The 130,488-nt window shown below is 38.3% G+C and overlaps 3 protein-coding genes and 4 pseudogenes across 3 annotated transcripts; 1 reads left to right on the forward strand and 6 right to left on the reverse strand.

The window, feature by feature from the left end:
- Nucleotides 1-909: 909 nt before the first annotated feature.
- On the reverse strand, nt 910-29,599 carry LOC140603564 (UDP-glucuronosyltransferase 2B31-like; annotated as a pseudogene).
- Nucleotides 4,224-6,379, reverse strand: LOC140604160 (drebrin-like protein pseudogene; annotated as a pseudogene).
- Nucleotides 29,600-30,389: 790 nt separating the features above from the next.
- On the reverse strand, nt 30,390-31,011 carry LOC140603565 (ubiquitin-conjugating enzyme E2 D3 pseudogene; annotated as a pseudogene).
- Nucleotides 31,012-34,814: 3,803 nt separating this feature from the next.
- On the reverse strand, nt 34,815-49,059 carry LOC140603513 (UDP-glucuronosyltransferase 2B31-like). Its single transcript, XM_072773908.1, has 6 exons — nt 48,165-49,059; nt 43,046-43,194; nt 41,139-41,270; nt 39,135-39,222; nt 38,067-38,286; nt 34,815-35,488 (listed from the first exon to the last, which is right to left on the reverse strand). Exons 1-6 carry the CDS (start codon nt 48,934-48,936, stop codon nt 35,209-35,211), a joined length of 1,641 nt encoding a protein of 546 aa, XP_072630009.1. The 5' UTR covers nt 48,937-49,059; the 3' UTR covers nt 34,815-35,208.
- Nucleotides 49,060-52,801: 3,742 nt separating this feature from the next.
- On the reverse strand, nt 52,802-65,021 carry LOC140603567 (UDP-glucuronosyltransferase 2B31-like; annotated as a pseudogene).
- Nucleotides 65,022-79,044: 14,023 nt separating this feature from the next.
- On the reverse strand, nt 79,045-99,574 carry LOC140604162 (UDP-glucuronosyltransferase 2B31-like). The gene is made up of 6 exons (XM_072775256.1): nt 98,762-99,574; nt 93,341-93,489; nt 85,343-85,474; nt 83,348-83,435; nt 82,279-82,498; nt 79,045-79,720 (listed from the first exon to the last, which is right to left on the reverse strand). Exons 1-6 carry the CDS (start codon nt 99,531-99,533, stop codon nt 79,441-79,443), a joined length of 1,641 nt encoding a protein of 546 aa, XP_072631357.1. The 5' UTR covers nt 99,534-99,574; the 3' UTR covers nt 79,045-79,440.
- Nucleotides 99,575-116,044: 16,470 nt separating this feature from the next.
- On the forward strand, nt 116,045-127,519 carry LOC140604165 (UDP-glucuronosyltransferase 2B31-like). Its single transcript, XM_072775264.1, has 5 exons — nt 116,045-116,947; nt 121,943-122,091; nt 123,867-123,998; nt 125,906-125,993; nt 126,843-127,519. Exons 1-5 carry the CDS (start codon nt 116,176-116,178, stop codon nt 127,064-127,066), a joined length of 1,365 nt encoding a protein of 454 aa, XP_072631365.1. The 5' UTR covers nt 116,045-116,175; the 3' UTR covers nt 127,067-127,519.
- The last annotated feature ends 2,969 nt before the right edge of the window (nt 127,520-130,488 follow it).

Here is a 130,488-nt window from a genome sequence, read left to right on the forward strand (position 1 = left end):
TTTACAGGAAAGAATATTTTTGTGTGAACTACAAACACAAGGACTTGCTTAAACACTGTGTTAAGGGACTCGACCAAACTTTAGCTTCTCTTCCATTTGTACTTAGGTCATGGCTTGTGTCCTTAAAAATATCCCCACCTTCCATGTTGAATCTTTGCTCAAGAAAATGTGATCCTGACAACAACACATACATCGTCTAACTCATCTTGCCATGCCATTTTCAGTAATTTTCTACTTACTCTGTGATTTTCTGTGATTTTCCATTTCCATATAGCCCCCCAGGATCTTTTTTGTTCTTTATCTGCCATCCCTTAAAAACATCAGTCACCTTTGTCTTAGTTGGAGTTGAACTCAGTTTATACTGTGAGCTCCCCTGCTGCAGTGGTATGAATAAAAACTGTCCATTTTTAACAAGTGTTCAGCTGTGTTTTTCTTTGTCAGGGACACATGTATTCTATTTGATTGATTTACATATACAGATGTTTTCTGAAGATGTGTAATAAAAACAATCAGGCTTCTTAAGTCAAAGACTAAAGCTCTACTGAGTTTTTTTCAGTTATGAAATTATGTCAGTAGTAAAGTAGAACTGTTTGAGGATTTATAAATTAGAATTATAAGTAGAATGTAATCCATCTTTATAGGTACCATGCTCTCTTTGGTTTGATGAACAGAATTGAAGACTCTCAAGAAGAATATTGAAGGAAGTAGTCAAAAAATATATAGGGTTATTTCCCTCTTAGGGTAGAATGGATTAACTAACAATATGGTTAGCCAGGAGTAAACATATTGGGTGAGGTACAGGTCTTATATGGAGGAGAGTCTGTCACAACTTGATCCACAGTGGTTGAATTAAATGAAGTGATCTTACTTATACTTACTAGCTTACTATGCCTACTATGTCTCAAAAGTCTATTCCCCTTCTTTTCTTGAACTTTTGACAACAAAACAACATTTTATGACGAGGAAAGTAACAGTTGCCACAGAGGCCAATAGGAGCCCAGTCACATCCAAAGAGTGGTATTGGAACCAGGTGAGGTTGTAAGAAGCTGGGCATAGGTGCTTGGCTCCTTTGTGATGAATGGCAAACTCAATCCAGAAGACTGCTTGATCCAGAGGCTTTGTAAACTGATTATGATGAACGATTGATAACCACATGGCATTCTTTATAGCTGAAGGGAAATCAAATAATTTGTAGAACTAGAAAAAATACATAAGTGAAATTTTCATGTGGATGATAAAAATGAGTGCCACATAACACTAGAAGAAAAATATTATTTTTCTTAGAGGCAATTACAGAGATCTTTATGGACTGGAATCTGTTGGATATCTAGGACTTGAAGCTGTAAGGAAAAAAAAAGATGGGAGATGACAAGTATTTCTAGCTTAGAAAGTAGAATGATTTAAGTCCCAAAGGCAAAAACAAAAAACATCTTGACACACAAGTTTTGAATTATCCAGTTAGGAATTATTAATAGATCTAATAAGCAGGTTTCAAAATACTATCATAATCTAGAGATAGGAGACAAATCCATAATGAGGTTCAGGGATGTGTCCAGGCAGAGCTGATCAGGAGTTGGTATTGACCGTATAGCGGTAAATTAGTGATTACCAGTGTGGAAGTGGATTGTATTCGTTTGAGTCTTGACTCTGACACCTTGTATGCTTTTTTTTTTAATCATTTCTGTTCTTCAGTTTTTCACTTTTGAGTGGATAGGAATGGTATCCTATCTGATTATTTTGAGGAATAATGTATTGACAGGAGTTCCTGTCATTTGTAAACTCTGTGTTTGGTATTGTGGTTTTTCTTGTTAGTATTGTCATTTTAGAATTTGGAAGGTGTTCAACATTTCACTTGCGGGCATTGCCAATTGCATTTGTTTCTACTGTTGAAATGATTATGGACTATAACAGACAAGGAAGAGAAGGGTGAATAAAGAGAGAGGGCTTACAAACTAAATCATGAAGCGCTATAGTCCAGCACTGTAGCAATAACCATGGAGGTAACCTTTGTCCCTGTCCTGTGAAAACCATGGTGACAGCACTGGGTTTTTGAAAGGAGGTAAGTAATCCTGAAACATATTTGTAAAAGTTACTTAATCTCTACAAAGAATTGGGTACAGTGTGTACCAATATAATAACATTCACTATTTAACAGATAATAAGTTTTCATTTTTGAGCACAGCTTAACCTTGTTAAAAATTTAAAAATGTAGAAAGACATCTATTTTAGAAAGATGTGCTTTCACATAAAATTACCAAATGAAAACTACAGTCCTTGGAAAAACAAAATATGTGCTTCTCATGTACTTCTTTAGAGTGAATAATAGTTGGGCTAAATTAAAATTAACATTGCTTTTGAAATGCAAATGTTCACTATGATAATATAACCAAATAATCTCAAAATTTATTATTTATTTATTTTAAAGATTTTACCTATTTATTCATGAGAGACAGAGAGTGGCAGAGACAGAGAGAGAGGGAGAAGCAGATTCCTCGCAGGGAGCCTGATGCAGGACTCAATCCCTAGATCCAAATCATGCCCTGAGCCAAAGGCAGATGCTCAACTGCTGAGCTACTCAGGCATCTCTAATCTCAGTTTTATTTCTAAAGTCATGAAACAAAAAGGGGAAAATATATATACATAACTATTTTAATAATAGGAAGAGTATAGCAAATTAATGTATATCCTCAAATACTTTGGAAATGAAATATTTCTGGTCCAGATAATTTGGCTTTTAAATAGGAATATTCCAATATATCTCTTCCAAGTTACTTGCTTTTTGATTTTACAGTTCTATCAAATAAAACAAGAACAACCAAAATTACTAAGACTATAACTGCATTTATAAGTAGTATTCACAGGGACGGACGCCTGGGTAGCTCAGCAGTTGAGCATCTGTCTTTGGCTCAGGGTGTGATCTTGGGTCCAGGGATCTAGTCCCACATCGGGCTCCCTGTGAGAAGCCTGCTTCTTTTTCTGCCTCCCCTCTCTGTGTCTCTCATGAATAAATAAATAAAATCTTAAAAAAAAATAGTATTCACATAGTTTTAATTGGATAAATTTGAAAGTTGTAGTTCTTTATCAGTGATGGGATCAAAATATTAGCATAGAAAATTTGGAAGTGTTTAATGGGAATTTGAGATTGATAATGTCATACTGGTTTACAGAAATAAACCACTTTAGAAGAGTTTAAGACAGTTGAGTTCTCAGGTTGAAAGTCATAATTGTGCAGATTAGTACTGTTATAACATTCATAGTTCCTTCAACTTAATTCTCAGTGCTTCCTTTTAATCTTTCTGTTAACCATTTTTCTGATTCATTTTATTGATTAAGTCAAAATTTCTCTACTATCCTTAAGCATCTTACAAACTTTTCCTGTGAAACCACTGGTAAAAACTTACTCTGACACAATGTAATTGACGGCTGTCTTCATTGCATTGAGCAAATCTTACTCATAATTTAATTGTTTTCGTATCAGGACTCATTGCTGCCTGCCTGGCTTTCATATGAGCATCTCTCTAGAAATAATATCTAGTAAAAATAAAAAAAAAGTTGTACCAGTGAAGGATCATTAATGAGTGTCCTCAATGCATTGAGCAAATCTGTACTTGACATTATGTTCAAGTTCAAACCAACAGCTGCTCCCTTGGCCTTCATATAAAGGTTGTTATCAGGTTGACCCTCAAACAAAGAAATGCCCACTGTAGGGGATACTGTGATAGATGGCCTCATAGAAGCTGTTGGTTCCACCATGAGTTATAAAAGCTTTGGTTTTTGGATGACATAGGATTGAGTGAGTTTCACTAAAATTATTAATTTTACGTCTTTGAAATGAGAAATGAGCCTTATAATGCACTGAATTCAGAGGCAGTATTTTAGATAACCTTATACATGTGAAACTGCATTTAAATTGCTTTCAGAACTCAGAGCAAGAATCATGTAAGTCTGCTAGGGAGGTAGATGTGACATGTCACAAGATTGGCAGGTGAACAAACTGAAAGAACATTTTGGATAAAAATATGTGCAAAGGTGGGGGCATGTTAGAAACATTGTCAAAGAAATAGTGAAGTCACTGAGTTTGATTATGAAGGGTGTCAGGGCAGCAGGAAGGGTGATGATGGTGGTGGTACTGGAAACAGGAAGAAAAAGCTACATTTAATCATAAAATGTATTATTAATGAAAAACATTATAGATTTTTTCCTATAGGAAATGGAGAATCACTGGCAATAAAAGAGTTATTTTTTATTTTTTTTTCAGTCACATCTTTACTTTTATGCCTCTCCCAGGAGACCACGGTGGGCCCCAGGTCTGAGGGCGCAGCGTGCACACACACAGCCCCCAGACACCCGGGAAGGGATTGGTTTCTACACGGGGGTATTCGGGTCACAAGAGGGCAGTGCTCGCTCCAAAAGCAGACACGAATGGGCCAGGACAGACAGGGTGAGACAGCAGGCACAGGCTGCTCTGGTTTCTGAGCCAGAGTCAGGGGAGCGCACACACCAGGGCCAGTGGAAGAGGGCGTGCCACATGGAAGGACACGTTTGCTGATCCTACGCACAGATCGGGGCTTAGTTATTTATCCCGTCCGCACTGCTCACTGTCTGCCACGCAGGCAGGGGGACAGAACTGGGAGCACAGGGCAGGGTCCGGAAAGATCACCTGCTGCTGCCCAAACTGTCACGACCCACTCAGACTTTGGTCCTAAGCTCTCAGTTCACTGACGCTGAGCCTCGCTAACAGCTGTAGCCAGCACCCTTTAGAGCCAGGCAAAGGAAAAGGCAAATACCCCTGCGCAGACTGCCCGGCGTGGCAGTGCTGTCCCCCTCAGGCAGAGGCCACGGAAGGGCTGGCCATGGGCAGGGTGTGGCTCCATGTCCTCTGTGGGGTCAAAGGCCAGGCTGGGAGAGCCTGGGAGCTGCGAGACCAAGTGTGGGAATCACAGGATATTGCTGCATCTAGGGTGACAAGAGGCTGAGCACCCAAGTCTGAGGGAGCCCAAGGGCTTGTCTTGTTTGGTGGTGGGGGGGGTCCCATTCCTGGAGGAGCACGAGCACCGTGTGGCTCTTGTGCCGGGCACGCCACCTCTCCCAGAAGTAAGGAAAGCACATCTGGGTGGGGAAGGGAAGGACGGCCTCGCTGCAGCCCGCAGTGGAGGGTCCTCACTCAATGAGCTCCACGTAGTTGGCAGGAAACATGCCAAAGTGGCCATCTGGCCCGTAGCCAGGCCACCAGCCCTCATCGATCACCTGGATGCCTGTGATGAGGTTCTCGGGGTCAAAGGAGATCTCAGTGTCCTCGGCCGCCTGGTAGTCGTGCAGGGCCCGGGCACGCAGCCCCGGGTAGGAGTCCACATGCTCAGAACCGGGTCCTGCTGCAGCACCACTGGGGGCCCCTCGTAGAGAGTCTCCTGCTCCGGGGGCTCCTCGTACGCAGCCTCCTCTTCCGCCTGCACCACACCTGGCGGACCGCTGGACACGGGCTCCTCGGGGCTGTCTGCCCCGGGCCTGGAGGAGGCCTGGGTGGGCTCCGGGCTGCGATGGGCCTCTGGCTGGGGGAGCTGTTTGTGCAGGAAGGGGCTCCGCAGCTTCCCTGGCTGGGGGCTGGGGATGGCAGCGGTGGACATGGCCCTCTCCTTCTGCTTAAAGGTCTCCCGCGGGTGTGCTGGCCGGCTGACCGGCTCCTGCCCTATGTTCCCCGGAGCCACTTCCCGCTGCTCACTCCGGCTCTGGGGTCCCTCGCTGGCCTGCGCCTCTTGATAGCGCCGCTCCCGGAGGGCGGCCTCCCGCGGCTCCGGCCCCGCGCTCCTGCTGCAGTCGCTGCCGCTCGTCCTCTGCCCCCGCTCCTCTTCCAGCCTGCGGTTCCCCTCCTCCTCCTCTGCTGTGGCCCAGAAGCTGTCCTTGCCGACCCTTTGACCTCAGAGACGGCGTCGGTCTTCTGGCACACGGAGCCCACTGGGGCCTGAGGGCCTGTCCTGGAAACGGCCGCTCTCCCTGTGGAAGGCACAGTCGGCTCCCGAGGCCCTGGCCACCTGCCGCGCGATGCACCCAGGCTCCACGTCCTCAGAGAGCTGGCCGTGGTGCTGACGTGGTTGGCCACGCTCCCTTCCGCACGTCGTTCACACCTTCGCCTGTCCCGTTGATGAGGACGCACCTGGGCAGGCCAGACTGGGGGCCTTCACCCTGCGGGAGGCGCACATCACCTGCCCGCTGTTGAGCTCCTCCAGCATCTCCTCCAGGGCCCCTCCCCTGTGCCAGCCACACGGATGTCATCGCTGCTACCCTCATAGGTAAGGAGCGCCCGGTCAGTCGGGGACTTCTCGGTGACCACCCTCATAGGCCTCCTGCAGCGCCGGCCCGTCCGGCTCAGGTTCGCAGCCATCGCCGGCCCCGCGCTCCCCTCGCTACCGCCGCCGCCGCCGCTCCCGGGCCCCGCCTACCCCCGCCAAAAGAGTTATTTTTCTTTCTTTTTTTTTTATTATTTATTTATGATAGTCACAGAGAGAGAGAGAGGCAGAGACACAGGCAAGGGGAGAAGCAGGCTCCATGCACCGGGAGCCCGACGTGGGATTCGATCCCGGGTCTCTAGGATCGCGCCCTGGGCCAAAGGCAGGCGCCAAACCGCTGCGCCACCCAGGGACCCCCAAGAGTTATTTTTCAATAGTGTTTGAAGTACCTCTGCATGTAGGAGAAAGATAAGTATAAGGAGATATCTTTTAAGTATATATATATATATATAAAAGACAGCAAAAAAAAAAAAAAAAACCAAACAATTTAGGATGTTAATGAAAAATTCATCTATGAGAAGTGATTACACCCAAAATAAAAATATTTTGATTCTGGCCATAAGGAGTGTGACTGTGTAATAAAATGGCAACTCATATTGTTTTCTTGTTTTTCCTAGGACTGGAAATAATACAAAGAACTTAAGTTTTGGGATCCCTGGGTGGCGCAGCGGTTTGGCGCCTGCCTTTGGCCCAGGGCGCGATCCTGGAGACCCGGGATCGAATCCCACATCGGGCTCCCGGTGCATGGAGCCTGCTTCTCCCTCTGCCTGAGTCTCTGCCTCTCTCTCTCTCTCTGTGACTATCATAAATAAATAAAAATTAAAAAAAAAAAAGAACTTAAGTTTTATTTTTTAGTATTTCAGTAATACTCAATAAATTTGTTTTTTGTTGAGCTATCACTCTGCCCAGGGGTTATCAGCTGTTATTCATGTTTTCAGTATTTGTTCTCCTAAGTTATACCAAGAAAGTCATTCAGGGGGACTCACTTATACAACCGAGTATTGGGTCCTGAGGTTTCTGGTTTCTTCACATCAAATCTCCATAGAACCTGTTAGGTAAAGAAAATACTTATTCTATGAGTTGAACTTCAAAGTTACAGCATGTTAGAATTCTAGAGAGATTTAAAGATATCTAATTAAATGCCTTGCATATGACAGATGAGGAAATGAAGACAGGAGCTTTTAGGTAATGAGAACCAATAAAACACTGATGTAATAGAAATGCTTATATAACGTGTACATGTTTTTCGTGTTCAGTCAGGTATAGAATAAAGTCATGGCATTTCACACATCATGGCATAGACAAATCACAGTGGCATAGATGACAAATTCAAACATTAAAGAAATTATTAGGCAGTCATGATTGTAGAGCAGAAAACAGTGGCAAATTAATCTACACATTTGTTTTGCTGTATATACTAGCTCTTATTTTATAAACTTATTATTAACCTCTATTTCTTTTTGAGTTATAGAAGGGAATTTACTTATATCTACTTGTTTCTCAAGTTCTGACATTGAAGATTTACATCTTTTGATGTTCAAAAGGCTAATCTATGCAATCAGTTGCTTGTGAGAAATATTTGTGTTTCCTTATAATTTATTGATAATTTTGCTTAGTAAGTATCTCTTAGATTATAAATTGTTAAACACTACCTCCAAGAAAAATTTCAGTTGATAATTTTTGACATGAAACCAGAATAGTATCACTATTGCTAGGTTTGGGAATTCTTTTGGTTTAGAAAGAGTTTGTTGGTAATTCATAAATAACAATGTGGCTGTTGGAAAAAATTCCAGAATCGGAATGCTAAAATTTATTCAGCTTTTAACACTTCAAAAATAAGGCATAAAGCATTGACAGTACTGATTAATATAATTTATTTATATGCCAGTACCAAAATAAAGTGCCAACTTTGGAATTCCCAAGCAATCTGCATAAATAGGATTATGATTTATTAGTGTTTAACTTCTTTTGTTACGTAAATGTTAAGTAACTTCCGATTTTCAGCAAAAAATTAACATCGGTGATTAGGTGAAGATGCTATCAGACAGGAAAAAGATATTTTATATATTAGTAAAACCAATACATTTTATGGAGGAGGCATCTGAATGCTTTTCTTCCTTCTGCTTGACTCCTTTTATTCCCTTCTTGAATCAGTAGTAGTTAATCTGATTGATTAGAAGCAGAGTCCATTTGAAGCCAGATTTTATAATGCATAGGGTTCTCCTTAGGACAGGACCCATCTCCACCCTTTATTTTTATCTTCCTATCTCAGACTTTGGTAGGGCCCGGCCAACTGGAGCGGACCAATTTTTCTTTTTATAAATCACTGTGGCTGGCTTGGGCACCTGGACACAGTTTGGTGAGCTCTGGCCATCCTTTTCTGAATAGCACCCTGAAAAGACACTGAATGGGCATATCCAAAGTTTAGGGAAAATAAAAGAGGCCAGGATTACATGGGAAGTGCAAAAACTGCATGACACATTCAGATTTTTATCAATATTGCTTAATATTGTGCTGGTACAGCTACTGTTAAAGTTTAACTTTTTTCTGATAACATCTATAGTGTGTACAGTGCCTTCAGGAATCCTTCATTGAAAAGGAGCAAATGACAAGGCAAAATTCGGCGATTTTTGTACCTGCTCACAATACCACTATCATACCAAAATTTCATACTACCCCCTTTATATATGTATATCTAAGGATATATATCACGGTTTAATGTCAAAGTTATGGTCAATAAAAGACACCCTCTGTACTACTTTAGCATCTGCTGTGTATGTTTAGGTTTTTTTTTTTTTTTTAAAGGTTTTATTTATTTATTCATGATAGAGAGAGAGAGGCAGAGACACAGGCAGAGGGAGAAGCAGGCTCATGCAGGGAGCCCGACGTGGGACTCGATCCTGAGACTCCAGGATCGCGCCCTGGGCCAAAGGCAGGCGCTAAACTGCTGAGCCCCCCAGGGATCCCCATGTTTAGGTTTTCAAACTGATATCTGAGGGGCACCTGGGTGGCTTAGCGGTTGAGCATCTGGCTTCAGCTCAGGGCATGATCACAGGATCCAGGATCTAGTCCCTCATCAGGCTCCCTCTGGGTAGCCTGCCTTTCTCTCTGTGTGTCTCATGAGTAAATAAATCCCCACCCCTACTCCCCCCAAAACCCCTGATATTGAGATAAATTGTATAGTTTACCTTTCTTGTAGGAATTGTTTGTAATCAAAACTTTGTCACAGAGTTGGACTCATTAAGTAGTTGTTCACAAAAGGTGCTTTCTCTACCTTTTGTGGAATCTGGGCAAGGGCTGATGCAATCACATTAGCTCTTTGTTCTGTCCCGTTAAGGACCGACCACTGACCCCGGAGTAAAAACCACAATACCATTTTGTCCAGAACTCTGGGCAAACTCTTCTGTTCCTTTTGAAGAAAGAATTTGTTCTATCATGAAAGAGGAACAGCAAAGCAAACGCTATCGAGAGGATTACTATAAACAAATTGAGAAAATCAAATATAGTCAGGAATTAAAGTAGCATCTGTGTTTTTAAAATGGAAAATTGTATAATATATATAAATGTTACCATCTTGTACGTAAGTATACAGTTCAGTAATGGAAATATATTCATTGTGCAATCAATCTTCAGAACTTTTTTATCTTCTAAAACTAGAAGCCTATGCTTATTAAAAGAATTCTCTATTTTCCTTTTCCCCAGCGCTAGGCAGTTATCATTCTACTTTCTGTTTCTATAAGTTTGACAAGTCTAGAAACCTCTTGTAAGTTGAATTGTATAGTATTTATCTTTTTGTGACTGACTCATTTCACTCACAACAGCTTCTTCCATGTTGTGACGTGTTGAATTTCTTTCCTTTTAAAGACTAATATTCCATTGTTTGTATATACCGCATTTTGTTTATTAACTGTTGGTGGCCTCTTGGGTTGCTTTGGCTTCTTGGCACTTGTTAATATGCTATTGTGAGCATGAGTCTGCAAATATCCCTTCTGTATCCCGATTTCAGTTATTTTGGATATATACCCAGAAGTGGAATGGGGTGGAGGGATCATGTGGTAATTCTGTTTTAACCTTTTCAGGCAACTCTTTACTGTTCTCAGTAATGGCTGTTTTTTAACAGACCTAAGTCTTCAGGTTCTTGAGAAAGAGATATGTGCACGAGGTCAATTTATTATCTATATTTGTACAAATGAGTGTGTGTGTAAGCAAGAAATGAAATAGAACCTGTGTACAATAGTGAGGGGGAGATAGATACCTTTAGACAATAATAGACAATATATGTAGATTCTTGGAAGCAGGCCACACAGCAAGATCTTAACTTACCTTTAATTCTTTATTGTTACAGTTCTACTAAATCATTTGTGTTTATTCTAGGCAGATTTTCTGGAGAATTATTTTAGTCATTAGTATTTCATTTCCCTGACTTATGAGCACTAAGAAAAGGTTACTTATGATTAAAGTAACTTTATCATTATCTCAGCCCTAGAGTCCTTTATTCCTTACTTAAACTTTGTCAAAATTTCCCAAACGCTCTCCATAAATTACTAACTGCTGACATTGAGGAGGGTGATATTGTACTTTGGAATTTCTGTGAAATCATCCTACAAGTCTTCTTTATAACCCAGAGATATACTTGTGTAGTTGCATATTTGAGTGACAATATTACTGAGTTTGTTTACATATGATGCCCTTTTGCCCTGAAATCATATTGTAAAATTGATGTCTCATTAGGATGTGCTCTGTGTAACTGGCAGTGAGGGTGGGGCCCTGGTCATCACCACAATGAGTGCCCTGGGGAGCACTTGCACCACAGTGGGAGAGGTACAGCAGGATTTTCTTAAGCAGAGATGTGGTCACCCTCCTGAGTAGCTCAGTTCGAAGTATATAAAACTCCTGCTGAAGATATGTTTGCCTGGAATTGTTTCAGAATCATTCTGTCTTGTCCCTGATCCATGCCAATTAAAAAAAAATTATTACTTTCTATGCTAGAATAATTCAGTGTACTTTCCTACCAAAGGGGAAGAAAAATGTAGAGGAGCAACAGTTTCCTGGGTATTCAGTCAAAGCCAACCTAACTACCTACCTATCTTCTTCCCTCCCTCCCTACCCCCTCCCTCGAACATAATGATCTAGTTTTCCATTATAAAAACTATACATACTTGATCATCCTAATCGTTGTCATAAAACCTCTTTTCAAAATCATTTTTACAGAGAAAGGAAACAGTTTTAAACCTCAGTGGTCTAGTAGACTATATACTGTAGAGCATTCTTCAAAAGAATAGTTCCACCCTGATGGCATTAATTTTAATATGAAGATACTGAACTTTCCTGTGTCTCGTATAGTGCATCCTGGTAGTGTGTGTGATTCCAGTGACCTGTGGCAACAGTTAAGATGACCTATTTTCAGTGTTTTGTTTCATTAGCCTAAAACTTCTTCATCCATGCTGTGGAAGATGGTTCCCTACAGTATTATAGTAATATATTCTCTGCAGATTAGTCACTGATATGAACTAGTTGCTCTCATTCCCTGACATTCTTATGAAAATAAGCTTATTGCAAGATAATTTGCAAAAATATAAAAAATTGCAAAAAAGGAAATAAGATTCACTCATGCTATCTGGGAATATGCCTGGTTTAAAATTTGTATGCTTTATTTTTTAAAAATTGAAATATATATAACGTGCAACTTAAGGTACACAACATGTTGACTTGATACATTTATATATTGTAGTATGATTGCCATTGTAATTATAGCACCTCTATCATGTCTCATAATTATTTCCTGTTTTTTTTTGTGGTAGGATAATTAAGATCTAGTCTCTTAGCAAGTGGGGGGATTATAATACATTATTTTTGTATTCACTACACTGTGCATCAGTTCTCTAAGACTTATTACTGCTAGTTGCAAGTTTGTACCCTTGAACAGTATCTTTCCTATTTCCCCACTTGCCAGGGTGGTTAGCCCCTGATAACTTTCATAACCATTCTGTTTTTATGAGTTTGGCCTATTTAGATTCCACATACAAGTGATCATATAGTATTCATTTTTCTCTCCTTTTGAAAGGATAAACAAAATTGACAAACCTTTAGATAGACCAAGAAAAAAGACTCCAAACCAAATTAGAAATGAGAGAGGAGACATTATAATTGATAATACGGAAGTGCATAGGATCATAAGAGACTACTATGAACAATTATATGCCAACAAGTTAGATAACCGAGAACAAATAGATAAAGTCCTAGAAAAACAGAACAGACCAACACTGAATAATGAAGAAACAGAAACCTGAACAGACTGATAATGAGTAAAGAGATTGGATCAGTAATCAAAAGCTTCCCAACACAGAAATTCCCCAAGAACAGACAGCTTCACTGGTGAATTCTACCAAACATATAAAGAAAAATTAATTCCAGTCCTTCTCAAATTCTTCCAAAAACTTGAAGAGGAGGGAACACTTCCAAAATTATTCTCTGAGGCCAGCATTACTTGATACTAAAGCCAAATAAGGACACAAGAAAGAAATCAATATCCTTGATGAATATAGATACAAAAATTCTCAACAGAGTATTAGCAAACTGAATTTAAGACCATATTAAAAAGATTACACACCATAACCGAGTGGGAGTTTTCCTGGGATGAGAAAATAGTTCAACTTGGAAATCAGTAATAGTGATACATCACATTAATAGAATGAAAGATAAAAATAACATGATCTTCTCAATAGAGGCAAAAAAGGATTCAACAGAATATAGTATCTTTTCATTAAAAAAAACCTTAACGGGGATCCCTGGGTGGCGCAGCGGTTTGGTGCCTGCCTCTGGCCCAGGGCGTGATCCTGGAGACACGGGATCGAGTCCCACGTCGGGCTCCCGGTGCATGGAGCCTGCTTCTCCCTCTGCCTATGTCTCTGTCTCTCTCTCTCTCTCTCTCTCTCTCTCCTCTCTCTCTCTGTGACTATCATAAATAAATAAAAAATAAAAATAAAAAAAAAACCTTAAAGTACTAGATATAGAAGGAACACACCTCAGCACAATAAAGGTTATATATGGCAAACCGATAATTGACATTTTATTGTGAAAATTTGAAAGCATTTCCTCTAAGATCAGGAAGATAAGTATGCTACTCTTGATACTCGTATTCAGTATAGTGCTACAAGTTCTAACTAGAGCAACTAGACAAGAAATAAAAGGCATCCAACTGGAAAAAAGTCCCTATCAAAATGTCAATGACAGGGGCACCAGGGTGGCTCAGTTGGTTAAGGGTCTTGATTCTTGATTTTGGCTCAGGTCATGATCTCAGGGTTATGAAATGGAGCCCCAAGTTGGGCTCTGTGCTGAGCATGGAGCCTGCTTACCAGCCTTTCCCTCTCTCTCCTCCTCTTCCCCCCACTCATGCTCTCTCTCTCTCTCAAAAAAAAAAAAAAAACAAAAAAAAAAAAAAAAAAAAAGTCAATGACCTTCTTCAAAGAAGTAGAACAAACAGTCCTAAAACTGACATGCAACCACAAAAGACTACAAATAGGCAAAGCAACCCTCAGAAAGAACAAAGCCAAAGTCATCACACTCCCTGATTTCAAACTGCATTACAACGCTATAGTAAATAAAATAGTATGGAACCTGCATAAAAATAGACACATAGACCAGTAGAACAGAATACAAGAGTCCAGGGGCACCTGGGTGGCTCAGTCAGTTAAGTGGCCGGCTCTTGATTTTGGCTCAAGTCATGATCTCGGGGTCCTGGGGTCAAGCCCTGTGTTGAGCTCCACGCTCAGCAAGGAGTCTGCTGGAGGATTCTCTATCCCTCTGCCCCTCCCCTACTCATGTGCATGTACATGCATGCTCACTCTCCCTCAAATAAATAAACCTTAAAAAAAAATACAAGAGTCCAGAATCAAACTGTATATACTGTCAACTAATATTCAGCAAGGGAACAAGAACACCCAATGGGGAAAGGATGATCTCTTCGGTGAATGGTATTAGGAAAACAGCGTATTAATGCAGAAAAATTAAATTTGATGCTTATATTACACCACTCACAAAAATTAACCCAAATATATCAGAGACTTAAACATGAGATCTGACACCATAACATTCCTAAAAGAAAACATAGGGAAGAATCTCCTTGACATTGGCCTTGACAGTGATTTTTTTTTTTTGGACATGAGATTAAAACCACAAATGACAAAATGACAAGTGGGACTACATCAAACTTAATAGCTTTCACACAGCAACAAAATGAAAAAGCAACGTGTAGAATGGGAGACGATTTTTGAAAACCATATAATGGATAAGGGAATTAATATCAAAAATATATAAGGAACTTGTGCAACTCAATTATAAAAAAATCTGATTAAAAAATGGGCAGAGGAACTAAATAGACATTTTTCCAAAGACATCAAAGTGGCCAACGGGTGCATGAAAAGATGCTCAGCAGCACTAATCATCAGGCAAATATGAATCTAAATCACAATGAGCTATCACCTCATGCCTATTAGAATAGCTATATCAGGAAGTGATAAGTATTGGCGAGAATGTGGAGAAAAAAGGGTATCCTTGTACCCTGTACATGAGACTGTAAATTGGATCAGTCACTAATGATAAACAATATGGAGATTCCTCAAAAATTAAAAATAGATCTACCATATAATCCAGCAATGCCACTTCTGGGTGAAAAGAAAGAAAAACAGGATATTGACCAGATCTATGCACTACCATATTTGTTGAAATATTATTCCCAACAACCAATGGAAACAGCCTAAGTGCCATTTGTGACCACCTGGATGGATTTCTAGGACATTATGCAAAAACTTGTATGTTTTCATTCTAAACTTTATTCCTGTAATTAAATCTACCTTATGACATGTTTTGAAAATTTCAATCCTAATTTGTATTCTTTTTTACCCTACAAGAAAATTGTGATCTATTTATCATTTTGCCCATTTTCAACTAAATCGCATATTACAGCTAATTTAGTGTAATTAAGCATTCTTTGATTAAACCTATTATAATGGTGTGATATACACAAATATAAGTTGTTTAATAATTACATAATTTTGGATATTTAGATTACTTCCAGTGTTTACTTTTATGAATAATTACCCCAAATAGGTTTTGCACATCTTGATTATTTTTTCTGTATGTTTTAATGAGTATATTATGAAGTCAAAGCCTATAAAGCATTTTTAAGATTCTTGATGCGTTTTGCCAAATGTCTTAATTCTTTAAAAATGGTACAAAAATTTTCTGAGAACTTAATTAATGGAAAAATAAGTAGTTTGGAGAAACCACTTCTTTATATATTCTTAACAATCACTGACATGGATTCAAATCTTGTTTTTGCAACTTAACAACAGCTACTATTAGTTATTATTATAATATTTATCCTTCTGATATTTATCCTTCTCATCCCTCTCTTCCTCCTATTTTTCCCCTTCCTATTGAGTTGTTTTCAAAATTAAATGAGGAAATCTTTCAAAAATGAGGTTAGATAACATAGAACTTTCACTAATCTTGTCTCAGTTTTTGAATCTTCTGAAAGTTATAGATAGCTTAAACAATTTGCAGTCAAAGGGTATATTTTGCTGCTCTATACCCTGTCCCTGGGTCCTAACTCATGGTTTCAACCCTTTATTGCTGGGGCCACTGCTGCTACTCTGAGCTTCACCCCTGAGTCCTAACTCAGGACTTTGAACTACCATTACTAGGGCCATGCTGGTGCTTCTCTGCAACTCACCCCCTTGGTCTTGACATATGGCTTTAATGGGCTATTAATGGATATGTGCTGCTGCTGCTCTAGGACTCTTTCTGGCACCAGAGTTGGAAATTTGATCTACTATCCTCAGGCTGTGCTGCTAAGTGTATCCTGTCTACCTGGGTGCAGGCCACTGCTGAACCCTGTCATCTAAGGGCTTGTGCTACTACCATACCCCTGCTGCCCTCCTGGGCCCAAGTCACTGAGGCAAACCCCAGACACAGAACCCAGTTCCACAGGAAATCTGCAGATGCTTGCACCTCTGACTGGCACCACTGTGACAGCAAATGTACTTACATGCCATGGCCAGAGCAAGGTAGTATTTTTGCATGAGCCTGATCCCAGTACCTCAGCCCTGCTGCCATTCTGAGTGCCAGTGCACCAGACGTGGTGCTAAGAGGGATTTCTTTGGTTAGAACTATCTACCGTGTACCCAGCAGACTTCACCTTTAGTGACCTCAATACCCCCTACCTGCTACTGCCACCTGCAAGGCCTCTCTAGTCTTGGCCATAGAACCTCCTGCAGTCTGCGGATTTGGCTTATGCTGATTGAGCTGCACAAAGGCTATATCACTGTGTATTCCCAGGAACAAAGATACTACACTCTACACATCCAGTGGCTTTGCAGCAACCTTCAGGTGAAAGTCTTTCCCAAAAAAACTCCAAAAATGCTGAGAAAGTGACTGCAACCTCTAATGCACAGATATCAATACAAACCATCAGAAAGATGAAAAAGGACACATGACACCACCAAAGGAACACAGTTTTTCAGTAATCTCAGAGAAATGGAGATCTGAAAAAATTAAGAGGGGATAAAAAAAAGGAACGCCAGGGTGGCTCAGTGGTTGAGCATCTGCCTTCAGCTCAGGGTGTGATCCTGGAGTCCCAGGATTGAGTCCCCCATTGGGCTCCCTGTAGGGAGCCCGCTTCTTCCTCTGCTTCTGTCTCTGCCTCTCTCTGTGTGTCTCTCATGAATAAATAAATAAAATCTTAAAGAAAATACAACAACATCATTATTTTAAGGAACCTCAGTGAGATTTAAGAGAACACAAATAAATGATTCAATGAAATCAGGAAAACTGCATAAACAGAATGAGAAGTTGAACAATGCAGTAGAAATCATAAAAAAAAATTCTGGAACTGAAGAACACAATGAATACAATGAAAAGCAATAGAGAGCTTCAATATCAGGCACAATCAAACAGAAAAAATAATCTATGAAGACAGATGTCTGGATATTATCTAGTCAGAGGAGAAAAAAGAAAATAAGAATGAAAAGTAGTGAAGAGTGTACATGGAACTTTCTCCAGAATAGACCACGTACGGGGTCACAAATCTGGTCTCAACTGATACCAAAAGATTGGGATTGCCCCCTACATATTTTCAGATCACAGTGCTTTGAAACTAGAACTCAATCACAAGAAGAAATTTGGAAGAAACTCAAAAACATGGAGGTTAAAAAGCATCCTACTAAAAGATGAATGAGTCAACCAGGAAATTAGAGAAAAATTAAAAAGATTCATGGAAACTAATAAAAATGAAGATACATCCATTCAAAATCTTTGGGATATAGCAAAAGTCGTCCTAAGAGGGAAATACATCGTAATACAAGCCTCCCTCAAAAAATCGGAAAAAACTCAAATACACAAGCTAACCTTGCACCTAAAGGAACTGGAGAACAGCAAGTAAAACCTACACCAGGCAGAAGGGTGATAATAAAGTTTGGAGCAGAACTTAATGAAATAGAGACCAGAAGAACTGTAGAACAGGTCAACAAAACCAGGAGTTGGTTCTTTGAAAGAATTAATAAAATAGATAAACCCCTAGCCAGCCTTATTAAAAAGAAAAGATGCAATAAAATCACGAATGAAAGAGGAGAGATCACAACCAATACCAAGGAAATACAATATTTTAAAAACGTTTTATGAGCAGCTATATGTCAACAAAATATAGCATCCATTCCTGATCAAAACTCTTCAAAGCGTAGGGATAGAGGGAACATCCCTCAATATTTTAAAAGCCATTAATGAAAAGCCTACAGCAAGTATCATTCTCAATGGGGAAACACTGGAAGCCTTTCCCCTAAGATCAGGAACACGACAGGGATGTCCACTCTCACCACTGCTATTCAGCATAGTCCTAGAAGTCCTAGCCTCAGCAATGAGACAACAAAAAGACATTAAAGGCATTCAAATTGGCAAAGAAGAAGTCAAACTCTCCCTCTTCACAGATGACATGATACTGTACATAGAAACCCAAAAGCCTCCACCCCAAGATTGCTAGAACTCATACAGCAATTCGGCAGTGTGACAGGATACAAAATCAATGCCCAGAAGTCAGTGGCATTTTTACACAGTAACAATGAGACTTAAGAAAGAGAAATTAAGGAGTCAATCCCATTTACAATTGCACCCAAAAGCATAAGGTACCTAGGAATAAACCTAATCAAAGAGGTAAAGGATCTATACCCTGAAAACTACAGAACACTTCTGAAAGAAATTGAGGAAGACACAACGAGATGGAAAAATATTCCATGCTCATGGATTGGCAGAATTAATATTGTGAAAATGTCTATGCTACCCAGGGCAATGTACATGTTCAGTGCAATCCCTATCGTGGACTTTCTTTAGAGAGTTGGAACAAATCATCTTAAGATTTGTGTGGAATCAGAAAAGACCCCGAATGGCCAGGGGTCTTTATTGAAGAAGAAAACCAAAGTCAGGGGCATCACAATGCCAGATTTCAAGCTGTACTACAAAGCTGTAATCATCAAGACAGTGTGGTACTGGCACAAAAACAGACACATAGATCAATGGAACAGAACAGAGAACCCAGAAGTGGACCCTCAACTCTATGGTCAACTAATATTTGACAAAGCAGGAAAGAATCCATAGACCATTTTCTTACACCATACACAAAGATAAACTCAAAATTGATGAAAGATCTAAATGTGAGACAAGAATTAATCAAAATCCTAGAGGAGAACACAGGCAACACCCTTTTTGAACTTGGCCACAGTATGTACCTTCTTGCAAGATACATTTATGAAGGCAAGGGAAACAAAAGCAAAAATGAACTATTGGGACTTAATCAGAATAAAAAGCTTCTGCACAGCAAAAGAAACAGTTAACAAAACTAAATTTGGAAGAAACTAAAAAACACAAGCTAACCCAAATGACATATCAGGCAAAAGGCTAGTGTACAAGATCAATAAAGAACTTATTAAACTCAACACCCAAGAAACAAACAATCCAATCATGAAATGGGCAAAAGACATGAACAGAAATCTCACAGAGGAAGACACAGACATGGCCAACAAGCACATGAAAAAATGCTCCGCATCACTTGCCATCAGGGAAATACAAATCAAAACCACAATGAGATACCACCTCACACCAGTGAATATGGGTAAAATTAACAAGGCAGGAAACCACAAATGTTGGAGAGGATGTGGAGAAAGGGGAACCCTCTTGCACTGTTGGTGGGAATGTGAATTGGTGCAGTCACTCTGGAAAACTGTGTGGAGGTTCCTCAAAGAGTTAAAAATAGACCTGCCCTAGGATCCAGCAATTGCACTGCTGGGGACTTACCCCAAAGATACAGATGCAGTGAAATGGCAGGACACCTGCACCCCAGTGGTTATTACAGCAATGTCCACAATAGCCAAATTGTTGAAGGAGCCTCGGTGTCCATTGAAAGATGAATGGATAAAGAAGATATGGTGTATATATAGATAAAGAGATAACAATATCTATAACAATATCTATCTATCTATCTATCTATCTATCTATCTATCTATCTATCTATCATCTATCCAATGGAATATTACTCATCCATTAGAAATGACAAATACCCACCATTTGCTTCAACGTGGTTAGAACTGGAGGTTATGCTGAGTCAATCAGAGAAGGACAATCATCATATGATTTATGCATACGGGGAATATAAGATATAGTGAAAGGGTTTATAAAGGAAAAGAGGGAAACTGAGTGGGAAAAATTTGAGAGGGTGACAAAACATGAGAGACTCCTAACTCTGAGAAACCAACAAAGATGTAGTGGAAGGGGAGGCGGGCAGTGGGATGGGACAACTGGGTGATGGGCACTGAGGAAGGCACTTGATGGGATGGGCACTGGGTGTTATATGTTGGCAAATCAAACTTCAATAAAAAATAATCTTAAAAAAAAAAAGAAAGAAAATTAGTGAAGAAAGCTTATGTGAATTGTAGGCACTACCAAGGAAGCAATATTCACATTATGAGAATCCCAGAAGAAGAGAGAGAGATGGACAGAAAATTTATTTGAAGGAATAATGGCTGAAAATTTCCCAAATCTGGGAAAATATATGGCCATTCAAGTACATGAAGTTCAAATATCCTCAAGCAGATTTAACACAAAGAGGTAGGTCTTCATTGAAAACCTTATAAGAAAGCTCTCAAAAATTAAAGACAGAGATCATTTTGTAAAACAGCAAGAGAAAAAGGGAACCTCATAAAACCATTAGCAGACCAGAAGAGAGTAGTGATATAGTCAAAGTGTTCAAAGAAGAAAACTGCTCACCAAGAATGCTTTACCCAAAAACTTGTCTTTCAGAAATGAGATAAAGACTTCCCATGACAAACAAAAGCTGAGGGATTTTATTACCACTATACCTCTCTAAGAAGAAATGCTAAAGGGAGCTCTTCAAGCTGAAATGAAAGCACACTAATTAGTGACATAAAAACATTTGAAAACATACAATTGACTGGTAAAAGTAAATATATAATCATACTCAAAGTACTCTAATACGGGCAGCCCCAGTAGCATAGTATTGGAGCACTTAATATATTGAACAACCATAATATGAAGGGAAAAATAGAGAGCAATGCAATAATAATGAGGGATTTTGGTAGCCAACCTATAACCACAGAAATCATCCAGGCATAAAGTCAAAAAGGGAATTATGGACTATACTATACTATACTTTAGAACTATACTTTAGAACAAATGGAACTAACAGACATATACCGAACATAACCATCCAACAGCAAATATACATTCCTCTCAAACACATGTGGAATATTCTCCAGGATAGATCATGTGATAGGTCACAAAACAAGTCTTAGCAGATTTAAGAAGATTCAAATCAAACCATTATCTTTTGCAAACACAATGGTATGAAACAAGAAATCAATAAAAGGAGAAAAAACTGGAAAATTCACCAATAAGTGCAAATTAAACAGCACTTCCAGAACAACAATGGGTTGAAGAAGAAAAGGAAAATAAAAAATATCTTCAAATAAATGAAAATAAAAACATAAAATGCTGGGAGCCTAGGTGGCTCTGTTGATTAAGTGGCTGACTCTTTGTTTCAGCTCAGGTCATGATCTCATGGGTCATGAGACTGATTCCTGCAATGGGCTCTGTGCTCAGCAGGGAGTTTACTTGAATGTTCTCTTCCTCTGCCTCTCCGTCCTCCTTCGAATAAATAAATAAATTGTAAAAAAACCCATAAAACTTATGGGATAATGCAAAAACAACACTAAGAGGCTAATTTATATCAATAAATGCCTATAGTAAGAAAAAAAGCTCAAATAACCTAGCTTTATACCTGCAGGAATTAAAAAGAAGAAACTAAGCCCAAAGTTAGTTGACGAAAATACCAAAGATCAGAGCAAAATAAATGAAATAGAGACCAGAAAAACAATACAAAATCAATAAAAGTAGAGCTGGTGTTTGAAAAGATAAAATCGACAAATCTTCAGCAAAAAGAGGATAAAATTGTAAAGAAAAGGAGACATTACAACTGATACTACAGAAATACAAAGGATCATAAAAACCTACTTTAGGGATCCCTGGGTGGCGCAGCGGTTTGGCGCCTGCCTTTGGCCCAGGGCGCGATCCTGGAGACCTGGGATCGAATCCCACGTCGGGCTTCCAGTGCATGGAGCCTGCTTCTCCCTCTGCCTGTGTCTCTGCCTCTCTCTCTCTCTCTCTCTCTCTGTGACTATCATAAATAAAAAAAAAAAAAAAAAAAAAAAAAAACCTACTTTAAACAATTATATACCAACAAATCAGATAACTTAGAAGAAATGGTAATTTTCTAGAAACATACAACTAACTATAACTGAATTATGAAGCAACATAAAACCTGAACAGACCAATAATTAGAAAAATTGAATTGCTAATAAAAATCTTCCAAGAAAAGCCCAGGACCAGATTATTTCTGGGTGAATTCTGTCAAAGACTTAAAAATATTTTTACCAGACCTTCTCAAACTCTTCCAAAAAACAAAAGAGGAGAGATAGCTTCCAAACTCATTTTATAAAGCCAGCATTATCTTGATACTGAAGCTCAATAAGGTCTCTATAAGAAAACAAAATGATAGACCAGTATCTCTGATGATCATAGATGCAAAAATCCTCAACAAAATGCTAGCAACCAAATTCAAAGACCTTTAAGAGGATCTTACACCATAGTCAAGTGGAAATTATCTCTTGAATTAAGGATGATTCAACAAATTAATGTGATACGTCACACTAACAGAAGGAAGAGTAAAAGTCATAATTATTTCAATAGGTGCAGAAAAAGCAATTGACAAAATTTAACATCCTTTCATGATAAAAGTTCCCATAAAATTATTTATATAAAGAACATAGGTCAGTATATCAAAGCCATATATTGCAATCCCATAGTTAGCATCATACTTAATGATAAAAATTTGAAATCCCTTCCCTAGAAAGGAAAAAAGGATTAAACAAAGACAAATATTCCTACTCTTTCCACTCTTATTCAATATAATGTTGGAAGTGCTAGTTAGAGCAAATTAGGCAAGAAAAAGAAATAAAGGCATCCAAACCGGAAAATATGTAATATTATCTCTGCAGGTGATGTGATATATACAGAAAACCCTAAAGACTCCACCAAAAAACTATTACAACTAATAAATGAATTCAGTAAAGCGGTAGGATACAAAATTAACATATAAAACCCAGTTTAGCTTCTATACACTAACAATGAACTATCTGAAAGAGAATTAAGAAAGCAATCCTATTTAGAGTTGCATCAAAAAGAATAAAATACTTAGGTGTACGTACGTGTAACCAAGGAGGTGAAAAATCTGTACACTGAAAACTGTAAGACATCGGTGACAGTAATTGAAGATATCCCAAATAAATGGAAAGATATCCCATGCTCATGAATTGGAAGATCTAATATTGTTTAAAATGTTTATACAGTCCAAAGCGATCCACTAATTCAATTATTATCAAAATTTCAATGGCATTTTTCACAGAAAACTGGATATACACATGAAAAGAGTGAAACTTTATCCCTACCTTATACCCTATACAAAAATTAACTCAAAGTGGATTGAAGGCTTAAATGTGAGATCTGAAGCCATAAAACATCTAGGAGGGAAACAGGAAAAAACTTCTTGACTTCGATCTTGGCAATGATCTTTAATTTAATTTAATATTTATTTTTTTGTATATTTTTCTTATTGGAGTTCGATTTGCCAACATATAGCATAACACCCAGTGCTCATCCCGTCAAGTGCTCCCCTGAAGTGCCCATCACCCAGTCACCCCAACCTCCTACCCATCTCCCTTCCACTACCCCTTGTTCATTTCCCAGAGTTAGGAGTCTCTCATGTTCATCTCCCTCTCTGATATTTCCCACTCATTTTCTCTCCTTTCCCCTTTATTCCATTTCACTATTTTTTATATTCCCCAAATGAATGAGACCATATAATGTTTTTCCTTTTCTGATTGACTTACTTCACTCAGCATAATACCCTCCAGTTCCATCCACGTTGAAGCAAATGGTGGGTATTTGTCATTTCTGATGGCTGAGGAATATTCCATTGTATACATAGACCACAGCTTCTTTATCCATTCATCTTTCCATGGACACTGAGGCTCCTTCCACAGCTTGGCTATTGTGGCCATTGCTGCTAGAAACATCAGGGTGCAGGTGTCCCGGCGTTTCATTGCATCTGTATCTTTGGGGTAAATCCCCAGCAGTGCAATTGCTGGGTCATAGGGCAGGTCTATTTTTAACTCTGAGGAACCTCCACACAGTTTTCCAGAGTGGCTGCACCAGTCACATTCCCACCAACAGTGCAAGAGGGTTCCCCTTCTCCACATCCTCTCCAACATTGTTTCCTGCCTTGTTAATTTTCCCCATTCTCACTGGTATGAGGTGGTATCTCATTGTGGTTTTGATTTGTATTCCCCTGATGGCAAGTGACGCGGAGCATTTTTTCATGTGCTTGTTGGCCATGTCTATGTCTTCCTCTGTGAAATTTCTATTCAGGTCTTTTGAGTCTTGGCAATGATCTTGTATAAGATATTGAAAGCAGAGGCAACAAAAGCTAAATTAAAGAAGTCTACATCAAACTAAAGATCTTGTACACAGCAAAGGAAACTAAAAAAAATTGAAAAGGCAATCTACAGAATGGAAGAAAATACTTGCAAATCATATATTGGATAAGGGATTAATATCCATAATATCTAAAGAACTCATACAAATCAATAGCAAAAGAAGCAAATAATCTAATTAAAAATGGGCAAAGGACCTGAATAGACATTTTCCCAAAGAAGAGATATGAATTGCCAGGAAACATGAAAATGTGGTCAACATCATGAACCATCAGGGAAATGCAAATCAAACCCACAATGAGGTATCACCTTGCACTTGTTAATAGAGCTATTTTCAAAAAGATGACATTTAAAAGTCAGGATGTGGAGAAAAGGGAACTCATAGTTTTGGTGGGAATTTAAATTGGTACATCCATTTAAGAAAACTATCAAGTTCCTCAAAAAATTAAATGTTAAGATACCATATGTTTGAGTAATCTCACTTGGAGGTATATATCAAAATGAAATGAAATCACCATTTCAAAGAGATGTATGAACCTCCATATTTATTGTAGCATTATTCATAAAAGTCAAGATATAGAGCCAACCTAATTGTCCTTTGGCAAATGAATAGATAAAGAAGAAAATGTGGTACTTATACAAAGAAATGTCATTCGGCCGTAAAAAAGAAGAAAATTCTTCCATTTGCCAAAAGTCAACATGGATTTATTTGGAGGACATTATGATAAAGGAAATATGTCAGTGAGAGAAAGACAGGGTTTATATCACTTATGTGTGGAATCTTTAAAAAAACAAGCAGATTTTTTAGAAACAATAGAATAGTAGTTGTCAAATGCTTGAGGAGAAGAGAAAATAGAAAAATGTAGGTCAAAGGGTAAACTTTTGTATAGGGAGAGTAAGTCAATATAATCTGCAGTGTATGACGGTAGTTAATAATACAATATTGTATAGTTGAAAGTTGCTGAGGGTAGATTTAAGCATTTCACACAGACACACACACACACATACAGCTTTAATGATGTGATGAATGTGTTAATTACCTTGATCATGGTAATTATTCTACAATATAAATATCAATTTATCATGCTGCATATATATACACACACACACACAAACACACATATATATGCACACATATAATTGTATTTTTCAATTATTTCTGAGTAAAGTTGGGAAAAAAGAATTAGAAATAATTATACACCTGAATCACAATTTCTTGGATATCAATATTCAGACATTTCTGGGTTTTTTTTTAGACTTAGACTTTGTTGATATGCAATTCACTTACCATACAATTGGCCAGTTAAAAAAATGCATAATTCAGTGGTTCATAGTATATTTGCAGAATTGAGCAACCATGAGAATAATCAATATTATATCACCAACTTCGCATTCCTCCAGCCATAGGCAACAATGAATTTATAATTCTACAGATTTGCCTATTCTAGGCACTTCATGTAAATGAAATCATACAATATGTGGTTGTGACCTGCTTCTTTAAATTAGCAAAATATTTTAAAGGTTTATCTTTGTTGTACCATGAATCAGGGCTTCATTCCTTTTTATTGTCAAATAATATTATATAGGATAGATGTACTACATATTGTTTTTAGTTGGTAAACATTTGTGTTTCTTTTTCTGATATTTGGCCATTAAATGTACAAGTTTTGTGTAGACATATCTTTTTCATAGATATATACTGGTTTGAGGTGAGGGGGGTCCAACTTCATTATTTTACATGTGGATAATTAATTTTTCCAGAAGAATTTATTCTGGATTATAAACTTGTTTCCATTGATCTATATGTCTCTCTCTTTGCCTGTAACATGCTCTCTTGAGTACTGTCGATTGAGAGTTGGCTTTGAAATCAGGAAGCAACTAGATCTTCTTTAATTTCCTTCCACAATATTTTAGAGTGTGCAACAATATGAGTTTTGAATTTCTTTTGTTAACTTTATTTGTATTTTATTCTTCTTGATTGTATTGTAAATGGAATTGTTTTCTGAATTTCATTTTGGAGTGGTCATTGCAAATGAAGTTGATTTCTATATATTGATCTTGTATCCTGAAAACTTGCTTAATTTGTGTTTTGATCTAATAGTGGCAGTCTTTAGATTTTCTCTATGTAAGATCATGTCATTTGACAATAGAGATAGTTTTATTTCCTTTTAAATTAGGAATCATTTTACTTCTCATTCTTTTCTAATGTCTTAGGAAGGACCTACATAACACATTGAACAGAAGTGGAGAGTGGCTTTCCTTATCTTTTATTTTTTCTTATCTAAGAAAGGAAAATATTTAAATCTTTCACCATTAAGTATGATGTTGGCAAGAGTTTTTGGTAGATGCTTTCTTTCATTTGAGGAAGTTCACTTCTATTCCTAGTTTACTGAGTATTCTAATCAGGAAAGATGCTGGAGTTCATAAACTAACAGTAAATTTGTTTGCATTTATTGAGATGATCATGCAGTTTTGGCTTTTATGCTATTGTATGTGGTATTATATTAATTGATTTTTCAGATATTACAACTACTTTTCATTCCTGGGATTAATTCTACTTTTTTTGTGTGTGTATAATTCTTTTTATATGGTTAAGGATTTTGTTTGTTAGCATTTTGTTGTACATTCATAAGGAATATTGGTTTGTAGTTTTCTTGTGATGTCATTGTTTGGTCTTAGTATCATGTTTTGTTGAATGTGTTTTCTCCTCTTGTATTTTTTGCAGAATTTTTAAAAAGAATATTAAGGAACACCTGGGTGGCTCTGTGGTTGAGCATCCGCCTTCTGCTCAGGGCATGATTCCAGTCCTGGGAATGAATGGGTCCCACACTAGGCTCCCCACAGGGACCCTGCTTCTCCCTCTGCCTACGTCTCTGCATCTCTCTCTGCGTCTCTCGTGAATACATAAAATCTTAAAAAATAAAAAGTATTACTTTTTCTTTTAATTCTTGGTAGAAACATTCAGTGAATCCATCTGGCCCTGGACTTTTCCTTGTGGTAGTTTTTTTTTTTTTTTTTTTACTAATTCAATCTCTCTTTTTGTTGTTGTTATAGGTCTATACAGATTTTCTCTTTCTACTTGAGTTCATTTCATAGTTCTTGTCTTTCTAGTGATTTGTCCATTTCACCTAGGTACCTCATTTGTTGGCATACAATTTATGTTAATATTCTCTTATCCTTTTTATTTGCCTAAGGTTGGTAGTAATATCTCCAATCTCATTTCTTATTTTAGAAATGTGAGACTTCTCTTTTTTTGGGAGTCCTTCTAGCTAACGGTTTTTTAATTTTGTTGATATTTTGAAAAAAACAAATTTTGGTTCAGTTATTTTGCTTTATTGTTATTCTCTATTTTTTGGTATCTCAGCTCTAATCTTTGTTATTTTCTTTCTTCTACTAGCTTTGGGTTTTGTTTGCTCTTTTTTCCCTTAGTTTCTATGTTTTTAAAATTTGTTTTCCAGTTTTACTGCAATATATTGGCATATAACACTATAAGGTATAACTTAATAATTTGGCATATGTATATATTGTGAATTGATCACTGTAAGTTTAGTTAACATCATCACCTCATATAGGTATAGTTTTTTTCTTGTAATGGGAACTTTTAAGATCTACTCTCTTAACAGCTTTTAAATATACAATAATACAATATCATTAATTATAGTCCATATGCTGTACATTACATCCACAGGTCTTACTTATGTTATAAATAAGTTTATACTTTTTGACCACCTTTACCCATTTCCCCCAAATTCCAGCTCTGGCAACCACCAATCTGTTCTCCATTGTTATGAGCTCAGCTTTTTTGATTTCACATGTAAATGAGATCACATAGTATTTGTCTTCTCTGATTTATTTCACTCAGTATCATGCCCTTGAAGTCCATTCATGTTGTCAAAAATGGCAGAATTTTTTTCTTTCTTATGACTGAATAATATTCACACACACACACACACTTATTGAAGAGAGTGCCCATTCCTCACTGCATATTTTTGCCTCTTTTGTCTTAAGTTAATTGACCATATATGTGCGAGTTTATTTCTAGGCCCTCTATTCTCTTCCATTGATCGATGTTTTTATGCCCATATTGTACTGTTTTGGTCCCTATAGCTTTGTAATGTGATTTCAAATCAGGGAGTGTGATGCCTCTAGCTTTGTAGTTGTTTTTCAAGATTGTTTTCACTATTTGGGGTCTTTTGTGGTTTCATACAAATTTTAGGATTGTTTGTTCTATTTCTGTGAAAAATACTATTTTTTTAAGGATTGCATTGAATCTCCAGATTGCTTTGGGTAGTGTGGACATTTTAACAATGTTGGTTTTCCCAATACATGAGCATAAACTATATTTCCAATTGAGTCTTCTTCAATTTCTTTCATCAGTCTCTCTCTTTAGTTTTCAATTTATAGATCTCTCAACTCCCTAGTTAAATGTATTTGAGTATTTTACTCTTTTTCTAAAAAAATATTTTTATTTATTTATTTCAGAGAGAGAGAGAGAGAGAGTGAGTGTTAAACAAGGGAAGCAACGGGGATAAGCAGACTCCACACTGATGGAAGAGCCTGACACAGGGCTTGATCTCACAACCCTGAGATCATGACCTGAGCCAAAATCAAGATTCAGATGCTTTACTGACTGAGCCACCCAGGCACCCCAGTATTTTATTCTTTTTGATGTAGTTATAGATGGGATTGCTTTCTTAATTTCTCTCTCTCTCTCTCTCTTTTTTTTTTTTTTTTTTTTTTGCAGTTTTATGGCTTTACTAACACAAGTACAACATGCACATAAACTGTGTATTCACTTCCTTTGACTGTGTATCCTGGCATTGGGATTGGGGACTGATGGCCAGCTGGGCTGCTCTTTCCATGATTTTGTGGTTCTTGGAGGAGACATTGTGAGCAATCTCTGCACAGTAAGATTTGTTGTATATCAGCAGCACTGCAAGCTCCTTCATGACTAGGAACTTCTGGAAGTCACGGGCAGTAGTGCTTTGTTGTTGCTCCCATAACTAGTGTTGGTCATCAAGATCTGGCACTTGAATCTTCTATGCACCCTATTATCAGTGCCCCCGTGTTTCTGCCAGTTGTGCTTCATTTTGACATACCGGTCTGACTGGTGCTGGATGAATGTCTTTGTCCTCTTTTCAATGACCTTAGATTGGTCCTCTTTTTAATGATCTTGGGCTTCACCAGAGGTATGAGGGCAGCCATGATCTTGAGTAAGAGCTGGCTACTACCTTCTCCAGCAATGCTTACAAAAAGTGCTTAACTTCTCCATCTGATAGTTGATGTTAGTGTGTAGAAATGCAACTGATTTTTGCATATTGATTTTGTATACTACAACTTTACTGACTTCCTTTATTCTAGTGGTTGTTTGTTTTGGTTTATGCAACTTTATTGAAGAGCAATAAATCAATTACTAGCAGAGCTACTAGTTGATCACTCATCCATCAAAAACTTATATCATTTATTCAGTGCTATATTAAACACTATATTGGAAGATAGATTAATTAATAGCTCCAAGCCTCCTAACAATTTAAATGAGAATTACAAAATGTTTGAGCCCTATTTTGGAATGCAAAGAGTGTTTGATTTCCAATTTCCATTCTCTGTAGAACAAGACAGGTCATTCTTTCATTGACATACATAAAATATATCACATTTTCTGTTCTACTGATGCTATAAATACAATACCAATTCTCTAGCCACATCAGTTATGAGCATAAAGTATATCATGTTAACCTCAAATCTCTAACAATGGAAGGCTTAAAAAAGTTTGGGTGCCAGAATAATGCTGCTTCCTTTGATGTGAAAACTAAGCATTCATCTCCCCCCCCCCCCCAGATGATTTCTTCAGCACGTTAGAACAGTGAGGAATGGTTTTAGTCTCATAACCAAGTTAAAGTAAAGACTTTGGCCACATAGTAAATATGCTCTATTTTTTAAAAAAAAATTCTGAATCTTGGGCAACTGTTCTTCATTTTCTAAAAGCAGTTATTGTCTAAAGCTGGAAGAACTTAAGTTTTCTCAGATGAGCATGTGAATGAATGGAGGGAGGTAAACACAAAATAAAATTTAAAAAGATGAGGTCTGATAAGGGAGCAGCTGGATAAGAAAATAAAAAAAGGAACAGTAACTTAAAGTTTATTCCAGCTATAATGCAGGTTATTCTGACTTTAAGGTAGCATGACATGGCATACTTCTGAGTCCACTCCTCAGATATTCTGTTGTACTTATCTCTGTTTTATAGATCCATGCAATTTCTGGTACTACAGGGTCATCTGGGTTTGGATCACATAGCAGTGAACAAATGGATAAAAGAACTTGAGAAACAGTTAAAGCAGGAGACCACTGTGATCTTAGAATATTGAGACAAATGCTACCATTATTGTTAATACCTGATGAATAAATTCTTGTAAATACAACCATTGGTGTTTGAAGGGGTAATCTATGGGAAAAGGAATTGTCAAAAAGAATACACTGCCTTGATATGGGCTGTCATTAGGTTCCATAATTGTTACTTGCCAATGAAACATATAATCCCCAACTGGATCTGCAGAACATTCTGATGGTGGATCATGGGCCAAATCACTAAATTCCTTACTAATCCATTTCAGTGCCATAGTCTGTGCTTTTCATCTGGCTCCTCAGATGTATCCTCGGTGTATACTCAAAGGTGTATACTCAAAGGTCCGGCCAAAACTCTTGATTGTCCGGGCAGCAGGGAAGGATCGCCATTTCATCTCACACTGGCTCTGCCAGACACAGAGGCCTGGTCCTAACTCAGGCTGCAGCCTCAGTCTCCTCCCTGTGGGGAAGCTGGGGTCTCCCCATAAGGGTTCATTCTCATGACACAGTCCTAGTAATTGGTTTTTGTTTTTTCGTGGAGTCTTTATAGTTTTCTATATATAATATTATGTCACCTGCAAATTGAGACAGTCTTAATCCTTCCTTTCCAATTTGGCTGATTTTATTTTTTCTTGCCTGATGCTCTGGGAAGGATTGCCAGCCAGTATTGTGTTAAATAAAAGTGGCAAGAATGGATATCCTTGTCTTACTCCTGATCTTAGAGGGAAAGCTTTCAGCTTTTTACCTTTGGAATGTCATCTTATCTATGAGATTGCCATATATGGCTTTTATTAGGTTGAGGTGTTTTCTCTCTATACCTTCTTTGTTGAGAGTTTATATCATATATGGATGTTGACTTTTTTCAGTTGTTTTTTCTTACATTTATTGAAATGATCATATGACTTTCATCTTTAATTTTGTTGAGGTGGTATATTACATTGGCTGACTTGCAGATGTCGAACCACCTCTGGAATAAACCACACTTAATGATGGTGTGTGATTCTTTTAATACATTATTTTAATTTATTGTTAAATTCAGCTTGCTAATATTCTGTTGAGGATTTTAGCATCTATGCTTATCAGGGATATTGGCCTGTGATTTTCTTTACATGTATGTTCTTGGTCTGGTTTTGGTTTCAGGTTAATGTGGGCCTCATAACATAAGTTTGGAACTGTTTTCTTTTATTTTTTTGGAAGAGTTTGAGAAGGATTGGTATTAATTTTTCTTTAAATGTTTGGTAGAATTTGCCAGTGAAGCTATCTGGTTCTAGACTTTTATTTGTTGGGAGATTTGATTACTGAATCAGCCTTCTTACTGATTGGTCAGTTCAGATTTTCTATTTCTTCATAATTTAGTCTTGGTGGGTTGTGTGTTTCCAGGAATTTTCCCATTTCTTTTAGGTTGTTCAAATTGCTGGCATGTACTTTTTCATGGTAGTCTCTTATGATCTGTCATATTTTTGTGGTATCAGTTATAATGTCTCTTCTTTCATTTCTAATTTTATTCATTTGAGCCCTTTCTCTTTTTTCTTCATAAGTCTAACTCTAGGTTTTACATTTTGTTCATCCTTTCCAAAAAATGGCACTTAGTTTCATTGATCTTTTCTATTGTCTTTTTGGTCTCTATTTCTGCTCTGATCTTTATTATTTCCCTCCCTCTACTAATTTGGGTATAGTTATTCTTTTTCTAACTCGTTGAGGTATAAAATTAAGTTGTTTTTGTTTTGTTTTGTTTTTTTAATTTGGGATCTTTCTTTTTAGGTTTATCCATATGGACTTCCCCCTAGAACTGCTTTTACTGCATCTTCTAAGTTTTCTTACTTTGTGTTTTCATTTGTCTCAAGATATATTTTTTAAAGATTTTATTTATTTTTTCATGAGAGACACAAAGAGAGAGAGAGGCAGAGACACAGGCAGAGGGAGAAGCAGGGTCCTTGCAGGGAACCTGACACGGGACTCGATTCCAGGACCCTGGGATCATGCCCTGAGCCAAAGGCAGACACTCAATCGCTGAGCTACTCAGGCAACCCTGTCTCAAGATATTTTACAATTTCTCTTTAATTTTTTCTTTGACTTGTGGGCTGATTAATGCTGTATTGTTTAATCTCCACGTATTTGTCAATTTTCCAGTTTTCTTTTTTGAATTGATGTCTAGTTTCAGAACTATGTAAGGAAAACACCTCAATCTTCTTCCTGTGTTTCTCTTTTACTCGTATACTACTACCATGCTCACAATACTTTTGGCACTTTTGGCCACCAACTATGCATTTTTTTTTCCTACCACATCAAGCAATTCCCTGTGATACCACCTGGGTGTCCCTGAATTTAACTCGATTCTGGAGGCAACATCAGATCTCACAGATTGAGGGCTCTTGTCTCATGTGCCACTTCAGATGCCAAGTATAAGTAGCACATCTTCTGGCTACCCACAACTTCTGTTCAACTTGGGTACAAATTGGAAGATTCTATGACCTCCTCCCCGTTGGATTTGATTATTTGCTAGAATAGCTAACAAAATTCAGGGAAACACTAAATTACACTTATCAATTTATTAAAGGATATGAACAGCCAAATAAAGATACATAACACAAGGTCTAGGAGGTTTTGGAATATAGCAGATTCTATGTCAGTGAATTTGAGGTGTACCACCTGCAAATACATAGATATGTTCTCTAATCTGAAAGTTCTCTGAACACTGTATTTTGGGAATATTTATGAAGGCTTCCTTGCATGGGCATGATCAATATTTATCTCAATTCTAGCCTTTCCCCTCTCTAAAGAAGTGGAGGGTGAAGTTGAAAATTGTAAGCTTTAATTAAGCTGTGGTTTTTCCAGCGTCCCCTCTCCCCCAGTCATCCAGGAGAATTACCTCATTAGAATAAAAGATGCTTTTACTGCTCTTATCACTTAGGATTTTATAAGGGTTTTAGGAGCTCCATGTCGGGGATTAGGGTCACAGACAAAAGATGCTACTAGTGTACTTATCACTAAGGAATTCATAAAGATTTTAGAAGCTCTTTGTTAGGAACTGGGAGCCAAGATCAATATATGTATTTCTTGTTATTTCACAATACAACGCTTCTTACACTTCTGGCCACCAAATCAGGGAAGTTGCTTGACATGATTTCAATTTTCTTAAATTTATTTAGATATTTTTGTGGTCTAACATATGATGTATTTGAAAAATATCTCAGAGCCAGGTAGTCAAATTTTATGCCTCCTGTGCGGCTGCCACAAAAGCCAGCATGCCAGACATGTGTACATTCTCATTCCAGTGAGACAGTGGTGATCTTGAAAATGGCACCCACTGGACGCGAGGGAGGATTAAAGTCTGTTGCTAGATGGTGCTGAATTTGAAACGCAATCCTTGAGCAGCAGTTTTAAAGTAAGCAAATGAGCCTCTTTCAGGAAAAAGGTAGATGGACATTTCTGTCTGCTGCCTCTGTTGAACCATGAGGGGACTAGCCAGTTAATAAGACCTTGCATGCATGATCAAAGACTGAACATGAGAGTGAAAGCAACCAGATGAACGTTTTTATATTTTTTAATATATTTTTTAAGTTTTAATTAATTATTTATTTATGAGAGAGAGAGAGAGAGAGAGAGAGAGAGAGAGGCAGAGACACAGGAGGAGGGAGAAGCAGGCTCCATTCCAGGAGCCCGACGTGGGACTTGAAACCGGGACTCCAGGATCACGCCCTGGGCCAAAGGCAGGCGTCAAACCACTGAGCCACCCAAGGATCCCCGAGATGAATGTTTTTAAAGGTCAAGAAGAGAGAAAAGAGAATTTGGTCTTGAAATCAAAGACTTTCATATAGTTCATTTTTATAATAGGATGCAGGTAGTGGTTGTTATATTTTAATTTCACAAACATTTCACTGAAAAATGAATAAACTGGAAGAAGGCCATCAACTTGCTATGTTCTTTGGTAAGGAGTGATGCTCAGGCTGGGTACACCACAAAAGCCCAGGAGAATTAGTGGTCACCCAAAACAAAATGGATGGAAAAATCATTTTATACAACTTTAATTATCTGTATTTCTCCAGCAAAGGACGAAATGACAAATTTTGCACCAAAATGAAGTGAAAATATTCTGAGTATTTATTTGCACAGTAACAGTGATATTGTGAATAGCCTACTTAATGTTCTTATATTCATGCCCAATGTTGGAAACACAGGTAAGCTCAGTAATTTTTGGAGGGGGATGACTTTTCGTTTAGAATAAAAAGTTTCTGTAAATTCCCGTAGAGTTTTATTTTAATTTAATTTTAATTTGCCAGTTTTTCTGTTGGCATGACATATTTCTGACTCTTAAACAGGCAATAAATCCCTTGAGAGCAGATGTTGATCTCAGAAGCTAAGTTGAGGAGTCGTTTCTTCACAGGGAAGGGAACTTTGCATCATAACTCCTTGCTGGCAGAAACCGGAGGAGCCCGTCTAGGAGGCAGACCAGCTGGAGGCCTCAGATACGACTACTCCTTTTTTATCTTCTTCCCAGTTTTTGCGACCTTCCGACAACAAAACAGACAACATTGTGTGGTGACAAATATAGCAGTTGCCACACAGGCCAGCAGAAACCCAATCACATCCAAGGAGTGGTACTGGAACCAGGTGAGGTCATGGGAGGCTGGCCGCAGGTGCTTGGCTCCTTGGTGGCGCATGACATACTCGATCCAGAAGACTGCCCGGTCCAGGGGCTTTATAGGCTGTTCGTGGTGAATTCTTGATAACTTCATAGCATTCTCTTTGTACCTAAGGGAGAAACGTAAAGATGCCGACATTGAAAGGAAGTTAATTTGCCAAACCAAAGAATTCCCATGAGAGGAATAGTCTTCACGGAATACCCATACATTCAGAATCAGCTAGAATATTATTGTGAAGTGGATGTAATAATGTACCTACTACTAAGATGTTGGTATGGGGTGTCACAAGCTACCCAGAAGCACCCCGTCTGCCCTGATCCTTTTAGTCGTCATACATTAGTTTTTATTATTTATGTGTTAGAATATGAAGTGAGCACTCATTTCCTTTTGTCTTTGTGTAAGAGTTGTTGGTTACTTCTCGCACTGTATGGTATTCCATTGTTTGGCAATACCGCAGGTGATTTCATCATTTAACGGTCAATAGCCAGTTGTGTTACTAATCGTTTGGCCATTACTACCAATGCTGCCATAAAAATCTTGTATCTTTTGATTTACATGTTTGTACATGTGTTTGTATATATGTAGAAGTGGAATTGCGGAGAAGAGGTGTATTTATGAGTAGGATTTCTTTATTGGCTGAGTTATGTAGAAGTATATTGCTGAATTTCCAAAATGTAGAGAGGTTTCAGTTGTCTTTCATTTTGATGATTCTAAGTGAATCCCAGTAGAGCTGAACAGTGTGCTCTTGATGATTTATATTTTTCAAAATTCCTTTTGGTTTATGGCCCACGTACGGTTAATTCCAGTATCTATTCCATTCTTGAAAAATGGGTATTCTCTGTTTTATATATATATATATATATATATATATATATATATATATATATGTCAGATGGGTTGCATTTTTAAATTGTGTCCTTCAAAACACTTAGGTATTTCTCCCTTCCATTATCTTGTTATCGTTTTTCCCTTGTTTTGATCTTATTTTTCTATGTTTCTGAGAAAGATGTTTAAAAATTCAATATTATGACTGTAAATTTGAATGTTTGTTCTTTGGCCCACTTCTACTGCATTTTGATGTTTTTTTGTAGTAGGCGCCACTAATTGGTAATTTGTACTGTTTTGAAAGATCAATCTATTCGTCATTATGAAATACTTCTCTTTATTTTTGTTGGTGACTCTAGACTAGTGTGTCTGATATTAGCATGGGTCCAACATCTTTCTGCGGTTACTGCTAGAATACATCATTTCCTACCTTCTTCGTACTTACTATCTTTTTGTGCATTTCTATTTGAACATGTCTTATAACTGGAATATAGTCTAAAAAAATGTGTTCTGACAATCTTTGTCTTTAAATTATTTAGTCTGTTTAGATTTAATGTCTTGGCATATTTATATTTTCATCTACTGTCTTAGTCTGTTTTCTTTTCTATTTGGCCAACCTGCCTTATATTTCTTTACCTTTCTCTCTTGTTTTAAGGTATTTTTATTATGTAGTAACTCTACCATTTTCTCCCCATAATACATTTTTCAGTATTTCTGATATGTGAATGACAATAAGTACATGAAAAGATGTTTAGTAACTTTGGCTGTAAGAGAAATGAAAATGAAGACCACAAGGAGAGACCCACTAGGATGGCTGTAATAAAAAAGATGATAGCAAGTGTTGAAAATGATGTGGAGAACTTTAATCTCCCATACTTAGCTGGTGGAAATGTAAAATAGTGCAACTTATTTGGACATCAATTTGGCAGCTCCTCATAGAGATAATCTGTGGCCTAGAAGTCTACCCAAAATTCTACTCCTAGATGTCTACCCAAAAGAAGTGAATAATTTTGTTCACACAATAAATGTGTAGCAATATTTATAATACCTAAATGTGGAAATAACCCAAATGTTCACGAACTGATACTTGGATAGATAGTAGCATATCCATACCATAGGATATTTATCATTCAGCAATACAAAACTACCACACGAATGAAACTCAAAAACATGCCAAATGAAAGAAGCCACATGCAAAAGCCCATAAGTGGTATGATCCCACTTGTATGAAACACCCAGAATACAGCAATTTGTAGAGACAGAAGTAAATTGATGTTTACTTGAGGCAAGAGTAATGGGCAAAAACTCCTAAGTCAGTCGTATGTGATTACTTCTGGGCTAATGAAAATGTCCCAAACTTAGATTATGGTGATGGTTTCATAATTCCATAATACACTCCACGTATTTGAGTTTTATACTTTTAGTTTTATGGTACACAAATTACATATTATAAAATATATTAACAATTAGAACCAAAATCAATGTTTAAGGAAAAAGAGATTTATAGCTTTGGAAATTTTGGTACTGAATTGAGTCACTTTACATGACTTCAAGTTCTTCATTCTTTCATTCTATGGTTTCTATCATAGGAACTTTGAAATGTTCTTACAGTTACTCTATAATAGTTTGCATTTGTGTATGTAGAAAATTGTTGCAGTAATTGGTTGCCCATTAAGTCAAAGGGATTTAAATGCAACTGTGAAATAAATGTCTGGTTGAAAATAAAAGTAGATTTAAGATCCGTTCTATCACTTGGCTTCTTTCCAAATTAGCCTCTTAAGAATGGGAGGAAACTCACAGCCACCGTTGACTGAAGAATCTATCGATAAATTCCATCTATTGAAAAAAAAAGTAATACTCACGAAGGGTCATTAATGACCGTCCTCAATGCATCGAGCAAGTCTGCACTAGACATTGTGCTCAAGTCCAGTCTGATAGCTGCTCCCTTAGCTTTCATGTGAACAATGTTATCAGCTTGATCGGCAAACAAGGGAATGCCCACCATGGGGATCCCGTGGTAGATCGCCTCATAGATGCCGTTGGTTCCACCATGGGTTATAAAGGCTTTGGTTTTCGGATGACCTAGGATTGGATGAATCTCAGCACATTATTAACTGTAAGTCTTAGAAATCAAATGAGAATTGGGCAACATAAGACATATGTTATTATATAAACATGAAACAGCATTCAAATGTCTTTTGCTCTCAGCGCAAGAAGCACATAAATGTGCTGGAGAGGTAAATGAAGATTGGTGTGGTACTTGTAACTTGAAAAATGAATACAAGATTGCTGGACAGACAAATTGAAAGATAACATTCTGGTTATCACCAAAAAAAGGGAAAGGGTGCAAAAAAAAGAAAGGCAAGTGGCATGTTAGAACATATTCTCTTAAAGGCACAGTAAAGTCACTGAGTTTCACATGTAGGGTGTCAAGGCAGCAGGAAGTGTGATGCTGGTGGCTCAAATCAGGGGAAGGAAAGATAGCACTTTATCATGAAATGTGTTGTGACTTCATGGAAAAGATTATGGTATTTTTCTAGAGAAAATGTAGGGTCACTGGTAATAAAATAGAGGCTATTATTTTTCATTGGCACTGAATCCCCATGCAGAAGGAGAAAGGATAGGAATAAGGTGGGAAAATTCGGAGACAGAGCGATGTTCTAGGTAGTTAGTAACAAATTATGTGGGAGCAGTAATTACAGCTGAAATACAGGTACTTTGATTCTGGCCCTAAGGAATGGGACTGTGTATAACAACATGCCAACTGTTGTAGCTTATCTTTTTCCCTCTAGGTCTGCAAAATAAATATAAGAAAGTTAAGTTTTAGTTTTGAGTTTTTGAGTAGTAAATGCTCAATCAGATTGCTTTTTGGTGAACTGTTATCATTTTGTTTAGAGTTCCTTTCAGTTCAATATTTTCCAGATTCTTACCAAGAAGGTCATTCTGGGGAAGCCACTTATACAGCCGAGTATTTGGCCCTAAGGTGTCTGGTTTCTTGCCATCAAATCTCCATAGAACCTTAGAAAGAAAAATACCTTATCTCATGAGTTGAACTTTGAAGTTATAGCTTGTGAACATTTTAAAGAAATTAAGAGATGATCTAGTTAGACTCCTTTCATTGACTGATAAATAACAAGGCAAAAGATATTAAAAATGAGACTACTAAAACCCTAGTATAGTAAGAATACCCCCATTTTGTTACTTATTTTTATATTCAAGCAAGTATGAATGTAATCATAATATTTCACACATGAGTATTAAACAGATGAGATTATCAAGGACAAAAGAAGCATTTAAGAAATTTTTAGGCAGTTACTATAATTCTAGTGCAAACGAGTAGGTAATTACTAAGATCCACACCTTTGTCTGTTATCATTGCTTTCATCTTCCAATGTAATACCAACCTATTTACATCTTTTTAAGTGATACAGAAGGACGTTCCCTTATATCCACTTGTTCATAGCCACTTGTTCCATAAGTTCTTTTATTTGAGTTTTACATGTTTTGATACACAAAAAAGCTAAATGTGCAATCTGCTGCTTTGGAAACAAGTAATTCTGCTTATAGTAATTCATTAATATCAATAATTTCTCCTTAGTACGTTTAACTTCTTTCACATTACTGATTAGGCACTACTTTCAAGAAAAAGGTAATTTTTTTACATGAATGCAGAATATTATTAGTATTTCTTGGTTTGGCAGTTCTTTACATGTGGGAAGAAAAGCCTGTTGGCACTTCAGAAATAACAGTATACGTGTCAAAAAAACTCCAAAAGTGTAGTGGTGCTAAGTTTTATTGAACTGGTTGTTGACATTTCAGTGATGCACTACAAAGCACTGACAGCATTGATTGATATGAAATCTATGCCCAAGCAATTTCCATTGCCAGTACTAAATAGATTCTGATTTTAGAATTTCCCAGCAATCCTCATAAGTGGATTATAGTTTACATTGGGTAGTATATATTTGCTATATGCATGTTAAAGTAACTTGCGATGGTAAGCAAAAATTAGCATAAGGAGAAACTATTACAGTGACCGAAAAGTAGTTCACAAATACCCAAATATGCCAGGTGCATTCTATGTATTGGAAAAGAATTTACTGCTGTAGTTTATGTAGAAAGAGGCATATGAAACTTTCCCATGCTAGGCTTTTTTTCCGGTTGAATCCTTAATATGTTTCTTTTTCCTTCCTTAATTGGGAGCAGTTATTATTCTGATAAGTTAGAGTCCTTTGGAACCAGATATTAATAAGCACTTGGTCACCTTGAGGAGTGGACCCATCTTCTCCCTTTTCATTGATCTTACTCTTTCACTCGTAATAGGGCCCATTTCATCAGTCATGTCAATTTTTCTCTTTCTCTAAGTCATCTTGGCTGGAGGAAAGCCTAGACATACTTTGGTGAGCCCTGGGCATTGTTTTTCTGAACAGCACACTGAGGAGGCTTATCTCAAAATTTAGGGGAAGGAAGAGAAACCTGGATTATCTGGTAAGGGTAAACTGCAGGGTGCTTTTCAGACTTTTATCAGTTCCTCTTTAACATAAGTGTTGAAATTTAACTCCTTTCTGACAACAGCTATGAGGTAGGCAGTGCCCTTGGAAATCTTGAAAGGAATGCACATCTTGTAAGGAAAAGGAAAGAATGACAGACAGAATTTGGTGACTGCTATACCTGCCCAGGACACATTACAATACCAAGCTTTACTCTGCACGTCCTAAATATATTTCTTTCCAATCTCAATGTTAATGCCAAAGTTATTGTCAAAACAGCTTCTGTAGTACTTTAGCATCTGCCATTTATATTTTCCTCATGTTTGAGGTAAATTGGAGCTATCATAATGATGTTCATGTCATGAAGGAAAGGGTAATCCGGCCCTTTACAGAGTTTAACAGCCTCATTAAGTAGTTGTATACAATTAAGATACTCTATCTAACCTTTTGTGGAATCTGGGCAAGGGCTGATGCGATCACATTGGCTCTTTCCTCTGGCATGTTATTGACCATTGACCCTAGAGAAAACACCACAATACCGTTTTCTCCAGAGCTCTGGACAAACTGTTCCATTTCCTGTGAAGAAAAAGTTAACTCCATCAAAAAGGAGAAACAGCATAGCAAACACCACTGAATGAATATCTATGAGGTTGCGTGGGAGGCTCAGTCGTTTCAGCATCTGACTCTTGATTTGGGCTCAGGTTATGATTTCGGGGTTGTGAGATTGAGCCCTGGGTCTAGTTCTGTGCCTAGAGGGGACTTTCCTGGGTGTTCTCTCTCTCCTTCTGCTCCCTTCCCCCACCCGATGTGCAGTCTCTCTCTCTCTCTCTCTCATAAATAAATAAATAAATAAATAAATAAATAAATAAATCTTTAAAAATTTTTCTTCAATTAAAGATAGATATCAAATATCATCAAGAATTATTAGAGTAATGCCTATATTGATTCTTATTGTGATAAACACCACATAAAAATTATCATTTTAACGATATCTGAGTATGCAGTTCAATAGTGTGTATATTTTATACTGTTGGTCAACTAATCACCAGAACTTTTTCACCTTGTTAAACTGGATCTCAGTACCCATTATATAACAATTGCCAATTCCCTCATAGACCATCTTTATTTATTTATTTATTTTTTTAAAATGATTTTATCTTTTTATTCATGAGAAACAGAGATAGAGAGGCAGAGACACAGGCAGAGGGAAAAGCAGGCTCCATGCAGGGAGTCCGATTTGGGACTCGATCCCGGGTCTCCAGGATCATGTCCTCGGCCAAAGGCAGGTGCTAAATCGCTGAGCCACCCACTGATCCCCCCTCCTTGACCATCTTTATCAACCATCATTATACTTTGTATTTCTGTGAATTTGAGTGATCTGGATACCTTATATCAGGGGAATCATACAGTATTTGTCTCTTTATGATCGCCCTCTTTCACTTTGCATAATATCCCAAAGCTTTGCCACTTTGGAGTAGGTGTTAGAATTTTCTTCTATTTTAGGCCGAATATTCCGTTGTGTGTAAATACATTTTGTTTATGGATTTATCTGTTGATGGACACTTGTGTTAGACTGAATAGAACTTTTGCTAGTTTTACATCAGGATTTAGACCTTGAGAAAGTTACCATATACACCTAAATATTTTGCAATCAAAATCGATATTAGGTTAACCATTGAATAAGATCTTAGTTTCAGGGTAATCAGACCCTTTGCAGAGTTTAACAGACTCATTTGGTAGTTATATATGATTAAGGTTATTTATCTAACCTTTTGTGGAATCTGGGCAAGGGTAGATGTAATCACAGTGGCTCATTCCTCTAGTAGACATCCAGCATGATGAAGAGACCATCAAGTAATTCAGTAAGGGATGCTTATTTTTCAATTATGTCTTGAAGGTTCAATATCAACCTAAATCTTATTACATCATTGCTTTTTCATGAAGATTTTCACCTTATATGCTAAGAGTTTAGTTTTGCAATTGTATACTATGGATTTTTTCAGATATAAGTGGTAGGAGTTATTTGGTCTTTATTAAATATGCAGAATTCATGGTCCTCATTATATACACAGTGTAGCTTTCTCTGTGCTCAGGTTTACTGAGATTTTGTCTGGCCTTGGTGTGTGGCGGAAAACATATGTTCTCATATATTAATTAAACCTGTTAATGCTCTAAGTCATCAAACCTTGGAATCTCAAATGAGGAATTGTGTAAAGTTGGAACGACAGCAAGGAAACATTAGATTTGCCTGCAGATATTGTTGGGGCACACAAACATTGTTGAGAAATGATCTTTTTAAGCTACAAAAATGGCCCAGAGGAAACAAAGCAAAAGAAACAGGAATCAGGTACCGTAGGCAGGGATTTGGCGGGTTTGCAGTGGAGGCCTCCAACAAAGTCAAAATGTGGTAGGAGTGGGTGAGGATATTCAAAATCCCAGTAGGTTCGAATGAGCCATATATCAGCTTTCCTCATTAACTCATATAGTGTAGTGGGTCTTCCTGAAGGGGAAAAAACAAACAGATCACATCAATAAGAGAAAGGATGGGTATCCCTGGGTGGCTCAGCAGTATGGCGCCTCCCTTTGGCTCAGGGCGTGATCCTGGAGTCCCGAGATCGATTCCTGCCTCGGACTCCTGGCATGGAGCCTGCTTCTCCCTCTGCCTGTGTCTCTGCCTCTCTCTCTCTCTCTGTGTCTATCATCAATCAATCAATCAATCAATCAATCTTTAGAAAGCTAAAAAAAAATAAGAGAAAGGATAAAAAGTATATGATCATTTCCACATATGCAGAAAAGGCATTTGACAAAGTAGAACAGCCATTGAAGATAAAACTCCTCAGCAACATTGGTTTCGAGGGAACATACCTCAACAAAATAAAGGCTAAAATGGAAAACCCACAGTGAACATCATACTCAAAGGGAAACAACTGAGAGCTTCTCCTCTAAGGTCAGGCACAAGACAAGGATGTCCACCCTTACCACTTTTATTCAACATAGGACTAGAAGTCCTGGCTACAGCAATGAGACAATGAAAAGAAATAAAACCATCCAAATTGGTCAGGAAGAAATAAAACTGTCACTATTTGCAGATGGCATGATACTCTGTATAGAAAACCCTGAGGACTTAAGCAGAAAAGTCCTAGAACTGATAAACTAATTCAGTAAAGTCACAGGATACAAATCAGTGTACAGAAATCTGTTATATTTCTATGTACTAATAATGCAGCAGAAGAGAGACATTAAGAAAACTATCCTGTTTGCCATTGCACCAAAAATAATAAACTTAACCAAAGAGATGAAAGACCTGTACTCTGAAAACTATAAAATACTGATGAAAGAAATTGAGGATAAAGGCATTCCATGCACAAAACTTGGAAGAATAGTATTGAACTGTCTATAATACCCAAGGCAAACTTTAGATTTAGTGTGATCCCTATCAAAATACCAACAGCATTTTTCACAGAACTGGAGCAAACAATCTTAAGATTTGTTGGAACGACAAAAGATTTCAAATGACCAGAGCTATCTTGAAAAAGAAAAACAACCAAACTGGACGTATCACAATACAAGAGTTCAAGTTATGCTACAAAGTTATAATGATCAAAACAGTATGGTCGTGACACAAAAATAGACACATAGATCAATGGAAGAGCATAGAAAACCCAGAAATGAACCCACAATTATATGGGCAATTAATCTTTGACAAAGCAGGAAAGAATATCCAATGGGAAAATGACAGTTTCTTGGTGTCGGGAATATTGGACAGCAACATGGAAAAGAATGAAACTGGACCACATTTTTTTTTAGTCTTCCTTTATTTTTTTTATTCTTTTTTAAACATTTTTATTTATTTATGATAGTCACACAGAGAGAGAGAGGCAGAGACATAGGCAGAGGGAGAAGCAGGCTCCATGCACCGGGAGCCCGACGTGGGATTTGATCTCGGGTCTCCAGGATCGTGCCCTGGGCCAAAGGCAGGCACCAAACCGCTGAGCCACCCAGGGATCCCTTTTTTATTGTATTTTTATTTTTAGTCTTTTATTTTATTTTATTTTACTTTATTTTATTTTTTTATTCATGAGAGACAAAGAGAGAGAGAGAGAAAGAGAGGCAGAGACACAGGCAGAGGGAGAAGCAGGCTCCATGCAGGGAGTCCAAGGTGGAAGGGTCTCCAGGATCATGCCCTGGGCTGAAGGAGGCGCTTAACCGCTGAGCCACCCGGGGTGACTTGACCACTTTCTTATAGTATACACAAAAATAAATTCAAGGTGGAATGAAAGACCTAAGCGTGAGACAGGAAAACCATCAAAATCCAGGAGAAGAAAACACGCAGTGACCTCTTTGACCTCAGCAAGAGCAATTTCTTACTAGATATATTGATGGTAGTAAGGAAACAAAAACAAAAATGAACTATTGGCACTTCATCAAGATAAAAATCTTCTGTACAGCCAAGGAAATAATCAGCAAACCTGACAGGCAACCTACAGAATGGGAGAAGGTATTTGCAAATGACATTTTCAGTAAAGAGATGGTATCCAACATCTATAAGGAGCTTATCAAACTCAACAACGACACCCAGGGAACAAATAACACATTTAAAAAATGGGCAGGAGACATGCATAGGCATTTTTTTTAAAGATTTTATTAACTTATTCATAAGAGACACAGAGAGAGCGAGCGAGGCAGAGACACAGGCAGAGGGAGAAGCAGGCTCCATGCAGGGAGCCTGAGGTGGGACTCGATCCTGGGTCTCCAGGATCACACCCTGGCTGAAGGCAGCGCTAAACTGCTGAGCCACCCGGGCTGCCCATATGTCAAATTTAATGAACCAACCAAACAAGCAAAATACAAAAAGAGAGAGAAACCAAGAAATAGATTTTAACTGTAGGGAAAAAAACTGATGGTTATCAGAGGGGAGGGGAATGTGGGGGATGGGTAACATAGGTGATGGGGATTAAGAAGTGAACTCATGATGAGCACTGAGTGATGTATGGAAGTGTTGAATCACTATATTGTACACCTGAAAGTAATATAACACTCTGTTAACTATCCTGGAATGAAAATTAAAACGTGGTAGAAAACTAACAGTAAATAAAGAAGCAAAAAAACTCATAACAAGCAACTTCTACTACAAGCAAGTAGAAGAAATGAGAATAATGGAATGTGAATTTACTATGGAATCTTCTGAAAGGAGTTTTGACTAGTTAGAAAAAAGGCTTAAAAGTGTTTGTAGTTTGCTAACAGACACATATATGATACAAACATGTATTGATGCAAATATATACATTTGCATATATATTGATCATATGCAAATATGAGACAAAGTATAAGACTCATTTCTCACATCACAGTAGTACGTTCACAACCAAACAATTTGTTAACCTAAGCCACTATGAAAATAAACCATGCATTTATTTATTCTTGAATTCTGCAAAAGTAACAGATGCAAATGTAAATTATTGAGCCCCCCATCAATTAACCAATGGAAACACCTTTCCCGCGTGTACTCAGTGTAATTTCTACAATTTAGCAAGTTATTCCCTTGACCCTAGATTTTCCAAGAAAACTGTGAGTTTTTGGGGGGTATGGCTTGTATTGACCGTTGTAATTAGTTAATATTTGGAGCTTAACAATATTTATGTAATAAATAATATTTGCAAGTCACAGCTGGAATATTTTCCACAAGTACGGAAATAGAACGTGCACTCTTAATTGTGGCGCATTACGTCTTTAGGGCAGTAACATAGTTTTTTTTTTTTAATGTGAACTATTAGCGTGTATGTGCACCCCTCAATAAGATTTAGACTCTAAATCAGGATTTATGGGCAACCCCGGTGGCGCAGCGGTTTAGCGCCACCTTCTGTCCAGGGTGTGATCCTGGAGACCCGGGATCGAGTCTCACATCAGGCTCCCTGCATGGAGCCTGCTTCTCCCTCTGCCTGTGTCTCTGCCTCTCTCTCTCTGTCTGTGTCTCTCATAAATAAATAAATAAATAAATAAATAAATAAATAAATAAATAAATATCTTTAAAAAAATTAAAAAAAAAACAGGATTTATAAGCCCTGGTGAAAGAATATGTAATCATTAGAAACTTCATACTATAGATTCCTGAGTCTAACATAGCCATTGTATCTCATAGCCTTCTAATTGGCTGGGGTGAAGGAATTATGAAGGAGGTATTCACAGTCATAAAACATTATTAAACCTAAGCCACTGTCAAATTAAACATGCATTTGTTTATTCTGAAATGCTGCGAAAGTGACAGATGCAAATGTAAACAATTATTTGAGCTCCCCTGTTAATTAACCAATGGAAACACTTTTCCCTAGAATACTCAGTCTAATTTCTACAACTCAGCAAGTTATTCCCTTGATCCTAAAATTTCTTTCAGGTAATATGTAAACACTTTAGTTCTTTTTTAAAAAAAGATTTTATTTATTCATGAGAGACAGACAGCGAGGCAGAGACACAGGCTTAGGGTGAAGCAGGCTCCATGCGGGGAGCCTGATGTGGGACTCTGTCCCGGGACCCCAGGATCACACCCTGAGTCAAAGGCAGACGCTTAACCGCTGAGCCACCAGGCATCCCAACACTTTAATTCTTAACTAAGGAAACTGAAGAAACAAGTGGGAATAATATCCTCAATACTATAGACAGTTGTACTAGAAATATATGACTCCTCAGTTGACATGTCTGCTTTCATCAAGATAGTGAAATTTCTAATGCCATTTTTTTAAGATGGAAAAAGTAGAATAAAATGGATATATAGAAAATAAGTATAGTAGAGAAGAATTTAAAGCAGCGAAACTACTCTAATAGTGGTAGATGCATATCATTATAAATTTTTAAAACTCATAAAATGTACCAAGCTGAGAGTAAACTCTTACGTAAACTATGAACTTTGGATGATAATAATGTGTCAGTGTAGGTTCATGACTTGCAACAAATGTACCACTTTGATGGGGGATGTTGATAATGGAGAAACTTATGCCTGTGGGGGGGTGAGGGTTATATAGGAAATCGTGATTCAAAATGCTGTGACTTAAAATTCTTCTAAAAAGTAACGAAGCATAAGTAATATTTTCACTTTGATTTGTATTTGATAAACAACAAGGAAGGATAAAATACCGAGAAAAAATTAAAAAGCAACCCAAAGAAACCCCTTTTTAAAGCTATTACAATCAAACACATGGAATGGATATGTCATTGGTTCAAGAATTCCTCAGTGCTCTAATGTCAGTTATTGACTCCCTAGAGTGTGATGTACCCATAATGGACAGTGGGATTCTAACTGGCCCTGTCATATAAGTCTTTGCATGTGTTTGTGAGATTGAGAGATCATTTTATACTTTCATGTCATCATTTTACTTCTAAAAGACAAATTTCCTCCCTCTTAGTACTTCTACAAACTCTCCTCCCCAGCACTAGGAGAGTTAGGACTTCATGTTACTAATGAAAAGCATGACTTACCTAGTACTTCGCTGTAAAACTGATCCCAACTCTTCTCATTTATTGTTTGGAACCAAAAGTCAAAATAAAGCACATACAGCATATTTTTTACTCTCTCCATGAATGTCATTTGATCAGTTAATTCTGACAGAATAACAGGTACGTAGGACGGAGGGAGAGGAAGTCCTCCACTGTGTTTCTCAAATGCGTAGCCTGGAGAGAAACGGAGACTGTACACTAAAGGTATTTTGAGGAGCTCAGCCAGCAGCTCACCGCAGGGTCCGACAGCGTCTGCAAGAATGACATCGAACTTTGATTCTTGTAGTTTTGTCATGAGTTTCTTGTTCAAAACTACATCTTTACAGAGCTTCACAGCACATTCATAAAATTCCCAAAAAATTTCTTGCATTACTGAAAAATATGTCCAAAATGAATCTTTTGGCGTATCATATATCCAAATGTTGAGCAGTTTTATGAACAAAGCCTCAAAATCACCTCTAGATAAATGTGCAGAGTAAATCTCAAATTTAATAGCAGATAATTTGTTCGGATCAACAAGAATGGAAGCTGACGATGTCAGAACAGTCACTTCATGACCCCTCTGGACAAGTTCATCCAGGATTGTCTTTACATTGATCCAGTGGCTGTATTCCGTGGGCCACACCAGCACCTTCCCGCAACTCCCAGAGCTAAAGTAACAGCTCAGCTGTAGCCCCAGAAGCACTGAAATCCATTTCATAGACATCCTGGGGGATGCGCTGCTTCTTCTGAAATCCCTGCCTTCTTCTGCCATTGCTTGCACTTATATCCGAGGAGCATCAATCAGGAAGTTAAACTATAACTCCTACCTTTCAAAGTAAATACATTATATGAACTGTCCGAGCATTTGGATGGCAAGTGGAAAAAGCCAAAGTAGACGACTTTGTTTGTATGCAAATGTGTGTAATGTCTGTTTGATGATTTTAGTCCTATCATCTAGCTAAGAGTCAAGGTGCAAGTCATGTGTCTTACGTAATATATTTTGGAAGAGTGTCGAGGACGCTGCTGCGAGGTGACTGCAGTCCTCTTGACACAAGAATGAAAGTTATTATACAGAAAATTATCTTTCTGGTTATGATGACCCGAGAGATGTTTTTGTTTTGTTCCCAAAAATTTGGTTGACATGTACTTCCATACCGTACAAGTGCCAGATTTAAAGTGTACAGTTCAGGGGTTCATAGTATATTCACAGAATTGTGCAACCGCTCCGGTGATCAATTTTAGAGCACTTTCATCACCCCAAATGGAAACCTTCACTCTGTAATGGAACTCTTCATTTTCTGTATTTCCCAGCCTTAGTCAACATTTTGTCTGCTTTTTTTTGTCATATATATTGCCTGTTTTGAGCATTTCGTATAAATGAAGTGACTTTTGTGACTGGTTATTTTAATTAGCATACTATTTTATTTAAAAAATTTTTTTGACTTTATTGAGAGATCCTTGATATAACATTGTGCAGTGGTCAGGTGTACAACATGATGACTTGATTCGCTTTATATATTGTGACGAGATTACACCATTCTCATCCATCACCTCACACACTTATCTTTTTTTCTGGTGAGAACTTTATAAAAATCATTTTTATTACTTTTTTATTGAAGTACAGTTGACACACAAAGTTAATTAGTTTCCGGTTACAACATAGTGATTCCAGAAGTCTATCCGCTAGGGTGTGCTCACAGGCGTAAATTCCATTTGTCACTACACAATGTCACTACAATTACTGACTATGTTCCCTGCGTTTTATGTTTTATTCTCCTGACATTTATTGCATTTATTTCATACCTGGAAGCCCGTATCTCCCACTCCCTTTCACTCATTTTGCCTTCCCTCTCCCCCTTTTTTCTAGAAGCTATCATTTCTCTATATTTGTGAGTCTTTCCGCTCTGTTTGTTTATTCATTTCACTATGTCCAGCAATCCAAAGTTATGTCCTAAACTTTGCCCAGTCCCAACCACTTCCATGTGGTCTAAAGTTTTTCTTGAGTTCTCCAACCCAAGTACCAACAACTTAGGATAATCTTCCCATGATTTCCTTCATCTCAAATCATAGTAAAACTCTGTCAAGGTGGTCTTCTCCCTTCTTGTTATGTCAAATTAACCTAAGTTTGCTTGATCAACTTTTTATTTTTTTGTATGCTTTTGGAAGAGTTAGCAGTTGACTTGTGTATTCAGAAAGATCTGCCCTCCTCACAGAAATCCTTGAATAAAGTGAAAGAGAATGTGAAACTAGGCTTCATGCATTTGTATGTCACTCTGTGTCCAACATAGTTATTATTGAATTGACTCATATTTCCTCTTGGTGATTTTTTCATAAAGTCTCTTTTGATATGTAGGCTTTCCAGATTGTGAAGGCTACATATGACAATACATCCTAATTATGAGATTACATACAATCACTTTGGGAAAAGAAGGAAAGTGCTCTTGTTAAATAATTTATATGCACATAAGGAAAAGCCCTAAATTTACTAACTACAACCTTTTCTAGTTTTTAAATTCCTACTGTCAACAGGCTCTCTAAATTGAAACTTTGTTTAAGATTTATCTATTGATCTTTTTTTCAGGTGTTATTGTATTAATTGACTGAACAAGACCAAGATTTACAAATAATTCACCATTTCTCAAGTGTTTTTTTTTTTTTTTTAAAGAATTTATTTATTCATGAGAGACACAGACAGAGAAGCAGAACTTCTGCAGGGAGCCTGATGCGAGACTCGATCCCAGGATCCCGGGATCACGACCTGAGCCAAAGGCAGACACTGAGTCACCCATGTGCCTTTTCTTAAAGTTTTATATATATATATATATATATATATATATATATATATATTTTTTTTTTTTTTTTTTTTTTTTTTTTTTTTTTCTCTCATGCTCTTGCAATATCTGGCATGGTATATTAATCTTATCTCACATTAAGGAAATAACTTTTCACAACTTTCTGTACTTTGTTTCTTCCTATTTTTACTCAGAGATCTAAAGAAATCGCAACGATGTGTATTAACATTATTTTTGTATAAAATGATTAAATCTTGGATGTAAATTTGATTCTATTTCTGATCCTGGCCCAGATAATTTGAGGGAACTAATGCCATGATTATAATGAATGTGACAGATTTTGCTCATAAACTCTTTATGTTGAATGGATTTTACTCCCTTGAGTGTGTGATTTAACAGATAAGACATCCGATTAATATATATGTAAACTAACTGGAGTCCATGACATAAAGTTATTGAAAACTTTGGATATTTCTAACTCTGTGGCCTGTTGTGTAGGTTAATATTAAACTGGATATTTCGTCCTTGATATCTTACTTCTTGTATTTGTTCTCAAGCCTCGCTAGTGATAGGAGGCATGTTAATTGAATCAAATAAAATTATCGAATTTATCCACCATTGAATGAGTTTTAATGCACCAGAACAAATAATTCCTGTGAGAGAGCTGTTTATTCTGTTTATCTTGTGAGGCTCAGTGGGGGGTTGTTTATCCTGTGAGGCCCCAGGAGGAACAACAGCGGTGTCAGCGGCCAGCTCTCCAGCCCTGGAGTCAGCTCCCGCAGTAACTACCGCAGCTCCCAGTCTGCAGGGGCCTGGATGCTCCGGGGCAGGGGGCGCTGACCTGCACAGCCCGGGCTGCCCGGGCAGGAGCTCCTTGCTGTCCTCGGGCCTCCTGGCCTCCGCCTGTCCCGGGCGAGCGCTGGATCCTGGGCTGTGTCCCCGGCCTCTGGGATCCCGGCCTGCGCCGCTGGCATCGCGCTCCCGCCCCCGAGCCCCTCCGAGCTGCTCTGGCCCCGCCATGCGCGCTGCAGCCCTTAGGGAGCTCGGCCGCGGGGTGTGGGGCTCTCCCCGGGGCGCAGGTGTCTGTTAGTGTCCCCGGGAGCCCGAGGGCATCCCCGCCCTCCTGGGTCCTGCTCCCCCTCCCTGCAGCCCCTTTCCCCCGGGAAGGTCGGTGCAGCTCCTGCTCCTCCGGGACGGGGCTCTCCTGTCCTGGGGACACTCGCCCCGGCCTCAGCCCGGCTCCTCGCGGGGCCCCTCCCCTTGGATGCTTTTTTCTTTCTTTCTTTCTTTTCTTTTTTTCGTCTTCCTACCTTGATCAGAGCGCAAACTTCTCACTATAGCATTCCAGCTGTTCTCTCTTTAAATCTCAGGCAAATTCGTAAGTTTTCATGATGATTTGAAGTTATGTAGGTAATTTGGAGGGGACAGGTGACCCGCAGACCCTACTCTTCTGCCATCTGGCCCTGCCTCCAGTAAAAAAGTTTTATAATTTCAGAAATTCTAGATTCTGAATTGATATAATCTATGGTATTTCTTCCAATTCATCATTCTCACTTTCTGTGGGTTCTATCATATTTTTAAAGAAGTGTCGTTTTTACAATTACTTGTACTATTTTACGCTTTGGGAGTAGTTGCCTATTAAACCAATGAGGTTAAAGTACAGCTTTGAAATAAATGGTTGAAAATAAAAGTAAAAAAAAAAAAGAAAAGAAAAGTAGATTTAAGATCAGTTATTTCACTTTGCTAATTTCAAAATTAGCCCCTTAAGAATGGGATGAAACTCCTAGTCACTATTGACAGAAGAACCTATCTATAAATTCTATCTATTGAAAAAAATTACAATACTCAGGAAAGGTCACTAATGACCATCCTGAATGCATTGGGCAATTCTGCACTAGACATTGTGTTGAAGTCCAGTCTGACAGCTGCTCCCTTAACCCCCCTGTGAACAATGTTATCAGGTTGAATCAGCAAACAAAGGCTGCCCACCATGGGCATCCCGGGGCAGATGCCTCATGGATGCTGTTGGTTCCACCATGAGTTATAAAGCCTTTGGTTTTTGGATGACCTAGGATTGGGTGAATTTCAGCAAATTGTTGATTATAAGTCTTAGAAATACAACCAGAGTAGGACAATCTAAGGCTTTGAAAGAGGCAGTGTATTTATACAACAGATTTGTATACACTTCAAACTGCCTTAGAATGTCTTTCAGACATTCTTTAAAAGAAGAGGTACTAACTCGGCTGGAAAGGTAAGTGAAGGCTCCAGAGAAGACCGGTGCATTTCTTGTGACTTGAAAAATATTCAAGAGTGTGTATTAATCTGGAGGCATGTTGGAATATATTCTCTTAATTAAGTAGTGAAGCCGCTGAATCTGACCAGTACTGCGTCAAGGCAGCAGGAAGTATGATGGTAGTGGCATAGGAATCATAGGAAGGAAAGGCTGTCCTTTATCATGAAATATGTTATCACTTTATGGAAGACTGCGTTTTTTTTTTTTTCCTATAGAAAAGAGTCACTGGTAATAAAAAAGGAGATGCTAATTTTCAGTGGCCCCTGACACACCCCCACAGTGGGGAAAAGAGTTGGTATAAGCAGAGAATTAGGAGACAGAGACACCACCCAGAAAGGTGTTGGAAAATGCTCTGTAAGAGGAAGCTTCCTTCTTTACACAGGAATGTGACTGTGTATAATAAAATGCTAACAATTATATAAAATACCAACTGTTGGATCTTATCCTTTCTCCCAAGGATTGGGAAATATATATAAGGCTGTTAATTTTTTTTTTTTAATTTTTGAAGCTTTTGATGAGAAAGGAAATGTTCAGTGTCTTTCTTTCCTGGGGAACTATCATTGTCTGGTTGGTTGTTACTTATTTCAACATTTTTCTTCCAGAGTCTTACCAAGAAGGTCATTCAGCGGGATTCACTTGCACAGTCAAGTATTTGGCCCTAAGGTATCTGGTTTCTTACCATCAAATCACCATAGAACCTATAAGGTAAAGAAAATACCTTATTTCATGAGTCAAACTTTGAAGTGATAGCATGTTAGAATCTAAATAGATGGAGAGACATCTAGTAAAAAGGCCTGACATATGACAGATAAGGAAACGAGGACAAGAGATGTTATATAAGGAAAACCAATGAAATACTCATGTAATAGGAAGAGGCATACTACATGTACTTATTTTTATATTCAATCAAGTATAAATGCAATCATAATGTTTCATACTCAAGGGTTAGGCAAATGAGACTATCAATGACGACTTAAAGAATATAAAACATTTTAGTCCTTATAATTCTAGTCAGAAAAGGTAGCAAACTACTAATGATGTGTCATTTAACTATTATACTAGTTCTCTCCTATTTAATTCTTTTTTGAATGATGGGGGAAGTAGCTTATTTATATCTACTTGGTCCACAAATTATTTTATTAGAGTTTTACATCTTTTGATTTACCAAATCAGCACGGTTATTTGTTAGAATGAAAACTGATATTTAACAATTTATTACTAATACATTTCTGCTTCATAAGTATGCTTAGCTTCTTTTAGATTACTAATTATTAGTGACCACTTCCAAGAAAAATTTCAAGCAGTAATTTTGAAAATGGATCCAGTGTCACCAAAATGGCTGGATTTGAAGATTCTTTAAATGTAGAAATGAAGAGCATTTTGTCACTTTATAAATAGCCGTCTAGCTGTTGAAATGGATGCTTTTCTTTAACTGACTCCTAATGTTTCAAGGATATGTTACAGTGTTTTGACTGCATTGATTAATGTGTTTTCCTATAGCCAAGTGCTTTCCAAGTACAGTGCCATAAATTAGGTATAGATTTTGGAATTCTCAGCAATCCTCATCAGCTGGATTCTAATTTATAAGTGGTTAACATATTAAAGTAACTACAGGTTCTCAGCAAATTAGGGTGATAAGGAGAAAACTATCCCAGTAAGAAAACTAAAAATTAGTTCACAAAAACCAGAAACGCCATGTGTATTCTCTATATATTAGACACAACTTATAATTTTATCTTATAGGGAAGAGGCATCTGAAACTTTCCCATGCTAGGCTTGCTTCTGGTTGATTCCTTTTTATATGCTCTTCTTCTTCAATCTGGGGAAGATAATATTCTTATGGACTAGAAGCAGATTCCTTTTTTTAAACAAGATTTTATTTGTTTATTCATGAGAGACACACAGAGAGGGGCAGAGACACAGGTAGAGGGAGAAGCAGACTCCTTGTGGGGAGCCTGAATGGGACTCTATCCCAGGACCCCGGGATCATGCCCTGAGCCAAGGCAGAAGCTCAACCACTGAGCCACCCGGGCGTCCCTAGAAGCAGAGTCCTTCAAGAGACTTCATGACTGCAGGATTTAGATCTAATCAGGCAGAAATTAAAAATCAATTAAATGAGATGCCATCCCAACTAGAGGTCCTAACAATGAGGGTTAAGAGGTAGAAGAACGAGTGAGTGACATAGAAGACAAGTTGATGGCAAGGAGGGAAACTGAGGAAAAAAGAGACAAACAATTAAAAGATCATGAGGATAGGTTAAGGGAAATAAATGACAGCCTCAGAAAGAAAAATCTATGTTTAATTGGGGTTCCCGAGGGCACCGAAAGGGCCAGAGGGCCAGAATATGTATTTGAACAAATCATAGCTGAAAACTTTCCTAATCTGGGAAGGGAAACAGGCATTCAGATCCAGGAAATAGAGAGATCCTCCCCTAAAATCAATAAAAACCGCTCAACACCTCGACATTTAATAGTAAAGCTTGCAAATTCCAAAGAAAAAGAGAAGATCCTTAAAGCAGGTAGAGACAACTTTTATGGGGAGAAATATTAGGTTAACAGCAGACCTCTCCACAGAGACCTGGCAGGCCACAAAGGGCTGGCAGGATATATCCAGGGTCCTAAATGAGAAGAACATGCAGCCAAGAATACTGTATCCAGCAAGGCTCTCATTCAGAATAGAAGGAGAGATAAAGAGCTTCCAAGATAGGCAGGAACTGAAAGAATATGGGACCTAGAAGCAGAGTCCTCCTGATGGATTAAAGCACAGGGTCTCTCTAAGGGCTCCCCCCCACCTCTTCAGGCCTTAGCAGGGCCCAGTACCTACGGCCGTTTTTTCTCTTTTTTCTAAATCATCCTGGCTGGATGCATACCTAGACATAGTTTGGTGAGCCATGGCCATCCTTTCTCTGAACAGCACCCTGAAAAACACACTGAATAGGCCTATTCCAAAATTTAGGGGAAGTAAGAGAGACCTGGATTACTTGGGAAGCCCAATCTGCATGACCGATGCCTTTCAGATTTTATGATTTCCTGCTTAACACTACTATTAAAATTACCTTCCTTCTGAGAACATGGGTGGTGTATACAGAGCCCTCAGAAATCCTGTAAGGAAAATGGACGAATGACAGAACAAAATTTCATGATTTCTGTACTTGCCAATGATACTATTATAATACCAAAATTCACACTGTACCTCTTAGACACTATTTCTTTTGATTACAATATTAATGCCAAAATTATTGTCAATCAAATCACCCACTTTAGCACCTGCTTTATCTATTTTGGTTTTTAAACTGATACCTGAGATAAATTGGAGCTATCATAATAGTTTACCTTTCATTTTCATGCATGAAATTTGAATGATCAGAACCTTTACAGAGGTTTTTTTTTTTTTAAATTTTATTTATTTATTCATGAGAGACACAGACAGAGGGAGAAGCGGGCTCCTCACAGAGAGCGTGATGCGGGACTCGATCCCCAGACCCTGGGTCAGGCCCTGCGCCAAAGGCAGACGCCCAACCACTGAGCCACCCAGGCGCCCCGGAACCTTTACCGTGGTTGTCCACTATAAGGTACTTTATGTAACCTTTTGTGGACTCTGGGCAGGGCTGATGCAATCACATTGACCCTTTCTTCTGTCATGTTACTGACCACTGACCCCAGAGTAAACACCACAATCCCATTTTCTCCAGAACTCTGGCAAATTCTTCCATTTCCTGTGGGGAAAGATTTGCTCCATCATAAAAGAATAACAGCGTGGAAACTACTCTTGAAAAGATTGCTACGAACAACTGAATCATGTATTAGCAGGAGTTATTAAAGTAATGGATTTTTTATTGTGGTAAAATAGGTATAACATAAAATTTACCATTTTAAGCATTCTTAAGTATATAGATCAGTAGTGTTAACTATGTTCACTTTGTAGAACTTTCTCTTCTGGCAAAACTGGAACTTTAAACCTATTATAGCATAATGCCCCATATCTCCCTTCACCATTCCCTGGCAACCATCATTCTCCTTTCTATTTTTATGAATCTGACCAGTCTAGATTCCTCTAGAACTGGTGTCATACAGTATTTGTCTTTTTGTAAATGGCCCCATTTCACCGTAACAATTGTGAGGGGACTTTACCTACTAGAATTGAAGCTCATGTCAGCCTGCTACCCTGTACCTTTTACCAAAAGAAAAAGATGTTTCAAAAAAATATTTTTTGGTGTAGACTGTTTAAAAATAAAAGTGGATTATATAATTTATTACATGAAATAAATTTTTAATAAATCATAAAAAAGTCCTAAGGTTCATTCGTGATGGCACATGTTAAAATTTTCTTCTGAGTATTATTCCATTGTGTGCATATACGGCATTTCATCGACTGATCCCTTCATCAGTGGACACTTGGGTTGTTTCTACCTTGTGGCTCTTGTGAATAGCGATGTCAGGAAGATGGGTGTCCTAATTTCAATTCTTTTTGGATATGGACCCATACATAAGTCTTATTGCTGGACCAAATGGTAATTCTATTTTTACCTTTTCAGGAGCCTCCATCCCCTTTTCGTCAGTGTTATTTATAATAGATCTAATCCCTCATTTCCTTTTGGAGTATACAATTGATATGAGATCGATTTCCTTTATCAGTATATTTGTACAACTGAGTGTGCATTTCTATGTGGATGTGTGTGTTTGTATGTACAAGTAAGAAACAAAGGAGAGCCAGTATGCACTATCAAGGAGGAAATGCTCTTAGATGTGTTGGATTATACCTGGATTCTTTATAATGTTATCATGACTAACACAGATTCCTGAAAGGAGGCCACACAGCAGGATATGAACTCACCTTTACTTCTTTATTATTATAGTCCTATTAAACTACTTGTGTTTAGTCTAGGCAGGTTTTCTGAAAAGTTGCTTTTCTTTAGTCATTGGTATTTTATTTCTTTGACTGTGAGCACTAAAAAAAATCATATTGTGATTGAGATGACGTTATATCCTTTTCCTCTTAGCTTCATCATCTATACCTAACCTTAAACTTTGCCAGCATTTCCCAAGCTCTCCTCTCAAAACGCTCTTTAAGGATTAGAGGCTAAGACGTGCTGTCATTCACGAATCGGGTTCTCCTTTTGGAATTTGCATAAAGTAGTCCTGTGATTCCTATTGACACTCCAGAAATATATAGTAACTTACTTCAATGACCATATTTTTGTCTTCCTTAGGTATGACATCTTTTGCCCTGAAATCATTTTGTGTAATTGGTGTCTCATTAGAATGTGCTATGCATTAGTGGCAGTGAGGGGAGGGGCCCTGGTCATCCCCACAGTGAGTGCCCAGGGTAGCACTTGCACCACAGTGGCAGAGGTACAGCAGGGCTTAGCAGAGATGTGGTCACCCTCCTGAGTAGCTCAATTCAGACTATATAAAGCTCTTGGTAAAGCCGTGTTCTACTGGAATTGTTTTGTAATTATTCTGGCTTGTAGTCCCGGATCCTTGCCAATTTAAGAATATTTACTACTTTGTATGCTAGAATAATTCCTCATTGCTCAATGCACTCTCCTACCAAAAAAAAAAAAAAAAAAAAAAAAAAAAAAGAAAAAAAAAAGGAAAGAAGAAATAAAGAAAGAAGAGAAACAAATGGAAAGGAGCCAAAATTTCCTGGATATCTTGTCAATACTACACTTACCTTTTTGGTTTCGTTTTGTTTCCTTTTGGTCTCTCTGTTTTAAATTCATTATTTCTTATTTTCTCTCTGGAAAATAATGATTAATCCTTCTAATACAAAGAGTATGCTTTCTCATTCTTTCTCATTGTTGTATAGCTTCTCTAAAAGCTTTTTTTAAAAAAATAGAATAAAAAAAAGTTTCAAACGTTGACCTTGTAGACTATATGGTGTCCAGAGACTTCTTCAAAGGTAGAATTCTACCCAGGGGTGCCTGGGTGGTTCAGTCATTTAAGTGTTCCAGTCCTGATTTCAGCACAGGTCATGATCTCAGTGTCGTGAGGTCACCCCCCCCCCATAGGATCCTGCCCTCAGCAGGAAGTCTGCTTGGGATTCTCTCTCTCCCTCTGTCTCTGCCCACCCCCTGCTTAAATACAAACATACATACATACATACATACATACATACATACAATCTTTTAAAAAAGTATAATTCCACCCTAATGATATTAGTTTCACATATGGTCACTCTACTCTCCTATGACTAACATTTGGCATCCTCGTGATCTCTGGGAGTCAGTAACCTGTAGCAACATTGATAGTTACCTATGTTCAATGTTTTGTCTCATTAGCTCCCTGCTGATAGCCTTCTTCAACCATGCTGTAGAAGATGCTTCTCTATAGCTCCCTATAATCTTTCCTTCGGTTCATCACTGACTTAGACTAGTCGTTCTCATTCTATAACATTCTTCTAAAAATAAATAACATGGGTTTATTGAAAGAACATTTGGAAAAGCTTGAAAGAGAATAAAAAAGGAAGTAAGATTCACTCCCTAGTCTCCATCCACGTTTATCCTTGGGGTGAAAAATATATACATTTTTGCACATTTTGATTATTTTTCTCTGTATAGTTTTATATGTGCATATTATGAAGTCAAAATGTATAGACTTTTTTTTTTTGAGAGAGAGAGAGAGAGCAAGCATGCACATGAGTGGTGGGAGGTGGTGAGGGAGAGGGAGAGAGAGAATCCTAAGCAGGTTCCACACTCAGCACCTCATGATGCTGAGATCACAGACTGAGCCACAATCAAGAGGCGGTTGCTTAACTGACTGAGCCACCCAGGCACCCCAAAGTGCATAAGCACATTTAAAGATTCTTATAGGAATTTTCCAAATGTCTTATTTCTTAAATGGAGAGTATGGAAATATCCTGGGATCCTAATAATTAATGGAAAGCAAGTCGTTTGGAAGAAGAATTTATTTTATATATTAAAGAATATTAGACAGGCTTCACAATCATTGACTTGGAATCAGATCTTATTTTGCAACTTAATAACAGCAGCTACTGGTACTAATCATTATGATTATACATCTATTCATCCTTCTCCTTGTCCTCTTCTTCTTCCTCTTTTCCACTCCTACTGATGTTGTCACCTTATCTTAGTGTGAAGGGGACATCTCTCAAGAATAGGTATAGATTGAATAGAACTTTCCCTAATCTTACCTCGGCCTTTACCCTTGTGAAAGTTTCCACAGGTGGCCTAAATAATTTGTAATCAAGAGAAATTGCATTAACCCTTGAACAAGATTTCAGTTTTATGTTGTTGCCAATCAAATGGTAGACAAAAAGGATCTCTTAATAGGTCAATTAAGAGTTGAGTAAAGGATGCTTATTGTCTATTAGTATCTTAAAGATATGCCATCAGTTTAAAACATATAGATTCTTTCTCTCATAAGGAATATCATTCTATGTACTAACAGCATCACTTTGTAATTTTAGTCTCTAGGGAGTTTTCAGAGAGAAGTGTAGAAATGTAACAAGTGTGCAGAATGTATAATCCTTATTATACACGCAATGCCCATTTTCTCTTTGATCATGCTGACTGACAGGAAGCTATGATATCTAGAACGGTGTTCCCTATGGGATCTTTCATACAGGTTTGGTATATGGTATACGGACTTACTCCAATAAAAGCTAATCCATTTTATGCTCTAAATGTCAAAGTCTGGGATCACAGATGAGGAATTATTTAAAGGCTGTAAAGAAGCCAAGTAATTTTGGGTTTGGCTGCCAATTTTCTTAGGGTACATGCAATATTATTGGGGAATGGTCTTCCCTGTAAACTAGAATACTGGTTAAGAGCCTTAACTCTTACCGAATACTCTGAGCGTTTCAATGCCCTCATCTGGTTGCCAAACTACACATTTACTCTTAAGTACTGCACAGAATATCTATTCTCTATGGCTGTGCTAGAAAATGCCATCTTTATCTTTTGGAAACCAGTTCTTATTTAATGAGGAATCATATCAAATTAGTCTGACAGTTTGGGTTATTAATAACATAATAGTAACAAAATCATGACGGCACTTAATATTCCTTCTGTATCAATATGCGCCAGAGAAATTTCAAAAATTTTGTAAATGTTAAGTAGTTATCTCATTGGATAGAAATATGAGGCTATCTTATAAAGATAAGGCATAGTCATATCTTTAATGTCCTGTTCTTCTGTCATGTTACCTGAACTCTTGCAACGACCTCCTAACTGGTTCTTTTTCACTCTTGCCCCTCTGCTGTCCAATCCAGTGATCGCGTCTTGAGAGCCTTTTGAAAAAGCAAATCTGATCGTATCTTTCCCTTTTCACACCCCTTTTCTCCTTTTCCTTAGCTCCCTAATGCCCTTAGTAGATACTTCAAAATCCTCGTAATTCTTTGCCTCTCACATACTTCTCTAGCATCATCTGCCTCTTTATTCAGCCTCTTTCTACCAGACAGAACTCAGACTTCTCAGCAAATGTCATTATTACTCTACCTGATTTATTTTTTGTAGTCTTCCTCTCTCCCCATCTCTTCCTCTTACAACTGCACATCCTTCAGATCTCAGGTAGCAATGGTATGAGGTACTTTCTATGATCCCTGCTAGGTGTTCTTCAGTATTGTGGTTTCTCCTTATTATAACACTTCTCACATAGTTTTAATCACATGCTTAAATTCTTTCCAAGTAGAATGTCAGGTGCATATGGGTGGAAATTTGTGTCTACGCTGTTCTCTGAATATGCAGCACTTACGTCTGAACTATGCTAGTCACTTTAAGAATATTCTCTGAATGAATGATTGATACTTTCTTGTGTGTAGGATAATGAAGGCCTTAACTTAACCGAACCCTATTCCCAAGGTCTCCAGGTATAATGTTATTTTGCAATAATAATGAAATTCACATTATTGTAATGATATTGAAATATTTACATTTCTAATCATCAGGTCATTTTACCCAGCTTCCCATATCTTTCTCACTGTAATCAGACATTCTGAATAAAGGGTACAGAATCATTTCTACTGACAATGCAAAGTAAAAAGTAAACAAAGCAAAACAAACAGATACAGGTTACCGTCAGCAGGGGTTTGGGAGGTTTGCAGTGGAGGCCTCCGACAAATGTGGAGGAGTGGGCGAGGAAATTCCAAATCCCAGTATGTATCAGCTTTCCTCATTATCTCCGATATTGTAGTGGGTCTTCCTGACGGGAAAAAGAGCAAGCGAAAGGTAGAGGAAACAGGAATATTGTATGTGAATATACCAGGTAATTTTCTGAAAGGAGCTTGAAATGACTTAGCCAAAAGTGTTTAAAAGTGTCTGTGGTTTGAAAATAAAAATATGTAAATATGTATATTGTTTATAAACATATACACAAAGAAAAAGTGCAACAGACTCATTAAACCTAAGCCGCTAAAATATTTAACATGCATTTATGTATTCCGTGAAGCTGTTAAAGTAACAAATGCAAATGTAAAAACTGATTTCAACTCCTCAATCAATGAGCCCTACCCACACTCATGGAAACACTTTTCCCTCGAGTACTCTAGTCTACTGTCTATAATTTAGCAAGCTATTTGATTCTAGATTTTCCAAGTATATTGTGAGGTTTTGAGGGTATGGCCATTACTCTATTTGGTTCATGTTAAGAGCTTAATAATATTTGTGCATTAAATAAAAATATTTATCAAAGCAGCTGGGAACTCGAGGAGCCTGCTTCTCCCTCGGACTAGGTCCCTGCCTCTCTTTCTGTGTCTCTCATGAATAAATAAATAAAATCTTTTTTAAAAAGGTGGCTGGAAATTATCATAATGTCTGGAAATAGGCATGTTCACCCTTAATCTTAGCTCATTTTTTTTCTTTAATGGAAAGCCATAATTTTGGAAAAAAATATAGACTAATAACATGTGTGTCCATACTTGAACAAAATTTAAGTACTTACTTAAGGAATATGTATGTAGTCATTAGAAACTTCAACTTATAGGCTCCTGAGTGTGGGAGTCCAGACTTTCAATTGTGGAGGAGTCCTTCAGATAATTTGGCAACTCAGCTTAATTTTTAAGTGAAACTAAAACAAGGAGGACACAATTTCCTTCAATGCTCCATAGACAGTTGTGCTAGAAATATGTACATCCTAAGTCTACAGGTCTTTTTTGATAACGGTAGTTCATGAAATCCCTAATGCTTTCTATTGAAGATGAAAAAAGGATAATAGAATTTATATGTAGAATGACTAGGAAGGGCACAGAGAATGTTTAGGGCACTGAAACTACTCTGTAAAATAGAGTGGTGGATACATAATATTACAACTATTTCCAGACTCATCAAATGTACAACCCCAAGAATGAACCTTCACATGAACTATGGACTTTGGAGCATAATGATCTGTCGATACGGTTTCCTCAGTTGTAACACACTCTGTATTCCTCTGCTGCGGGATGCGGATAATACAGGAGCAATGCACGTGAGGCGCCAGGGCATATAAGGTGAAGCTCTACTTAATATTGCTGTGGACCTAAAACTCCTCCTTACAGTGCAGGCTGTCACACACAAAGAAACAAGAATGCATGTGCGATTGCTCAAAGACTCCTCAGTGCTTCCGTTTGTAGGTTATACTTCTTGGGAGCGTTCTGTATTAGCAACGGACCACAGGATTCTACCTGACCTTATAATTTAAGCATTCCATAGTATTTGTGAGCTTGAGAGATTACTTCATATTTTCATTCCATCATTTGACTTATAAAAGACAATTTTCGTTGAGGTTGTACAAAGTCACCTTCCTAGGCACTAGGACAATTAAGATTTCATGCTACCAATTAAAGACATGACTGAGGAGAGCCTGGGTGGCTCAATGGGTTAAGCGTCTGCCTTTGGCTCAGGTCATAATCCCAGGCTCCTGGGATTGAGTCCAGCATCGGGCTCCTTGCTCAGCAGGGAGCCTGCTTCTCCCTCTCCCTTGGCCTGCTGCTCCCCATGCTTGGGCTCTCTCTCTCTCTCTCTCTCAAATAAATAAGTAAAATATTTAAATAGAAAAAGAATAAAAACCATGACTTCCCTAAGACTTCACTGTCTTAGGTTGATCCCAACTCCTCTCATTAAATGTTTGGAAACAAAAGTCAAAATAAAGCACGTAGAGCACGTATTTTCACTCTCTCCATGAATGTCATTTGATCAGTTAATTCTGACCGAATAAGAGCTACTAGGAGGGAGGGAGAGGAAGTCCTCCACGGTGTTTCTCAAACGCGTAGCCTGCAGAGAACCGGAGACTGTACACTAGAGGTATTCTCAGGAGCTCAGCCACAGCTCACGCAGGGTCCGACAGCGTCGGCAGGAATGACCTTGAACTCTGATCCTTGTCGTTTTGTCATGAGGTTCTCGTTTAAAGACGCATCTGTACAGTTTATCAAGACAACCAGCACATTTCCAAAGGGTTTCTGGCATTAGTGCAAAAAGGGGCCAAAATGTATGTTTGGGGAGATCACGTGTCCATCTATTGGCCAGTTGCGTCATAGTAACCTCAGTATCCTTTGTCGCCAAAGATGTAGGGTATGTCTCCAACTTACTAGCAGGTTGTTTGTCGGGACCAAGAAGAATGGAAGCTGAAGATGTCAGCACAGTCACTTCACGACCCCTCTGGACAAGTTCATCCAGGAAGGCCTTTATACTGATCCCGTGGCTGTATTCCGTGGCCACAGCAGCACCTTTCCGGGACGACTCCCGGAGCTGAAGGAACAGCTCAGCTGGAGCAGCAGCAAAACTGAAACCCGTTTCACAGACGTTTTGCGTCTTTTCAAATTGCTGTTCCCTGTTGTCATTACTTGTGCCTTCCTTCTTCATTTAGATGTTTGGTCCATTTTGAGTAGTTTTTGCATATGGCTTGAGAGATTAAAAAGAGTGTTCATTTCCTTGTCAAAAATGCATCAGCCATCAGTGTGTGAGAATATTCCTGGGTTCTAAAATCTATTCTGTGGCTCCATATGCTTATCTCTGTGCCTGTGTCACGCTCTCGTGATTACTGTAATTTATCATTAGTTTTCTCTTCCGGCTTTTTATTTAAATTCCAGTTAGTCAACATACAGTGTAATATTAGTTTCACATGTAGGACGTAGTGACTCATCACTTACAGACAATACCCGGTGCAGTGTAGTTATTTTTAAAATCAATCAGTGTAATTCCTCCATTTTTATTCAAAGTTATATAAAGGTTGTTGGACTACTTTTAGGTCCCTTGAAATATCTATATAAATTTGAGACTGGCTTGTCAATCCATTGTAAAAGGGTCCGCTGGGATTGTGATAGCGAAGGAGATGGTGTTGGACTGTGTATCAATTTGTGGAGAATTACTATTACAACAATGTTGTTTAGATCCATGAATATGAGGTGTCTTCCTTTTAGAAATTTTAAAGTATCTTCCTGCAATGTTTTGTAGTTTCCCTAGTACAGACTTTACCCTTTCCTTGTGAAATTGATGAGGCATTTTGTTCTTTTGATGGTGCTATAGTGGGGATTGTTTTCTTAATTTCATTCTGGATTGTTTATTGCACTTGTGTATTGTATATTTTCTAGTGAATTCCCAGGGTTTTTCTCTACATAGGATCCTGTCACCACTCCATTGAAATAGTGCGATGTCTTCCTTTCCAACGTGGATTTCTTTATCTTATTTTCTTGGCTAGTCATTTGGTTTGAACCTTCAGTACAACTGTTGAAGAGACGCGTTGAGGGTGCATGTCCTAATCGATGTCCTATTCTCCTTTGTTGTCTTACAAAGAAAGCATTTAGTCTTAACCATAAAGTATGCTGTCAGCAGTGGGGTTTTTGCAGATGCCTTTTATCCATTTGAGGAGGTTCATTTCTATTAGTAGTTTACTGAGTATTTTTATCACAAGGGTATTAGACTTTGTAATGATTTTCTGCGTTTATTGAGATAATCATGTGGTCTTTGTTTTTCAATCTCTTGGTATAGGGTGTAGTAATAATTGGTTTTGAACTGTTAAAGCACCTTTTGCATTCCTGGGATAAATCCCAGATTTCCGTGGTGTATGATTTCTTTTGCATATTCCTGTATTTGGCTTCCTTGCATTTTGTTGAGGACTTTTGTTTTTTTTTAAGATTTTATTTATTCATGAGAGACACAGAGAGGGGACAGAGAGAGGCAGAGACACAGGCAGAGGGAGAAACAGGCTCCATGCAGGGAACCAGATGTGGGACTTGATCCCAGGTCTCCAGGATCATGCCCTGGGCTGAAGGCGGCACTAAACCGCTCAACACCCGGGCTGCCCAAGGACTTTTGTTTTTGATGTTAATTTTATCTAAGTCAAATTAATTAACATCTAATGTATTATTGGTTTCTGAGGAAGAAGTCTGTGATTCATCAGTCTTACACAATACCCAGTGCTCATTATACCACATGCCCTCCTCAATGTCCATCACCCAGGCACCCCATTCCCCCACACACTTCCCCTCCAGTGACCTGCAGTTTGTTTCCTATGATGAAAAGTCTCATGGCTTTTCTCCCTCTCTGATTTTGTCTTGTTTAATAATTTTTTTTCCGCTCTTCCTCTATGTTCCTCTGTTTTGTTTCTTAAATAACACATATGAGTGAGGTCATAAGATAATTACCTTTCTCTGATGGACATATTTCACTTAGTATAATATCCTCTAGTTCTATCCACATCATTGCAAATGGCAAGATTGCATTTTTCTGATGGCTGAGTGGTATAGTCCATTGTATATATACACCACATCTTTGTCCATCCACCTGTTGGTGAACATCTCAGCTCTTTCTATAGTTTGGCTATTGTGGCCATCACTGCTATAAATATCCGAGTACAAGTGTCCCTTTATTCACTACATTTGTAACTTTTGGGTAAATACCCAGTATTGCAATTGCTGGGTCATAGAGTGGCTCTATTTTCACCTTTTTGAGGAACCTCCAACCATTTTCGAGAGTGGCTGCACTGGCTTACATTCCCACCACAAGAGGAGGGTTCTCCTTCTTCTGCATCCTCGCCAACATGTGTTGTTTCTTGACTTGTTAATTAGGCCTTCTGACCCGTGTGAAGTGGTATCTCATTGTGATTTTGACGTGAATCTCCCTGATGGCTGGTGATGTGGAGCATTTGTCATGTGTCCATTGGCCATTTGTATGTCTTCTTTGGAGAAATGTCTGTTCCTGTCTTCTGCCCATTTCTTGATTGGATTCTTTATTCTTTGGGCCTTGAGTTTGATACATTCTTTATAGATTTTGGATACTAGCCCTTTATCTGATAAGACATTTGCAAATATCTTGTCCCATCCTGTAGGCTGTCTTTTGGGTTTTGTCCACGGAGTCCTTTGCTGTGCAAAAGTTTTGTTTGTTTGTTTCTATCTTGATGAAGTCCCAATAGTTCATTTTTGCCTTTGTTTCCCTTGCCCTTGGAGAGCGGTCAGGCCAGAGCTGCAGCCACAGTCAAAGAGATTTCTGCATGCATTTTTCCTCCAGGATTTTGATGGTTTCCTGTCTCGCATTTAGGTCTTTCTATTTGTGTGTGTGGTGTAAGAAAATGGTCCAGTTTCATTCTTTTGCATGTGGCTGTCCAATATTCTCAAAACCACTTGTTGAAGAGACTGTTACCATTGGATATCCTTTCCTGCTCTGTCAAAGATTAGTTAACCATAGAGTCAAGGGTCCATTTCTGGGTTCTCTATTCTGTTCTTTTGATCTCTGTGTCTGATCACCATATTGTCTTGATGATTACAGCTCTGTAACAGAGCTTAAAGTCTGAAATTGTGATGGCCCCAGCTTTGGTTTTCCTTTTCAAGAGTCGTTTGGCTATTTGGGGTCTTTGCTGGTTCCGTCCAAATTTTAGGATTATTGGTCCCAGCTCTGCGAAAAAAGTGGATGGTATTTTGATAGGGACTGCATGGAATGTATAGATTACTCTAGGTAGCATAGACATTTTAACAGTATTTGTTCTTCCAGCCTATGAGCGTGGAACCTTTTTCCATTTCTCTGTCTTCCTCAGTTTCTTTCATGGGAGTTCTCTAGTCCTCTGAGTACAGGTCTTTTGCCTCTTTGGCTAGGTTTATTCCGAGGCATCTCATGATTTCGAGTGCAATTACAAATGGGATTGACTCCTTAAATCCTCTTTTTTACTGTCTCATTGTTAGTGTCTAAAAATGCAACTGATTTCTGTGCATTGATATTATATCCTGCCACTTTGCCCAATTCCTGTATGAGTTCTAGCAATGTTGGGGTGGGGTCTTTTGGGCTTTCCACATACAGTATCATGTTGTCTGCAAAGACTGAAACTTTGACATTTTCCTTGCTGATTTAGATGCCTTATATTTCTTTTTGTTGTCTGATTGCTGAGGCTAGGACTTCTAGTACTATGTTGAACAGCAGTGGTGATAGCGGGCATCCCTGCCATGTTCCTGACCTTAGGGACAAAGCTCTCGGTTCTTCCCCATGGAGAATGATGGTTGCCTTTGGGTTTTATACATGGCTTTTATAATACTGAGGTCTGTTCCCTCCATCCCTACACTATGAACAGTGTAATCAGAAGGAAGACTGTACTTTGTCAAATGCTTTTTCTGCATCTATTGAGAGGATCATATGATTCTTGTTCTTTCTTTTATTAATGTGGTGTATCACTTTGATTGATTTGCAGATGTTGAGCCATCCCTGTAGGCGAGGAATAAATCCCACTTGGTCGTGGGGAATAATCCTTTTAATGTACTATTGGATCCTAGTATCTTGGTGAGAATTTTGGCATCCATGTTCCATCAGGGATATTGTTCTAGAATTCTCCTTTTTAGTGTGGTCTTTGTCTGGTTTTGGGATCAGGGTATTGCTGCCCTCATAGAAAGAGTTTAGAAGTTTTCCTTCCATTTCTATTTTTGGAAATAGCTTCAGAAGAATAGATATTAATTTTTCTTTAAATGTTTGGTAGAATTCCTCTGGGAAGCCATCTGGCCCTGGACTCTTGATTGTTGGGGGGTTTTTTATTTCCTTTGTGGTTATGGCTCTTCAGTTTTTCTATTTCTTCCTTTTTCAGTTTTGGTCGTTTATACTTCTCGAGGGATGCATCCATTTCTTCCAGATTGCCCAATTTGTTGGCATATAGTTCCTCATAATATGCTGTTATAATTGTGTGTGTTTCTTTGGTGTTGGTTGTGATCCCTCCGCTTTCATTCTTGATTTTTTTTTTTTTCATTTGGGTCCATTCTCTTTTCTTTTGGATAAGTCTGGCCAGGGGTTTATTGATCTGATTAGTTCACTCGAAGAACCAGCTTGGTTTTGTTGATCTGTTCTACTGTTCTTAGGTTTCTAGTACATTGATTTCTGCTCTAATCTTTGTTATTCTTCTTCTGCTGGGTTTAGGTTTGATTTGTGTTATTTCCCTTTTCAGGGTAAGATTCGGTTGTGTATTTGAAACCTCTAGTTTCTTGAGAAAGGCTTGTATTGCTCTATACTTCCCTCTAAGAGCCGCCCTTGCCACATCTCACAGGCTTTGAACAGTTGTGTTTTCTTTTGCGTTTATTTCCATGGAGTTTTTTTTAATCTCTAATTTCCTGATTGGCCCAATCGTTATTTTAGTAGGATGCTCTTTAGCCTTCACGTATTTGAGTTCAAGTTTCCTCTTGTGACTGAGTTCCAGTTTCAAAGCATTGTTTTGTGAAAATATCCAGGGAATGATCCCAATCTTTTGGTACTGGTTGAGACCTCATTTGTGACCCTTTATGTGATCTATTTTGGAGAATGTTTCATGTGCACTTGAGAAGAATGTATTCTGTTCCTTTAGGATGAAATGTTCTAAATAGATCTGTTAAGTCCATCTGGTCCAACGTGTCATTTAAAGCCGTGTTTCCTTGTTGGTCTTCTGCTTAGATGATCCATCTGTCTGTTGCAGTGAGGGGGGTGTTAAAGTCCTCTACTATTATTGTGATTATAGGTGTTGTGTTTCCTTAACTTTGCTATTAATTGGCTTGTGCAACTGGCTGCTGCCGTGTTAGGGATATCAATATTACAGTTGTTAGATCTTATTGCATAGACTTTTTAATCATGATGTGGTATAAAAAATTAGGATATTACTGTCCTTTCTCATCTCTTATTAACATCTTTGGTTTAAAATCTAATTTGTCAGCTATAAAGATTGCTACCTCGGTTTTCTTTTGATGTCCATTAGCATGATAAATAGTTCTCCACCCCCTCATTTTCAATCCGGAGGTACCTTTAGGTCTAAAATGAGGCTCTTGTTGACAGCATATCAATGAGGCTTGCTCTTTTGTCCAGTCTGATACCTGTTTCTTTTGATTGGGGCATTTAGTCCCTTCACATTCAGGGCAACTGTTGAAAGATATGAAATTAGTGCCATAGTGTTACTTGTAACGTTACTGTTTCTGTATATGGTTTCTGTTCCCTTTTGGCCTACGTGACTTTTGGGCTTGTTCTTTGCTTAAAGGATCTTTTAAAATACTTCTTGTAGGGCAAGTTTGGTGATCACAAAAACTTTTAGTTTCTGGAAACTTTTTCTCTCTCCTTTTATTTTGATTGAGATCCTAGCTGCTGCATATTTTTCTCATCTCACACCTTGAATATATCATGCCAGTTCTTTCTGGCCTCACAGGTCTCTGTGCATAGGTCTGTTGCCAGTCTAATGTTTCTACCCTTGCAGGTTACAGACCTCTTGTCCTGAGCTGCTTTCAGGGTTTTCTCTTGGTCTCTGAGATTTGTAAGTTTCTCTATTATAGGTCAGGCTGTTGACCTATTTTTATTGATTTTGAGGGGATTCTCTATGACTCTTGAACTTAGATACCTCATTCTTTCTCCACATTAGGGAGGTTCTCTGCTATAATTTTCTCCAATATACCTTTTGCCCCTCTCTCTTTCCGGCTCTTCTGGGATTCCAGTGTTTCTAATACTGTTTTGCTTTGTGGCATCACTTATCTCTCGAACTCTCCCCTGCTGATCCAGTACTTGTTTATCTCTCTTTTCCTCAGGGACTCTATTCTCCATCATTTTATCTCCTAGATCAGTATTTCTCTCTTCTGCCTCATTTATCCTAGCAGTTGAATACTCCATTTTTGATTGCATCTCATTAATAGCCTTTTTAATTTCTACTTGATTGGATCTCAGTTCTTTTATTTCTCCAGAAAGGGGTTCTGTAGTGTCTTGCATGCTTTTGCAAGCCCCACTAGTATCTTTATAAACATCATTCTGAACTTTAGGTCCAATATCTTACTTATGTTCATATTGATTAGGGCCTGACAGTCAGTGCTGCTTCTTATTCTCTTTTTTCTTCCTCTTCCTTTTTTTTTTTTAAAGAGATTTTATGTATTTACTTGAGAGAGTGAGAGAGACAGAGAGAGAGACAGAGATAGTGACAGAGAGCATGAGCAGCGGGTAGAAGTTGAAGCAGGCTCTCTACTGAGCAGGGAGCCTGACACAGGTCTCGATCCTTGGACTCTGGGATCATGACCTGGGCCAAAAGCAGATGCTAAACCAACTGAGCCACCCAGGTGCCCCTCTTGTTCTCTTTTTTGAGGTGAGTTTTTCCATGTTGTTGTTCTACCCAGAGAAGAATAGATACATGAGGGTTAAAATACTAAAATGGCAAGAACAACCTCAGAGAAATAGACACAAAACAAATCAGAAGAGACCCTGAACTGAGAGAGAGAGAGAGAGAGAGAGAGAGAGAGAGAAAATAATCACAGAGGTGAACAGAATAGAAAAAAGCACTAGATCCTCTGTGTATATTGGTCCATTTGTTAGAAAACTAGATCCCAGACTTCTAAGGAAAGAAAAACATATCACGAAAAGAATTAAATGCAATGAAAGGATAGAATGTAACTATAAAAATTAAAAGACAAAGAAAGGGAAGGAATAAACAGAAAGGTGAACAGAAAGGAGCAATGCAGGGTATCCTGACTATATTTTGGTTGGGTTTTGTATCTCAAAATTGCAAGGGAATGAAAAATAAAGTTAATCCCTTGAACATGTAAGTGTAAAAATGAAATTTAAGGAAGACTTTAACAAAACAGGAAAAATAAAATAAAAGAATAACGAAACAAAACAAAAAGAGTGAATATGATCAGACAGGTGAAGAGAATACAGCCATACACTAGAGTCTGGGTGTATTTCTGTCTATTAGAAGAAAGTGCATCCCAAAATTTTAAAGAAAGGAAAAAAAATCCTGTATATATATATATATATATATATATATATATATATACACACACACACACACACAAAGGATATATATGTATACGTATATATGTGTGTATATGTATATATATATATATATATATATATATATATATATATATATATATATACAGGATAAAATTAAATACAATGAAAGGGTAGAATGGAACTAACCGTGAAAATGAAAATTAAAAAAAGATTTTTAAAAAGTTGATAAAATAACAAATTGGTTGAGAAAAATAGAGGAAAAATAAAATTGAAAGACTAAATAATAGTAGGGGGAGATAAAAATACAACCATGCATTCTATATGCTGTATTCCCCTAGTGCCTGCGTTTTGCAGGTCTCAGTGTTTGGTAGACTTGATCTCGGCTGGATGTTCCTGCTGAACTTCTGGGAGGAGGGGCTCGTTGCACTGATTCTCAGGTGTCTTTGGCCCAGGCGGGATTGCACAGAACCCTTGCCAGGGGGCCAGGCTAAGTCATGTGCTCAGGATTGCTCTAGGTGGCTTTTGTTCCCTGAAGGCTCTCTGCACAGCTTCAGGGGATGGACGTGCAAATGGTGGCCTCCCAGTCTCCAGCCCTGGAGCCAAGAGCTCATGAGCCCACTGTTCAGTGCGCCCTCAGGGAAAAGCATACACTCACTCCTGTCTCCCTGGTCCCCGTCCACACTCCGTGTTCACCCAGACTGTGACTGTTTCTATCTCAGGCACATGACCCCTGTTTTGAGTCTCCAAACCACGCAGACTCCCATGGCGCTCCCATACATGCTACTCCTCCTGGGGGAGGGAAGGGCATCTCACTGGTTCTGCTACTTGTTGGGCCCCTGCTTGGAGATTGGGCATGCATTCTGTGCAGGGTTCGTGGTTTATGGCCACCCTGAGCTGCCGGCCCGCTCCTGGACTTGCTGATTGTGCCCAGTATCCCCCACACCTATGCCCCGGAACTCCTTCACACTAGGGCACCCCCAGTCTTCCTGTGACCCCCAAGGAGCCTATGACCCCACCTAGGATTCTGCCCCTGCTTCACCACCTGAGCAGCTCTCAGGCCAGGAGATCCCTCACCAGAGCAGACTTCAAAAAGTTCTGATTTTGTGCTCTGCTACCCTACCACTTTTCAGCAGCTGGCTGCCAGAAGCTGCCTACCCCTGGGGTTTATCTTCTCATGTATCACCTCAGATTCACCTCTCTGCACCTTCGGCGTTGCAGAAAGTTGTCACTTTTGTAGAGTTGCAGCTATTTTCTTAGATCACCAGATGAGTTATCAGGTGTTCAGAATGATTTGATAGCTATCTAGCTGAATTCCTAGGATCAGATGAAACAGGTCTTCTACTTACCTATGCAGATTTTCTTTTTCATCTTGAGTCTACTCAATAGTTCATATTTTCTGCACCTACTAGCATTGGAGTTTCTGTTGCAATGAGTTGAGTGGGTGACAAAAAAGTGGCTCATATTTCAAATGTTATAGGTTCTTGTTGATCTTTTTTCCTTTCTAAGTTTTTATTGAAATTCCAGTTAGGTAACATACAGTGTAATATTAGTTTCAGGTATAGAATTTAGTGATGCCACAGTTCCATAGAACATCTGGTGCTCATCACATCAGGAGGCCATTTAACAGCTCCCATTTAACCCATTCCTCAGCCACTTCTCCTCTGGTAACCATCAGTTGGTTCTCTATGGCTATGAGTGTGTTTCTTGGCGGGGGATAGGGGGGTGAGGGAACCCTGCGTAGCTCAGATATTTAAGCATCCACCTTCTGATTTCAGCTCAGGTCATGATCTCAGACTCTTGAGATCAAGCCCTGTGTCGGGCTTGAAGCTAGCATGGAGCCTGCTCAAGGTTCTCTCTCTCTTTTCCTTTCTCTGCCCCTCCCCCCTCCCTCCCACCCCTTTCTCCCTTTTTTTTTTTATAGTGTCTGTTTCTTGGTTTTCAGCTCTTTGAATCCCATTCTCACTGTTTTATTACCATGTATTAGCAAATAGTATAAATATTTCTTTATTTGCTGTAGGTTCTTACAAGAATTCCTAGAGACTTTACTTTTTATGGTAAAATTCATTTAAAAATGTTAAATTCCGGTATAATTAATGTATATTAGCTTCAGGTGTGCTATATAGGGATTCAATAATTCATTTTCTTTTCTTTTCTAGTTTTATTTAAATCCTAGTTAACATACATTGTGATATTATTTTTAGGTGTACGATTTAGTGATTCAGTACTTAAACACAACACCCAGAGACCGTCACAGCAAGTGCTCTCTTCATACCCATCACTTATTTACCCATTCCTCTCCCACCCAGTATGTGATCTATTCTGGAGAAGGTCCCATGTGCACTTGCAAAAAATGTGTACTCTGCTGCTTTAGGGTGAAACGATCTGAGGATATTTGTGAAGTCCATCTCGGCCAGTGTGTCATTCAAGGCCATTATTTCCTTGTTGATGTTCTGTGTTAGGTGATCTGTCCATTGCTCGGAATGTGATGTTAAAGTCCCCTATTGTTATTGCTTTGTTATCACTGAGTTCCTTTATGGTTGTTAGTAATTGTTTTATATATTTGGGTGCTCCCAAGTTGGGGGCATAAATATATACAATTGTTAGATCTTCATGTTGGGTAGTCTCCTTTATTATGATATACTGCCCTTCTTTATCTCTTTTTACGGTCTTTAAGATCTCGTTTGTCTGATGGAAGTATTGCTACTCTGGCTTTTATTTTTTGAAATATTCATTTGCATGTTAAATGTTCCTCCAACCCCTCACTTTCAATCTTCAGGTGATGTTAAGCCTAAAATGAGTCTCTTGTAGTCAGTCTACAGTTGGGTCTTTTTTTTTTTTTTTTTTTTTTTTTTTTTTACAATTTAGTTCATTTACATTCAGAGTAATTATTGATAGATATGTACTTAGTGCTATTTTTTTGCTTGTTTTTTTTTTTCACTGATTCCTGAGATTCTCTCTGTTTGTTGCTAGTCTTTGACAGTTTTAGAATTTTTTTCCCACTGAAAAGAGTCCCATTTAATATTTATTGTGGGACTGGTTTAGTGGTCATGAACTCTTCTAGGTTTTTTGTTTGTTTGTTTTGTTTTTTTGTCCTGGAAACTTTTCATTTCTCCTTCTATTCTGAATGGAGGCTTTGCTGGATAGAGTATTCTTGGCTACATATTTTTCTCATTCAGCACGTTGAATATACCATGCCACTCTCCTCTGACCTGCTAAATTTCTGTGGAGAAATCGGTTGCTAACCAGTTTCCTCTTCCGTTAGAGGTTAGGGATTTCTTTTCCCTTGGTGCTTTCAAGATTCTTTCTTTATTTTTGTGTTTTGCAAATTGTATTACAATATGCCTTAGTGTTTCCCTGCTTTTGCTGATTTAGATGGGAGTTCTCTGTGTCTCTTGGATTTGGGTGTCTGCATCTTTTCCCATATTAGGGGAGTTTTCAGCTATAATTTGCTCAGATAAACCTCTGCCTCTTTTTCTATCTCTTTTTTCTGGGACTCCTACATTATGCACATTATTACACTTTATGGAGTCACTGAGTTCCCTAAGTCTACCTTCCTGACCCAATATTTTTCTTCCCCTCTTCTTTTCAGCTTCATTATTTTCCATTATTTTATCTTCTGTATCACTTATTCATTTTTTCTGCTTCTTCCATCCTTGTGGTCAAGCCCATGCAGTGGGTTTTGCATCTCGTTTATAGCATTTTTCACTTCAGCTTGACTAGTTTTTAGGTCTTTTATCTCTGTGGTAAGGGACTTTCTGGTATCTTCTAAGTTTTTCCCAAGGCCAGCTCATCTCTTTGTGATTGTTGTTTTAAATTCTTGCCCAGGCATATTCCTTATATCTCTGTTTGTTAGATCCCTGGCTGTGATGTCGTCTTGTTTTTTCTTTTGGGATGAATCTCTCCATCTTGGCATTTTGTCTAGGTCTCCATCTTTGTGTTAGGAAAGCCCATTTTGTTTCCTACTCCTGAGAATAATGACTGTATTAAGAAGAGGTCACATACTGTCCAGGGCCCGGTGCTTTGGGGAACGTTTCAGGTGTATGCTGTGTGCATTCCTAAGTTCCAGTTATTTTCAAAATGTAACATTTGTAAGTTCCCAGTTTTTAGTCTATTTCTTAATTGTAATTTTGTTACTAATGTATAATTTTTAGAAAGTGTAGAAATGTCATTTCAGAGTTCTTTCACTGCATAACAAACTGCCTTCACGTATAGAGGCCTACAACATCAATAATCTTTTAATTATTATCTCTCATAATTCTGGGTGTCAGCTGGCCTCAGCCAGTAGGTGGTTCTTCGGGTTGGTTCTTGGGTTTCTCAGGTGGTTACAGGCATAGGGTAGATGAGGTGTAATCACTGGAGGATGTTCATTCACACCTCTAGTGATACTTTGGGAATAGTCAAATTGCTGTGGAGCTGGAGCAACAGAGTTTCTAAGGCACAACATTGTAATGTCTCCACCACTTAGCCTTCATCATGGGTTCTTGGGGTTTGGCACAGGGTTCTAAAGTGAGTGGACTGAGAGAGAGAGGAGGGGGGATGGAGGGAAAAAGGGTGAATGAGAAAATGAGAGGTAAAGAATGTATTGCCTTTTTTATGAGAGCCTGGGAAGTTAAGCTGTATCACTACACTGCATTCTTTTTGTTGAGACTACTGCGAGGCCTGCCGAAGGTCAAGGGGAGGAGACACGATGGGAGCATTGTCATGGTATTGGTAGTCATATTTCAAAATCACCATGAATATAATCTTTTGAAGCCAGCCAACAGAGGTTACTAAGCTACTATAAAATTCATGAAATACTGACGTGAAAAACACGGTAAAACAGTTAAGAATTGTTGAACTTAGATCTTCACATGTATTGAAACTTTTAATAAATACTCTCATATATTTGTTACTAGTTATTTTAGAGGAAAGATTTCTTAAACAGGAAAGAAGGAAGAAGGGCCCGAATTTGTAATAGAAGATGGTCTATCAGATTTTGGTCAATTAAATATTCTGAACGACACTACTGAGCCGATAGTACAATATCAAAGTGTTGGAACTTGACATCTTGCATCAATATGTTTATTTTGTTAACAAATTTATTATTCCATATAATAGGCATATGAAAATCATGTTGTGAAATGTCAAGAAATGAAGACATACGTAAATATTTAAATTATCATAATATGAAATCCTGTCTGTTTTGTGTTTATAGAAATTTACATATATTTTATTTTATTTCCAAAAGAGAGTATCGTGCTTGTATAGTTTTCCTGGAACTTGTTCATGTAGCAATGTGACATGGAGATCATGCAAAAATGCTGCCTGTCACCATATCTTCGCCGTAATTACTGTATACATTACATCTCTCATCGAATGTGTTTTTGGTATATATTTAGGTACTTAAGGGAATATGCTGTACATCAATGTGTATGTGTGCATTTCTAGATGGCTGATTCCTAGATGTGGAATTGCAGGGTTAAATAGCGTGTTTAAATCTTATCGGAAAGCATCATACTACATTGTACTTCATAAAAATAGTGTTCTCAGATTCTTTCTCCCCCTCTTTTAGCAGAAGGAAATTTCTTAATTTGCTAAAGCGTATTTATCTATCGTGGGGCAATAACAGGCAATATTGGTGAAATAGTCAAAGTTTTTCACCTGAGATTGGGAAGGAGACAAGAGTGGTGACAATTGCACTTCAGTTCAAAATTGCATGTGGGGTTCTGAGCATACAGGAAAGCCAAAATAAAAGCCACAGATTGTGTTAGGAGAACAGGTCCCTGGGAGGCAGAAGGTCGGGACTTGGACTGGAAACTTGCAAAGCAAGCCAAACCTAGTGGAGAGTTTAGAAAATGTTGCATGTGTACAACATACAGTGGACCCTGAAGCTAACCTGAAGGAAAACCATCAGCCGTTTATAGAGAAGCTACAGAATGTTGACGCGGTTCCCTTTTCTCGCTTTGGCATTAATTCAAAATATTCACTAGAAGGATCACTTCCCGGAGAACTAAAACAATTCCCATTCTAAGTGCTTACTTCTGTAGGACTTCGTCTACCACTTGAAGCAGAAATAAAAGCCAAAGAACGTCTTCGTGGAGCGAAGCCGCTGCCCTTCAGCGTCTATCACTGCTCCAGGCCAGGAGCCAGGGGAGGCTCCCAGGGCCACGGGCCGGCCCGGCTGCTCCCTGGAGAGAGGCCCAGGCCGCCGGGGTCCCCGGCACTCGGAGAGTCTGCAGAGGCTGAGGACCCCAGGGGACCCCAGCACCCGACATCCATCTGCAGGCTGGTCACCATCCTGGCGGGAGGGGGCCGGGGAAGAGGAAGCTGCGGGGGCCTGCCAGAGGCGTGCTGGGCTTGATCCCACAACTCTGAGACCATGACCTCTGCTCAAACCTGAGTGAGTAGCTTAATGGACTGAGGTGCCCAATAGCTCAGTTTTATAATAGGAAACAGCTGCTATATTTCTAAATTCACCGACATTGCACAGGATACTGACAAGGTGGTTGAAGGCCATCAACTTGCCATGTCCTAGGGTAAGGAGTGATGCTCAGGCTGGGTACACCATAAAAGCCCAGGAGAATTAGTGGTCACCCAAAACAAAATGGATGGAAAAGTCATTTTATACAACTTTAACTATCTGTAGTTTCTCTAGCAAAGGAAGAAACGACAAATTTTGCACCAAAATGAAGTGAAAATATTCTGAGTATTTATTTGCACAGTAACAGTGACATTGTGTTTAGCCTACTTAATGTTCTGATATTCATGCCCAATGTTGGAAACACAGGTAAGCTCAGTAATTTTTGGAGGGGGATAACTTTTCATTTAGAATAATAAGTTTCTGTAAATTCCCATAGAGTTTTATTTTAATTTAATTTTATTTTGCCAGTTTTTCTCTTGGCATGACATATTTCTGACTCTTAAACAGGCAATAAATCCCTTGAGAGCAGATGTTGATCTCAGAAGCTAAGTTGTGAGGAGTCGTTTCTTCACAGGGGAGGGAACTTTGCATCATAACTCCTTGCTGGCAGAAACCGGAGGAGCCCGTCTAGGAGGCAGACCAGCTGGAGGCCTCAGATACGACTACTCCTTTTTTATCTTCTTCCCAGTTTTTGCGACCTTCCGACAACAAAACAGACAACATTGTGTGGTGACAAATATAGCAGTTGCCACACAGGCCAGCAGAAACCCAATCACATCCAAGGAGTGGTACTGGAACCAGGTGAGGTCATGGGAGGCTGGCCGCAGGTGCTTGGCTCCTTTGTGGCGCATGACATACTCGATCCAGAAGACTGCCCGGTCCAGGGGCTTTATAGGCTGATCATGGTGAATTCTTGATAACTTCATAGCATTCTCTTTGTACCTAAGGGAAAAACGTAAAGATGCCGACATTGAAAGGAAGTTAATTTGCCAAACCAAAGAATTCCCTGAGAGGAATAGTCTTCACGGAATACCCATACATTCAAAATCAGCTAGAATATTATTGTGAAGTGGATGTAATAATGTACCTACTACTAAGATGTTGGTATGGGGTGTCACAAGCTACCCAGAAGCACCCCGTCTGCCCTGATCCTTTTAGTCATCATACATTAGTTTTTATATTTATGTGTTAGAATATGAAGTGAGCACTCATTTCCTTTTGTCTTTTGTGTAAGAGTTGTTGGTTACTTCTCGCACTGTATGGTATTCCATTGTTTGGCAATACCGCAGGTGATTTCATCATTTAACGGTCAATAGCCATTTGTGTTACTAACCGTTTGGCCATTACTACCAATGCTGCCATAAAAATCTTGTATCTTTTGATTTACATGTTTGTACATGTGTTTGTATATATGTAGAAGTGGAATTGCGGAGAAGAGGTGTATTTATGAGTAGGATTTCTTTATTGGCTGAATTATGTAGAAGTATATTGCTGAATTTCCAAAATGTAGAGAGGTTTCAGTTGTCTTTCTTTTTGATGATTCTAAGTGAATCCCAGTAGAGCTGAACAGTGTGCTCTTGATGATTTATATTTTTCAAAATTCCTTTTGGTTTATGGCCCACATACGGTTAATTCCAGTATCTATTCCATTCTTGAAAAATGGGTATTCTCTGTTGTTATATATATATATATATATATATATTATATATATATATATATATACATATATATGTCATATGGGTTGCATTTTTAAATTGTGTCCTTCAAGAGACTTAGGTATTTCTCCCTTCCATTATCTTGCTATCTTTTTTCCCTTGTTTTGATCTTATTTTTCTATGTTTCTGAGAAAGATGTTTAAAAATTCAATATTATGACTGTAATTTGAATGTTTGTTCTTTGGCCCACTTCTACTGCATTTTGATGTTTTTTGTAGTAGGCGTCACTAATTGGTAATTTGTACTGTTTTGAAAGATCAATCTATTCATCATTATGAAATACTTCTCTTTATTTTTGTTGGTGATTCTGGACTAGTGTGTCTGATATTAGCATGGGTCCAACATCTTTCTGCGTACTTCGTACTTACTATCTTTTTGTGCATTTCTATTTGAACATGTCTTATAACTGGCATATAGTTTAAAAAAATGTGTTCTGACAATCTTTGTCTTTAAATTATTTAGTCTGTTTAGATTTAATGTCTTGGCATATTGATATTTTCATCTACTGTCTTAGTCTGTTTTCTTTTCTATTTGGCCAACCTGCCTTATATTTCTTTACCTTTCTCTCTTGTTTTAAGGTATTTTTATTATGTAGTAACTCTACCATTTTCTCCCCATAATACATTTTTCAGTATTTCTGATATGTGAATGACAATAAGTACATGAAAAGATGTTTAGTAACTTTGGCTGGAAGAGAAATGAAAATGAAGACCACAGGGAGAGACCAACTAGGATGGCTGTAATAAAAAAGATGATAGCAAGTATTGAAAATGATGTGGAGAACTTGAATCTCCCATACTTAGCTGGTGGAAATGTAAAATAGTGCAACTTATTTGGACATCAATTTGGCAGCTCCTCATAGAGATAATCTGTGGCCTAGAAGTCTACCCAAAATTCTACTCCTAGATGTCTACCCAAAAGAAGTGAATAATTTTGTTCACATAATAAATGTGTAGCAATATTTATAATACCAAATTTGTGGAAATAACCCAAATGTTCACGAACTGATACATGGATAGATTGTAGCATATCCATACCATAGGATATTTATCATTCAGCAAAACAAAACTACCACACGAATGAAACACAAAAACATGCCAAATGAAAGAAGCCACATGCAAAAGCCCATAAGTGGTATGATCCCACTTGTATGAAACACCCAGAACACAGCAATTTGTAGAGACAGAAGTAAATTGATGTTTACTTGAGGCAAGAGTAATGGGCAAAAACTCCTAAGTCAGTCGTATGTGATTTCTTCTGGGCTAATGAAAATGTCCCAAACTTAGATTATGGTGATGGTTTCATAATTCCATAATACACTACACGTATTTGAGTTTTATACTTTTAGTTTTATGGTACACAAATTACATATTATAAAATATATTAACAATGAGAACCAAAATCAATGTTTAAGGAAAAAGAGATTTATAGCTTTGGAAATTTTGGTACTGAATTGAGTCATTTTACATGACTAAAGTTCTTCATTCTTTCATTCTATGGTTTCTATCATAGGAACTTTGAAATGTTCTTACAGTTACTCTATAATAGTTTGCATTTGTGTATGTAGAAAATTGTTGCAGTAATTGGTTGCCCATTAAGTCAAAGGGATTTAAATGCAACTGTGAAATAAATGTCTGGTTGAAAATAAAAGTAGATTTAAGATCCGTTCTATCACTTGGCTTCTTTCCAAATTAGCTTCTTAAGAATGGGAGGAAACTCACAGCCACCGTTGACTGAAGAATCTATCGATAAATTCCATCTATTGAAAAAAAAAGTAATACTCACGAAGGGTCATTAATGACCGTCCTCAATGCATTGAGCAAGTCTGCACTAGACATTGTGCTCAAGTCCAGTCTGATAGCTGCTCCCTTAGCTTTCATGTGAACAATGTTATCAGCTTGATCGGCAAACAAGGGAATGCCCACCATGGGGATCCCGTGGTAGATCGCCTCATAGATGCCGTTGGTTCCACCATGGGTTATAAAGGCTTTGGTTTTCGGATGACCTAGGATTGGATGAATCTCAGCACATTATTAACTGTAAGTCTTAGAAATCAAATGAGAATTGGGCAACATAAGACATATGTTATTATATAAACATGAAACAGCATTCAAATGTCTTTTGGCTCTCAGCGCAAGAAGCACATAAATGTGCTGGAGAGGTAAATGAAGATTGGTGTGGTGCTTGTAACTTGAAAAATGAATACAAGATTGCTGGACAGACAAATTGAACGATAACATTCTGGTTATCACCAAAAAAAGGGAAAGGGTGCAAAAAAAAGAAAGGCAGGTGGCATGTTAGAACATATTCTCTTAAAGGCACAGTAAAGTCACTGAGTTTCACATGTAGGGTGTCAAGGCAGCAGGAAGTGTGATGCTGGTGGCTCAAATCAGGGGAAGGAAAGATAGCACTTTATCATGAAATGTGTTGTGACTTCATGGAAAAGATTATGGTATTTTTCTAGAGAAAATGTAGGGTCACTGGTAATAAAAGAGAGGCTATTATTTTTCATTGGCACTGAATACCCATGCAGAAGGAGAAAGGATAGGAATAAGGTGGGAAAATTCGGAGACAGAGAGATGTTCTAGATACTTAGTAACAAATTATGTGGGAGCAGTAATTACAGCTGAAATACAGATACTTTGATTCTGGCCCTAAGGAATGGGACTGTGTATAACAACATGCCAACTGTTGTAGCTTATCTTTTTCCCTCTAGGTCTGCAAAACAAATATAAGAAAGTTAAGTTTTAGTTTTGAGTTTTTGAGTAGTAAATGCTCAGTCAGATTGCTTTTTGGTGAACTGTTATCATTTTGTTTAGAGTTCCTTTCAGTTCAATATTTTCCAGATTCTTACCAAGAAGGTCATTCTGGGGAATCCACTTATACAGCCGAGTATTTGGCCCTAAGGTGTCTGGTTTCTTGCCATCAAATCTCCATAGAACCTTAGAAAGAAAAATACCTTATCTCATGAGTTGAACTTTGAAGTTATAGCTTGTGAACATTTTAAAGAAATTAAGAGATGATCTAGTTAGACTCCTTTCATTGACTGATAAATAACAAGGACAAAAGATATTAAAAATGAGACTACTAAGACACTAATATAGTAAGAATACCCCCATTTTGTTACTTATTTTTGTATTCAAGTAAATATGAATGTAATCATAATATTTCACTCATGAGTATTAGACAGATGAGATTATCAAGGACAAAAGAAGCATTTAAGAAATTTTTAGGCAGTTACTATAATTCTAGTGCAAACGAGTAGGAAATTACTAAGATCCACACCTTTGTCTGTTATCATTGCTTTCATCTTCCAATGTAATACCAACCTATTTACATCTTTTAAGTGATACAGAAGGACGTTCCCTTATATCCACTTGTTCATAGCCACTTGTTCCATAAGCTATTTTATTTGAGTTTTACATGTTTTGATACCCAAAAAAGCTAAATGTGTAATCTGCTGCTTTGGAAACAAGTAATTCTGCTTATAGTAATTCATTAATATCAATAATTTCTCCTTAGTACGTTTAACTTCTTTCACATTACTAATGATTAGGTACTACTTCCAAGAAAAAGGTAATTTTTTTACATGAATGCAGAATATTATTAGTATTTCTTGGTTTGGCAGTTCTTTACATGTGGGAAGAAAAGACTATTGGCACTTCAGAAATAACAGTGTACGTGTCAAAAAAACTCCAAAGTGTAGTGGTGCTAAGTTTTATTGAACTGGTTGTTGACATGTCAGTGATGCACTACAAAGCACTGACAGCATTGATTGATATGAAATCTATGCCTAAGCAATTTCCATTGCCAGTACTAAATAGATTCTGATTTTAGAATTTCCCAGCAATCCTCATAACTGGATTATAGTTTACACTGGGTAGTATATATTTGCTATATGCATGTTAAAGTAACTTGCGATGGTAAGCAAAAATTAGCATAAGGAGAAACTATTACAGTGACCGAAAAGTAGTTCACAAATACCCAAATATGCCAGGTGCATTCTATGTATTGGAAAAGAATTTACTACTGTAGTTTATGTAGAAAGAGGCATATGAAACTTTCCCATGCTAGGCTTTCTTTCCGGTTGACTCCTTAATATGTTTCTTTTTCCTTCCTTAATCGGGAGCAGTTATTATTCTGATAAGTTAGAGTCCTTTGGAACCAGATATTAATAAGCACTTGGTCACCTTGAGGAGTGGACCCATCTTCTCCCTTTTCATTGATCTTACTCTTTCACTCGTAATAGGGCCCATTCCATCAGTCATGTCAATTTTTCTCTTTCTCTAAGTCATCTTGGCTGGAGGAAAGCCTAGACATAGTTTGGTGATTGTTTTTCTGAACAGCACACTGAGGAGGCTTATCTCAAAATTTAGGGGAAGGAAGAGAAACCTGGATTATCTGATAAGGGTAAACTGCAGGGTGCTTTTCAGACTTTTATCAGTTCCTCTTTAACATAACTGTTGAAATTTAACTCCTTTCTGACAACAGCTATGAGGTAGGCAGTGCCCTTGGAAATCTTGAAAGGAATGCAGATCTTGTAAGGAAAGGGAAAGAATGACAGACAGAATTTGGTCATTGCTATACCTGCCCAGGACACATTACAATACCAAGCTTTACTCTGCACGTCCTAAATATATTTCTTTCCAATCTCAATGTTAATGCCAAAGTTATTGTCAAAACAGCTTCTGTAGTACTTAGCATCTGCCATTTATATTTTCCTCATGTTTGAGGTAAATTGGAGCTATCATAATGATGTTCATGTCATGAAGGAAAGGGTAATCCGGCCCTTTACAGAGTTTAACAGCCTCATTAAGTAGTTGTATACAATTAAGATACTCTATCTAACCTTTTGTGGAATCTGGGCAAGGGCTGATGCGATCACATTGGCTCTTTCCTCTGGCATGTTATTGATCATTGACCCTAGAGAAAACACCACAATACCGTTTTCTCCAGAGCTCTGGACAAACTCTTCCATTTCCTGTGAAGAAAAAGTTAACTCCATCAAAAAGGAGAAACAGCATAGCAAACACCACTGAATGAATTTCTATGAGGTTGCGTGGGAGGCTCAGGCGTTTCAGCATCCGACTCTTGATTCGGGCTCAGGTTATGATTTCGGGGTTGTGAGATTGAGCCCTGTGTCAAGCCCTGTGTCCAGCTCTGTGCCCAGTGGGGACTTTCCTGGGTGTTCTCTCTCTCCTTCTGCTCCCCACCCCATGTGCAGTCTCTCTCTCTCTCTCATATAAATTAATAAGTATATCTTTAAAAAAATTTTTTATTGGAGTCAATTTGCCAACATATACCATAACACCCAGTGCTCTTTCCGCCAATGCCCCACTCAGTGCCCATCACCCAGTCACCCCAACACCCCACCCACCTCCCTTTCCACTACCCCTTGTTCTCTCCCAGTTAGATGTCTTTCACGTTTTGTCACCCTCACTGATATTTCCACTCATTTTCTCTCCTTTCCCTTTATTCCCTTTCACTAATTTTTATATTTCTCAAATGAATGAAACCATATAATCTTTGTCCTTCTCTGATTGACGTATTTCACTCAGCATAATACCCTCCAGTTCCATCCACGTTGAAGCAAATGGTGGGTATTTGTCGTTCTAATGGTTGAGGAATATTCCATTGTATACATAAACCACAGCTTCTTTATCCACTCATCTTTCGATGGACACCGAGGCTCCTTCCACAGTTTAGCTATTGTGGCCATTGCTGCTAGAAACATCGGGGTGCAGGTGTCCCGGCGTTTCATTGCATCTGTATCTTTGGGGTAAATCCCCAGCAGTGCTGGGTTATAGGGTAGATTTATTTTTAACTCTGAGGAACCTCGACATTGTTTTCCAGAGTGGCTGCACCAGTTCACATTCCTACCAACAGTGCAAGAGGGTTCCCCTTTCTCCACATCCTCTCCAACATTTGTTGTTTCCTGCCTTGTTAATTTTCCCTATTCTCACTGGTGTGAGGTGGTATCTTATTGTGGTTTTGATTTGTATTTCCCTGATGGCAAGTGATGCGGAGTATTTTTCTCATGTGCGTGTTGGCCATGTCTATGTCTTCCTCTGTGAGATTTCTCTTCATGTCTTTTGCCCATTTCATGATTGGATTGTTTGTTTCTTTGCTGTTGAGTTTAATAAGTTCTTTGTAGATCTTGGAAACTAGCCCTTTATCTGATACGTCATTTGCAAATAGCCTCTCCCATTCTGTAGGTTGTCTTTTAGTTTTGTTGACTGTGTCTATTACTGTGCAGAAGCTTCTTATCTTGATGAAGTCCCAATAGTTCATATTTTTGCTTTTGCTTCTCTTGCCTTCATGAATGTATCTTGCAAGACGTTGCTGTGGCCAAGTTCAAAAAGGATGTTGCCTGTGTTCTCCTCTAGGATTTTGATGGAATCTTGTCTCACATTTAGATCTTTCATCCATTTTGAGTTTATCTTTGTGTATGGTGCAAGAGAGTGGTCTAGTTTCATTCTCCTGCATGTGGATGTCCAATTTCCCCAGCACCATCTATTGAAGAGACTGTCTTTCTTCCAGTGGATAGTCTTTCCTCCTTTATCGAATATTAGTTGACCATAAAGTTGAGGGTCCACTTCTGGGTTCTCTGTTCTGTTCCATTGATCTCTGTGTCTGTTTTTGTGCCAGTACCACACTGTCTTGATGACCACAGCTTTGTAGTACAACCTGAAATCTGGCATTGTGATGCCCCCAGCTATGGTTTTCTTTTTTAATATTCCCCTGGCTATTCGGGGTCTTTGCTGATTCCACACAAATCTTAAGATGATTTGTTCCAACTCTCTGAAGAAAGCCCATGGTATTTTGATAGGGATTGCATTAAACGTGTAAATTACCCTGGGTAATATTGACATTTTCACAATATTAATTCTTCCAATCCATGAGCATGGAATATTTTTCCATCTCTTTGTGTCTTCCTCAATTTCTTTCAGAAGTGTTCTGTAGTTTTTAGGGTATCAATCCTTTACCTCTTTGGTTAGGTTTATTCCTAAGTATCTTATGTTTTTAGGTGCAATTGTAAATGACATTGACTCCTTAATTTCTCTTTCTCCAGTCTCCTTGTTGTGTATAGAAATGACACTGATTTCTGGGCATTGATTTTGTATCCTGCCACGCTGCCGAATTGCTGTATGAGTTCTAGCAATCTTGGGGTGGAGGCTTTGGGTTTTCTAGGTAGAGTATCATGTCATCGGCAAAGAGGGAGAGTTGGACTTCTTTGCCAATTTGAATGCCTTTAATGTCTTTTTGTTGTCTGATTGCTGAGGCTAGGACTTCCAGTACTATGTTGAATAACAGTGGTGAGAGTGGACATCCCTGTCGTGTTCCTGATCTTAGGGGAAAGGCTCCCAGTGTTTCCCCATTGAGAATGATATTTGCTGTGGGCTTTTTAGATGGCTTTTAAGATGCGGAGGAATGTTCCCTCTATCCCTACACTCTGAAGAGTTTTGATCAGGAATGGATGCTGTATTTTGTCAAATGCTTTCTCTGCATCTTTTGAGAGGATCATATGGTTCTTGTTTTTTCCCTGGTTGAAATGATCAATCACTTTGATTGCTTTATGAGTGTTGATCCAGCCTTGCATCCCAGGGATAAATCCCACTTGGTCATGGTGAATAATATTCCTAATGTACTGTTGGATCCTATTGGCTTGTTGAGAGTTTTTGCATCCGTGTTCACCAGGAATATTGGTCTATAATTTTTCTTTTTGGTAGGGTCTTTGTCTGGTTTTGGAATTAAGATGATGACGGCCTCATAGAATGAGTTTGGAAGTACTCCATCTCTTTCTACCTTTCCAAACAGCTTTAGGAGAATAGGTATGGTTTCTTCTTTAAACGTTTAATGGAATTCCCCTGGGAAGCCATCTGGCCTTGGACTTTTATGTCTTGGGAGGCTTTTGATGACTGCTTCAATTTCCTCCCTGGTTATTGGCCTGTTTAGGTTTTCTATTTCTTCCTGTTCCAGTTTTGGTAGTTTGTGGTTTTCCAGAAATGTGTCCATTTCTTCTAGATTGCCTAATTTATTGGCATAAAGCTGTTCATAATAAGTTTTTTAAATCGTTTGTATTTCCTTGGTAGTGGTGGTGTCTCTCCTTTCTCATTCATGATTTTATTAATTTGAGTCTTCTCTCTCTTCTTTTTAATAAGGCTGGCTAATGATTTATCTATCTCATTAATTCTTTCAAAGAACCAACTCCTGGTTTGGTTAATCCACAGTTCTGGTCTCGATTTTGTTGAGTTCTGCTCGAATCTTTATTAACTCTCTTCTTCTGCTGGGTGTAGGATCTATTTGCTGTTCCTTCTCCCAGCTCCTTTAGGTGCAAGGATAGCTTTTGTATTTGAGTTCATTCCAGTTTTTGGATGGATGCTTGTATTGCGATGTATTTCCCCCTGAGGACTGCTTTTGCTGTATTCCAAAGATTTTGTATGGTTGTATCTTCATTCTCATTAGTTTCCATGAATCTTTTTAATTTTTCTCTAATTTCCTGGTTGACCTTTTCATCTTTTAGCAGGATGGTCCTTAACCTCCACGTGTTTGAAATCCTTCCAAACTTCTTGTGATCAGTTTAAGTTTCCAAGTGGTCTGAGAATATGCAGGGGATAATCCCAATCTTTTGGTATCAGTTAAGACCTGATTTGTGACCCAGTATGTGGTCTATTCTGGAGAAAGTTCCATGTGCACCTGAGAAGAATGTGTATTCAGTTGAGTTTGGATGTAAAGTTCTGTAGATATCTGTGAAATCCATCTGGTCCAGTGTATCATTTAAAGCTCTTGTTTCTTTGGGGATGTTTGCTTAGAAGATCTCTCAATTGTAGAAAGCGCTGTGTTCACGTCTCCAGGTATAAGTGTATTATTATCTAACTATGTCTTAACTTTGGTTATTAATTGATTGATATACTTGGCAGCTCCCGCATTCATGGCATAAATATTCATGATTGTTAGGTCCTCTTCTTGGATAGATCCTTTAAGTATGATATAGTGTCCCTCTTCATCTCTTACTATAGTCTTTGGGATAAACTTTAATTTATCTGATATGAGGATGGCTACCCCTGCTTTCTTTGGGGGACCATTTGAATGGTAAATGGTTCTCCAACCTTTTATTTTCAGACTGTAGGTGTCCTTCTGTCTAAAATGAGTCTCTTTTAGACAGCAAATAGATGGGTCTTGCTTTTTTATTCAGTCTGAAACCCTGTGCCCCATTCATGTTCAGAGTTACTATTGAAAGATATGAACCTAGTGTCATCATGATACCTATTCAGTCCCTGTTTTTGTGCATTGTTTCCTGGGGCTTCCTTTTTCTTTTACAGAGTCCCCCTTAATATTTCTTGCAGAGCTCTTTTGGTGGTCCCATATTCTTTCAGTTTCTGCCTATCTTGGAAGCTCTTTATCTCTCCTTCTATTCTGAATGAGAGCCTTGCTGGATAAAGTATTCTTGGTTGCATGTTCTTCTCATTTAGGACCCTGAATATATCCTGCCAGCCCTTTCTGGCCTGCCAGGTTGCTGTGGAGAGGTCTTCTGTTAACCTAATATTTCTCCCCATAAACATTAGGGATCTCTTGTCTCTTGCTTCTTTAAGGATCTTCTCTTTATGTTTGGAATGGCAAGTTTCATTATTAAATGTTGGGGGTTGAGAGGTTTTTATTGATTTTAGGGGGGGGAATCTCTCAATCTCCTGGATCTGAATGCCTGTTTCCCTTCCCAAGTTAGGGAAGTTTTCAGCTATGATTTGTTGAAATACACTTTCTGTCCCTCTGGCCCTTTAGGCGCCCTCTGGAATCCCAATTAAATGTAGATTTTTCTTTCTGAGGCTGTCATTTATTTCCCTTAGCCTATCCTCATGATATTTTAATTGTTTTTCTCTTTTTTCCTCAGCTTCCTTCCTTGCCATCAAGTTGTCCTCTGTGTCACTTATTCTTTCTTCCACCTCATTAACCCTCATCATTAGGACCTCCAGTTTGGATTGCATCTCATTTAGTTGATTTTTAATGTCAGCCTGATTAGATCTAAATTCTGCAGTCATGAAGTCTCTTGAATCCTTTTGATTTCTTCCAGAGCCACTAGTAGCTTTATAATTGTGCTTCTGAATTGGGTGACATAGAATTATAAACCAAATTCTGAAACACTGTGGCAGAGTATTGTTTCTGTTTCTTTCTTTTGTGGTGAGTTCTTCCTTCTAATCATTTTGCTCAGTGCAGAGTGGCTAAAACAAGTTGTACTGGAAAAAGGAGAAAAAGAGAAAAATGGGGGGGAGGGGACAAACAAGAAACAAAAAACAAGGAGTAGTATCCTCTGATTCTATATACTGTAAGTTGCAGATTCCCCTGGAACTTTCCAGCACTGCTTGGTCGAGAACATGGTCTTCCCCTGTCCTTCCAGCTGGTCTTCTTGGGGACGGGCCTGCTGTGCTGATTCTCAGGTGTGTGCACCTGCGGGAGCTGCCCCACCCCCTGACAGGTGCACGGCTCAGTGGGAGCTGTTTATCCTATGAGGCCCCTGCTCCCTGTCAGCCCTGCTGCGTCCCAGGTACAAGTTGACACCAGGAGAAACAACAACAGTGGCAGCATCCAGCTCTCCAGCTCTGGAGTAACTATTGCAGTAACTACCGCAGCTCCTAGTACGCAGGGACCTGGATGCTCCGGGGGGCAGGGGACGCCAATCTGTACAGCTCGGGGCCACCCGGGGGCAGGAGCGTCCTGGCTGTCCTGTGCCCTCCCGGCCTCTGCCTGTCCCGGGGGGAGTGCAGGATCCTGGGCTGTGCCCCCTGGACGTCCTGGGCTGCAGGGCCTGCACCGCAGGAATCAAGCTCCTGTGGCCCGCGCAGCCCCCTCTGCATGGAACCACCGCCTGAGCTGCTTCTGGGCCCCCGCTGGGCGCACTCCAGCTCTTTAGGGAGCTCGGCCGCGGGGTGTTGCATGCTCTCCCCGGGGTGCAGGTGCTGTTAGTGCCCCTGGGAGCCTTCCCGAGCTCCCTGCCAGCGCAGTTCCCTCAGGGAAGGTTGGTGCAGCTCCTGCTTCTCTGGGCCCGGGCTCTCTTGTCCTGGGAGCTCTCGCCAGGGCCTCAGCCCGGCTCCTCGCGGGGCCCCTCCCCCTTGGATGCTTTATATTTCTTTATTTTTTTTCCATCTTCCTACCTTGATAGAAGCACAAACTCTTCTCAATGTAGCATTCCAGCTATTCTCTCTTTAAATCTCAGGCCGAATTTGTAGGTTTTCAGGATGATTTGAAAGTTACCTAGGTAAGTCGGTGGGGACAGGTGACCTGGGGACCCTACTCTTCCACCTTCTTGCCCTGCCTCCAATAAATAAATCTTTAAAAATTTTTGTACAAACAGCTAAAGATAGATACAAGATATTATCAAGAATTATTAGAGTATTATCAAGAATTATTATCAAGAATTATTAGAGTAATGCCTGTATTTATCCTTATTGTGATAAACTACACATAAAAATTATCATTTTAAGTATACCTGAGTATGCAGTCCAATAGTGTGTATATTTTATACTGTTGGTCAACTAATCACCAGAACTTTTTCATCTTGCTAAACTGGATCTCAATACCCATTATATAACAATTACCCATTCCCTCCTTGAACATCTGTATTATTTTTTATATTTATTTTTTTAAGATTTTATTTTTTTATTCATGGCAGACACAGAGAGAGAGAGAGAGGCAGAGACACAGGCAGAGGGAGAAGCAGGCTCCATGCAGGGAGCCCAATGGGACTCAATCCCGGGACTCCAGGATCACTGGGCCAAAGGTAGGTGCTAAACCGCTAAGCCACCTAGGAATCCCCCCTCCTTGACCATCATTAGCAAACATCATTATACTTTCTATTTCTGTGAATTTGAGTGATCTGGATACCTTATATCAGGGGAATCATACAGTATTTGTCTTTTTATGATTGCCCACTTTCACTTTGCATAATATCCCGAAGATTTGCCACCTTGGAGTACGTGTTAGAATTTTCTTCTACTTTAGGCCAAATATTCCGTTGTGTGTAAATACATTTTGTTTATGGATTTATCTGTTGGTGGACACTTGTGTTAGACTGAATAGAACTTTTGCTAGTTTTACGTCAGGATTTAGACCTTGAGAGAGTTACCATATACCCCCAAATATTTTGCAATCAAAATCTATATTAGGTTAACCATTGAATAAGATCTTAGTTTCAGAGTAATTAGACCCTTTTCTGAGTTTAACAGACTCATTAGCTAGTTATATATGAGTAAGGTTATTTACCTAAACTTTTGTGGAATCGGGCAAGGGCTGATGTAATCACAGGGGCTCTTTCCTGATAGACATACAGCATGATGAAGAGACCATCAAGGAATTCAGTAAGGGATGCTTGCTTATCAATTATGTCTTGAAGGGTCAATATCAACTTAAAATTTATTACATCATTGCTTTTTTCAAAGATTATTACCTTATATGCTAAGAGTTTACTATTGCAATTTTATACTACAGATTTTTTCAGATATAAGTGGTAGAAATTATTTGGTCTTTATTAAATATACAGAATTTATGGTCCTCATTATATACACAGTGTAGCTTTCTCTGTGCTCAGGTTTACTGAGACTTTGTCTGGCCTTGGTGTGTGGCGGAAAACATATGTTCTCATAGATTAATTAAACCTGTTAATGCTCTAAGTCATCAAACTTTCGGATCTCAAATGAGGAATTGTGTAAAAGTTGGAATGATAGCAAGGAAACATTAGATTTGCCTGCAGATATTGTTGGGGCACATGAATATTGTTGAGGAATGACCTTTTTAAGCTACAATACTGATGAAATGGCCCAGAGGAAACAAAGCAAAAGAAACAGGAATCAGTTACCTTAGGCAGGGGTTTGGCAGGTTTGCAGTGTAAGCCTCCAACAAAGTCAAAATGTGGTAGGAGTGGGCGAGGAAATTCCAAATCCCAGTAGGTTCGAATGAGCCATATATCAGCTTTCCTCATTAACTCATATAGTGTAGTGGGTCTTCCTGAAGGGGGAAAAAACAAACAGATCACATCAATAAGAAAAAGGATAAAAGGTATATGATCATTTCCACATATGCAGAAAAGGCATTTGACAATGTATAAGGAGATAAAAACCCTCAGCAACATTGGTTTCGAGGGAACATACCTCAAAAATAAAGGCTTAAATGGAAAACCCACAGTGAACATCATACTCAATGGGAAACAACTGAGAGCTTCTCCTCTAAGGTCAGGCACAAGACAAGGATGTCCACCCTTACCACTTTTATTCAACATAGGACTAGAAGTCCTGGCTACAGCAATGAGACAATGAAAAGAAATAAAACCATCCAAATTGGTCAGGAAGAAATAAAACTGTCACTATTTGCAGATGGCATGATACTCTGTATAGAAAACCCTGAGGACTTAAGCAGAAAAGTCCTAGAACTGATAAACTAATTCAGTAAAGTCACAGGATACAAATCAGTGTACAGAAATCTGTTATATTTCTATGTACTAATAATGCAGCAGAAGAGAGACATTAAGAAAACAATCCTGTTTGCCATTGCACCAAAAATAATAAAACTTAACCAAAGAGGTGAAAGACCTGTACTCTGAAAACTATAAAATACTGATGAAAGAAATTGAGGATTAAAAGCATTCCATGTACAAAACTTGGAAGAATAGTATTGAACTGTTTATATTGCCCAAGGCAATCTTTAGATTTAATGCGATCCCTATCAAAATACCAACAGCATTTTTCACAGAACTGGAACAAACAATCCAAAGACTTGTTGGAACTACAAAAGTTCCCAAATAACCAATGCAACCTTGAAAAAGAAAAAAAAAAAAAAAAAAAAAAAAAAAACTGGAGGTATAACAATTCAAGACTTCAAGTTATACTAAAGCTATAGTGATCAAAACAGTATGGTCGTGGCACAAAAATAGACACATAGATCAATGGAAGAGCATAGAAAACCCAGAAATGAACACACAATTATATGGGCAATTAATCTTTGACAAAGCAGGAAAGAATATCCAATGGGAAAATGACAGTTTCTTGTTGTCGGGAAAATTGGACAGCAACATGCAAAAGAATGAAACTGGACCACTATTTTTCTTCTTTTTAAATATTCTGTATTTTATTTTATTTTATTTTATTTTTTTATTCATGAGAGAGAGAGACACAGAGAGAGGCAGAGACACAGGCAGAGGGAGAAGCAGTCTCCACCCAGGGAGTCTGAGTTGGGAGGGTCTCCAGAGTCATGCCCTGGGGTGAAGGCAGCGCTAAACCGCTAAGCCACCTGGGCTGCCTTGACCACTTTCTTAGAGTATACACAAAAATAAATTCAAGGTAGAATGAAAGACCTAAGCGTGAGACAGGAAACCATCAAAATCCTGGGAAGAAAACACGCAGTGATCTCTTTGACCTCGGCAAGAGCAGTTTCTTACTAGACATGTTGATGGTAGCAAAGGAAACAAAAACAAAAATGAACTATTGGGACTTCATCAAGATAGAAATCTTCTGTACATCCAAGGAAATAACCAACAAAACTAAAAGGCAACCTACAGAATGGGAGAAGGTATTTGCAAATGACATTTTCAGTAAAGAGATGGTATCCAACATTTATAAAGAACTTCTCAAACTCAACACCCACACCCAGGAAACAAATAACGCAGTTAAGAAATGGGCAGAAGACATGAATATGCATTTTTAAAAAATATTTTATTAATCTAATCATAAGAGACACTGAGAGAAAGAGAGAGAGAGAGAGAGAGAGAGAGAGGCAGAGTCACAGGCAGAGGGAGAAGCAAGCTCCATGAAGGGAACCTGATGTGGGACTCGATCCCTGATCTCCTGGATCAGGCCTGGGCTGAAGGTGGTGCTAAAGCACTGAGCCACCCAGGCTGCCCCGAATAGTTATTTTTCCAAGGAAGACATCCAGATGGCTAACAGACACTTGCAAAGATGTTCATCATCATTCATCATCAGGGAAATGCAAATCAAAACCACAATGAGGTATCACCTCACATCTTGCAAAATGGCTCAAATTAAAGCCACGAAAACAAGTGTGGAGGTTTCTCAAAAAGTTAAAGGTGAACTACCTTATGATCTAGGAATTACACTACAAGGTATTTACCCAAAGATTATAAAAATACTCATTCAAAAGGGCATATGCTCCTGGTCGTTTACAGCAGCATTGTCTACAATAGCCAAATTATGGAAACAGCCCAAGTGTCCATCAGCTGAAGAATGGCTAAAGAAGAAATGATATATTTAGACAATGAATATTACTAATCCATAAAAAGAATGAAATCTTGGGGTGTCTGGATGGCTCAGTTGGTTAGGCATCCAACTCTTGGTCTTGGCTCTGGTCATGAACTTGTGGTCCTGGGATCCTGCCCTGAGTGGAGCTCTGCAATCAGTATGGAGTCTGCTTCATTTTCTCTCTCCCTCTCAAATAAATTAAAAAAAAATCTTAGAAAAAAAAAAAAAAAGGATGAAGTCTTCAGGTTTGCAGTGACGCAGATGGAGCTAGAGAATACTATAATGTTAATCAAAATAAGTCAGAGAAAATCGAGTACCATATGATTTCACTCGTATGTGGAATTTAATGAACCAACCAAACAAGCAAAATACAAAAAGAGTGAGAGAAACCAAGAAATAGACCCTAAATGTAGGGAATAGACTGATGGTTATCAGAGGGGAGGTGAATGTGGGGGATGGGTAACACTGGTGATGGGGATTAAGAAGTGAACTCATTGTGATGAGCACTGAGTGATGTATGGAAGTGTTGAATCACTATATTGTACACCTGAATGTATTATAACACTCTGTTAACTATCCTGGAATTAAAAAGTAAAACTTGGTAGAAAAATAAGAGTAAATAAAAAAGTAAAAAAATCTCATAACAAGCAACAGGTAGAAAAAATGAGAGTAATGGAATATTAATATACTATGGAACCTTCTGAAAAGAGTTTTGACTAGTTAGCAAAAAGGCTTAAAAGTATTTGTAGTTTGCTAACAGAACACATATATGATACAAACATGTATTGATGCAAATATATACATTTGCATATATATATGTTGATCATATGTATATATGAAAGACAAAGTGTAAGAGACTCAATTCTCACATCACAGTAATACGTTCACAACCAATTTGTTAACCTAAGCCACTATGAAAATTAACCATGCATTTATTTATTCTTGAATTCTGCAAAAGCAACAGATGCAAATGTAAACAATTGAGCCCCCCCCATCAATTAACCAATGGAAACACCTTTTCCGCGTGTACTCAGTGTAATTTCTACAATTTAGCAAGTTATTCCCTTGATCTGAGATTTTCCAAGAAAACTGTGAGTTTTTGGGGGTATGGTTTGTATTTACTATTGTAATTAGTTAATATTAAGGGCTTAATAATATCTATGCATTAACAATATTTGCAAGTAACAGCTGGAATATTTTCCACAAGTATGGAAATAAATACGTGCACTCTTAATCGTGGCACATTTTGTCTTTAGGGCAGTAACAGTTTTTTTTTTTTTTTAATGTGAACTTGATAACGTGTGTGTGCTCCCCTCATTAATATTTAGACCTTTAAAACAGGATTTATAAGCCCTGGTGAAAGAATATGTAATCATTAGAAGCTTCATACTATAGATTCCTGAGTCTAACATAGCCATTGTATCTCATAGCCTTCTAATTGGCTGGGGTGAAGGAATTATGAAGGAGGTATTCACAGTCATAAAACATTATTAAACCTAAGCCACTGTCAAATTAAACATGCATTTGTTTATTCTGAAATGCTGCGAAAGTGACAGATGCAAATGTAAACAATTATTTGAGCTCCCCTGTCAATTAACTAACGGAAACACTTTTCCCTAGAGTTCTCAGTGTAATTTCTACAATTTAGCAAGTTATTCCCTTGATCCTCAATTTTTCAAGAAAACTCTGAGGTTTTCTTGGAAATTATGAAAAAATCTTTCAGGTAATATGTAATCACTTTAATTCTCTTTTTTAAAAAAGATTTGATTTATTTATTTATTCATGAGAGACAGAGAGCGAGGCAGAGTCACAGGCTTAGGGTGAAGCAGGCTCCATGCAGGGAGCCTGATGTGGGACTCTGTCCCGGGACCCCGGGATCACACCCTGAGCCAAAGGCAGACGCTTAACCGCTGAGCCACCAGGCATCCCAACACTTTAATTCTTAACTAAGGAAACTGAAGAAACAAGTGGGAATAATATCCTCAACACTATAGACAGTTGTACTAGAAATATATGACTCCTCAGTTGACATGTCTGCTTTCATCAAGATAGTGAAATTTCTAATGCCGTTTTTTTTAAGATGGAAAAAGTAGAATAAAATGGATATATAGAAAATAAGTATAGTAGAGAAGAATTTAAAGCAGCGAAACTACTCTAATAGTGGTAGATGCATATCATTATAAATTTTTAAAACTCATAAAATGTACCAAGCTGAGAGTAAACGCTTACGTAAACTATGAACTTTGGATGATAATAATGTGTCAGTGTAGGTTCATGAGTTGCAACAAATGTACCACTTTGATGGGGGATGTTGATAATGGAGAAACTTACGCCTGTGGGGGGGGTGCGGGTTATATAGGAAATCGTGATTCAAAATGCTGTGACTTAAAATTCTTCTAAAAAGTAACGCAAGCATAAGTAATATTTTCACCCTGTATTTGATAAACAACAAGGAAGGATAAAATACCGAGAAAAAAATTAAAAAGCAACCCAAAGAAACCCCTTTTTAAAGCTATTACAAACAGGGATCCCTGGGTGGCGCAGCGGTTTGGCGCCTGCCTTTGGCCCAGGGCGTGATTCTGGAGACCCGGGATCGAATCCCACGTCGGGCTCCTGGTGCATGGAGCCTGCTTCTCCCTCTGCCTATGTCTCTGCCTCTCTCTCTCTCTCTCTCTCTCTCTTTCTCTCTGTGACTACCATAAATAAATAAAAAATATTAAAAAAAAAAAAGCTATTACAAACAAACACATGGAATGGATATGTCATTGGTTCAAGAATTCCTCAGTGCTCTAATGTTAGTTATTGACTCCCTAGAGTGTGATGTACCCATAATGGACAGTGGGATTCTAACTGGCCCTGTCATATAAGTCTTTGCATGTGTTTGTGAGATTGAGAGATCATTTTATACTTTCATGTCATCATTTTACTTCTAAAAGACAAATTTCCTCCCTCTTAGTACTTCTACAAACTCTCCTCCCCAGCACTAGGAGAGTTAGGACTTCATGTTACTAATGAAAAGCATGACTTACCTAGTACTTCGCTGTAAAACTGATCCCAACTCTTCTCATTTATTGTTTGGAACCAAAAGTCAAAATAAAGCACATACAGCATATTTTTTACTCTCTCCATGAATGTCATTTGATCAGTTAATTCTGACAGAATAACAGGTACGTAGGATGGAGGGAGAGGAAGTCCTCCACGGTGTTTCTCAAATGCGTAGCCTGGAGAGAAACGGAGACTGTACACTAAAGGTATTTTAAGGAGCTCAGCCAGCAGCTCACCGCAGGGTCCGACAGCGTCTGCAAGAATGACATCGAACTTTGATTCTTGTAGTTTTGTCATGAGTTTCTTGTTCAAAACTACATCTTTACAGAGCTTCTCAACACACTCATAATATTCCCAAAGAATTTCTTGCATTACTGAAAAATACGCCCAAAATGAATCTTTTGGCATATCATATGTCCACATCTTGAGCATTTTAGTGAACAAAGCCTCAAAATCACCTCTAGATAAATGTGCAGAGTAAATCTCAAATTTAATAGCAGATAATTTGTTCGGATCAACAAGAATGGAAGCTGACGATGTCAGAACAGTCACTTCATGACCCCTCTGGACAAGTTCATCCAGGATTGTCTTTACATTGATCCAGTGGCTGTATTCCGTGGGCCACACCAGCACCTTTCCGCAACTCCCAGAGCTAAAGTAACAGCTCAGCTGTAGCAGCAGAAGCACTGAAATCCATTTCATAGACATCCTGGGGGATGCGCTGCTTCTTCTGAAATCCCTGCCTTCTTCTGCCATTGCTTGCACTTATATGCGAGGAGCATCAATCAGGAAGTTAAACTATAACTCCTACCTTTCAAAGTAAATACATTATATGAACTGTCCGAGCATTTGGATGGCAAGTGGAAAAAGCCAAAGTAGACGACTTTGTTTGTATGCAAATGTGTGTAATGTCTGTTTGATGATTTTAGTCCTATCATCTAGCTAAGAGTCAATGTGCAAGTCATGTGTCTTACGTAATATATTTTGGAAGAGTGTCGAGGACGCTGCTGCGAGGTGACTGCAGTCCTCTTGACACAAGAATGAAAGTTATTATACAGAAAATTATCTTTCTGGTTATGATGACCCGAGAGATGTTTTTGTTTTGTTCATAAAAATTTGGTTGACATGTACTTCCATACCGTACAAGTGCCAGATTTAAAGTGTACAGTTCAGGGGTTCATAGTATATTCACAGAATTGTGCAACCGCTCCGGTGATCAATTTTAGAGCACTTTCATCACCCCAAATGGAAACCTTCACTCTGTAATGGAACTCTTCATTTTCTGCATTTCCCAGCCTTAGTCAGCATTTTGTCTGCTTTTTTTGTCATATATATTGCCTGTCTTGAGCATTTCGTATAAATGAAGTGTCTTTTGTGACTGGTTATTTTAATTAGCATACTATTTTATTTTAAACATTTTTTTGACTCTATTGAGATATCCTTGATATAACATTGTGCAGTGGTCAGGTGTACAACATGATGACTTGATTCGCTTTATATATTGTGACGAAATTACACCATTCTCATCCATCACCTCACTCACTTATCTTTTTTTCTGGTGAGAACTTTATAAAAATCATTTTTATTACTTTTTATTGAAGTACAGTGACACACAATGTTAATTAGCTTCCGGTTACAACATAGTGATTCCACAAGTCTATCCGCTAGGGTGTGCTCACAGGCGTAAATTCCATTTGTCACTACACAATGTCACTACAATTACTGACTATGTTCCCTGTGTTTTATGTTTTATTCTCCTGATATTTATTCCATTTATTTCATACCTGGAAGCCTGTATCTCCCATTCCCTTTCACTCATTTGGCCTTCCCTCTCCCCGTTTTTTCTAGAAGCTATCATTTCTCTATATTTGTGAATATTTCCACTGTTTATTCATTTGTTTTGTTTAGATTCCACATATAAGTGAAATCATATGACATTTGTCTTTCTCCTTCTGACATATTTTACTTAGTGTAACAACCTCTCAGTTTTTCCATGTTATCACCAATGGCAAGATATCATTCTTTGTTTGTGGTGGAATAATATTGCATTGTCTCCATATAGTACGTCATCTTTATCCATTCATCTATTGATGGACCCTTGGTATTTCCATCAGCTGCTCTTTCAAATAATGCTGCAGTAAACATAGGGTGTGTATATCTTTTTGAATTAGTGTTTCGTTTTCTTTGGGTAAATACCCAATCATGGAATTACTGGAGCATATGGTATTTCTATTTTTAGTTTCTTGAGAAACCTCCGTACTGTTTTCTATAGTGGCTGCAGCACCAACAGTAGACAAGGGTTGCTTTTCCTCCATCTTTGCCAATACTTGTATTTCTTGCCTTTTGATTCTAGCCATTCTGACAGGTGTAAGATGAGATCTCCTTGTGGTTTTGATGTGTATTACCCTGGTGATTAGTGACGTTGAGCATATTTTCATGTGTCTGTGTTCCATCTATTTGTCATCATTTTTTCTCCTCCTCCTTCTCCTCCCCCTCCTTCTCCTCCTCGTCCTCCTCGTCCTCGTCCTCCTCCTCCTCCTCCTCCTCCTCCTCCTCCTCCTCCTCCTCTTCTTCTTCTTCTTCTTCTTCTTCTTCTTCTTCTTCTTCTTCTTCTTCTTCTTCTTCTTCTTCAGAGGCTCCATGCTCAATTGGTGGTTGAACTCATGACCCTGAGATCAAGTGTTATGCTCTACCAATTGAGCCAGGCAAGTGCCCCTTCATTGTTGGTCTTCTTAAAACAGTTAAGAATTGTTGAACTTAGATCTTCACATGTATTGAAACTTTTAATAAATACTCTCATATATTTATTACTAGTTTTTTTAGAGGAAAGATTTCTTAAACAGGAAAGAAGGAAGAAGGGCCCAAATTTGTAATAGAAGATGGTCCATCAGATTTTGGTCAATTAAATATTCTGAACGACACTACTGAACCGATAGCACAATATCAAAGTGTTGGAACTTGACATCTTGCATCAATATGTTTATTTTGTTAACAAATTTATTGTTCCACAAAATAGGCATATGAAAATCATGTTGTGAAATGTCAAGAAATGAAGACATACGTAAATGTTTAAATTACCATAATATGAAATCCTGTCTGTTTTGTGTTTATAGAAATTTACATATATTTTATTTTATTTCCAAAAGAGAGTATCGTGCTTGTATATTTTTCCTGGAACTTGTTCATGTAGCAATGTGACATGGAGATCATGCAAAAATGCTGCCTGTCACCATATCTTCGCCGTAATTACTGTATACATTACATCTCTCATCGAATGTGTTTTTGGTATATATTTAGGTACTTTAGGGAATATGCTGTACATCAATGTGTATGTGTGCATTTCTAGATGGCTGATTCCTAGATGTGGAATTGCAGGGTTAAATAGCGTGTTTACATCTTATCGGAAAGCATCATACTACATTGTACTTCATAAAAATAGTGTTCTCAGATTCTTTCTCCCCCTCTTTTAGCAGAAGGAAATTTCTGAATTTGCTAAAGCGTATTTATCTATCGTGAGGCAATAACAGGCAATATTGGTGAAATAGTCAAAGTTTTTCACCTGAGATTGGGAAGGAGACAAGAGTGGTGACAATTGCACTTCAGCTCAAAATTGCATGTGGGGTTCTGAGCATACAGGGAAGCCAAAATAAAAGCCACATTGTGTTAGGAGAACAGGTCCCTGGGAGGCAGAAGGTCGGGACTTGGACTGGAAACTTGCAAAGCAAGCCAAACCTAGTGGAAAGTTTAGAAAATGCTGCATGTGTACAACATACAGTGGACCCTGAAGCTAACCTGAAGGAAAACCATCAGCCGTTTAGAGAGAAGCTACAGAATGTTGACGCGGTTCCCTTATCTCGCTTTGGCATTAATTCAAAATATTCACTAGAAGGACCACTTCCCGGAGAACTGAAACAATTCCCGTTCTAAGCGCTTACTTCTGTAGGACTTCGTCTACCACTTGAAGCAGAAAGAAAAGCCAAAGAATGTCTTCGTGGAGCGAAGCCACTGCCCTTCAGCGTCTGTCACTGCTCCAGGCCAGGAGCCAGGGGAGGCTCCCAGGGCCACGGGCCGGCCCGGCCGCTCCCTGGAGAGAGGCCCAGGCCCCGGGGTCCCCGGCACTTGGACAGTCTGCAGAGGCTGAGGACCCCAGGGGACCCCAGCACCCGACATCCATCTGCAGGCTGGTCACCATCCTGGCGGGAGGGGGCCGGGGAAGAGGAAGCTGCGGGGGCCCCAGGGGAGGCCCCGCAGCCGCACACAGGAGCCGCGCCCTGCTGTGGCTGCGCCGTCCCCGCGCCCTCAGCGCGTCCCAGCGGCGGCCCGGCTCCGGGGTGCAGCTGCGCGCTCGGTGTAGGCAGCAGCCCTGTCCCCGGGGGCTCGGCCGGGCTGAGGCTGCAGGGGCCGCGCCGGGGAGCAGGGGCCAGCCCTGGGGGTCGGCGGGTGGCCACGGCAGGAAGCGGGTCCGGGCCGCCAGGCGGGGACGTGGCCTCCAAGCGGCGCTGCGGGCCGGTGCGGCGCTCGGCGGGGCGCGGGCGCGGAAGGTCCCCTCCCCCGCAGCCCTGCCAGCGAAGCGGCGAACCCGCCGTCAGCCTCCGGCCCAGCCTCTGCCGCAGGGAGCAGGGAGCCCAGGCGCTCCTCCCGAGGGCCCTGCCCCGCGAGGGGCACTTCCTCCCCGGGAGCCCCGCCGCCCCCCCCTCTCCGGAGTCCCCTGCTCCTCACACCTGCGGACACAGCGGACGGGCTGCAGGTGCGGTTCCCTGTGCACTCACACCTGTTGTTCCTGCTGTTACTGGGTTTCCTTTGCTTGCTTGCTTGTTTGCTCCTGGGAATTGCCTGTTCGCATCCTCCGTTTCGTGTCATCTACTGGGTTTTGGGTTTGTTGTTTTTTTTTTTTTCTGGTTTGTAACGTTTCTGGCTTTTCAATACTGACCAACCTTTAACGTGTCAGGTGTGTTACAGGATAGATTTGAGGACAATTAATTAAACCCGTATTCACGGTTTAACCATATTATCTGCTATGGCTCTATAGTCTCTTGCGTTGGTATCCTGATGTGCGGCAGGATACAAAACCAATGCCCAGAAATCCGTGGCATTTCTATACACTGACAATGAGACTGAAGAAAGAGATATTAAGGATTCAGTCCCATTTACAACTGCACCCAAAAGCATAAGATGCCTAGGAATAAACCTAACCAAAGAGGTAAAGGATCTATACCCTAAAAACTACAGAACACTTCTGAAATAAATGGAGGAAGGCACAAAGAGATGGAAAAATATTCCATGCTCATGGATTGGAAGAATTAATATTGTGAAAATGTCAATGTTACCCAGGGCAATGTACACGTTCAATGCAATCCCTATCAAAATACCATGGACCTTTTCAGAGAGTTACCACAGTCACCTTGCTAATTTGCTCCTGCAGCCAGCACTATGATGGTTGATGATAGAAGTTTACTGATGTCAACTAGCTGACTCATTTTGCCTTTTTATTGTTGAGAATCTCTGCTGTGATGGATGTTCTCCGGTGGACATCAATATGGTATCTCATGGTTCAGCGTTCCATCTCTGACAGCAATGTAATATGCTAGGACTTCTTTAACTCCTGAGAAGACCTACAAATCACTGTCTTCCTTTTAATGGTATCAAGCAGTGAACAGCAAGATTACAAGCCGCAAAAGAAAATGTGTGCATTTATTGGGGATCTTAGGAATTGCAATCTGGGAAACATAGAGTTGATTCAAGTTGATAGTGTGTTTTGGAGAGAGAAAGGAGATTAGGGTTTTAAAACAGGAAGGAGAATAGGTTGTTTTGAATGAAATCTGATTGAAATCAGATTGAAATTGAATGAAATCAAATTGAATCTGAATGAAATCTGCTGGTATAGGTACGGTTACACTGTAATCTATATGCGATTGGTTGCTGGCAGAAAGTCCACTTAGATCTGTTCTAACATGAAGCAGATATGTTGGCTTTCAGCTGAGTTCTGCAACATTCTGAGAATTAGAGATAGAAGATGTGCATGAGCCCAACTTCTTCCATGTCCTTCAGGCTCCATTTTATTTATTTATTTATTTATTTATTTATTTATTTATTTATTTATTTATTATCTATTTATTTATTTATCTATCTACTTTTTATATTAAAAGATTTTATTCATTTATTCATGAGAAACACAGAGAGAGAGGCAGAGACACAGGCAGAGGGAGAAGCAGGCTCCTTGCAGGGAGCCCGATATGGCACTCAATCTGGGACCCAGGGATCACGCCCTGAGCTGAAGGCAGATATTCAATCGCTGAGCCACCAGGCTTTCCTGGCTCGATTTTATTTTATTTATTTTTTTATTTTATTATTTTATTTTATTTTATTTTATTATTTTATTTTATTTTATATTTTATTTTATTTATTTATTTTATCTTGCTCCATTTTAAGTAACCTTTTAGGCAATGTTTATTCCATTTTATCCACTCCATTATCAATAAATATATGTTATGTATACAATATCATAGAACATATGTAACATATAAAATGTATGCTATGTGACATGTATGTGACATGTTCCATGTGACATGTTTTGTAATATATAACATATCTTATATATGTTGTCTATTTATGTGTTGTGTATATAATATATAGTCATATAAATAAAACATGTTATATATTAAATTAAACATATTAGAAAATAATAATTTTAAAAATAGAATAAAAATTAAAATATAATATAAAATATAAAATTTTAAAATTTTAAAATTGAATATAAAAATGAAATAAATATAAAACTTTAAAAGTTAGAAAAATGAAATTTAACCATTGTAGACCACTTGTGCAAAGTATCTTCTAATAGTTTATACCTCCCTTATTTATACATTGATCCACTCTATTTAAATTCTTAGAGCTTGTTTCTTTAAAAAGCACCATACAGACTGTGTTTTTCATAAATCCTAATGTCTGTGTTATTTCCTGCTGTATAACCCACCATCTCACAACTTAGGGTTAAACCAGCAAGAAGCATTTGCTCGTGATCCTGTGGACCAGCAATTTGGGCTGGGCTCAGGGAAATGTTTCCTCTTTGGGGCTTGCCTGGGCTCACTCGTTATGATGCAGTTAGCTATCAGCTTGGCTAAGGACAAATGGTCCAGGAAAGCGTCACTCACATGGCTTGGGTTTGCTGGGTTAGCAGGACACTTTGATTATCACTTCCTATGCCTCTCCCATGAGCAAGCCTGGACCTCTTCCAGTGATAGAGAAATCCATATGAGCTCATGTGGAAGTGCTAGGGCTAGGGTTAGAATCTGCACTATGTCACTCTGACATTTGTATTGGTAAGAAGGTCAAGAAGCAAGGCCAATTCAAGGTTGGAGAAATAGCCTGCACCCCTTGATAGCATGAGTTGCAGAGACTACATAGCCATTTTTAATATACTACGGCAAGAAACATTATTAAATATATTTATGAAATCAAGTGAAGGTCAGTCACGGGAAAATGTAACTGTTTTCTAATAAAAACCAGTTTCTAATAAAAAAATAGACTTTATGTGTAAGCAGTATGACTACTTTGTGTAAACTTTAAGTTTACTTGCCTTTCCTATTAAACATTTCTATAAGCATGTAGCTAAGGTTCCTTTCAACTTTCAGAATCAGGGTCTCTGATATCTGTCTTCTGGATTCAATCTTTCAGTCATTCTATCTCTATTATGTCTAATCTAATCATCTGATCTCTCCACGAGGAACATTGCTTACCTGTGGATGAGTTGTCTCTGGGCAGGTTTAGCATTTTCCTTCCTTCCTTCCTGGATTAAACATCATCTGGGAGGTAAACTTAAAACATTGGGGATTACATTAGAATTATCAATATTACAGACAAAATGGGGTGTCTGGGTGGCTCAGTTGGTTAAGCATCTGCCCCTCAGCTCAAGTCATGATCTCAGGGTCCTAGGATGGAGACACGAGATTGAGCCCTGCATGGGGCTCCCTCCTCAGTGGAGACTCTGCTTGTCCCTCTCCCTCTGCCCCTTCCCTCACTTATTTGCTCTCTCTGTCTTTCTCTCTCTCTGTCTCCCAAGATTAAATAAAATCGACTTTTTAAAAAATATTACAGGGGCACCTGGGTGGCTCAGTGGTTGAGCATCTGCCTTTGGCTCAGGTCATGATCCCTGGGTCCTGGGATTGAGTCCCGCATCGGGCTCCCTGTAGGGAGCCTGCTTCTCCATCTGCCTATGTCTCTGCCTATCTCTGTGTCTCTTGTGAATAAAAAATAAAATCTTTTAAAAAAAAGATTGCAGAGAAAATAAGATCTGAGTTATAAAAACATTAACCTATCATTAACCTAAAAACCATATACTTTGTATGAGGTTATAGGAGGCAATGACTTAGAGAATACAAGGAAGATCGCTAAAATTAAAGAGTCACAGATCACAGAAATAAAAGCTCTTAGATGTGATTCCATAGCGAGTTCATGCAAGTTCATGCAAGGTAATGTGAAGGAAAACAGGGCATCAAATGAGAAACAACCAAAATGGAAAGTTGGTTAGTAAATGAGGTGAGAAGGCGGGCAGATCCATGACCTAAAAACAAACCAGAAGAAACAAACAAACAAAAACATTAAACAGATAATACAAAGGCCAAAGTTTCTAAGACAAATCTGCTAAAAATTAACCAAGAATCATAGTCATAGAGAATAATCTCTTAGATGATGTTATATAAAGGCTTGCACAATATTATGAAAAGAAAACAGGACATCAAAATGTAAACAATCAAAGTAGAAAAATGGACAGTGAGTGGAATGGGTGGGTGGGTTCGTGGGTCAGTGGGAATAAAAGATGAAATAAATTATCCAGTCACAAAGAGCATAGGGAATGAATAAAGAAAAATATTCTTATTTTAATAATATATACATATATATTACAAAGCCATCAAAAAGAATGAAATCTGCCATTTGCAACAATGTGGATGGAGCTAGAGAGTATTATGCTACATGAAATAAGTCAGTCAGAGAAAGACAAATACCATACGATTTCACTCATACGTGGAACTTAAAAAACAAAACAGATGAACATAGGGGAAGGGGGACAAAAGGAAAGCAAACCATAAGAGACTCTTACCATAGAGAAGAAATGAAGGGTTGAAGGAGAAAGGTGGGTGTGGGATGGTTAAATAGGTGATAGGTATAAAGGAGGGCACTTGTTATGATGAGCACTGCATGTTATATGTAAGTGATGAATCACTAAATTCTACTACTCCTGAAACTAATATTACGCTACAGGTTAGTTAACTAGAATTTAAACAAAAATTTGTGGGAAAAAAACCGAAACTAAAAGGAAAGAAACATAGGGAACATTTTAGGTAATTAAGGGGACAGAGATACAAGAGATCAATACACATAAACTTTTTACAACAAAGTCAGTTTTATTGTCTGGCTTTCCAGAAATGGTTTGCCTTTCTTGAATAGGCACCCACCATGCATCCATGCATAATCAGCATTGCTTATTTATTCTAGGGGTAGAAACTGACAAAGCAGATCAGTCCCTTGGTCAAATTACAAATATACCAAAAGGAGATGTGCAGCATTTCGTGATTGAATCTCCCTTACTACCCATTCCCTCATGCTTAGTAATATTTATCCACAGTTTTTCATTTTATTATTTTTCCAATGACACAAATTTAGATCCAGGAAACACTTGATGAGCTGAATCATGGGACAGTTCTCAGGCTTCTATTCTTTCCAGGCAGTTATCAAGCAGCCTTCCCTTTACATTAAACCATAATATTTAACACATGTCAGAACTTCAAGTTTCCTTGGTCAGAAAAAATAAATGACATGGATATGAAGGTGAAAGACACTATTTTATTTAGTGCATCTCACTTACCATGCACTTTACTGATTGCAGAAAGTCCAGGAATTTGGTCCTGTAATAATATTTCTTGTATATAATATACAAGGAAGGATGAGTCTGAGCACTATAAAAGGGAAAGGTTGCTGATTCATGGTGAGGTTTGCATCAGTAGGGAGGACTTTTGAACCATGAGGTTTCTCTGCTTGCCTTTCACTATACCCCTAAAGGATAGTCACCTTCCCACAAGTAACCTGTCTGTGCTGTGGTAGCTGGCTGAGTACAACTGGAGACCAGATTGAGACAAGAGTGATCAATGCAAATTCTCCATGCAGCAGATCTATATTTAATGTGGAAGAGAAGTATAAGCTTTAGAAAACAATATCTTATTCAACTACTGACATCGACCTTGGGGTAGGGCATTTCTTCATTTTCAGGGAGCAGGACAATGAGTTCTGACCTAAGCCCATGTCCCATGTGAAACGCTGTCTTCTCCAAATCATAGGGATCAACAGATAGAACAGAAAATAAAACATGCTTAAAATGCTATAGGAGGAAGTAAACACACCACAAATATCATAAGAGATACAAACCTAATGCTGAGGAGATGGAAAACATGATAGTCATTTAGAATTTAGCATGAATCATAAACATAAACACCAGAGAAATACTGACTTAGAAATAGAATGTACCAGTTACCTTCAATTTGTAATGCATGAGAAGAGAAATTATTGAATATCTGAATCTAGAAAGGGGCAGAGGTGAGAGTGTTTTTTTTTTTTTGAGAATGTTTTATTAGCTATGTAACTCTCTCACGTACATGATTTTCTTTTCATTTTTGTTATTGTTGAAATGTTTGCTTAAACTTTAAAACACTGGCATACTTTGATTATCTTACCCTACAGAGACCTGAAATTTTATTACTACAATCTCCTAAGAATAAATAAATAAAAATTCACAAACTTATGTATTTTCATTTCTCTACATCCTTTCTCAGGAATCTACTACATTATGTGAATCAGTGGGGAAAGCTGATATGTGGTTGATATAAATATTGGGATTTTGAATTTCCTCACCCTCTCTTACCTAATTTTGAATTCATTGGAGAACCCTAATGTAAACCTGCCAAAACCTTGCCTAAGGTAAAACGTGATTCTCTGGAAGTTTTCCATCTTGCAATCCATACATCTTATGAAAAAAGACATGGGCCAATGTATAAAATTTCTTCACACCATTCCCTCATAGAGTAATGATTCATATCTCATTATCACTGAAAATTCTAGGCCGCATAACAGTTGGGAAAACTATGGAAGAAATTCAAGATAATGTGGATATAGACACTATAAAACAGTCTCTCCCAGTCTCTCTCAGTTGAGGCAAAGTATTACCTTGTTGTTGCATCTCGTACAGTAAAGAAGTGTCCCTTTCCCATTATATTTTATGACACTTTTTAAAAAATTTTTGTGCTTTTTCTATGTGATTTCACTGTTTAGAATGGCCCCTGACGACATTGCAGAGTACTTTGTAGAGTTCCTAAGAAGAAGCAAAAAGATGTGCCTCAGGGAGAAAACATAATTGTTATCTAAGCTTACTCAGTTCCATTAGTTATAGCACTATTTATTGGCTATGAGTTTAATGACAATAAATCGATAATACATATTAAATAAGGTGTCTTGAAACAGATAAGCATACAAAACAGGGCTATGTGTGTATCGACTCATGAAAATGTGAGGAGAAGCTGGTAGGACCCTAACCCTGTATTTCCCCTGGGAGGAATGAGTCAGTGTTTGCTAACATGTTCTGTCATAAAACATGAGTACTGTGATAATAAGAATTCACTAAATATGTAAGGCCTTTACCTAGTGTCAAGAACATAGTGCTTAATAAATATTAGCTATTATGGTTTCACCTTTTATCAGTGCCCCTTTGAATAAGAGAATCAATGTTTCAAAACCAAAATATAAGATAAAAATGTTTAAATCTATTTGAAGCTTTAAGAGGTCTCACCAGTAATCTAAACCGGAAGCATCCTTCCTGACATATACATATGAGATAAGAATTTCACAGCACAAAACAGCACAGATCATTGTAGTCTGATAATACGATTCATGGAAATAAGCCTCTCTCAGGAATTATTTGTTCCAGTGCATTAAAAATCATTCAATGGTGGATAAATTAGGTAATTTTATTTCATTCAATTAACATGCCTCCTATCAGTAGTGAGGCTTGAGAACAAATACAATAAGTAAGATATCAAGGAGGAAATATCCAGTTCAATATTAACTTACACAACAAGCCACAGAGTTAGAAATGCAAACCAAAGTTTTCAATAACTTTATGTCATGGACTCCAGTTAGTTTATATATAGACTAATCGGATGTCATATCCATTAAATCACACTCTCAAGGAGTAAAATCCACTCAACATAAAGAGTTTATAAGCAAAATTTGTCACATTCATTATATTCATGGCCTTAGTTTCCTCAAAATATCTGGGCCAGGATCAGAAATAGAATCAAATTTCTATCCATGATTTAAACATTTTGTATAAAAATAATGTTAATACACATCGTTGCAATTTCTTTAGAACTCTGAGTAAAAATAGGAAGAAACAAAGTACACAAAGTTGTGAAAAGTTATTTCCTTGATGTGAGGTAAGATTAATATACCATGCCAGATATTGCAAGAGCATGAGACAAAAATAAAAATAATATAAAACATTAAGAAAAGGCACACGGGTGACTCAGTGCCTGCCTTTGGCTCAGGTCGTGATCCCGGGGTCCTGGGATCGAGTCTCGCATCAGGCTCCCCACAGGAAGCCTGCTTCTCCCTCTGCCTATAGCTCTGCTTCTCTCTCTGTGTCTCTCATGAATAAATAAAATCTTTGAAAAACAACACTTAGGAATGGTGAATTTTGTTTGTAAATCTAGGTCTTGTTCGGTCAATTCATATAATAACACCTGAAAAAGAGATCAATAGATGAGTCTGAGACAAAGTTTCAATTTAGGGAGCCTGCGGACAGTGGGAATTTAAAAACCAGAAAAGGTTGTAGTTAATAATTTGAGGGCTTTTCCTTGTGTGCATATATATGATTTAACAAGAGCACTTTCCTTCTTTTCCCAAAGTGATTATATGTAATCTCATAATTAGGATGTATTGTCATATGTAGCCTTCACAATCTGGAAAGCCTACATATCAAAAGAGACTTCATGAAAAATCGCCAAGAGGAAATATGAGTCAATTCAATAATAACTATGTTGGACACAGAGTGACATACAAATGCAAGAAGCCTAGTTTCACATTCTCTTTCACTTTATTCAAGGGTTTCTGTGAGGAGGGCAGACCTTTTGAATACACAAGTCAATTGCTAACTCTTCCAACAGCATTCGAAAAAATAAAAGTTGATCAAGCAAAGCTAGGTTTATTTGACATAACAAGAGGGAGAACACACCTTGACAGAGTTTTACTATGATTTGAGATGAAGGAAGTCAAGGGAAGATCATCCTAAGTTGGTACTTGGGTTGCAGAACTCAAAATTTATACCACATGGAAGTGGTTGGGACTGGGAAAGGTTATGACATAACTTTGGATTGCTGGACATAGCGAAGTAAGATCTTAAAACTTGTTTGCTGAGCAAGCTGAATTTTAATAGGTAAACTATATTAGCTGGTCACAGTTTGGGTTTCACCAACCCTAAAGTAAACCCTTGTGGCATAATGTCCTTGATCTTCTTAGCGATATGACTATAACTCTAACATCTCCTCTTCAGTGGTCTATCAGCATATACTCCTCAGCCACTAGAGCTATAAATGTAGGTCTAACAGGAGGTGAGTTTACAAAGATTTACTTGGAGCCACCCAAGAAATGCTTCTGTCCCTAAGTCCCCTTTAGTAAACCATTTGTCTTCAAGCTAGACTTGTCAGTCGTTTTATTCTGTCTTACAGCACTTCTAGCCTTTGGAAGTCATTTTGCATATACTTCCCTCTCATGGAACACATGGCATATTCACAGTGCTGAAAGGAAGAAGGCTACAATCCAAAATACTTTACCTGGAAAGGATATCATTCAGAATGGAAAGAGAGATAAAAGAGTTTCCCAGAAAGAAAAAAAAAAAAAAAAAAAAAACCTTGGATAAACTCAAAGAGCTGAAATATCTACTCAAAACTATGAAACAGGGATCCCTGGGTTGCTCAGTGGTTTGGGACCTGCCTTTGGCTCGGTGCTTGATCCTGTAGTCCTCGGATCGAATCCCACGTCGGGCTCCCTGCATGGAGCCTGCTTCTCTCTCTGCCTGGGTCTCTGACTCTCTCTCTCTGGGTCTCTCATGAATAAATAAATAAAATCTTAAAAAAAAAACAACTATGAAACATTGGTGAAACTCATTTAAAATGACACAATCAGATGGAAAAATAGTCTATTCTCACAAACTAGGAGTAAATTGTTAAAATGCCCATACTACCCAATACCCAACTGTGATATCTTACTGTGCTTTTTAACTTGCACATCCCTAATAATGATTTTCAGCGTTTTTTATGTATTCATCATCTTTAACTTTTCTTTGATGGAATATGTATTTTTATGGGATTCTCTTACTTTTCAGTTATAAGAATTTCTTTATTTCAGATGCAAGTTCTTTTTCAAATGAATCTTTTGCAAATATTTTCTTTCAGTCTGTATTGCCCTTTTGATTTCCTTTCCAAGTTCCCTAAGGGGTAATTTTGTTGCATTACCCTCCAATATTCCTAAAAACAAGGCCACAACAGTGTTAAACATTGAAAATGTTCAGTAAATTTCAGTTCAACGAATGGGACAAGATGTAATTCTAAATATTTCAAGCCAAGAACATGAAAGGTGACTGCATTTTCAATTTGCCAATAAAAAAAAAAGCAATCTCTATCAAAATACCAACAGCATTTTTCACATTATCAAAACAAATAATACTAAAACCTGTATAGAATCAAAATACATCCCCAATGCCCAAACAATCTCAGGAAGGAAGAACAAAGCTGGAGGCATCACAATCTTACATTTTAAGATACACTACAAAGCTATGGTAATCAAAACAGTGCGGTGCTGACACAAAAACACATACTGAGAAGTGGAACAGAAGAAAGAGCTCAGACATAAAACCCACACTTCTATGGCCAATTAATCTAGGACAAAAGAGGTAGGAATATATGATGGGGGACAGACAGCCCCTTCAATTAATGGTGCTTGAAAGCTGGACCACTACACATCAAAGAATAAAAATGAACCACTTTCTTTCACAATAAGCAAAAATAAGCTCAAAATGGATTAAAGACCAAATGTGAGGCATGAAATCAAAAAGTTAGAAGAAAACATAGGCAGCAATCTCCTTGACATTGTTTGCAGCAACATTTTTCTAGATATTCCTCCTCCGGCAAGGGAAACCAAAACTAAAATAAACCACTAGAACTATACCAAAGTAAGTTTTTGCACAATGTAGGAAACCATCAACAAAACCAAAAGGCAACTTACAGAAGAGGAGAAGATGTTCCCAAATGGCATACCCAGTAGGGGATTAATATCCAAAATATATGAAGAACATATACAATCCAACGCCAAAAAAGTGAAATAATCCAATTAAAATATGGGCAACAACCTGAATAGACTTTTCCCAAAGAAGACCAGCAATGAAGGGGCACTTGCCTGGCTCAATTGGTAAAGTATATGACTCTTGATCTCAGGGTCATGAGTTCAACCACCACATTGAGCATGGAGCCTACTGAAGAAGAAGAAGAAGAAGAAGAAGAAGAAGAAGAAGAAGAAGAAGAAGAAGAGGAGAAGGAGGAGGAGGAGGAGGGGAAGGAGGAGGAGGAGAAGGGGAGGAGGAGAAAAAAATGATGACAAATAGATGGAACACAGACACATGAAAATATGCTCAACATCACTAATCATCAGGGTAATACACATCAAAACCACAAGGAGATATCATCTTACACCTGTCAAAATGGCTAGAATCAAAAGGCAAGAAATACAAGTATTGGCAAAGATGGAGGAAAAGCAACCCTTGTCTACTGTAGGTGGTGCAGCCACTAGAGAAAGCAGTACGGAGGTTTCTCAAGAAACTAAAATAGAAATACCATATGCTCCAGTAATTCCACAACTGGGTATTTGCCCAAAGAAAACGAAACACTAATTCAAAAAGATATACACACCCTATGTTTACTGCAGCATTATTTGAAAGAGGAGCTGATGGAAATAATCCAAGTGTCCGTCAATAGATGAATGGATAAAGATGACGTACTATATGGAGACAATGCAATATTATTCCACCACAAACAAAGAATGATATCTTGCCATTGGTGATAACATGGACAAACCGAGAGGGTATTATGCTAAGTGAAATATGTCAGAAGGAGAAAGACAAATGTCATATGATTTTACTTATATGTGGAATCTAAACAAAACGAATAAAGAAACAGAGCGGAAAGACAAATATAGAGAAATGATAGCTTCTAGAAAAAAGGGGGAGAGGGAAGGCCAAATGAGTGAAAGGGAGTGGGAGATACGGGCTTCCAGGTATGAAATAAATGCAATAAATGTCAGGAGAATAAAACCTAAAACGCAGGGAACATAGTCAGTAATTGTGGTGACATTGTGTAGTGACAAATGGAATTTACGCCTGTGAGCACACCCTAGCGGATAGACTTGTGGAATCACTATGTTGTAACAGGAAACTAATTAACATTGTGTGTCAACTGTACTTCAATAAAAAAGTAATAAAAATGATTTTTATAAAGTTCTCACCAGAAAAAAAGATAAGTGTGTGAGGTGATGGATGAGAATGGTGTAATCTCGTCACAATATATAAAGCGAATCAAGTCATCATGTTGTACACCTGACCACTGCACAATGTTATATCAAGGATCTCTCAATAAAGTCAAAAAAATTTTTTAAATAAAATAGTATGCTAATTAAAATAACCAGTCACAAAAGACACTTCATTTATACGAAATGCTCAAAACAGGAATATATATGACAAAAAAAGCAGACAAAATGTTGACTAAGGCTGGGAAATGCAGAAAATGAAGAGTTCCATTACAGAGTGAAGGTTTCCATTTGGGGTGATGAAAGTGCTCTAAAATTGATCACCGGAGCGGTTGCACAATTCTGTGAATATACTATGAACCCCTGAACTGTACACTTTAAATCTGGCACTTGTACGGTATGGAAGTACATGTCAACCAAATTTTTGTGAACAAAACAAAAACATCTCTCGGGTCATCATAACCAGAAAGATAATTTTCCTGTATAATAACTTTCATTCTTGTGTCAAGAGGACTGCAGTCACCTCGCAGCAGCGTCCTCGACACTCTTCCAAAATATATTACGTAAGACACATGACTTGCACCTTGACTCTTAGCTAGATGATAGGACTAAAATCATCAAACAGACATTACACACATTTGCATACAAACAAAGTCGTCTACTTTGGCTTTTTCCACTTGCCATCCAAATGCTCGGACAGTTCATATAATGTATTTACTTTGAAAGGTAGGAGTTATAGTTTAACTTCCTGATTGATGCTCCTCGGATATAAGTGCAAGCAATGGCAGAAGAAGGCAGGGATTTCAGAAGAAGCAGCGCATCCCCCAGGATGTCTATGAAATGGATTTCAGTGCTTCTGCTGCTACAGCTGAGCTGTTACTTTAGCTCTGGGAGTTGCGGAAAGGTGCTGGTGTGGCCCACGGAATACAGCCACTGGATCAATGTAAAGACAATCCTGGATGAACTTGTCCAGAGGGGTCATGAAGTGACTGTTCTGACATCGTCAGCTTCCATTCTTGTTGATCCGAACAAATTATCTGCTATTAAATTTGAGATTTATTCTGCACATTTATCTAGAGGTGATTTTGAGGCTTTGTTCATAAAACTGCTCAACATTTGGATATATGATATGCCAAAAGATTCATTTTGGACATATTTTTCAGTAATGCAAGAAATTTTTTGGGAATTTTATGAATGTGCTCAGAAGCTCTGTAAAGATGTAGTTTTGAACAAGAAACTCATGACAAAACTACAAGAATCAAAATTTGATCTCGTCCTTGCAGATACTATCATACCCTGCGGTGAGCTGCTGGCTGAGCTCCTTAAAATACCTTTAGTGTACAGTCTCCGTTTCTCTCCAGGCTACGCATTTGAGAAACACAGCGGAGGACTTCCTCTCCCTCCATCCTACGTACCTGTTATTCTGTCAGAATTAACTGATCAAATGACATTCATGGAGAGAGTAAAAAATATGATATATGTGCTTTATTTTGACTTTTGGTTCCAAACAATAAATGAGAAGAGTTGGGATCAGTTTTACAGCGAAGTACTAGGTAAGTCATGCTTTTCATTAGTAACATGAAGTCCTAATTCTCCTAGTGCTGGGGAGGAGAGTTTGTAGAAGTACTAAGAGGGAGGAAATTTGTCTTTTAGAAGTAAAATGATGACACGAAAGTATAAAATGATCTCTCAATCTCACAAACACATGCAAAGACTTATATGACAGGGCCAGTTAGAATCCCACTGTCCATTATGGGTACATCACACTCTAGGGAGTCAATAACTGACATTAGAGCACTGAGGAATTCTTGAACCAATGACATATCCATTCCATGTGTTTGTTTGTAATAGCTTTAAAAAGGGGTTTCTGTGGTTTGCTTTTTAATTTTTTCTCAGTATTTTATCCTTCCTGTTTATGAAATACACACTGAAAATATTACTTATGCTATGCTTTACTTTTTTAGAAGAATTTTAAGTCACAGCATTTTGAATCACGATTTCCTATATAACCCTCACCCCCCCACAGGCATAAGTTTCTCCATTATCAACATCCCCCATCAAAGTGGTACATTTGTTGCAACTCATGAACCTACACTGACACATTATTATCATCCAAAGTTCATAGTTTACGTAAGAGTTTACTCTCAGCTTGGTACATTTTATGAGTTTTAAAAATTTATAATGATATGCATCTACCACTATTAGAGTAGTTTCGCTGCTTTAAATTCTTCTCTACTATATTTATTTTCTATATATCCATTTTATTCCACTTTTTCCATGTTAAAAAAAACGGCATTAGAAATTTCACTATCTTGATGAAAGCAGACATGTCAACTGAGGAGTCATATATTTCTAGTACAACTGTCTATAGTGTTGAGGATAATATTCCCACTTGTTTCTTCAGTTTCCTTAGTTAAGAATTAAAGTGTTGGGATGCCTGGTGGCTCAGCGGTTAAGCGTCTGCCTTTGGCTCAGGGTGTGATCCTGGGGTCCCCGGACAGAGTCCCACATCAGGCTCCCTGCATGGAGCCTGCTTCACCCTAAGCCTGTGTCTCTGCCTCGCTGTCTGTCTCTCATGAATAAATAAAATCTTTTTTTAAAAAAGAACTAAAGTGTTTACATATTACCTGAAAGAAATTTTAGGATCAAGGGAATAACTTGCTGAATTGTAGAAATTAGACTGAGTATTCTAGGGAAAAGTGTTTCCATTGGTTAATTGACAGGGGACCTCAAAAAATTGTTTACATTTGCATCTGTCACTTTCGCAGCATTTCAGAATAAACAAATGCATGTTTAATTTGACAGTGGCTTAGGTTTAATAATGTTTTATGACTGTGAATACCTCCTTCATAATTCCTTCACCACAGCCAATTAGAAGGCTATGAGATACAATGGCTATGTTAGACTCAGGAATCTATAGTATGAAGTTTCTAATGATTACATATTCTTTCACCAGGGCTTATAAATCCTGGGTTTTTAAAATTTTTTTAAAGATATTTATTTATTTATTTATTTATTTATTTATTTATTTATTTATTTATTTATTTATTTATTATTTATTTATGAGAGACACACAGACAGAGAGAGAGAGGCAGAGACACAGGCAGAGGGAGAAGCAGGCTCCATGCAGGGAGCCTGATGTGGGACTCGATCCCGGGACTCCAGGATCACACCCTGGACAGAAGGTGGCGCTAAACCGCTGTGCCACCGGGGTTGCCCATAAATCCTGATTTAGAGTCTAAATCTTATTGAGGGGTGCACATACACGTTAATAGTTTACATTAAAAAAAAAAAAAAACTATGTTACTGCCCTAAAGGCGTAATGCGCCACAATTAAGAGTGCACGTTCTATTTCCGTACTTGTGGAAAATATTCCAGCTGTGACTTGCAAATATTATTTATTACATAAATATTATTAAGCTCCAAATATTAACTAATTACAATGGTCAATACAAGCCATACACCCCAAAAACTCACAGTTTTCTTGGAAAATCTAGGATCAAGGGAATAACTTGCTAAATTGTAGAAATTACACTGAGTACACGCGGGAAATGTGTTTCCATTGGTTAATTGATGGGGGGCTCAATAGTTTACATTTGCATCTGTTACTTTTGCAGAATTCAAGAATAAATAAATGCATGGTTTATTTTCATAGTGGCTTAGGTTAACAAATTGTTTGGTTTTGAACGTACTACTGTGATGTGAGAAATGAGTCTTACACTTTGTCTCTCATATTTGCATATGATCAATACATATATGCAAATGTATATATTTGCATCAATACATGTTTGTATCATATATGTATCTGTTAGCAAACTACAAATACTTTTAAGCCTTTTTTGTAACTAGTCAAAACTCCTTTCAGAAGATTCCATAGTAAATTCACATTCCATTATTCTCATTTCTTCTAAATGCTTGTAGTAGAAGTTGCTTGTTATGAGATTTTTTTGCTTCTTTATTTACTCTTAGTTTTCTACCACGTTTTAATTTTCATTCCAGGATAGTTAACAGAGTGTTATATTACTTTCAGGTGTACAATATAGTGATTCAACACTTCCATACATCACTCAGTGCTCATCATGAGTTCACTTCTTAATCCCCATCACCTATGTTACCCATCCCCCACATTCCCCTCCCCTCTGATAACCATCAGTTTTTTTCCCTACAGTTAAAATCTATTTCTTGGTTTCTCTCTCTCTTTTTGTATTTTGCTTGTTTGGTTGGTTCATTAAATTTGACATATGGGCAGCCCGGGTGGCTCAGCAGTTTAGCGCTGCCTTCAGCCAGGGTGTGATCCTGGAGACCCAGGATCGAGTCCCACCTCAGGCTCCCTGCATGGAGCCTGCTTCTCCCTCTGCCTGTGTCTCTGCCTCGCTCGCTCTCTCTGTGTCTCTTATGAATAAGTTAATAAAATCTTTAAAAAAAAATGCCTATGCATGTCTCCTGCCCATTTTTTAAATGTGTTATTTGTTCCCTGGGTGTCGTTGTTGAGTTTGATAAGCTCCTTATAGATGTTGGATACCATCTCTTTACTGAAAATGTCATTTGCAAATACCTTCTCCCAATCTGTAGGTTGCCTGTCAGGTTTGCTGATTATTTCCTTGGCTGTACAGAAGATTTTTATCTTGATGAAGTGCCAATAGTTCATTTTTGTTTTTGTTTCCTTACTACCATCAATATATCTAGTAAGAAATTGCTCTTGCTGAGGCCAAAGAGGTCACTGCGTGTTTTCTTCTCCTGGATTTTGATGGTTTTCCTGTCTCACGCTTAGGTCTTTCATTCCACCTTGAATTTATTTTTGTGTATACTATAAGAAAGTGGTCAAGTCACCCCGGGTGGCTCAGCGGTTAAGCGCCTCCTTCAGCCCAGGGCATGATCCTGGAGACCCTCCCACCTTGGACTCCCTGCATGGAGCCTGCTTCTCCCTCTGCCTGTGTCTCTGCCTCTCTCTCTCTCTCTCTCTTTGTCTCTCATGAATAAAAAAATAAAATAAAGTAAAATAAAATAAAATAAAATACTAAAAATAAAAATAGAATAAAAAAGGGATCCCTGGGTAGCGCAGCGGTTTGGTGCCTGCCTTCGGCCCAGGGCACGATCCTGGAGACCCGGGATCAAATCCCACGTCGGGCTTCCAGTGCATGGAGCCTGCTTCTCCCTCTGCCTATGTCTCTGCCTCTCTCTCTCTCTGTGACTATCATAAATAAATAAAAATTTTTAAAAAAGGATAAAAAAATAAAAGAAGACTAAAAAAAAATGTGGTCCAGTTTCATTCTTTTCCATGTTGCTGTCCAATATTCCCAACACCAAGAAACTGTCATTTTCCCATTGGATATTCTTTCCTGCTTTGTCAAAGATTAATTGCCCATATAATTGTGGGTTCATTTCTGGGTTTTCTATGCTCTTCCATTGATCTATGTGTCTATTTTTGTGTCACGACCATACTGTTTTGATCATTATAACTTTGTAGCATGACTTGAACTCTTGTATTGTGATACGTCCAGTTTGGTTGTTTTTCTTTTTCAAGATAGCTCTGGTCATTTGAAATCTTTTGTCGTTCCAACAAATCTTAAGATCGTTTGCTCCAGTTCTGTGAAAAATGCTGTTGGTATTTTGATAGGGATCACACTAAATCTAAAGTTTGCCTTGGGTATTATAGACAGTTCAATACTATTCTTCCAAGTTTTGTGCATGGAATGCCTTTTATCCTCAATTTCTTTCATCAGTATTTTATAGTTTTCAGAGTACAGGTCTTTCACCTCTTTGGTTAAGTTTTATTATTTTTGGTGCAATGGGAAACAGGATAGTTTTCTTAATGTCTCTCTTCTGCTGCATTATTAGTACATAGAAATATAACAGATTTCTGTACACTGATTTGTATCCTGTGACTTTACTGAATTAGTTTATCAGTTCTAGGACTTTTCTGCTTAAGTCCTCAGGGTTTTCTATACAGAGTATCATGTCAACTGCAAATAGTGACAGTTTTATTTTTTCCTGACCAATTTGGATGGTTTTATTTCTTTTCATTGTCTCATTGCTGTAGCCAGGACTTCTAGTCCTATGTTGAATAAAAGTGGTAAGGGTGGACATCCTTGTCTTGTGCCTGACCTTAGAGGAGAAGCTCTCAGTTGTTTCCCTTTGAGTATGATGTTCACTGTGGGTTTTCCATTTTAGCCTTTATTTTGTTGAGGTATGTTCCCTCGAAACCAATGTTGCTGAGGGTTTTATCTTCAATGGCTGTTCTACTTTGTCAAATGCCTTTTCTGCATATGTGGAAATGATCATATACTTTTTATCCTTTCTCTTATTTTTTTTTTAGCTTTCTAAAGATTGATTGATTGATTGATTGATGATAGACACAGAGAGAGAGAGAGAGGCAGAGACACAGGCAGAGGGAGAAGCAGGCTCCATGCCAGGAGCCCGAGGCAGGAATCGATCTCGGGACTCCAGGATCACGCCCTGAGCCAAAGGGAGGCGCCATACTGCTCAGCCACCCAGGGATACCCATCCTTTCTCTTATTGATGTGATCTGTTTGTTTTTTCCCCTTCAGGAAGACCCACTACACTATATGAGTTAATGAGGAAAGCTGATATATGGCTCATTCGAACCTACTGGGATTTTGAATATCCTCACCCACTCTTACCACATTTTGACTTTGTTGGAGGCCTCCACTGCAAACCCGCCAAATCCCTGCCTACGGTACCTGATTCCTGTTTCTTTTGCTTTGTTTTCTCTGGGCCATTTTTGTAGCTTAAAAAGATCATTCCTCAACAATGGTGTGTGCCCCAACAATATCTGCAGGCAAATCTAATGTTTCCTTGCTGTCATTCCAACTTTACACAATTCCTCATTTGAGATTCCAAGGTTTGATGACTTAGAGCATTAACAGGTTTAATTAATATATGAGAACATATGTTTTCCGCCACACACCAAGGCCAGACAAAATCTCAGTAAACCTGAGCACAGAGAAAGCTACACTGTGTATATAATGAGGACCATGAATTCTGCATATTTAATAAAGACCAAATAACTCCTACCACTTATATCTGAAAAAATCCATAGTATAAAATTGCAAAACTACACTCTTAGCATATAAGGTGAAAATCTTCATGAAAAAAGCAATGATGTAATAAGATTTAGGTTGATATTGAACCTTCAAGACATAATTGAAAAATAAGCATCCCTTACTGAATTACTTGATGGTCTCTTCATCATGCTGGATGTCTACTAGAGGAATGAGCCACTGTGATTACATCTACCCTTGCCCAGATTCCACAAAAGGTTAGATAAATAACCTTAATCATATATAACTACCTAATGAGTCTGTTAAACTCTGCAAAGGGTCTGATTACCCTGAAACTAAGATCTTATTCAATGGTTAACCTAATATCGATTTTGATTGCAAAATATTTAGGTGTATATGGTAACTTTCTCAAGGTCTAAATCCTGATGTAAAACTAGCAAAAGTTCTATTCAGTCTAACACAAGTGTCCATCAACAGATAAATCCATAAACAAAATGTATTTACACACAACGGAATATTCGGCCTAAAATAGAAGAAAATTCTAACACCTACTCCAAAGTGGCAAAGCTTTGGAATATTATGCTAAGTGAAAGTGGGCAATCATAAAGAAACAAATACTGTATGATTCCCCTGATATAAGGTATCCAGATCACTCAAGTTCACAGAAATACAAAGTATAATGATGGTTGATAAAGATGGTCAAGGAGGGGGGATCAGTGGGTGGCTCAGCGATTTAGCACCTGCCTTTGGCCGAGGACCTGATCCTAGAGACCCGGTATCGAGTCCCAAATCGGACTCCCTGCATGGAGCATGCGTCTCCCTCTGCCTGTGTCTCTGCCTCTCTATCTCTGTTTCTCATGAATAAAAAGATAAAATCTTTAAAAAAAATAAAAAAAAAATAAAGATGGTCTATGAGGGAATCGGTAATTGTTATATAATGGGTACTGAGATCCAATTTAACAAGGTGAAAAAGTTCTGGTGATTAGTTGACCAACAGTATAAAATATACACACTATTGAACTGCATACTCAGATATACTTAAAATGATAATTTTTATGTGTAGTTTATCACAATAAGAATCAATATAGGCATTACTCTAATAATTCTTGATGATATTTGATATCTATCTTTAATTGAAGAAAAATTTTTAAAGATTTATTTATTTATTTATTTATTTATTTATTTATTTATTTATGAGAGAGAGAGAGAGAGACTGCACATCGGGTGGGGGAAGGGAGCAGAAGGAGAGAGAGAACACCCAGGAAAGTCCCCTCTGGGCACAGAGCTAGACCCAGGGCTCAATCTCACAATCCCGCAATCATAACCTGAGCCCAAATCAAGAGTCGGATGCTGAAACGACTGAGCCTCTCACGCAACCTCATAGAAATTCATTCAGTGGTGTTTGCTATGCTGTTTCTCCTTTTTGATGGAGTTAACTTTTTCTTCACAGGAAATGGAAGAGTTTGTCCAGAGCTCTGGAGAAAACGGTATTGTGGTGTTTTCTCTAGGGTCAATGATCAATAACATGCCAGAGGAAAGAGCCAATGTGATCGCATCAGCCCTTGCCCAGATTCCACAAAAGGTTAGATAGAGTACCTTAATTGTATACAACTACTTAATGAGGCTGTTAAACTCTGTAAAGGGCCGGATTACCCTTTCCTTCATGACATGAACATCATTATGATAGCTCCAATTTACCTCAAACATGAGGAAAATATAAATGGCAGATGCTAAGTACTACAGAAGTTGTTTTGACAATAACTTTGGCATTAACATTGAGATTGGAGAGAAATATATTTAGGACGTGCAGAGTAAAGCTTGGTATTGTAATGTGTCCTGGGCAGGAATAGCAATCACCAAATTCTGTCTGTCATTCTTTCCTTTTCCTTACAAGATCTGCATTCCTTTCAAGATTTCCAAGGGCACTGCCTACCTCATAGCTGTTCTCAGAAAGGAGTTAAATTTCAACAGTTATGTTAAAGAGGAACTGATAAAAGTCTGAAAAGCACCCTGCAGTTTACCCTTATCAGATAATCCAGGTTTCTCTTCCTTCCCCTAAATTTTGAGATAAGCCTCCTCAGTGTGCTGTTCAGAAAAACAATCACCAAACTATGTCTAGGCTTTCCTCCAGCCAAGATGACTTAGAGAAAGAGAAAAATTGACATGACTGATGAAATGGGCCCTATTACGAGTGAAAGAGTAAGATCAATGAAAAGGGAGAAGATGGGTCCACTCCTCAAGGTGACCAAGTGCTTATTAATATCTGGTTCCAAAGGACTCTAACTTATCAGAATAATAACTGCTCCCAATTAAGGAAGGAAAAAGAAACGTATTAAGGAGTCAACCGGAAAAAAAGTCTAGCATGGGAAAGTTTCATATGCCTCTTTCTACATAAACTACAGTAGTAAATTCTTTTCCAATACATAGAATGCACCTGGCATATTTGGGTATTTGTGAACTACTTTTCGGTCACTGTAATAGTTTCTCCTTATGCTAATTTTTGCTTACCATCGCAAGTTACTTTAACATGCATATAGCAAATATATACTACCCAGTGTAAACTATAATCCAGTTATGAGGATTGCTGGGAAATTCTAAAATCAGAATCTATTTAGTACTGGCAATGGAAATTGCTTGGGCATAGATTTCATATCAATCAATGCTGTCAGTGCTTTGTAGTGCATCACTGAAATGTCAACAACCAGTTCAATAAAACTTAGCACCACTACACTTTGGAGTTTTTTTGACACGTACACTGTTATTTCTGAAGTGCCAACAGGCTTTTCTTCCCACATGTAAAGAACTGCCAAACCAAGAAATACTAATAATATTCTGCATTCATGTAAAAAAATTACCTTTTTCTTGGAAGTAGTGCCTAATCATTAGTAATGTGAAAGAAGTTAAACGTACTAAGGAGAAATTATTGATATTAATGAATTACTATTAAGCAGAATTACTTGTTTCTCACAAGCAGCAGATTGCACATTTAGCTTTTTTGGGTATCAAAACATGTAAAACTCAAATAAAAGGACTTATGGAACAAGTGGCTATGAACAAGTGGATATAAGGGAACGTCCTTCTGTATCACTTAAAAAGATGTAAATAGGTTGGTATTACATTGGAAGATGAAAGCAATGATAACAGACAAAGGTGTGGATCTTAGTAATTTCCTATTCGTTTGCACTAGAATTATAGTAACTGCCTAAAATTTCTGTAATGCTTGAATTTGTCCTTGATAATCTCATCTAATCCTCATGTGTGAAATATTATGATTACATTCATACTTGCTTGAATATAAAAATAAGTAACAAAATGGGGGTATTCTTACTATACTAGGGTTTTAGTAGTCTCATTTTTAATATCTTTTGTCCTTGTTATTTATCAGTCAATGAAAGGAGTCTAACTAGATCATCTCTTAATTTCTTTAAAATGTTCACAAGCTATAACTTCAAAGTTCAACTCATGAAATAAGGTATTTTTCTTTCTAAGGTTCTATGGAGATTTGATGGCAAGAAACCAGACACCTTAGGGCCAAATACTCGGCTGTATAAGTGGATTCCCCAGAATGACCTTCTTGGTAAGAATCTGGAAAATATTGAACTGAAAGGAACTCTAAACAAAATGATAACAGTTAATCAAAAAGCAGTCTGATTGAGCATTTACTACTCAAAAACTCAAAACTAAAACTTAACTTTCTTACATATATTTTGCAGACCTAGAGGGAAAAAGATAAGCTACAACAGTTGGCATGTTGTTATACACAGTCCCATTCCTTAGGGCCAGAATCAAAGTACCTGTATTTCAGCTGTAATTACTTCTCCCACATAATTTGTTACTAACTACCTAGAACATCGCTCTGTCTCCGAATTTTCCCACCTTATTCCTATCCTTTCTCCTTCTGCATGGGTATTCAGTGCCAATGAAAAATAATAGCCTCTCTTTTATTACCAGTGACCCTACATTTTCTCTAGAAAAATACCATAATCTTTTCCATGAAGTCACAACACATTTCATGATAAAGTGCTATCTTTCCTTCCCCTGATTTGAGCCACCAGCATCACACTTCCTGCTGCCTTGACACCCTACATGTGAAACTCAGGGACTTTACTGTGCCTTTAAGAGAATATGTTCTAACATGCCACCTGCCTTTCTTTTTTTTGCACCCTTTCCCTTTTTTTGGTGATAACCAGAATGTTATCGTTCAATTTGTCTGTCCAGCAATCTTGTATTCATTTTTCAAGTTACAAGCACCACACCAATCTTCATTTACCTCTCCAGCACATTTATGTGCTTCTTGCGCTGAGAGCCAAAAGACATTTGAATGCTGTTTCATGTTTATATAATAACATATGTCTTATGTTGCCCAATTCTCATTTGATTTCTAAGACTTACAGTTAATAATGTGCTGAGATTCATCCAATCCTAGGTCATCCGAAAACCAAAGCCTTTATAACCCATGGTGGAACCAACGGCATCTATGAGGCGATCTACCACGGGATCCCCATGGTGGGCATTCCCTTGTTTGCCGATCAAGCTGATAACATTGTTCACATGAAAGCTAAGGGAGCAGCTATCAGACTGGACTTCAGCACAATGTCTAGTGCAGACTTGCTCAATGCATTGAGGATGGTCATTAATGACCCTTCGTGAGTATTACTTTTTTTTTAATAGATGGAATTTATCGATAGATTCTTCAGTCAACGGTGGCTGCGAGTTTCCTCCCATTCTTAAGAGGCTAATTTGGAAAGAAGCCAAGTGATAGAACGGATCTTAAATCTACTTTTATTTTCAACCAGACATTTATTTCACAGTTGCATTTAAATCCCTTTGACTTAATGGGCAACCAATTACTGCAACATTTTTCTACATACACAAATGCAAACTATTATAGAGTAACTGTAAGAACATTTCAAAGTTCCTATGATAGAAACCATAGAATGAAAGAATGAAGAACTTGAAGTCATGTAAAGTGACTCAATTCAGTACCAAAATTTCCAAAGCTATAAATCTCTTTTTCCTTAAACATTGATTTTGGTCCTCATTGTTAATATATTTTATAATATGTAATTTGTGTACCATAAAACTAAAAGTATAAAACTCAAATACGTGTAGTGTATTATGGAATTATGAAACCATCACTATAATCTAAGTTTGGGACATTTTCATTAGCCCAAGAAGAAATCACATACGACTGACTTAGAAGTCTTTGCCCATTTCTCTTGCCTCAAGTAAACATTAATCTACTTCTGTCTCTACAAATAATACATGGTATTAAAACAGTGAGAATGGGATTCAAAGAGCTGAAAACCAAGACACAGACACTTAAAAAAAAAAGAGAGAGAGAGAAAGGGGTGGGGGAGGGGGGAGGGGCAGAGAAAGGAAAAGAGAGAGAGAACCTTGAGCAGGCTCCATGCTAGCTTCAAGCCCGACACAGGGCTTGATCTCAAGAGTCTGAGATCATGACCTGAGCTGAAATCAGAAGGTGGATGCTTAAATATCTGAGCTACGCAGGTATCCCCCACACCCCCACCCCCCGCCAAGAAACACACTCATAACCATAGAGAACCAACTGATGGTTACCAGAGGGGAAGTGGCTGAGGAATAGGTTAAATGGGAGCTGTTAAATGGCCTCCTGATGTGATGAGCACCAGATGTTCTATGGACTGTGGAATCACTAAATTCTATACCTGAAACTAATATTACACTGTATGTTACCTAACTGGAATTTCAATAAAAACTTAGAAAGGAAAAAAGATCAACAAGAACCTATAACATTTGAAATATGAGCCACTTTTTTATACCCACTCAACTCATTGCAACAGAAACTCCAATGCTAGTAGGTGCAGAAAATATGAACTATTGAGTAGACTCAAGATGAAAAAGAAAATCTGCATAGGTATGTAGAAGACCTGTTTCATCTGATCCTAGGAATTCAGCTAGATAGCTATCAAATCATCTTTTTTTTTAAGATTTTTATTTATTTATTCATGAGAGACAGAGGCGGAGACACAGGTCAAGGGAGAAGATTCTGAACACCTGATAACTCATCTGGTGATCTAAGAAAATAGCTGCAACTCTACAAAAGTGACAACTTTCTGCAACGCCGAAGGTGCAGAGAGGTGAATCTGAGGTGATACATGAGAAGATAAACCCCAGGGGTAGGCAGCTTCTGGCAGCCAGCTGCTGAAAAGTGGTAGGGTAGCAGAGCACAAAATCAGAACTTTTTGAAGTCTGCTCTGGGGAGGGATCTCCTGGCCTGAGAGCTGCTCAGGTGGTGAAGCAGGGGCAGAATCCTAGGTGGGGTCATAGGCTCCTTGGGGGTCACAGGAAGACCGGGGGTGCTGTAGTGTGAAGGAGTTCCGGGGCATAGGTGTGGGGGAAACTGGGCACAATCAGCAAGTCCAGGAGCGGGCCGGCAGCTCAGGGTGGCCATAAACCACGAACCCTGCACAGAATGCATGCCCAATCTCCAAGCAGGGGCCCAACAAGTAGCAGAACCAGTGAGATGCCCTTCCCTCCCCCAGGAGGAGTAGCATGTATGGGAGCGCCATGGGAGTCTGCGTGGTTTGGAGACTCAAAACAGGGGTCATGTGCCTGAGATAGAAACAGTCACAGTCTGGGTGAACACGGAGTGTGGACAGGGACCAGGGAGACAGGAGTGAGTGTATGCTTTTCCCTGAGGGCACACTGAACAGTGGGCTCATGAGCTCTTGGCTCCAGGGCTGGAGACTGGGAGGCCACCATTTGCACGCCCATCCCCTGAAGCTGTGCAGAGAGCCTTCAGGGAACCTAAGCCACCTAGAGCAATCCTGAGCACATGACTTAGCCTGGCCCCCTGGCAAGGGTTCTGTGCAATCCCGCCTGGGCCAAAGACACCTGAGAATCAGTGCAACGAGCCCCTCCCCCCAGAAGTTCAGCAGGAACATCCAGCCGAGATCAAGTCTACCAAACACTGAGTCCTGCAAAACGCAGGCATAGGGGAATACAGCATATAGAATGCATGGTTGTATTTTTATCTCCCCCTACTATTATTTAGTCTTTCAATTTTATTTTTCCTCTATTTTTCTCAACCAATTTGTTATTTTATCAACTTTTTAAAAATCTTTCTTTATTTTCATTTTTACGGTTAGTTCCATTCTACCCTTTCATTGTATTTAATTTTATATATATATATATATATATATATATATACACACATATATACGTATACATATATATCCTTTGTGTGTTTGTGTGTGTATATATATATATATATATATATATATATATATATATACAGGATTTTTTTTCCTTTCTTTAAAATTTTGGGATGCACTTTCTTCTAATAGACAGAAATACACCCAGACTCTAGTGTATGGCTGTATTCTCTTCACCTGTCTGATCATATTCACTCTTTTTGTTTTGTTTCGTTATTCTTTTATTTTATTTTTCCTGTTTTGTCAAAGTCTTCCTTAAATTTCATTTTTACACTTACATGTTCAAGGGATTAACTTTATTTTTCATTCCCTTGCAATTTTGAGATACAAAACCCAACCAAAATATAGTCAGGATACCCTGCATTGCTCCTTTCTGTTCACCTTTCTGTTTATTCCTTCCCTTTCTTTGTCTTTTAATTTTTATAGTTACATTCTATCCTTTCATTGCATTTAATTCTTTTCATGATATGTTTTTCTTTCCTTAGAAGTCTGGGATCTAGTTTTCTAACAAATGGACCAATATACACAGAGGATCTAGTGCTTTTTTTCTATTCTGTTCACCTCTGTGATTATTTTCTCTCTCTCTCTCTCTCTCTCTCTCTCTCTCTCTCTCTCTCAGTTCAGGGTCTCTTCTGATTTGTTTTGTGTCTATTTCTCTGAGGTTGTTCTTGCCATTTTAGTATTTTAACCCTCATGTATATATTCTTCTCTGGGTAGAACAACAACATGGAAAAACTCACCTCAAAAAAGAGAACAAGAGGGGCACCTGGGTGGCTCAGTTGGTTTAGCATCTGCTTTTGGCCCAGGTCATGATCCCAGAGTCCAAGGATCGAGACCTGTGTCAGGCTCCCTGCTCAGTAGAGAGCCTGCTTCAAC

The sequence above is a fragment of the Canis lupus genome, chromosome 14 (genome assembly GCF_048164855.1).
Source record: "Canis lupus baileyi chromosome 14, mCanLup2.hap1, whole genome shotgun sequence".
Classification (NCBI taxonomy): Eukaryota; Metazoa; Chordata; class Mammalia; order Carnivora; family Canidae; genus Canis; species Canis lupus.

Coding starts and splice junctions, on each gene's coding strand:
- LOC140603513 (XM_072773908.1), bottom strand. CDS start 48,936: ATGGCAGAAGAAGGCAGGGATTTCAGAAGAAGCAGCGCATCCCCCAGG. Junction 43,195..48,164: donor GTTTTACAGCGAAGTACTAG/GTAAGTCATGCT, acceptor TTTCCCCTTCAG/GAAGACCCACTACACTATAT. Junction 35,489..38,066: donor ACGGTCATTAATGACCCTTC/GTGAGTATTACT, acceptor TTTCTCCCTTAG/GTACAAAGAGAATGCTATGA.
- LOC140604165 (XM_072775264.1), top strand. CDS start 116,176: ATGGCAGAAGAAGGCAGGGATTTCAGAAGAAGCAGCGCATCCCCCAGG. Junction 122,092..123,866: donor CCGCCAAATCCCTGCCTACG/GTACCTGATTCC, acceptor TTTTCTTCACAG/GAAATGGAAGAGTTTGTCCA. Junction 123,999..125,905: donor TTGCCCAGATTCCACAAAAG/GTTAGATAGAGT, acceptor TTTCTTTCTAAG/GTTCTATGGAGATTTGATGG.
- LOC140604162 (XM_072775256.1), bottom strand. CDS start 99,533: ATGGCAGAAGAAGGCAGGGATTTCAGAAGAAGCAGCGCATCCCCCAGG. Junction 93,490..98,761: donor GTTTTACAGCGAAGTACTAG/GTAAGTCATGCT, acceptor TTCCCCCTTCAG/GAAGACCCACTACACTATAT. Junction 85,475..93,340: donor CTGCCAAACCCCTGCCTAAG/GTAACTGATTCC, acceptor TTTTCTTCACAG/GAAATGGAAGAGTTTGTCCA.